At 34.1% G+C, this 144,179-nt stretch overlaps 10 protein-coding genes and 2 pseudogenes across 27 annotated transcripts; 9 read left to right on the top strand and 3 right to left on the bottom strand.

Moving 5' to 3' along the window:
* Positions 1 to 2,166: 2,166 nt before the first annotated feature.
* SAC3C (SAC3/GANP/Nin1/mts3/eIF-3 p25 family) lies at positions 2,167 to 8,606 on the bottom strand. 2 transcript variants are annotated; one of them, XR_016517178.1, is made up of 8 exons: positions 8,307 to 8,606; positions 6,954 to 7,054; positions 5,871 to 6,092; positions 4,430 to 4,670; positions 4,263 to 4,348; positions 3,725 to 3,821; positions 2,931 to 3,023; positions 2,167 to 2,657 (listed from the first exon to the last, which is right to left on the bottom strand). XR_016517178.1 is itself a non-coding variant. In XM_068631457.2 (8 exons), the coding sequence occupies exons 1-8, from the start codon at positions 8,548 to 8,550 to the stop codon at positions 2,493 to 2,495; spliced, it is 1,230 nt and encodes a 409-aa protein (XP_068487558.1). In that variant the 5' UTR covers positions 8,551 to 8,606; the 3' UTR covers positions 2,167 to 2,492. The 2 variants fall into 2 exon arrangements, 1 of the variants encoding a protein (XP_068487558.1); XM_068631457.2 differs by having other exon boundaries at positions 4,449 to 4,670.
* Positions 8,607 to 9,564: 958 nt separating this feature from the next.
* LOC137829405 (putative disease resistance RPP13-like protein 1) lies at positions 9,565 to 13,489 on the top strand. Its single transcript, XM_068636209.2, has one exon. It carries the CDS (start codon positions 9,657 to 9,659, stop codon positions 13,275 to 13,277), a length of 3,621 nt encoding a protein of 1,206 aa, XP_068492310.2. The 5' UTR covers positions 9,565 to 9,656; the 3' UTR covers positions 13,278 to 13,489.
* A 707-nt stretch (positions 13,490 to 14,196) lies between these two features.
* Positions 14,197 to 19,815, top strand: LOC150023362 (putative disease resistance RPP13-like protein 1; annotated as a pseudogene). Its single transcript, XR_016517179.1, has 5 exons — positions 14,197 to 17,918; positions 18,105 to 18,210; positions 18,850 to 18,979; positions 19,064 to 19,154; positions 19,418 to 19,815. The product of XR_016517179.1 is annotated as a putative disease resistance RPP13-like protein 1 (transcript).
* A 1,464-nt stretch (positions 19,816 to 21,279) lies between these two features.
* On the top strand, positions 21,280 to 24,668 carry LOC150023363 (putative disease resistance protein At3g14460). Its single transcript, XM_090297012.1, is given in 3 exon segments — positions 21,280 to 21,501; positions 21,503 to 23,306; positions 23,309 to 24,668. Coding segments are annotated over 3 exon segments (2,925 nt in total). The 5' UTR covers positions 21,280 to 21,294; the 3' UTR covers positions 24,223 to 24,668.
* A 20,941-nt stretch (positions 24,669 to 45,609) lies between these two features.
* LOC137827282 (putative disease resistance RPP13-like protein 1) lies at positions 45,610 to 51,215 on the top strand. 2 transcript variants are annotated; one of them, XM_090297399.1, is made up of 5 exons: positions 45,610 to 49,369; positions 49,556 to 49,661; positions 50,301 to 50,424; positions 50,540 to 50,598; positions 50,887 to 51,215. In XM_090297399.1, the coding sequence occupies exon 1, from the start codon at positions 45,742 to 45,744 to the stop codon at positions 49,333 to 49,335; it is 3,594 nt and encodes a 1,197-aa protein (XP_090153525.1). In that variant the 5' UTR covers positions 45,610 to 45,741; the 3' UTR covers positions 49,336 to 49,369; positions 49,556 to 49,661; positions 50,301 to 50,424; positions 50,540 to 50,598; positions 50,887 to 51,215. The 2 variants fall into 2 exon arrangements, with proteins under 2 accessions (XP_090153525.1, XP_090153524.1); XM_090297398.1 differs by having other exon boundaries at positions 45,628 to 49,369; positions 49,565 to 49,661.
* A 768-nt stretch (positions 51,216 to 51,983) lies between these two features.
* Positions 51,984 to 56,683, top strand: LOC137827290 (putative disease resistance RPP13-like protein 1). Its single transcript, XM_090297400.1, is given in 3 exon segments — positions 51,984 to 52,624; positions 52,627 to 55,781; positions 56,315 to 56,683. Coding segments are annotated over 2 exon segments (3,585 nt in total). The 5' UTR covers positions 51,984 to 52,125; the 3' UTR covers positions 55,713 to 55,781; positions 56,315 to 56,683.
* A 3,559-nt stretch (positions 56,684 to 60,242) lies between these two features.
* LOC137827299 (putative disease resistance RPP13-like protein 1) lies at positions 60,243 to 64,665 on the top strand. Of its 2 annotated transcripts, XM_090297402.1 has the most exons (3): positions 60,243 to 64,007; positions 64,186 to 64,294; positions 64,468 to 64,665. In XM_090297402.1, exon 1 carries the CDS (start codon positions 60,374 to 60,376, stop codon positions 63,944 to 63,946), a length of 3,573 nt encoding a protein of 1,190 aa, XP_090153528.1. In that variant the 5' UTR covers positions 60,243 to 60,373; the 3' UTR covers positions 63,947 to 64,007; positions 64,186 to 64,294; positions 64,468 to 64,665. The 2 variants fall into 2 exon arrangements, with proteins under 2 accessions (XP_090153528.1, XP_090153529.1); XM_090297403.1 differs by lacking the exon at positions 64,468 to 64,665 and having other exon boundaries at positions 64,186 to 64,398.
* Positions 64,666 to 93,942: 29,277 nt separating this feature from the next.
* LOC137810973 (putative transcription factor bHLH086) lies at positions 93,943 to 96,202 on the bottom strand. 6 transcript variants are annotated; one of them, XM_090297409.1, is made up of 6 exons: positions 96,121 to 96,202; positions 95,730 to 95,768; positions 94,849 to 95,198; positions 94,623 to 94,730; positions 94,427 to 94,492; positions 93,943 to 94,120 (listed from the first exon to the last, which is right to left on the bottom strand). In XM_090297409.1, the coding sequence occupies exons 3-6, from the start codon at positions 95,158 to 95,160 to the stop codon at positions 94,070 to 94,072; spliced, it is 537 nt and encodes a 178-aa protein (XP_090153535.1). In that variant the 5' UTR covers positions 95,161 to 95,198; positions 95,730 to 95,768; positions 96,121 to 96,202; the 3' UTR covers positions 93,943 to 94,069. The 6 variants fall into 6 exon arrangements, with proteins under 6 accessions (XP_090153535.1, XP_090153534.1, XP_090153533.1 ...); XM_090297408.1 differs by having other exon boundaries at positions 94,849 to 95,216; XM_090297407.1 differs by having other exon boundaries at positions 94,849 to 95,216; positions 95,693 to 95,768.
* A 4,290-nt stretch (positions 96,203 to 100,492) lies between these two features.
* Positions 100,493 to 104,952, top strand: LOC137810166 (putative disease resistance RPP13-like protein 1). Of its 3 annotated transcripts, none has more exons than XR_016517424.1 (3): positions 100,493 to 104,241; positions 104,431 to 104,553; positions 104,626 to 104,952. XR_016517424.1 is itself a non-coding variant. In XM_090297401.1 (2 exons), the coding sequence occupies exons 1-2, from the start codon at positions 100,638 to 100,640 to the stop codon at positions 104,433 to 104,435; spliced, it is 3,609 nt and encodes a 1,202-aa protein (XP_090153527.1). In that variant the 5' UTR covers positions 100,493 to 100,637; the 3' UTR covers positions 104,436 to 104,952. The 3 variants fall into 3 exon arrangements, 1 of the variants encoding a protein (XP_090153527.1); XR_016517426.1 differs by having other exon boundaries at positions 100,493 to 102,930; XM_090297401.1 differs by having other exon boundaries at positions 104,431 to 104,952.
* Positions 104,953 to 105,990: 1,038 nt separating this feature from the next.
* Positions 105,991 to 110,804, bottom strand: BUG22 (cilia/flagella-associated protein). Of its 3 annotated transcripts, none has more exons than XR_016517428.1 (6): positions 110,674 to 110,787; positions 110,433 to 110,525; positions 110,304 to 110,335; positions 108,670 to 108,915; positions 106,355 to 106,591; positions 105,991 to 106,211 (listed from the first exon to the last, which is right to left on the bottom strand). XR_016517428.1 is itself a non-coding variant. In XM_068636506.2 (6 exons), exons 2-6 carry the CDS (start codon positions 110,483 to 110,485, stop codon positions 106,203 to 106,205), a joined length of 573 nt encoding a protein of 190 aa, XP_068492607.1. In that variant the 5' UTR covers positions 110,486 to 110,525; positions 110,674 to 110,804; the 3' UTR covers positions 105,991 to 106,202. The 3 variants fall into 3 exon arrangements, 2 of the variants coding, with proteins under 2 accessions (XP_068492607.1, XP_068492533.1); XM_068636506.2 differs by having other exon boundaries at positions 108,674 to 108,915; positions 110,674 to 110,804; XM_068636432.2 differs by having other exon boundaries at positions 108,674 to 108,915; positions 110,648 to 110,751.
* Positions 110,805 to 127,866: 17,062 nt separating this feature from the next.
* LOC137828258 (putative disease resistance RPP13-like protein 1) lies at positions 127,867 to 133,304 on the top strand. Of its 5 annotated transcripts, XM_068635020.2 has the most exons (7): positions 127,867 to 131,133; positions 131,232 to 131,533; positions 131,700 to 131,801; positions 132,313 to 132,428; positions 132,545 to 132,647; positions 132,723 to 132,825; positions 132,957 to 133,304. In XM_068635020.2, exons 1-2 carry the CDS (start codon positions 128,031 to 128,033, stop codon positions 131,312 to 131,314), a joined length of 3,186 nt encoding a protein of 1,061 aa, XP_068491121.1. In that variant the 5' UTR covers positions 127,867 to 128,030; the 3' UTR covers positions 131,315 to 131,533; positions 131,700 to 131,801; positions 132,313 to 132,428; positions 132,545 to 132,647; positions 132,723 to 132,825; positions 132,957 to 133,304. The 5 variants fall into 5 exon arrangements, with proteins under 5 accessions (XP_068491121.1, XP_068491041.1, XP_068490883.1 ...); XM_068634940.2 differs by having other exon boundaries at positions 132,308 to 132,428; positions 132,723 to 133,304; XM_068634782.2 differs by having other exon boundaries at positions 132,723 to 133,304.
* Positions 133,305 to 136,100: 2,796 nt separating this feature from the next.
* LOC137828171 (putative disease resistance RPP13-like protein 1) lies at positions 136,101 to 140,200 on the top strand (annotated as a pseudogene).
* Positions 140,201 to 144,179: the final 3,979 nt, after the last annotated feature.

The following is a 144,179-nucleotide window of genomic DNA, read 5'->3' on the forward strand; positions in this document are numbered from 1 at the left end:
TTTTTGTTAAATATTTTCATATATTTGTCCTTTGATGAACTTATTTAGGGAGTTGTGTTGATTTCTACTTTATTTATGAATTTGTGTTTTAGTTAAAACTTTATGTTGAATCTTAGTTGTTCTACCATAATGTTTTGAATTTTTAATCATGATATCTTAAATTTTATTTGGTATTTCATATACTAAAAAAAAGGAAATTGTGTTCACTTCATCAAATTAATCATATATAATATGTTTTTAGTTTTTCTAATGTAAACCGGCTCAATTAATAATCAAACACTCTATCTCAATTCTTCATATTGGTGTTTGCCACACTTTGTTTATTACAAAGTGTAGTTTCTTTTTGTCTTGATTATAGCTTGAGAAGAGTGAAGAAGACCAAATATTTAATAAATCATATTCCATTAATCAGATAAGGGTTGATTTTTGTCGACTATAACGATAAAAATAGGAAAATGAGGACAAGATTAAATGAACAATGCCACATTTTAGATAAAGATTCATTTCGTTCATCACATTGCAAAATGATTAGAATTTCTTCAATGTGTGCATAATAAGGGGGATAAAAACTATAATTTGTGAGAGTCTAGACAAAATTTGTGCATATTGGGTGATCCACCCTTTCCCTCTTGTTACCCTTTTAAACAAAGGATTATTACCAAAAGAAAAATGAAGATATGTGTAGAAAGAACATTCATCAGATTTTAGCAAAAGTGAGAAAAGTGATGAATTTGGTCTCTTTTTTATGGGATGTTCATTTGTATTGAATATGTCAAACACAAAACACAATGTAAATTCTCTTGTCTGTTGAAGAAAACAACACTGGAATAAACTATGAACAAAAAGTGCAATAAAAATTAGTGTGTGTGAACAGAAAGTGAGAGTTTCACGAGAAAGGTGATTGGGAAGTGAATAAGATTAAAGTTTATGGAAATGATGTGATTAAGAAATAGAAAAAGTAAAGGTTTAAGAAATAGGATTTGAAGTAAGTAAGATAAGGTAAGTTTAGTGGTGAAGATAAAATGCGATAAAAATATAATAGGAGAATAACAGAAATTTAATTTTATTCTATAATTTTGTGTACATTAAATAATAAAAATTATAGGTTATAGTAAAAATTATGTTCAAGTAAAAATATGTTTTTGATGAATTATGTATAATTTTTTTTACAAAAAAAGAGAGTTTATTTATGCAGCCCTTTTTCTTGCAATTAAAAATGATATAAGATTTCTGAAGTTATGATTTTTTATTCAAGTATGTTTCTATAAAGAATATATTTACTTAATAATTAATAACAAGATTTAGATTTACGTATCAATTATTATATAAATATGTGATATAATTTGCTGAATAAACAAGATAAGATTTATTATATATATATATATATTATATATATATATATAATATCACTACAACAAAATTATTAAATAAAAATAAATTTTTGAAAAAAAAATAATTAGTTGTTATATTGATTATATATTATTTTAAAAATTAAAAAAATTATTAATATCTAAAATTAATTTATTATTAATAAATAGTTTTTAAATTAAGATCTAATTAACTACCAATAAATATATATATATATATATATTAATATATTAATATATTAATATATTGGTGTGTACTTAAGGAGAATGTCTAATTTTGCCACAAGGCCTTTTTTTTTTATTTTTCATTTCACCAATTTTAAAAACTATCCCTCAATCACTAAAATCATTATAAAAAAAGTTCTTCTGAGTTATTTACAATTAAATTTGTAGTTATTAAAATCTATGTCTCGAAATTATTATTTATGTGAGATAATCTTCTCTACTATTAACAAAAGTTATATCTATTTTTCGTCTAAACAATTGTATTGACTCTTTTTTCCTTTTACTAATTTAAAAAAATATACCACAACATTATACAGTTATTACAAACAAAAAATTCTACTTTCTATGTTGTATTTCACCAGAAATACACGATGAAATCTAATTTCTGCAGTGAAGTTAACTTCTTTTTCTGTTCTTCATTTTTTTTATTAAATAGTTTAATAGCTTTTAATTATCAATAAATTGCATTTAAGAAAAGATTGAATATGCAATGCAGCTACTACTATTCTATCAATGTGTAATTTTTTCTGATATGATTTGTAAGGGAAAAGTAAGTTTTGCTCCCAAAACTTACTCTACGAGATTTGGTTTTATATCATCATCAGTATCAGTAAACTTTACCATAATAATGTTACACTCGTTTACAAATAGCTTAAAGAGTTTTACATTTATCATGTACTATCAATACACACAATACAGGCACAAAGGTGCAAAAACTGTTATGTATAACACAATTTGTCCCATGTTAAGCAGCAGCACAAAGAGACACTTGTGAATGATGACAGTACACACTGCATCACCAAGCAGATCACAATAATACCATGAGAAAGTGATGAAAATGGGTGCGGCCATTCAGGATCATGGTTGTTGCAATCTTCCAACATGTTAAATCAACAAGCTCTAAAACTGATTTTCATATTCTTGCAAGCCCAAGAAACTATAGCTTTGGAACTTCCCTTTGGGTTGACTGAATGTAGTTTGCTTTGTAGGAAGTAACTTATTTCCAGATTCATCTGTACAAATTTCAAGACCACAAGAATGGCAAAAGGATTCTAAATCTGATTCCTGTCAAACAAAGTTCAAATTAAAGTGTAAGCCAAAATGAGTGTACAAATCAACAGACACTGACATAACAAAACTAATGTTACAAACCAAACTACAAAATAGTTCTAAAAAACTGAACTAAACTAGTTAATTTTAGTATTGAACTGACAGGTGCCTTGAGCCAATAATAAAGCTCATCCCATAAGGTTAACCACAAGAAGGGAGACATAGAACCTATATTTGTTTACTTGGTGTGGGACATAACTTTAAATATGATTATTAATTAATTCATACCTTTATCATCAGGTGTTTTGAGAGGTCCAACAGAGGATATGGATGAAGTTTGTAGCCACCAAAATTTATATAAGATAAAGCCAGCGCACGAACCTTTTATCATAAAAACAAGCAAAACATTTATCAATATATGTAGAATCAAGTTACATGAAGGATATAGTAAGTTTTCGTTTCTTATAATGCTCAATGTCATCAATAGATCTATGTAGCCCACAGCCCAGTTCACAGTGTAAGATAAATTATAAATAAAAAATAGAAGTTATAAATTTCTGAGAAAGTGGTGAAAGGTGAAGGTATTTGTTTTCTGAAGCATACTTTCTGTTATCAAGACCCTCAATATGCACAAGAATATTCCTACAGACAATGACTAATAGCTGATGCAATTTTGCATGTGGTTTGGAATTGTTGAGATGCTGAGATTTGTCTAAGATGTTAACTTTGGCAAGAGTTAAGCTGTAGGCATATTTATCCTGCTTATTTGGAATAAGGGATATAAGAAGAACCAGAGGAGTAATTTTTTCGTCAAACAGTGAAAATTGATAATCCCTATATCCATGTCTTTCCCCTGCATTTCACTTATTCTGTAGATCTTTAATAACTTAGTCATAGCCTATTGATGTTATTCTTAAAATTGATTATTACAATAACAAAAGATTATTCGTGCTAAGATACATATGAAGAAAGTAACAAGCACAACAAAAGCAGGCATGCATCAACTTAGACACAAAGGATGTCCAAATAAATAAGTTCTAAAGTGTTACGAGAATAATGAATTCTCTAGTTATAGTAATTACTTCATTGATATAAGGCATCATAATGCAGAACTGCAGATATGATGCTTGAGCTGCTGCTGTACAAAAGAAATCCTTATAATTTCCAAGTTGGGATGATCTGTCATGAGAAAAGATAATATCAATAATTGAGATACATTCAGTTATTATTTAATATGACAATTGACCTAAGAGAAAACCAACAAAAAAACTGTTTAATTATTAAAATAAAGAATGTTAAAAATATTAAGATTGTAATATAGAACCATTCATGTGCTTTTAGTTAAGAGTTTAAGCTTTTGGGCAGCTTGTTCATGATATAGCTTCAGAGCCTCTATGACTACGCAATCAAGAATTGGTCCTTGCTACTTCCATTCTTTCAATAAGTTGAATTTCAGCAAATGCTAGTTGGTCCTGTGCATTGTCTATTTTTTAAGCCGAAAGGGTTGAAGTGTGACGAGGCATGTCAAAAATATAATATAAAATCATTCATCTGTCTTCATCTAACTTAAGCAGCTTTTGGAATGATTGGTTCATTATAAAACACTACAATAAATGTTACCGTAAGATCCTCCGAGCAAAGCACACTTCTTTTGACTTCAATACTGGAGTTGATACACGTCTAAACCACAAAGATAGTGGCTCCCCCTGTGGATTAGAAATAGTTACATTTCGTAAGTTGCAACAATACTAGAATTAACATGAAAGGAGAAACATAATTAATCACACCAATGATGTAAAGATTAACCATCGGTTGGCTGTAAGAACCAAGATGAAGCAGCACATATAATGAATGGTATTCAGCTTCATTTGCATGCACATGATTTGAATTTCGATTTGCTTCATACAGATTGAACAAAGATGTCAATGTCTTTGTGAGCTGTTCCAAGTTGAGATGATGCATTGATGCAGTGTTTGGATCAGACATAGAACGCCACAGATTGTAATGTGATACAACATGGAATTTTACCTGCGTGATTAAATATATTGTTCAGTTCATTATTTCAATTTCATAGCTTGTAAATCCATGATTCAAAAAACATACAATACACTATGATCACATGATCCAGCTTGACTGTGTACAGGAGGAAACAATAGCCTCCAAGAAATGAAATGCAGAACCAAACAGTAGCCCATCTTTATAACAGTCCTAACTTGGATGTTCAAGTCCTTTTTTGTGAGTATCACACCATTATGACTATAACAACTCTAAGGCTTGCTCATGGTCATGCTTTCACCAAGGCATGGTTATCAGAGTTGCATGAATAGAACAATTCAATACAATTCCCTTTGCAACTAATAACAATGGCAAGATCAACGAAATAGAACTTAGAATCAATCCATTTGCGTCTGAATCACAACTCTAAGTGGAATCATGTGCATTGGACATATTCAGGTGTCATACCAAAATCGGTAGGGCTGTGAGTAGCATGATTCTTTTAAAATCACAAGTTTTACAGTGTTTTTTGCAAAAAAAATAAAAGATTGGAAAGAAAAATTGCCTTTCACTTCTATAATTCCACATGCGTTAAAGATTAAACACCAATAGTTTTTTTTTTCAAAGCAAGCCTATTCAATGCACAGTCGGGCACCATATTCCAATCCTTTTTTTAGTTTAAAGGCCTGGAGTTGATCGCTATCCTCTGCCTCTTTATATTTGCACACTCTCCCCCACAGTGATTTTCGGTGCTGTTTCCTTTCACAGTGCTGCACGACTGTCGGTGCCCCCTTGTATCTTTTCGGTGGAGCACTATGGACAAAAGAAAAAATGACATTGACTTAATGTGGAACCATTTTGGAATTCAATGTCTTTTCAAGGTTCAATCACCCTTATTTGTTCAGACTCTTTTTTTGTCAATTTGAATTGATCAACTAACCCAGTCAGGTTCATAAGGAGCAGCAGATGCAACCTGTCGTCAAATTTAGAGTCTAGGACTGATATTTGGGTTTAAGCACATACATAGAAGATCAATTTCTTATAGATAATCATCTAATGTGTCAACAGTAATTTGTGCACATGAAATAAATGGAATTTCAAAGTTTAACTAAATCTGAAGTTGCAAAACAAGTATAAAAAATGCAACTTAAATCATCTCCACCCTGATGCAGTTGAAGGATAATAGAATAAAGTACAAAAATCAAAGAAAAAAATTCAGACAGAAAACTGTACCATTCCCTCATACATGTAAATTGCTTTGTTGTTTACAATATTTTGCATAGTAATATCTTGTCGTATGGACCTTGTCCTATCAAAGACAAAGTCATGAACTTCTTCAAATGAGTGCTCTTTAGATTCCAGCAAACTCAAAAGGTAATTTAAAGTATCTTCCAAAACAGCAATAGGCCGTAAATCTGATGATTGAATATCTTTGCTGGATATAGTTCTGCAAAACTGAAGAAGAAAAAATTCTGAAACCAAAAGTTATTTAACAACAGAGGTGATCCTTTCATAAAAGCCACTTATATGCCATAAAACCATCGATCAATGCTGAATACAGAATATATGATGTTAAAGAAGTAAAGGGACAGCAAATAAATAACATACTATATGAATTTTACATTATAATACAAGAGTCTGTTTGGACAAATTTCTCCATTAGGACTTCTAAGAGAGAAAAATAAGGAGGAATGATATTAGTTTCTCCATAAGCTAAAACTACCTTATGCATAAACTAATTTGTAAAAGCTGTAATATAGCTTCTCTAAATTCTCATTTTTAATTTGTTCAGAAGCTAATTTTAGCTTATAGAGAAGCCAATTTAATTTTTCTTCTTATTTTCCCCTCCTAGAAGTCCTTATGTACAAGTTTCTCCAAACAGGTCCAATATGACAATGCAGCTTGCTAGCATTTATCAGGTGCTAAACTATAAGTTAAAAATAGAGACAAAGAACAGTGAAACACTAGACATAAATTTAGTGCTATATAATAGATTATATAAGTTTATACAACAAATATACTGCAGTTTCAGCATACAACTTGTGAACTTCTTAAAATTATGATAACTGAGTTAAAACTTGACACAATTTCTTATGGGAGGCATCAAATTCAGGTAGAAATGTTAATATTGGTATAATAAATTTATTCACAACATTACCCTTCAATGCACTTCTAATTGTCAAAAGTAGATTAAAAGTAAACTCACCAAGGTGCTTGAGGACACATCCTTCTTAAACTAGACAGAATCTGAGAGTAAAACGCTACTCTAATATCACATTTCATAAGGTAATATATGCTAGAGCCGTTTGGCCATACCTTCTTGACAGCAAGAGCAGGGGATGATTTTCTAGGATTTCCATTTAGCCTCTCAAAACCTGCCAAATCTCGCAGTTTTTCACGCTGGATCCTCTCTCTTTCTGAGGATAAAGTGAAAAATTTTGAACATAGAAGTTTCGGATGCATGTATTATAAATAATGAAATGACAAAAACAGAAGGTGTCTAAATATGTTCTATATATAAAATTTTATGCAACTGTCAATCAACAAAGCTAAAATAGACAACAGAAGTCTTTTCCCATACAAGTGCAGTTAACCACATACATCAACAGAGAAATTGCACCACTCAAAACCCAAGTCATTGGAAAGGCCATTAAAAATTTAATGATTTATCCTACAGTTTTCCTTGGCTTTTCTCTACTTCATAAAATGGGGTTATCCTCCATCTAATTAACTCTTCTTAGCAATGCTTGTAATGATCTTCTTCTCATATCCAAACCATCTAAGCTGCAATTCTGCAATTTTTTCCTCAACAGAGGACTAGATGCTACTCTTACTTTCCCATTAATACATAAATTCTTAATCTCATCTACTCTTGTATGTCTACCTATTCATTGCAGAATTCTCATCTCTGTGATACACAGTTAACAGTCAATATCATAAAGCATTCCTGACCACATGGTTGTGTTCTGACAATTTTCCTTTAACCTTGAGCAGCATCTTTCAATCTCAAGCAGCACCAAAATGATCTTCAATTTTCCCTTCCAAGCCAAGATTAATGAAACATTTCATTCTTATATACATATTATTAGGAACCCAGGGTGAAAATAGAGAAAAGAAGAGAAAAAAAAAGCTTCTTCCCATCTGCACTCGAGAGCGGTTCCTTTGCAATCTGCATCATTTTCTTTCTCTCTGCACCCTTAAACTTCACTAGCTAAAACATTATAACTCCATATGACCTTGTAACCTCAATGTACATCAGAAGGGGTTAAGCCCCCAAAGGAAACCATTTAATGATATTTCCTTCATTGACCATGTAATTCAATTAACGCTAACTGTAAAATAATATTATTACACTAACAACAATTCCACTCATTCACTCTCTTTTTGTTTCCCACATATATTCTTCAACACATACATTCTTATTTGAGACACCATCAGATTTAACATCTCTTTCATCAAGATTGGAACCTCGATTCATCAAATCATGGGTGACTAACCTCTTCTATTAGACTCAATCCCCGTAGGTAACAACCCCACTCTCCCATTCTTCACCAACCCCTCTAAAAGGACACGTCATCATATGAAAAATCAAACATTGCAACTATGCTACCATGAAATTCATTTCACTTTCATACATCAGATACATCATTATAATAATAATATGTTCACCTGGGCACATGTAAGGACATGTTCCAACAATATTGGAAGATGGTTGTGCATCCTCTTCTTGCCTCTTACTGAAAACAGAGCTGGAAGCAGTGCTGCCACTACTGGAAGAAGAAGTGCCCCTTTCGCCAAAGCTTGAAACTTTGGATTGATTTGAAGGAAATCTGTGACCTCGACCACGACCACGACCACGACCACGACGTGAGAGGGAGAAAGAGGAGCTACGGTTTCCGTTCCCACCCTCCATCACTCTTTCTTCACTCTTCACCGCTACACTCTCCTTTTCATTAATTTTACTTTGACTTTTATATTTTTCTGAAAGTGATTTTAATTTTTTTATTATTCTTACCAACCAAGTTTAATGTATATTTTTTTATCTTTCTTTATAAATACTTTCATAAAATAAAAATTTAAGAAAAAGGGAAATTAATTTTTCTATAAACTAAAATATACAGTTAAAAATAAAAAAATATATTGTTGTTTGCAAATTAGCTTATAAAGTTATGAAAAAATTCATTTCTTTTTTCCTCTAAGTTATATAAAAAAGGTTTGTAGAAACATTTCCTTAATAAATTTAGATAATTTCTTGTATTCAATTATGGGAGTTCTTTTTTTAGGAAGTACTTCAAGAATATGTTAAAAATTTGTTATAATTTTCCTTGCACCATAACCCAATGTCTTGTTTTAGTGACATGTGTTGAATATTTAATTATTTTATAATATTTTATTTATTTCTTTTAAATAATATGTTTCATTATTTCATTTAATTTTTTACTAGTTCAAAACTTTAATGATTATAAATTTTAATGTGTGTTGCATTTCTTTAAAAATTTAAATGTATTAAATACATATTTAAATAAATCATATTATTTTTCTTCCTCTAAATTATAAAGTATTTTTTAGATTCTGGTTACCCAGGGTAAAAAAATTAATGTGGTAAACATTTTTACTCATATGAGTTCTACAATTATGAATATTTTGATTAAATGTGTAAGTATTTTTTCATCTACACCCTCCTTTTATTGAAGATTTTTTTCATCATTTCATAAAAATATTTTTGTTATTTTCAATTATAGATTGGGTGGAGGGAGAATTTTTCATTATTGGTATAACAAAAGTCTTGAAGCAGGAAATTTGAGTAGTTATTTTATTTTAAAGTAGGTGAAGAACGACTTTGATGAGGTTAACTTATTACATTGATTTATTGAAATTTGATCTATTCTTACCATTTTAAAATTATCTTTTATTCACTTGAGTATAACAAAAGTACATTTATATATCACAACATGTGGTGAAGATGTCTCTGCTGTACAATCCTTTCTTCTCTTTGATTCGGTCAATTCCTTTCCAACCATGCCAGTGATAGAAACACTTGGTGGTGCTCTTTTTGGTGCTGTTCTTCAGCTGCTGTTTGACAGGCTTGATTCTCGTCAAGTTTTGGACTACTTTCGTGGAAGGAAGCTCAATGAGAAGCTGCTGTACAAGTTGAAGGTGAAGCTGTTGTCCATCAATAATGTGATAGATGATGCAGAACAAAAGCAGTTCATTAATTCATATGTGAAAGCATGGCTTGATGAAGTCAAAGATGCTGTCTTTGATGCAGAGGATCTGCTGGATGAAATAGACTATGAGTTTTACAAACGCAAGTTGAAAGCTGAATCTCACACCAGCAGTAAAAAGGTATGGAATTTCTTCAAGGCTTCTCCCAAAAGTTTCTTTGACAAGAAAATTGAATCAAGGATGGAACAAGTCCTTGAGCAACTAGATTTTCTTTCTAGCCAAAAGGGTGATCTTGGTTTGAAATATGTTAGTTGTGCTGATGTTGGGTCAGAATTAGTTAGTAAAGTAGCACAGAAGCAGCCATCAACATCTTTGGTGGTTGAAAGTGTTATTTATGGCAGAGAGGAGGAAAAGGAAATGATTCTTAATTGGCTGAGTTCTGACACTGACAAACATAACCAGCTAGCAGTGCTTTCTATTGTAGCTATGGGTGGGATGGGTAAGACTACACTTGCCCAACATGTTTATAACAATCCAAGGATTGAGGAGGCTAAATTTGAGCTCAAAGCCTGGGTCTGTGTTTCGGATGAATACAATGCTTTCAAGGTAACCAGAGAAATTCTTGAGGCAATCAATAATTCAAATGATGATAGCAGAAACCTAGAAATGGTTCAGGGAAGATTGAAGGAGAAACTCACAGGAAGGAAGTTTCTCCTAGTTCTGGATGATGTCTGGAATGAAGATCGAGACCAATGGAAATCATTGCAAACTCCTCTTAAATATGGGGCTAAGGGAAGTAAAATTCTTGTGACCACACGCAGTAACAAAGTTGCTACTACTATGCAGTCACATAAAGTACATGAATTAAAGCAGTTGGAAGAAGATCATAGTTGGCAAGTTTTTGCTAAACATGCATTTCAAGATAACAATCATCAATTGAATGCTGAAGTGGAGAAAATTGGTAAGAAGATAGTCGAAAAGTGCAAAGGATTGCCTCTGGCTTTGGAAACAATTGGATGTCTATTACACACAAAGTCATCTGTTTCAGAGTGGCAGAGTGTATTGGTAAGCAAAATATGGGACTTACCCAAAGAAGATAGTAAAATCATCCCTGCTCTGTTGTTGAGCTATTACCATCTTCCTTCGCATCTCAAGAGGTGTTTTGCTTATTGTGCCTTATTCCCCAAAGATCAGGAGTTTGACAAGGAGAGTTTAATTTTGTTATGGATGGCTGAAAATTTTCTGCAATGCTCTCAGCAAAGCAAGAGTCCAGAAGTAGTTGGTGAACTGTATTTTGATGATCTATTCTCTAGGTCTTTCTTTCAAAAATCAATTAAAGACAACAAAACATGTTTTGTCATGCACGACCTTCTCAACGATTTGGCAAAATATATTTGTGGGGACATGTGTTTCAGGCTTGGAGTTGATGAAGAAAAGACAACAGTAAAAATCCGCCACTTAGCATTGGTAACTAATGAAGATCAATATTCAGATGGGTTTAGGAGTTTGTATAATGCTAAAAGGCTACGTACATTTATGCCAACAAGTAGGAGAATGAACATTGATCATTATTGGGATTGCAAGATGCAGATGGATGAATTGCTATCAAAGTTTGAGTTCTTACGCGTCTTATCTTTGTCTTGCTGTCGTGGCCTTAAAGAGGTGCCTGGTTTGGTAGGTGATCTTAAGCATCTCCGTTCGCTTGACCTTTCAAGCACCCTTATAGAAAAACTCCCTGATTCAACATGCTCACTCTATAACTTGCAAATACTGAAGCTGAATTCCTGTTTCAATTTGAAGGAGCTGCCTTCTAATCTGCATAAACTCACCAATTTGCGTCGCCTTGAATTCATGAAAACTACTGTGAGAAAGATGCCACTGCATTTAGGACAGTTGAAGAATCTTCAAGTGTTGATGAGTTTTTTCAGAATTGGTGAAAGTAGTGAGTTCAACATTAAACAGTTAGGAGACCTCAGTCTGCGTGGAGGGCTAACAATTGAGGATCTGCAGAAAATTTTGAATCCCCTGGATGCAGTTGCAGCAGATTTGAAAAGCAAAATAAACCTTGTTGAGCTAACCTTAAAATGGAATCATAGCTGGGACCTTGCCGATGTAATAAAAGAAAGAGAAGTTCTTGAGAATTTGCAACCTTCCAAACATTTGGAGAAATTGTCTATTTGGAACTATGTTGGTAAACAATTTCCAAGTTGGTTAGCCAATACTTCATTGTCCTCTGTAGTGTCCTTAAGCCTAGAAAATTGTAGCTATTGCACATGTTTGCCTTCTCTTGGACTTTTTCCATATCTCAAGGACCTTACTATTAGTGGACTTGGTGAGATTGTGAGCATTAATGCTGATTTTTTTGGGAGTAGATCTTCTTCATTTTCATCCTTGGAAACATTGAAGTTCTCGTTTATGTATAGATGGGAAAACTGGGAATGTCAATCTGTGACAGGTGCTTTTCCACGTCTTCAACATCTTTCCTTAAGACACTGTCCCAAGCTGAAAGGGAACCTACCAAAGAAACTTCTTCATCTGAGGAATCTACTTATACGTGAGTGCAGAGAACTTGTAGATTCTGCTCCTGGGGCCACAGAAATTTGTGAATTAGACCTACAAGACTGTGGAAAGCTGCAGTTTGATTATCATCCATCTGCTTTGAGAAGGCTAGCCATTATTGGAGACAAGACCATGGAATTGTCTCTTGATTTCTTATGCGAATCAAAGACAAATGTTCCTGTCAGCTGTTATGATTTTCTGGAAACATTGGACATCAATGGAGGTTGTGACTCTCTTATCAGCATTTCTCTAGACCTTTTTCCAAAACTCCTTCGGCTTTGCCTCACTTATAGTGATAATTTACAGAGTATTTCACAGGGGCGCACTCATAATCATCTCAAGGATCTGCAAATTATTGGATGCCCTCAGTTCCAATCATTTCCTGGTGAAGGATTATCTGCACCATGGTTAGAGAGCTTTTCTCTTAAAAGATTGTACAAATTGAAATCATTGCCTGGACACATGGATATTCTCCTTCCATCTCTGACTAGTCTGTTGATACATGATTGTCGACAAATGGAGTTTCTCTCTGATGGAGGTTTGCCATCAAATCTGCAGAATATGAATATCTCAAATTGCTCCAGACTTGTTGACTCACTGAAAGGGCCACTGGGAGCAAACACCTCTCTGCAAACCCTGTCTGTTCAAAAAGTGGATGTGCAGTCTTTTCCCAGTGAAGGTTTTTTGCCAACCTCTCTTACTTGTCTAATAATCCGTGATTGCCCATATCTTAGAACACTGGATTACAAGGGTCTCTGCAATCTCACCTCTCTTAAGAAATTAACTCTTTTTGATTGCCCCAACATTCCATGCTTACCTGAAGAGGGTCTTCCCAAATCCATTTCAACTCTCCGGATTTTGGGCAACTGCCAGCTGCTCAAAGAGAGTTTCCAGAAAACACAAGGCCAAGACTGAGGAATGATTTGCTTTTACTTGTGACTGCAACCACTTTCTTTCATAAACTATCAATTTTTCTGTCTTCTCTCTTTGATCATATCACAAATGTTTAATATCATTGTGCTCCACCATGTAGATGAATCTTGTCTAAGTACATTTGATTTAACTTTGCCTTCATGTTTGTTTCAAAGCCATTGAAAGTCCTTGAATGCAAGTGGTTTATGAGATATAGCTAACTACCTTTTAGGCCATGAGATGATTATTCTGCTTGTTTTAGACATTGTGTGTGCAAACACATTTATATCATGCCGGTAATTTGGATTTCTTTGAAAATCAGTAATTGATGATAAAAAAAAGCAATTGTTGTTGTGAGATAAAAATATGAAATCCTCAAGGACCATGTATTTGGATTTGTAGTTATCCCAATTTAATATCAGTTAAAAGCAACAAAAATGAATTGAAATTGAGTATTAATTGTGAAATAAAGAGTTCAAGACGAAAATTAAGAAAGCATATAATGTATATATCATATGAATATAGTTTGAACAGATATTAGTTGGCCATGAAATGTTGAAGTAAAGCAATCTTTAAGAAATCAGTTCTTACCAGATCTTTTGGTTCATCTTTCCTTATCAGCGAAATATACAAGAAATTAAAATAAAGCTCTGGAATTAATGAATTAAGTAAAATTACTGAAAAGATGATCATTAACAATGTAGTTGTTGTTACACTCCAAACCATTCTTACGCTAAAAGAAAAAAGAAAATAGCAAATGGAACGAAATTGCTTGAGTGTCTTTATTCATAAAATAAAGCCACCCAAATAGACTAATTCACTGAAGTTGATAGAAAATATTATAAAACCCACATGGTGCTGTCAGGAATAGTCAACACCTACTTCTTTTCTCCTTTAAACTAATCTCCAGCAAAATACTCACTCCTTCACTCACTTCACTGAAGCTGCACTTCCAGTTTTCACAACCCTTTCTTCTCTTGCATTTGGCCACTTCCTTTCCAACCATGCCAGTCCTTGAAACACTTGGTGGTGCTCTTTTTGGTGCTGTTCTCCAGGTCCTATTTGACAAGCTCCATTCTCATCAAGTTCTCCACCACTTTCGTGTGAGAAAGCTCGATGGGAGGCTGCTGAAAAAGTTGAAGAGGAAGCTGATGGACATCAATGCTGTCATTGATGATGCTGAACAAAAGCAGTTCACTAATTCATTGGTCAAACAATGGCTTGATGAGGTTAGAGATGCCTTGTATGATGCGGAGGATCTGTTGGAGCAAATAGACTATGAATTCTCCAAAAGTGAGCTGAAAGCTGAATTCCAGGGCAGTGCTAGCAAGGTACGCAGTTTTGAATCCGAGATCATAGAAGTCCTAGATGATCTAGAATCTCTCTTAAACCAAAAGCTTGTTCAAGATTTCAAAATTTCTAGTGGTGTTGGATCTGGTTCGGGTAACAAAGTGTCAGATAAAAGAAATGAATCCTCATCGTTGGTGGCTGAAGAGGTTATTTATGGCAGAGATGAGGACAAAGAAATGATCTTTAATTGGCTGAAATCAGACAATAGCAATCATAACCAGCTATCAATACTTTCTATTGTGGGTATGGGTGGGATGGGTAAGACCACACTTGCTCAACATGTATACAACGACCCAATGATAGAGGCTAAATTTGCTATCAAAGCCTGGGTCTGCGTTTCTGATGAATTTGATGTTTTCAAGTTAACTAGAGCAATTCTTGAGGCAATCCATAAGTCAACTGATGATAGCAGAAATCTAGAAATGATTCAGGGACGATTGAAAGAAAAATTGAACGGAATGAAGTTTCTTCTGGTTCTGGATGATGTTTGGAATGAAGATCGAAACCAATGGAAATCATTGCAAACTCCTCTTAAATATGGGGCTAAGGGTAGTAAAATTCTTGTGACAACACGTAGTAACAAAGTTGCTTCTTCCTTGGAGTCAAACAATTTACACGAACTAAAGCAACTACAAGAAGATCACAGCTGGCAAGTTTTTGCTAAACATGCAGTGCAAGATGATAGCTCTAAGTTGAGTTCTGAGTTGAAGGAGATTGGCATTAAGATAGTTGAAAAGTGCAAAGGACTTCCCCTGGCCCTTGAAACAGTAGGAGGTCTTTTACTGTCAAAGTCATCTGTTGCAGAATGGAAAGGTGTTATGAGAAGCAACATATGGGACTTACCAATAGAAAATAGTAAAATCCTCCCTGCTTTGTTGTTGAGCTATTACCATCTTCCTTCCCATCTCAAGAGATGTTTTGCTTATTGTGCGCTATTCCCCAAAGGCCATAAGTTTGAGAAGGAGAGCTTAATTCTCTCATGGATGGCTCAAAATTTCCTACAATATTCTCACCAAAGTGCGTCTTCAAAAGAAATAGGTGAACAGTACTTCAATGACTTAAAATCAAGGTCATTCTTTCAACAGTCAATTAGGTATGAGCAAACATATTTTGTGATGCATGACCTTCTGAATGATTTAGCAAAATATGTTTCTGGTGAAATCTCTTACAGGTTGGGTATTGACAGTCCAAGATGCGTATCAAACATAACTCGTCACTTTTCAACTGTAAAGAATACAATTGAATGTGATGCGTATACGAGTTTATGTGATGCTAAAAGGCTACGAACATTTATAACTTTTGACTATGGGATTGCAACATATAAGGATTGTGAGATGTCAATACAAGACTTGATATCTAACTTTAAGTTCTTACGGGTCCTATCCTTGCATTTGTGTTATAACATAAAAGAGGTGCCTGAGAGTATAGGCAATCTTATACATCTTCGTTCATTAGACCTTTCAAGTACTGGCATAAAGAGACTTCCAGACTCAACCTATTCACTCTATAACTTGCAAGTGTTGAAGTTGAACAAATGTATGTTTTTGAAGGAGCTGCCCTCCGCTTTGCATGAGCTCACCAAGTTGTGTCACCTTGAACTTATGGGAACTACTTTAACAAAGGTTCCAATGCTTTTAGGAAAGTTGAAGAATCTTCAAGTATGGATGGATAGGTTTGAGGTTGGAAAAAGTAGTAGTGAGTTGAGTATTCACCAACTAGGAGAACTTGATGTTCACGGAGGGTTGTCAATTACAAATCTTGAAAATATTGTGAATCTCTATGATGCATTGGCAGCGAATTTGAAGAATAAAACACATCTTCTGAGCTTATATTTAGAATGGGATTTGAAGCGGAACAATGAGGATTCAATAAAAGAAAGAGACGTACTAGAGAATCTGCAACCTTCCAGACATTTGGAGAAGTTGTCAATCACGGGCTATTATGGCACACAATTTCCAGGTTGGTTATCTGATAAATTTATATTGAATGTGGTGTCCTTAAGTTTGTATGATTGTAAATATTGCCAATGGTTGCCTTCCCTTGGACTTTTGACAAATCTGAAGCACTTGACAATGTACGGCCTTGATGAGATAGTGAGGATAGATGCTGATTTTTACGGGAATAGCTCTTCTGCTTTTGCATCTTTGGAAACATTGAAATTTATTAAGATGAAGGAATTGGAAGAATGGCAATGCATGACGGGTGCTTTTCCAAGTCTTCAATGTCTTCAATTGTCGCAATGTCCCAAACTGAAAGGGCACTTGCCAGAGAAACTTGCTCATTTAAAGGATCTAAGTATTTATGACTGCAAAAAACTTGGGGCTTTAACACTCGTGGCTGTAGAAATTGAAGGTGTGAAGATGGAGACATCTTCATTTGATATGATAGGGAACCTCCTATGTCATACCCCTCTTGAATAGTTGAGTATTACGTGTTGTCCGGACATGAATATTCCCATAAACCATTGCTACGATTTCCTTGTAAAATTGTTTATCGATGAATGTTGTGAGTCTCTCACGAACTTCCCTCTAGACTTATTTCCAAAACTTTGCTACCTTTCTTTATACGGATGCCATAACCTAAAGATGATATCACAGGAGCACCCTCATTGTCATTTGAGTAGTCTGCAAATTACAGAATGCTCTGAATTTGAATCATTTCCCAACGAAGGATTATTTGCACCTCAGCTAAAGAGAGTTTCTATTAAAGGAATGGAGAAATTGAAATCAATGCCTAAACGCATGTCTGTCCTCCTTCCATCTCTGAATCGTCTGTATATAAAGGATTGTCCAAGAATGGAGTTGTCTGAGGGATGTTTTCCATCAAATCTAAAAGAAATGTGTCTCTTGAATTGCTCCAAACTTGTTGCCTCACTAAAGGGGGCTTGGGGAAACAACCCTTCCTTAGAATATTTGTTTATTAAAAAAGAGGATGTGGAGTGTTTTCCCGTTGAAGGTTTGCTCCCACCCTCTCTTACTACTCTAAAGGTAAATGATTGTCCAAATCTAAAGAAACTAGACTACAGGGGTCTCTGTCACCTCTCCTCTCTTCAGACAATGATTCTTGATGATTGTCCTGTACTCCAATGCTTGCCAGAGGAGGGTCTACCCGAATCCATTTCAAAACTAGATATTAAAGTCTGTCCATTGCTCAAACAGCGGTGCAAGAAAGGTGGTGAAGACTGGGAAAAGATTGCTCACATTAAAACTATATGGGTTGATTATTTACGATTAAACAAAACACAAATTGAAAATTCCTAAGGGACCAATTCTCACATGCCAACATTTTCATCAGGTTCCAATTCTCCACACTTTCTCTTAAGCATTTCAATACAATCTTATTCAGTGCAAACATTTTAATATGCAGTTGATCATTTTCATAACTCATCAATTAATCGTCTTTTTAATGTTCTGTTTGACGTGCAACAATTTCTATTATCAATATTCACTTTTGAAGTTGAATAACGATGCTTATATTTAGGGAACATAGAAAATGAAGAAGGGAGAAAAGTCTGAAAGTTCTGGCATCAATTCCACGACGGATCTATCTTTCGGAGTGGTCATAGTTTCATTCATTCACTTGTTGGGTAAGCTTGTTCTTATTTCATACTTACATTATGTGATTTTCTTTTCCAATATTATACCTTTCTTCTCCCAAATGAAATATGATTTTTATAGCTTTTCGCCATACGCCCTTATTTTGGAGTCATTTGGATTCAATCTTCTGAATAAGATAATTGTAAGCAATGTGAACTTAGTATTTATCATTTCACATCTTCCTATGTTGTGGGTTGGTTCTCTTCTCAACTATTCATGTTTAGTGTTTTTTTGATAGCATTCCACACATCTGTTTTTCTGTTAATATCACAATGGATAGCTTCTGTTTTGAAATGTTTCTTGAATTCCAAAACACTGTATTGGGACAAAAATTCTGGAAGGGCCCTCTTCAGTTATATGATCCTGAAAATTACTAAGCAATTATCTCCTAAAACCCAAATTTTCTTCATGTTCTCAGACGCCGTTTCATTCACCATCGGAGATTCCTCCACGGTTCTCTCTGTTATATCTTCTCTTTACACCTTGTTATCAATATTTTATTTCTCTAGAACATTCGAGATTCATTACTATTCAGCTTCTTCATCCATTTCTGACAGCCTCGTATATGCTGTGTCCCTCTGTGGGGAGTGTTGTTGCTGATGTAGAACCAATGGATGTTGTCTGTGCAGGTTATTAAGTCTTCGTGAGTTGAGTTGTTTGAAAATGATGAGATTTTGGTAGTGCATTTCCCAGAGAAAATACCCGTGGAAATCGGTTTGAAGGACACTTGAATGATAGAATGAAAGGGTTCTACAGAAGGTAAGTGTTATTTTGGTTGGTTTTGCTTGATATTACCTGAACTCTGGTTGAGGCTGCATTTTGATCATGATTCTCTCTTATTAGCTTTCTTGGCTATCAATTTTGTCGGATTACACAGTTTGAAGCAGCTGATGAGAGGAGGAGCTCTCCTTGTTGGGGTGAACCTGCCTGCAAGGTTTGTTTACCCTTCTCCTTATCTTCCCTTCTGAAGGAAGCTTCTGTTATCACTCACGAGGCTAAAATGTTATTTGTTGCAACGGTGCAAGCTAAATACTTTAAATAATAACATGTTCGTATCAAGAATCACCAATCATGTCTACATATTTGGTTGCTGTTGTCATTGGTTTGGTAAAAACATGTTTGCTCTTTACATTTTAGGTTGTGGTTGTTTATTAGTACTAACCTTTCCGTTCGTAATTGAATTCAACATCTCTACAGGGGTCCAAGTCTGAGTGTACTGTCAAGTTGGTAAGGCAAAGCAGGGGGAATTTGCACTTGATGTGGCTGTGAAAACTTTCTGTTATTGTGCTCCACAATCTAGATGAATCTTGTCTAAGTACATTTGATTTAAGTTTGTCTTCATGTTTGTTGCAATGAAGAGCAGAACCTGGAATCTTATTTAGGGATGATCAACTTCCTACCAAAGCCTTTGAAAGTCCTTGAATGCAACTAGTTTATCAGATGCAGAGATAGCTTACCTTTTAGCCTGAGAGATGATTATTCTGCTTGTTTAGACATTGGTATATGTGTGCAAACACATGAATGAATATGTCATTTTCTTTACTATAAAGAATTTATCACTAAACTTTAACAAGATCATGAACACTGGTCTTATCAGGAATTCAACAAATAGAAAATTATGGAGTTTATATCACGCCTGTAATTTGATTTCTTTCAAAATCAGTAATTGATGATAAAAAACAGCAAGTGCACGATTGTTGTTGTTGTGACACCATGAACAAATCTCGATAATAGACTACATAAGGTTAACCTCCATTATGTACAATAAAGAAAGGAGGAAAGATATTAGTGCTTAAAATTCTATCCTCTTGAAATATTAATCTAAGATGTAATAAGTGGGTTGGGTGTCTTTATTCATAAAGTAAGACACCCAAATAAACTAATTCACTAAATTTAGTGCTGTTGGGAATAATTAACAGCTACTGCTTCCTACCCATCACTCCTTTATTGAAGTAAAGCCCTCTTCAACAAAAGACTCACTAATTCACTTCACTAAGCTGCACTGCCAAATTTTCTCACTCCTTCATTCACTTCACTAAACTGCACTTCCAATTTTCACAACCCTTAACAACCATGCCAGTCCTTGAAACTCTTGGTGGTGCTCTTTTTGGTGCTGTTCTCCAGCTCCTATTTGACAAGCTGGATTCTCATCAAGTTCTGGACTACTTTCGTGGGAGAAATCTGGATGAGAAGCTGCTGAAAAATTTGAGGAGGAAGTTGGTGTCCATCAATGCTGTGGTTGATGATGCAGAACTAAAGCAGTTTAGAGATACATATGTTAAAGCGTGGCTTGATGAGGTTAGAGACGTGTTGCTGGAGCAAACAGGGGGAAGCCAAAGTCCAAAAAGGAGCGAATGGAAGTTGCTGCATTGAAGTGATTAATTCGGTGACAAGTGCTACAATTGTGTCACTGCAAGCTGGGTAGAAGGAATGTCAATGAGGTGGTGGAGATAACCAATATTTTGGTGTATTTTGATGGTTTTGTAGCTGCAGTTTGCAGTGCTTATAACATTCCAATACGAGCACGGTGCTAGCTGGAATAGGATGTCTAGCTTATGCAGCAAACATTATCTATCTATTGCTTCTGGGGTGTTTGTTCATCTCTTTATTCTTGGTGATTCTTAATGTGATTTGGTTTATGTAAAAGGGTTGGGATACCCCTTTTGTATCCCTCTTAATTTAATTTCATTCTTTGCTAATAAAATAAAAAAAGAGACGTGTTGCTGGACACAGAGGATCTGCTGGATGAAATAGACTATGAATTCTCCAAAACTGAGTCACAACTTCAATACCAAAGCAGTTCTAACAAGGTACGCATTCTTGAATCCAAGCTGAAAGAACTCCTAGATGACCTTGAATCTCTTTTAAACCAAAAGGATGATCTAGGTCTGAAAATTGCTGGTGGTGTGGAATCCGAATTTGGTAATAAAGTGTCAGAGAAAATAAATGAATCGTCATCGTTGGTGGCTGAAGAGGTTATTTATGGCAGAGATGAGGACAAAGAAATGATCCTTAATTGGCTTACATCAGAAAATGAAAACTGTAGCCAACTGTCAATACTTGCTATTGTGGGTATGGGTGGAATGGGTAAGACAACACTTTCTCAACATGTATACAACAACCCAATGATAGAGGCTACATTTGCTATCAAAGCCTGGGTCTGCGTTTATGATGAATTCAATGTTTTCAAGATAACTAGAGCAATTCTTGAGTCAATCCATAATTCAACTGATGATAGCAGAAACCTAGAAATGGTTCAGGGACGATTGAAAAAAAAGTTGATATATAGGAAGGAAGTTTCTCCTCGTTCTGGATGATATCTGGAACGAACACCGTGACCATTGGAAATCATTGCAAACTCCTCTTAAATATGGTGCTAAGGGAAGTAAAATTCTTATCACAACACGCATTAACAAAGTTGTTTCTACCATGGGATCAAACAAGATTCACCAACTAAAGCAATTACAAAAAGTTCACAGCTGGCAAGTTTTTGCTAAACATGCTTTTCAAGGTCATAACTCTAAGTCTAATTCTGAGTTGAAGGAGATTGGCATGCAGATAGTTGAAAAGTGCCAAGGACTGCCCTTGGCCCTTGAGACGGTAGGAGGTCTTTTACAGTCAAAGTCGTCTGTTTCAGAGTGGGAAGGTGTACTGAGAAGCAACATATGGGACTTACCAATAGAAGACAGTAAAATCATCCCTGCTTTGTTGCTAAGCTATTACCATATGCCTTCTCATCTCAAGACATGTTTCGCTTATTGTGCGTTATTACCCAAAGACCATATGTTTGACAAGGAGTGCTTGATTCTATCATGGATGGCTGAAAATTTTCTACAATACTCTCAACAGAATAAGTCTCCAGAAGAAGTAGGTGAACAATACTTCAATGATCTATTATCAAGGTCATTCTTTCAACAATCAATCAGGTACAACAAAACATATTTTGTCATGCACGACCTTGTCAATGATTTAGCAAAGTATGTTTCTGGTGAAATGTGTTTCAGGTTGGGAGTTGATAACGCGGAAGGAGAAAGAGTACCAAATACAATCTGTCACTTTTCAACTGTAAAGTCAGTTGAATGTGATGAGTATAGGAGTTTATGTGATGCTAAAATGCTACGAACATTTATAACTTTTTTTGACTCTCACATGTCAATACAAAAGTTGATCTCCAACTTTAAATTCTTACGACTCTTATCTTTGAGTTGTAGAATAATAATAGAGGTGTCAGACACTATAGCCGATCTCATACATCTCCGTTCATTAAAAATTTCAACCACAAACATAGAGAGAATTCCCGACTCAATATGTTCACTCTATAACTTGCAAGTCTTGAAGCTGAACAATTGTTTCAATTTGCGGGAGCTACCATCCCCTTTGCATGAACTCACCAGTTTGTGCCGCCTTGAACTTGATGGAACTCATTTAAGAAAGGTTTCAGTGCTTTTAGGAAAGTTGAGGAATCTTCAGGTATGGATGGGTGGGTTTGAGGTTGGCAAAAGTAGTAGTTTGTTCAGTATTCAACAACTAGGACAACTTGATCTTCACGGAAAGCTATCAATTACAAGTCTTGAAAATATTGTGGATCCCGGTGATGCATTGGCAGCGAATTTGAAGAATAAAACATATCTTGTGGGACTATATTTAAGATGGGATTTTAAGCTGAACAATGAGGATTCAATAAAAGAAAGAGAAGTACTAGAGTATCTGCAACCTTCCATACATTTGGAGCAGTTGTCAATCCTTAACTATTCTGGCACACAATTTCCTTATTGGTTATCTGATAAATTTCTACTGAATATGGTGTCCTTAACCTTGAATAACTGTCAATATTGCCAATGGTTACCTTCCCTTGGACTTTTGGCATTTCTCAAGCAGTTGCAAATTCAAGGCCTTCAAAAGATAGTTAGGATAGATGCTGATTTTTATGGGAATAGCTCTTCTGCATTTGCATCCTTGGAAAAACTAAGGTTTACTGATACAAAGGAATGGGAAGAATGGCAATGCATGACAGGTTCTTTTCCAAGTCTTCAAAGTCTTGTTGTGTCGGGATGTCCCAAACTGAAAGGGCACTTACCAAAGCACCTTCCTCATTAAATAATCTAACTATTTATGACTGCAAACAACTCCGGGCTTGGAATCCCAGGACAGTAGAAATTGAAGGTGTGAAGATGGAGACATCTTCATTTTATCTGATGGGGAACCTCCTATACGACACTCCTCTTAAATACTTGTTTATTGATTCTTGTCCTGACATGAATATTCCCATAAATCATTGCTACCATTTCCTTGTACATTTGGATATCATAAAATGTTGTGAGTCTCTCACGAACTTCCCTCTAGACTTATTTCCAAAACTCTGCCACCTTGGATTAATCGAATGTCGTAACCTAAAGATGATATCACAGGCACAACCTCATGGTGATTTGAAGTTTCTGACAATTAAAAAATGCTATGAATTTGAATCATTTTCCAATGAAGAATTATTGGCACCTCAGCTGGAGAAATTTTGGATTGAGGAATTGAAGAAATTAAAATCAATGCCTAAATTCATGTCTGACCTCCTTCCATCTCTTATTGATTTGTATATAAAGGATTGTCCAGATGTTGAGTTGTGTGACGGATGTTTGCCATCAAATCTAAAAGATATGTGTCTAATCAATTGCTCAAAACTTGTTACCTCACTAAAGAAGGGGGTTTGGGGAACCAACCCTTCCCTAAAATCCTTGTCTATTGAAAAAAAGGATGTAGAGTATTTCCCAGGGGAAGGTTTGCTCCCACTCTCTCTTAATCAGCTAAGCATAAAAGATTGTCCAAATCTTAAGAAACTGGACTACATGAGTCTTTGTCACCTCTCTTCTCTTGAGAGATTGGACATTCATAATTGTCCAATATTCCAATGCTTACCAGGGGAGGGTCTGCCCGACTCCATTTCACATCTTAGGATTAGAGATTGTCCACTGCTCAAACAGCGGTGCAAGAAAGAAGAAGGCGAAGACTAGGAAAAAATTGCTCACATTAAAAGTATATGGGTTGATAGAGAGCAAGTAAACATATAAGACGAAGCACAAATTGAAAATTTCTAACACACCAATTCTCATATGCCTACATCTTCATCAGGTGCCACTTCTCCACATTATCTTTGAATCATTTCTATTACAATCTTATTTATGCAAATATTTTATGTTGATCATTTTCGTCACGCATCAACTAATCTTCTTTTTAATGTTATGTTTTACATGCAACAATTTCTATTATCGATATTAAAGTTGAGTAACCATGTTTATATTTAAGGAACATAGAAAATAGGGAAGTAGAAAATTCTGAAAGTTATGGCATCAATTCCACCACGGGTGTACTCTATTGTTGGGAGTGGTCATGGTTTCATCCATTCACTTGTTGGGTAAACTTGTTTCCTCACCACTCTCTTTCTTCCTTCTTCTTATTTCATACTTACATTATATGATTCTCTCTTTCAATATTATACCTTTCTTTCTTAAAATATGATTTCTATAGCTTTCTTCTCCCATACATACTGAGAATATTTCACTCTTTATGATCAGCAAACATTAGCAGCATGATCAGGAAACAACAAAGATGTTGAGAGTGATGAACCTCAAATATTCTTTCCACAGCCTGAAAATACTTGAAAGTAGGTGTTGTTCTAGCTTCTTTTAGACATTAGTTTGTGTGTAATGTAATATTTTCTGAACAACAAAGATCTTTACACATATGAATGAATATTTTCCATTTAATGTAATGTAATGAATGTACACCTCATTTTCTGTCAAGATTATGGACATAATTTTACATTGAATTTAATAAATTATCAACTACAAAGGTTCCATCATGCAAGTACATTTAAAAAGATTCAACTTTCTTTTCTTCAGAATCATTAATTGTAAACTTCTAAGGGCTCTCTTCAGTTAAATTATCCCTGATAATTACTAAGCAATTATCTCCTAAATCAAAAATTTCTTCATGTTCTGTGTGTCTTCTCCATTAATCTTAAATACATATTATTTTGTGAAAACTGGACTTTTACGTGTTAACAATATGAAGAATTGTCTTCTTAAAACTTGTTCTTTGATTGAAGGATCATTTCTTCCTACACCCATGATTTCAACCTGCAGCCTGATAGGATTGGTGAAATAATCATTTTTTCCTTATTGAAAATACATTTTGAATTGTGTAATCGATAATGTATTTTTAGATGCATAATTCGTGTTGGTGGCTAGAGTCCTTGTAATCATTGATGGTTGTGGATGGCGAGGCCTTCTGAGAATGCATCTTGTTCATGAAGAGCTACCATCGGTGGCCTAGCATGAGCGACAACGACGGAGAACTTCTTGTATAAGGGTTGAGATATCCTTGAAGTGTCCTTTTTAATTCATTTATTTTTTGCTGATAAAGAAAACGACGGAGGACTCAGAATCGATGCACTTGCACTTACACTTTTGTAGCAACGTTGAATTGGTGAGCAATTTTGAGCAATTTGATGGTGCGATCTTTGTTCCCCTACGTGATTGCTTCCTTGGCCTTCCATGACGAAAACAACTATTTAACTAACACAGAATTTGAGTGGAATAGTAGCACATGGTGAATGAAATTGATGATTAGAATAAATTAAGGAAGAGGTGAATTAAACGTTGTTGTGATGTGTGAAATTTTTAGATGGAATGCAAGAGGGAAAAGGTGTTGTGTATTATTCAGATAGTGGAATTTAAGTTTAACTCAATCCTACAAAATTGACTTTTATAGTGAAGATTGTCCTAACTTATATATTGTAAATTAACCTTATTTATAGTCAATATGGAATCTCCAACACATCCTCAACATCAAGATTTGATAAAGAGTGACACGATAGACTCAAATCTAAACTAAGAGATAGATTCTTAATTGTTCTGATGTCACAAGTACTTTCATATGTTTTTTGCACCCAGGTAAGGAGGCACGTCCATAAACAAGATAGAGGGAAGAAAAGCCAGGACATTTTGTTTTCGGAAAACAAGTTTTGTTCACTCTCGGTCTAGGACTTACTATGCCTTGCTCCATGGGTATTTTGATCTAAAAGTTTTACCACAAATTCGAAACTGTGTCTATTGAGTTTTATCTAAGATTTGAGTCCCAGATACGTCCCACAAGATTCGCAATAAATTTTTTATTCATCACTGCTAGGGATGAAATGAAGGTTCGTTTGTGTGTGAAACTGTTTGATTTTTTTCCTAGGTGACTACTCGTCCGTTTGACCTGAAATTTGTCATGTTTTGTCCCAAATTCAGTCGAGATTCTTACTAGGAATTTATGGAAAAAACTATTTCGGGGGAATTTTTCAGAAATTTTGTGCAAACCAAGGCTATCCTCTACCGAAACTTGTGAAATTTCGCCCTACTTTTTTCAAATTTTTTTTCTGGGTTTGTATTGCGCTGAAAAATATTCACACAAGTACTTTCATATGTTGTTTGCACCCAGGTAAGGAGGCACGTCCATAAACAAATCAGAAAAAGAAGATAGGGGGTAGAAAAGCCAAGACGTTTTGTTTTCGAAAAACCGATTTTAATCACTCTCGATCTGGAACTTTCTACGCCTTACTCCTTGGGTATTTTGGTATGAAATTTTTACCAAAAATATGTCACTGTGTCTATTGAGTTTTTGCTAACATTTAAGCCCCAGATTCGTTCCACAAGATTTAAAATAATTTTTTTCTTTATCACTGCCAGGGTGAAAGGAAGGTTCGTTTGTGTGTTAAACTGTTTGATTTTTTACCTAGGTGAATACTCGTCCGTTTGACCTGAAATTTGTCGCATTTTGTCCCAAATTCAGTCAAGATTGTTACGTGGAATTTTAGGGAAAAACTATTTTGGGAGAATTTTTCAGAAATTCTGTGCAAACCAAGGCTATCCACTACCAAAACTTGTGACATTCCGTCATACTTTCTGCAATTTTTTTCTGGGTCCGTATTGTAGTAAAAAAATTCACACAAGTACATTGATATGTTGGTTTCACCTAGGTAAGGAGGCACATCCACAAACAAATCACAAAAAAAAGATAGGGGGTAGAAAAGCAATGACGTTTTCTTTTCGGAAATCTAGTTTTGTTCACTCTTGGTCTAGGACTTACAATGGATTACACCTTGGATATTTTTGTCTGAAATTTGTACCAGACATTCGACACTGTGTCTATTGAGTTTTAGATAAGATTTGACCCCTTGATTTGTCTCACAACATTCGCAATAAATTTTTTATTCCTCACTACCAAAACTGAAAGGAAGGTTCGTTTGTGTGTGAAACTGTTTGATTTTTTTCCTAAGTGAATACTCGTCCGTTTGACCTCAAATTTGTCGCGTTTTGTCCCAAATTCAGGCGAGATTGTTACGTGAAATTTTAGGAAAACACTACTTCGGGAGAATTTTTCAGAAATTTTGTGCAAACCAAGGCTATATCCTCTACCAAAAATTTTCAAAAATTTTGTGGAAACCAAGGATCCGCACTACTTTCTACAATTTTTTTCTGGTTCCGTATTGCACTGAAAAAATTCATACAAGTACTTTCATATATTTTTTGCACCCAAGTAAGGAGACATGTCGATAAACAAATCACAAAAAGAAGATAAGGGTAGAAAAGCCAGGACGTTGTGTTTTTGGAAAACCAGTTTTGTTCACTCTCGGTTTGGAATTTACTATGCTTTTCTCCATGAGTATTTTGGTCTGAAATTTTTACCAGATATTCGTCACTGTGTCTATTGAGTTTGGGCTACGATTTGAGCCCCAGATTTGTCCAACAAGATTCGCAATAAATTTGTTATTCATCGCTGTTAGGGATGAAAGGAGGGTTCGTTTATGTGTGAAACTGTTTGATTTTTCTCGTAGGTGATTGACCTGAAATTTGTCGTGTTTTGTCTCAAATTAAGTTGAGATTCTTAGCAGAAATTTCTGGAAAAAACTTTTTCGGGAGAATTTTTCAGATATTTTTTGTAAACCAGGGCTATCCTCTACCGAAACTAGTGAAATTTCGCCCTACTTTTTGCAATTTTTTTCTGGGTTCGTATTGCGCTAAAAAAATTCACACAAGTACTTTCATATGTTGTTTGCACCCAGGAAAGGAGACACGTCATTAAACATATCACAAAAAGAAGATAGGGGTAGAAAAGCCAGGACGTTGTGGTTTTGGAAAACAAGTTTTGTTCACTCTCAGTTTGGGACTTACTACGCATTGCTCCTTGGTTATTTTGGTATGAAATTTTTACCAGACGTTCGTCACTGTGTCTTTTGAGTTTTGGCTGAGATTTGAGCCCCAGATTTATCCCATAAGATTCGCCATAAACTTTTTATTCATCATTGTCAGGGCTGAAAGGAAGGTTCATTTGTGTGTGAAACTGTTTGATTTTTTTCGTAGGTGAAAACTCGTCCATTTGACTTGAAATTTGTTGTGTTTTGTCCCAAATTCAGTCGAGATTCTTATCAGGAATTTCTAGAAAAAAATATTTCGAGAGAATTTTTCAGAAATTTTGTGCAAACCAAGGTCATCCTTTACTGAAACTTCTAAAATTCCGCCCTACTTTTCGCAATTTTTATCTGGGTCCATATTGCTTCGAAAAAATTCACACAACTACTTTCATATGTTGTTTGCACCCAGGTGAGGTGGCACGTCCATAAAAAAACACAAAAAGAAGATAGGGGGTGGAAAACCCAGGACGTTTTGTTTTTGAAAAACCAGTTTTGTTCACTCTCGGTCTGGGACTTACTATGCCTTCCTCCTTGGGTATTTTGGTGTGAAATTTTTACCAGACATTCGCCACTGTGTCTATTGAGTTTTGGCAAAGATTTGAGCCCCATATTTATTCCACAAGATTCACAATATATTTTTTATTCATCACTGCCAGGGCTGAAAGGTAGGTTCTTTTGTGTGTAAAATTGTATGATTTTTTTCCTAGGTGAGTACTCGTCTGTTTGACCTTAAATTTGTCATGTTCTGTCCCAAATTCAGTCGAGATTCTTACCAAGAATATCAGGAAAAATCTATTTCGAGAGAATTTTTCAAAAATTTTGTGCAAACCAAGGCTATCCTCTACTTTCTACAAATTTTTTCTGGGTTCGTACTCCGCTGAAAAAATTTACACAAGTACTTTCATATGTTGTTTGCACCCAGTTAAGGAGACATGACGATAAACAAATGACAAAAATAAGATAGGGGTCGAAAAGCTCGGACGTTGTGTTTTTGGAAAACCAGTTTTGTTCACTCTTGGTTTGAGACTTACTACGCCTTGCTCCTTGGTCTGAAATTTGTACCACACATTCTTCACTTTCTATTGAGTTTTGGTTGATATTTGACCCTCAGATTCGTCCCACAATATACGCAATTAATTTTTTATTCATTACTAGCAAAGATGAGAGCAAGGTTCGTTTGTGTGTGAAACTGCTTGATTGTTTTCCTAAGTGAATACTCGTCCATTTCACCTGAAATTTGTCGCGTTTTGTCCCAGATTCAGTCGAGATTCTTACCAGGTATTTCTGGAAAAAAAACTATTTCGGGAGAAATTTTCAGATATTTTGTGCAAACCAAGGCTATCCTCTACCGAAACTTATGAAATTTCGCTCTACTTTCTGCAATTTTTTTCTGGGTCCGTATCACACAAGTACTTTCATATATTGTTTGCACCTAGGTAAGGAGACACATTGATTAAAAAAATCACAAAAAGAAGATAGGGGTAGAAAACCCAAGACGTTGTGGTTTTGGAAAATCAGTTTTGTTCACTCTCGGCCTGGGACTTAGTACGCCTTACTCCTTGGGTATTTTGGTCTGAAATTTTTACCACACACTCGTCACTGTGTCTATTGAGTTTTGTCTGAGATTTGAGCCCTAAATTCGTCCCACAAGATTCACAATTAACTTTTTATTCATCACTGCCAGAGCTGAAAGTAAGGTTTGTTTGTGTGTGAAACTGTTTGATTTTTTTCCTAGGTGAGTAGTCGTCCGTTTGACCTGAAACTTGTCCCAAATTCAGTCGAGATTCTTACCACGAATTTCTGGAAAAATTTATTTTGGGAGAGTTTTTCAGAAATTTTGTACGGCCTATCCAGTGAAATTTCGCCCTACTTTCTATATTTTTTTTCTGGGTTCGTATTGCGGTGAAAAAATTCATACAAGTACTTTCATATGTTGTTTGCACCCAGGTAAGGACACACGTCAATAAAAAAATGAAAAGAAGAAGATAGGGGTAGAAAATCCAGGATGTTGTGTTTTTGGAAAACCAGTTTTGTTCACTCTCGGTTTGGGACTTATTAAACCTTGCTCCTTGGGTATTTTGGTATGAAATTTTTACCAGACATTCATCACTATGTCTATTTAGTTTTGTCTGAGATTTGAGCCCCAAATTCGTCCTACAAGATTTGCAATAAATTTTTTATGTCATCAATGCCAGAACTGAAAGGAAGGTTCGTTTGTGTGTGAAACTGTTTGATATTTTTTCTAGGTGAGTACTCATTTGTTTGACCTGAAATTTGTCATGTTTTATCCCAAATTTAGTCGAGATTCTTACCAGGAATTTCAGAAAAAACTATTTCGGGAGAATTTTTCAGAAATTTTGTGCAAACAAAGGTTTACCGAAATTTGTGAAATTTCGCCCTACTTTCTGCAATTTTTTTTCTGGGTTCGTATTGCGCTGAAAAAAATTATCACAAGTACTTTCACATGTTGTTTGCACCCAGGTAAGGAGACACGTCGATTAACATATCACAAAAATAAGATAGGGGTAGAAAAGCAAGGAGGTTGTGTTTTTGGAAAACCAGTTTTGTTCACTCTTGGTTTGGGACTTACTACGCCTCGCTCCTTGGGTATATTGGTTTGAAATATTTACCACACATTCTTCATTTTGTCTATTTTGTTTTGGCTGAGATTTGACCCCCAGATTTATCCCACAAGATTCGCAATAAATTTTTTATTCATCACTATCAGGACTAATACGAAGGTTCGTTTGTGTGTGAAACTGTTTGAATTTTTTCGTAGGTGAATACTCGTCCGTTTGACCTGAAATTTGTCGTATTTTATCCCAAATTCAATTGAGATTTTTACGTGGAATTTCTGGAAAAAACTATTTTGGGAGAATTTTTCAGAAATTTTGTGCAAACCAAGGCTATCCTCTACCAAAACTTGTAAAACTTCACCCTACTTTATGCAATTTTTTTTCTGGGTTCGTATTGCGCTGAAAAAAATCACACAAGTACTTTCATATGTTGTTTGCACCCAGGTAAGGTGGCACGCCCATAAAAAAAATAACAAAAAAAAGATAGGGGGTAGAAAAGCCATGACGTTTTGTTTTCGAAGAACAAGTTTTGTTCACTCTCGGTCTGGGACTTACTATGCCTTGCTCCTTGGGTATTTTTGTCTGAAATTTTTACCAGACATTCGTCGCTGTGTCTATTGAGTTTTGTATGAGATTTGAGCACCAGATTCGTCCCACAAGATTCGCAATAAATTTTTATTCATCACTATGAGGGCTGAAAGGAAGGTTCGTTTGTGTGTGAAACTGTTTGATATTTTTCCTAGGTGAGTTCTCGTCCGTTTTACCTGAAATTTGTCATGTTTTATCCAAAATTTAGTCGAGATTCTTACTAGGAATTTCTGAAAAAAACTATTTTGGGAAATTTTTTCAGATATTTTGTGCAAACCAAGCCTATCCTGTACTAAAACTTGTGAAATTTCGCCATACTTTCTGCAATTTTTTTCTGGGTTCGTATTATGCTGAAAAAATTCACACAAGTACTTTCATATGTTGTTTGCACCTAGGTAAAGAGACACGTCAATAAACAAATCACAAAAAGAAGATTGGGGTAGAAAAGTCAGGACGTTGTGTTTTTGGAAAACTAGTTTTGTTCACTCCAAGTTTGGGACTTACAACGCTTTGCTCCTTGGGTATTTTGCTCGGAAATTTTTACCACACATTCCTCAGTGTGTCTATTGAATTTTTTCTGAGATTTGAGCCCCAGATTCGTCTCACAAGATTCGTAATAAATTTTTTATTCATCACTGCCAGGGCTGAAAGGAAGATTAGTTTGTGTGTGAAACTATTTCATTTTTTTCCTAGGTGAGTACTTGTCTGTTTGACCTGAAATTTTTTCATGTTTTGTCCCAAATTCATTCGAGATTCTTACCAGGAATTTGTGGAAAAAACTATTTCGGAAGAACTTTTCTGAAATTTTGTGCAAACCAAGGCTATCCTCTACCTACTTTCTGCTATTTTTATCTGGGTTCGTATTGCGTTGGAAAAAATCATACAAGTACTTTCATATGTTGTTTGCATCTAGGTAAGGTGGCACGCCCATAAAAAAATCACAAAAAGAAGATAGGGGTTAGAAAAGCCATGACGTTTTGTTTTCGAAAAACAAGTTTTGTTCACTCTCGGTATGGGACTCACTACGCCTTGCTCCTTGGATATTTTGGTCTAAAAGTTTTACCAGAGATTCATCACTGTGTCTATTGAGTTTTGTCTGAGATTTGAGCTCCAGATTCGTCCTACAAGATTCACAATAAATTTTGTATTCAGCACTGCCAGGGCTGAAAGGAAGGTTCGTTTGTGTGTGAAACTGTTTGATTTTTTTCGTAGGTGAATACTCGTCTGTTTGACTTGAAATTTGTCACGTTTTATCCCAAATTCAATTGACATTCTTACGTGGAATTTTGGGAAAAAACTATTTCGGGATAATTTTTCAGAAATTTTGTGCAAACCAATGCTATCTTCTACCAAAACTTATGAAATTTCGCCCTACTTTCTACAATTTTTTTCTGTGTTTGTTTTGTGCTGGAAAAAATTCAGACAAGTACTTTCTTACCTTGGTTGCACCCAGGTAAGGAGACACGTCGAGAAACAAATCACAAAAAGAAGATAGGGGTAGAAAAGCGAGGACGTTGTGTTTTTGGAAAACCAGGTTTGTTCACTCTCAGTTTAGGAGTTACTACGCCTTTCTCCTTTGGTATTTTGGTATAAAATTTTTACCAGACATTCGTCACTGTGGCTATTGAGTATTGGATGAGATTTGAGTCACAGATTTATTCCACAAGATTCGTAATAACATTTTTATTCATCAGTGTCAGAGTTGAAATGAAGGTTTGTTTGTGTGTGAAACGTTTTGATTTTTTTCCTAGGTGAGTACTTGTCTGTTTGACCTGAAATTTGTCAGGTTTTGTCCCAAATTCAGTCGAGATATTTACCAGCAATTTCTGAAAAAAAAAACTATTTTTGGAGAATTTTTCAGAAATTTTGTGCAAACCAAGGCTATCATCTACCGAAACTTGTGAAATTTCGCCCTACTTTCTGCAATTTTTTTCTGGCTTCATATTGCACTGAAAAAATTCACACAAGTACTTTTATATGTTGTTTGAACCTAGGTAAGGAGACACGTCGATAAACATATCACAAAAAGAAGATAGGGGTAGAGAAGCCAGGACGTTGTGTTTTTGGACAACTAGTTTTGTTCACTCTAAGTTTGGGACTTACAACGCTTTGTTCCTTGGGTATTTTGGTCGGAAATTTTTACCACACATTCGTCACTGTGTCTATTGAGTTATGATTGATTTTTGAGCCCCAGATTAATCCCACAAGATTCGCAATAAATTTTTTATTTATCACTGTCATGCTGAAAGGAAGGTTCGTTTGTGAGTGAAACTATTTGATTTTTTTCGTAGGTGAAAACTCGTCTGTTTAACCTGAAAGTTGTAGTGTTTTGTCCCAAATTCAGTGGAGATTCTTACGTGGAATTTCAGGAAAAAAACTATATCGGGAGAATTTTTCAGAAATTTTATGCTAACCAAGGCATGGTTCAAATCTCAGTCAAAATTTAATAGACACAATGACGAATGTGTGGTAAAAATTTCAGACCAAAATACCCAAGGAGTAAGGCGCAATAAGTCCCAGACCGAGAGTGAACAAAACCGGTTTTCCGAAAAAAAAATGTTCTGGCTTTTCTTCCCCGTATCTTCTTTCTGTGATTTGTTTATGGACGTGCCTCCTTACCTGGGTGCAAACAACATACAAAAGTAATTGGGTGAATTTTTTCAGCGCAATACGGACCTAAAATAAAATTGCAGAAAGTAGGGCGAAATTTCACAAGTTTTGCTAGAGGATAGCCTTGGTTTGCACAAAATTTCTGAGAAATTATCCCGAAATGGATTTTTCCTCAAATTCTACGTAAGAATGTTCACTGAATTTGGGACAAAACGCGATATATTTCAGGTCAAACAGATGAGTATTCACCCAGCAAAAAAATCAAACAGTTTCACACACAAATGAACCTTCCTTTCGGCCCGAGCAGTGATGAATAAAAAATTTATTACGAATCTTGTGCGAGGAGTCTGGGGCTCAAATCTTAGCCAAAACATAATAGACACAATGACGAATGTCGGGTAAAAATTTCAGACCAAAATACCCAAGGAGTAAGGCGAGGTAAGTCCCAGACCGAGAGTGAACAAAATTGGTTTTCCGAAAACAAAACGTCCTGGCTTTTCTTCCCCGTATCTTCTTTCTGTTATTTGTTTATGGACGTGCCTCCTTACCTGGGTGCAAACAACATACGAAAATGCTTTTGTGAATTTTTTAAGCTTCACACGGACCCGAAAAAAATTTGCAAAAAGTATGGCGAAATTTCAAAAGTTTTGCTAGAGGATAGCCTTGGCTTGCACAAAATTTCTGAAAAATTCTCCCGAAATGGTTTTTCCTTGAAGTTCCGCGTAAGAATCTCCACTGAATTTGGGACAAAACGCGACAGATTTTAGGTCAAACGGATGAGTATTTGCACAGGAAAAAAATCAAACAGTTTCACACACAAACGAACCTTCCTTTTTGCCCGGGCACTGATGAATAAAAAATTTATTACGAATCTTGTGGGACGAGTCTGGACTCAAATCTCAGCCAGAACTCAATAGACACAATGACGAATGTCGGGTAAAAATTTCAGACCAAAATACCCAAGGAGTAAGACGAGGTATGTCCCAGACCGAGAGTGAACAAAATTGGTTTTCCGAAAACAAAATGTCCTGGCTTTTCTTCCCCGTATCTTCTTTCTGTTATTTGTTTATGGACGTGCCTCCTTACCTGGGTGCAAACAACATACGAAAATGCTTTTGTGAATTTTTTAAGCTTCACACGGACCCGAAAAAAATTTGCAAAAAGTATGGCGAAATTTCAAAAGTTTTGCTAGAGGATAGCCTTGGCTTGCACAAAATTTCTGAAAAATTCTCCCGAAATGGTTTTTCCTTGAAGTTCCGCGTAAGAATCTCCACTGAATTTGGGACAAAACGCGACAGATTTTAGGTCAAACGGATGAGTATTCACACAGGAAAAAAATCAAACAGTTTCACACACAAACGAACCTTCCTTTTTGCCCGGGCACTGATGAATAAAAAATTTATTACGAATCTTGTGGGACGAGTCTGGGGCTCAAATCTCAGCCAGAACTCAATAGACACAATGACGAATGTCTGGTAAAAATTTCAGACCAAAATACCCAAGGAGTAAGACGAGGTATGTCCCAGACCGAGAGTGAACAAAATTGGTTTTCCGAAAACAAAACGTGCTGGCTTTTCTTCCTCGTATCTTCCTTCTGTTATTTGTTTATGGACGTGCCTCCTTACCTGGGTGCAAACAACATACGAAAATGCTTTTGTGAATTTTTTAAGCTTCACACGGACCCGAAAAAAATTTGCAAAAAGTATGGCGAAATTTCAAAAGTTTTGCTAGAGGATAGCCTTGGCTTGCACAAAATTTCTGAAAAATTCTCCCGAAATGGTTTTTCCTTGAAGTTCCGCGTAAGAATCTCCACTGAATTTGGGACAAAACGCGACAGATTTTAGGTCAAACGGATGAGTATTTGCACAGGAAAAAAATCAAACAGTTTCACACACAAACGAACCTTCCTTTTTGCCCGGGCACTGATGAATAAAAAATTTATTACGAATCTTGTGGGACGAGTCTGGACTCAAATCTCAGCCAGAACTCAATAGACACAATGACGAATGTCGGGTAAAAATTTCAGACCAAAATACCCAAGGAGTAAGACGAGGTATGTCCCAGACCGAGAGTGAACAAAATTGGTTTTCCGAAAACAAAATGTCCTGGCTTTTCTTCCCCGTATCTTCTTTCTGTTATTTGTTTATGGACGTGCCTCCTTACCTGGGTGCAAACAACATACGAAAATGCTTTTGTGAATTTTTTAAGCTTCACACGGACCCGAAAAAAATTTGCAAAAAGTATGGCGAAATTTCAAAAGTTTTGCTAGAGGATAGCCTTGGCTTGCACAAAATTTCTGAAAAATTCTCCCGAAATGGTTTTTCCTTGAAGTTCCGCGTAAGAATCTCCACTGAATTTGGGACAAAACGCGACAGATTTTAGGTCAAACGGATGAGTATTCACACAGGAAAAAAATCAAACAGTTTCACACACAAACGAACCTTCCTTTTTGCCCGGGCACTGATGAATAAAAAATTTATTACGAATCTTGTGGGACGAGTCTGGGGCTCAAATCTCAGCCAGAACTCAATAGACACAATGACGAATGTCTGGTAAAAATTTCAGACCAAAATACCCAAGGAGTAAGACGAGGTATGTCCCAGACCGAGAGTGAACAAAATTGGTTTTCCGAAAACAAAACGTGCTGGCTTTTCTTCCTCGTATCTTCCTTCTGTTATTTGTTTATGGACGTGCCTCCTTACCTGAGTGCAAACAACATACGAAAATGTTTGTGTGAATTTTTTTAGCTTCACACGGACTCGGAAAAAAATTGCAAAAAGTATGGCGAAATTTCACTAGTTTTACTACAGGATAACCTTGGTTTGTACAACATTTCTTAAACATTCTCCTGAAATGGCTTTTTCTTGAAGTTCCACGTAAGAATCTTCATTGAATTTGGGACAAAACGCGACAGATTTCAGGTCAAACAGATGAGTATTCACCCAGGAAAAAAATCAAACAGTTTCACTCACAAAAGAACCTTCCTTTCCGCTCGGGCACTGATGAATAAAAAATTTATTACGAATCTTGTGGGACGAGTCTGGGGCTCAAATCTCAGCCAAAACTCAATAAACACAATGACGAATGTCGGGTAAAAATTTCAGACCAAAATACACAAGGAGTAAGGCGAGGTAAGTCCCAGACCGAGAGTGAACAAAACTGGTTTTCCGAAAAAAAAACGTCCTAACTTTTCTTCCCCGTATCTTCTTTCTGTGTTTTGCTTATGGACGTGCGTCCTTACCTGGGTGCAAACAACATACGAAAATACTTTTGTGAATTTTTTCAGTGCAATACGGACCAGGATAAAAAAATCATAAAGTAGGGCGAAATTTCATAAGTATTGCTGGAGGATAGCCTTGATTTGCACAAAATTTCTTAAAAATTCTCCCGAAATAGTTTTTTCCTGAAATTCCGCGTAAAAATCTTCACTGAATTTGGGACAAAACGCGCAAGATTTCAGGTCAAATGGATGAGTATTCACCCAGAAATAAAATCAAACAGTTTCACACACAAACGAACCTTCCTTTCAGCCCGGGCAGTGATGAATAAAAAATTTATTGTGAATCTTGTGGGACGAGTATGGGGTCAAATCTCAGCCAAAACATAATAGACACAATGACGAATGTCTGGTATAAATTTCAGACCAAAATACCCAAGGAGTAAGGCGCAGCACGTCCCAAACCGAGAGTGAACAAAACCGGTTTTCCGAAAACAAAACGTTCTTGCTTTTCTACCACGTATCTTCTTTCAGTGATTTGTTTATGGACGTCCCTCCGTACCTGGGTGCAAACAACATACGAAAGTACTTGTGTGAAAATTTTCGGCCCAAAACGGACCCGAAAATTTTTTTTGGAAAGTAGGGCGAAATTTCACAAGTTTTGCTAGAGGATACCCTTGGTTTGCACAAAATTTCTGAAAAATTCTCCCAAAACAGTTTTTTCCTAAAATTCCGCGTAAGAATCTCCACTAAATTGGGACAAAACGCGAGATATTTCAGGTCAAACGGATGAGTATTCACCCAAGCAAAAAACAAACAGTTTCACACACAAACGAACTTTCCTTTTACCCCGGGCAGTGATGAATAAAATATTTATTGCGAATCTTGTGGGATGACTCAAGGGCACAAATCTAAGCCAAAACTCAATAGACACAATGATGAATGTTTGCTAAATTTTACACCAAAACAACCAAGGAGTCAGGTGCAGTAAGTCCCAGGCCGAGAGTTAACAAAACCGGTTTTTCGAAAACAAAAACGTCCTGACTTTTCTTCCCCGTATCTTCTTTCTGTAATTTGTTTATGGACGTGCGTCCTTACTTGGGTGCAAACAACATACAAGAAGACTTGTGTGAATTTTTTCAATGCAAAACAGACCCGGTAAAAAAATTGCAGAAAGTAGGGCGAAATTTAACAAGTTTTGCTAAAGGATAGCCTTTGATTTGCACAAAATTTCTGAAAAATTCACCCGAAATGGTTTTTTCCTGAAATTCAGCATAAGAATGTCCACTTAATTTGGGACAAAACGCAACAGATTTTAGCTCAAACGGATAAGTGTAAACCAAAGAAAAAAATCAAACAGTTTCACACACAAATGAACCTTCCTTTCAGCCCGGCAGTGATGAATAAAAATTTTATTGGGAATCTTGTGGGATGAGTCTGGGGCTCAAATCTCAGCCAAAACACAATAGACACAATGACGAATGTCTGGTAAAAATTTCAGACCAAAATACCCAAGGAGTAAAGCGCAGTAAGTCCCAAACCGAGAGTGAACAAAATCGGTTTTCCGAAAACAAAACATCCTGCTTTTTCTTCACCGTATCTTCTTTCTGTGATTTGTTTACGGACGTACCTCCTTACCTGGGTGCAAACAACATATGAAAGGCCTTGTGTAAATTTTTTCAGCGCAACACAGACCCGGAAAAAAATTGCAGAAAGTAGGGCGAAATTTCACAAGTTTTGGTAGAGGAGAGCCTTGGTTTGCACAAAATTTCTGAAAAATTTCCCCGAAATGGATTTTTCCTGAAATTCTACGTAAGAATCTCCACTGAATTTGGGACAAAACGCGAGAGATTTCAGGTCAAACGGATGAGTATTCACCCAGGAAAAAAATCAAACAGTTTCACACACAAACGAACATTCCTTTCAGCCTGGGTAGTGATGAATAAAAAATTTATTGAGAATCTTGTGGGATGAGTCTGGGGCTCAAATCTCAGCCAAAAGTCAATAAACACAATAACGAATGTCTGGTAAAAATTTCAGACCAAAATACACAAGGAGTAAGGCGCAGTAAGTCCCAGACCGAGAGTGAACAAAAACTGTTTTTCAAAAACAAAACGTCCTGGCTTTTCTTCCCCGTCTATGATTTGTTTATGGACGTGCCTCTTTACCTGGGTGCAAAAAACATAGGAAAGTACTTGTGTGAATTTTTTCAACGGAATACGGACCTGGAAAAAAATTGAAGAAAGTAGGGCGAAATTTCACAAGTTTTGCTAGAGGATAGCCTTGGTTTGCACAAAATTTATGAAAAATTCTCCCGAAATGGTTTTTTCCTGAAATTCTGCGTAAGAATATCCACTGAATTTGGGACAAAACGCAACAGATTTTAGGACAAACAGATTAGTATTCACTCAGGAAAAAAATCAAACAGTTTTGCACACAAACGAAATTTCCTTTCAGCCCGACAGTATTGAATAAAAAATTTATTGCGAATCTTGTGGACGAGTCTGTGGCTCAATTCTCAGCCAAAACTCAATACACACAATGATGAATGTCTGGTAAAAATTTCAGACCAAAATACCCAAGGAGTAAGGCGCAGTAAGTCCCAGACCGAGAGTGAACAAAATCGGTTTTCCGAAAACAAAACATCCTGGCTTTTCTTCCCCTTATCTTCTTTCTGTGATTTGTTTATAGACGTACCTCCTTACCTGGGTGCAAACAACATACGAGAAGACTTGTGTGAATTTTTTCAGTGCAAAACAGACTCGGAAAAAAATTGCAGAAAGTAGGGCGAAATTTCACAAGTTTTGTTAGAGGATAATCTACGATAACTTGTGAAATTTCGCCCTACTTTCTACAACTTTTTTTGGGTTCGTATTGTGCTAAAAAATTTTACACAAGTACTTTTATATGTTGTTTGCACCAAGGTAAGGAGACACGTCGATAAACAAATCACAAAAAGAAGATAGGGGTAGAAAAGCTAGGACGTTGTGTTTTTGGAAAACCAGGTTTGTTCACTCTCGGTTTGGGATTTATTACGCCTTGCTCCTTCGGTATTATGGTATGAAATTTTTACCAGAGACATTCGTCACTGTGGCTATTGAGTTTTGGCTTAGATTTGAGACCCCGATTTATCCCACAAGATTCGTAATAAATTTTATATTCACCAGTGTCAGGGTTGAAATGAAGGTTTGTTTGTGTGTTAAACTATTTGATTTTTGCCTAAGTGAGTACTCGTCTGTTGGATGTGAGATTTGTCATGTTTTGTCCCAAATTAAGTCAAGATTGTTACCAGGAATTTCTGGAAAAAACTATTTCAGGAGAATTTTTCAGAAATTTTGTGCAAATCAAGGCACCGAAATTTGTGAAATTTTGCCTTACTTTCTACAATTTTTTTCTGGGTTGGTATTGCGCTGAAAAATTTCACACAAGTACTTTCACATGTTGTTTGCACCCAGATAAGGAGACACGTCGATAAACAAATCACAAAAAGAAGATAGGGGTAGAGAAGCCAGGACGTTGTCTTTTTGGAAAACCAGTTTTGTTCACTCTCGGTTTGGGACTAATTATGCCTTGCTCCTTGGGTATTTTGGTATAAAATTTTTACGACACATTCGTCACCGTGTCTATTGAGTTTTGGCTGAGATTTGAGGCCCAGATTAATCCCACAAGATTCGCAATAAATTTTTTATTCATCACTGCTAGGGCAGAAAGGAAGGTTCGTTCGTGTGTGAAACTATTTTATTTTTTTCGTACGTGAAAACTCGTCTATTTGACCTGAAATTTGTCGTGTTTTGTCCAAAATTCAATCAAGATTCTTACCAGGAATTTCTGCAAAAATCTATTTCAGGAGAATTTTTCAGATATTTTGTGCAAACCAAGGCTATCATCCTCAACCAAAACTTGTGAAATTTCGCCCTACTTTCTACAATTTTTTTCTGGGTTCGTATTGCGCTGAAAAAATTCACACAAGTACTTTCATATGTTGTTTGCACCCAGATAAGGAGACACATCCATAAACAAATCACAAAAAGAAGATAGGGGTAGAAAAACTAGGACGTTGTGTTTTTGGAAAACTAGTTTTGTTCACGCTCGGTTTAGGACTTACTACGCCTTGCTCCGTGGGTATTTTGGTCTGAAATTTTTATCAGATATTCGTCACTGTGTCTATTGAGTTTTTTCTGAGATTTCAGTCCCAGATTCGTTCCACAAGATTAACAATAAATTTTTTATTCATCACTGCCAAAGCTGAAATGAAGGTTTGTTTGTGTGTGAAACTGTTTCATTTTTTTCCTAGGTGAGTACTCCTGTGTTTGACCTGATATTTGTCATGTTTTGTCCCAAATTTAGTCAAGATTCTTACCAGGAATTTTTGGAACAAACTATTTCGGGAGAATTTTTCAGAAATTTTGTGCAAACCAAGGCTATCCTCTACCGAAACTTGTGAAATTTTGCCCTTTTTTCTGCAATTTTTTTTTCTGGGTTCTTATTGCGCTGAAAAAATTGACACAAGTACTTTCATATGTTTTTTGCACCCAGGTACGGAGACCCGTCGATAAACATATCACAAAAAGTAGATAGGAGTAGAAAAGCCAGGACGTTGTGTTTTTGGAAAACTAGTTTTGTTCACTCTTGTTTTGGGACTTACTACGCCTTGCTCCTTGAGTATTTTGGTCTGAAATTTTTACCACACATTCGTCACTGTGTCTATTGAGTTTTGGCTGAGATTTGAGTCCCAGATTTATCCCACAAGATTCATAATAAATTTTTTAGTCATCACTCTCTAGGCTGAAAAGAAAATTCGTTTATGTGTGAAACTGTTTGATTTTTTTCTTAGGTGAATACTCGTCTGTTTGACCTGAAATTTGTCATGTTTTATCCCAAATTCTGTCGAGATTCTTACCTAGAATTTGAGGAAAAGCAATTTCGGAGAATTTTTCAGAAATTTTGTGCAAACCAAGGCTATCCTCTACCGAAAATGTGAAATTTCGGCCTACTTTCTGCAATTTTTTTCCGCGTTCGTATTGGGCTGAAAAAATTCACACAAGTACTTTCATATGTTTTTTGCACCCAGGTAAGGTTGCACGCCCATAAAAAAATCACAAAAAGAAGATAGAGGGTAGAAAAGTTAGGACGTTTTGTTTCGAAGAACAAGTTTTGTTCAGTCTCGGTCTGAGACTTACTACGCCTTGCTCCTTGGGTATTTTTGTCTAAAATTTTTACCACACATTCGTCACTGTGTCTATTGAGTTTTGGCTGATATTTGAGCCCCATATTTAGCCCACAAGATTCGCAATAAATTTTTTATTCATCACTGACAGGGTTGAAAGTAAGGTTCGTTTGTGTGTGAAACTGTTTGATTTTTTTCGTAGGTGAATACTTGTCTGTTTGTCTTGAAATTTGGTCGCGTTTTATCCCAAATTCAATTGATATTCTTACGTGGAATTTCAGGAAAAAAATATTTCGTGAGATTCTTTTAGAAATTTTGTGCAAACCAAGGCTATCCTCTACCAAATTTCGCCCTACTTTCTACAAAAAAAATTTAGATCCGTATTGCGTTGAAAAAATTCACACAACTACTTTCGTATGTTGTTTTCACTCAGGAAAGGAGACACGTTGATAAACAAATCACAAAAAGAAGATAGGGGTAGAAAAGCTAGGACGTTGTGTTTTTGGAAAATCAGTTTTGTTCACTCTCGGTTTGGGACTTCTACGCCTTGCTCCTTGGGTATTTTGGTCTGAAATTTTTACCAGACATTCGTCACTGTCTCTATTGAGTTTTGGTAGAGATTTGAGCCTCAGATTTGTCCCACAAGATTCACAATAAATTTTTTATTCATCACTCTCAAGGTTGAAATGAAGGTTTGTTTGTGTGTGAAACTTTTTGATTTTTTTTCGTAGGTGAATACTCGTCCGTTTTACCTGAAATTTGTCGCATTTTATCACAAATTCAATTGAGATTCTTACGTGATATTTCGGGAAAAAAATATTTCGGGAGAATTTTTCAGAAATTTTGTGCAAACCAAGGCTATCCTCTACCGAAACTTGTGAAATTCCGCCTTACTTTCTCCAATTTTTTTCTGGGTCCGTATTACGCTGAAAAAATTCACACAAGTACTTTCATATGTTGTTTGCACCCATGTAAGGTGACACGTCCATAAACAAATCATAAAACGAATATAGGGGGTAGAAAAGCCAGGACGTTTTCATTTCGGAAAACCAGTTTTGTTCACTCAGGGTCTGGGACTTAATACGCCTTACTCCTTAGGTATTTTTGTTTGAAATTTTTACTAGACATTCTTCACTGTGTCTATTTAGTTTTGGCTTATATTTGAGCCTCAGATTCCTCCCATAAAACTTGCAATAAAGTTTTTATTCATCACTGCCAGGGTTGAAGGAAAGGTTTGTGTGTGTGTGAAACTGTTTGATTTTTTTCCAAGGTAAATACTTGTCCGTTTGACCTGAAATTTGTCGCGATTTGTCCCAAATTCAGTCGAGATTCTTACATGAATTGTCAGGAAAAAATTATTTCAGGAAAATTTTTCAAAAATTTTTGGCAAACCATGGCTATCTTCTACCGAAATTTGTGAAATTCTGTCTTACTTTATGCAATTTTTTTCTGGGTCCGTATTGCGCTGAAAAAACTCACACAAGTACTTTCATATGTTATTTGCACCCAGGTAAGGAGACACATCCATAAACAAATCACAAAATAAGATAGGGGATAGAAAAGTCAGGACATTTTGTTTTCGGAAAACTAGTTTTGTTCACTCTTGGTCTGTAACTTACTACCCCTTACTCCTTAGGTATTTTAGTCTAAAAGTTTTACCAGACATTCGTCTAATAAAACTTGGGCTTTACCTCACTTATTGTGATAATTTACAGAGTTTTCACAAGGGCGCACTCATAATCATCTCAAGGATCTGCAAATTCTTGGGTGACCTCAATTCCAATCATTTCCTGGTGAAGGATTATCTGCACCATGGTCAGAGAGCTTTTCCATTAAAAGATTGCACAAATTGAAATCATTGCCTGGACACATGGATATTCTCCTTCCATCTCTGACTAGTCTGTTGATACATGATTGTCCACAAATGGAGTTTCTCTCTGATGGAGGTTTGCCATCAAATCTGCAGAATATGAATATCTCAAATTGCAATCCCCCCCTCTCTTAAGAAATTGACTCTTTTTTATTTCCCCAACATTTGATGCTTACCTGAAGAGGGTCTTCCCAAATCCATTTCAAGTCTCTGGATTTTGGGCAACTGCCAGCTGCTCCAAGAGAGTTCCCAGAAACCACAAGGCCCAGACTGAGGAATGATTTGCTTTTACTTGTGACTGCAACCAATTTCTTTCATAAACTATCACTTTTTCTTTCTTCTCTCTTTCATAAACTACATTGTGCTCCGCCATGTAGATGAATCTTGTCTAAGTACATTTGATTTAACTTTGTCTTCATGTTTGTTGCAATGAAGAGCAGAACCTGGAATCTGATTTAGGGATGGTCAACTTCCTACCAAAGCCTTTGAAAAGTCCTTGAATGCAAGTGGTTTATCAGATCCATATAGCTAGCTACCTTTTAGGCCGAGAGATGATGATTCTGCTTGTTTTAGACATTGTGTGCAAACACATGAATGGATGTGTCATTTTCTTTACTGTAAAGAATCTATCACTATATTTTAACACGATCATGCACTGGAATTCAACAAATAAAAAATTATGGAGTTTATATCATGCCGGTAACTTGATTTCTTTGAAAGTCAGTAATTGATTTCTTTGAAAACAGCAAGTGCGCCATTGTTGTGAGATAAAAAAATGAAATCCTCAAGGACCATGTATTTGGATTTGTAGTTATTCCAATTTAATATCAGTTAAAAGCAAGAAAAATGAATTGAAATTGAAATTGGTTCATATTTCCTTATCAGCGAAATATACAAGAAATTAAAATAAAGCTCTGGAATTAATGAATTAAGTAACATTACTGAAAAGATGATCATTAACAATATAGTTGTTGTTACACTCCAAACCATTCTTACGCTAAAAGAAAAAAGAAAATAGCAAATGGAACGAAATTGCTTGAGTGTCTTTATTCATAAAATAAAGCCACCCAAATAGACTAATTCACTGAAGTTGATAGAAAATATTATAAAACCCACATGGTGCTGTCAGGAATAGTCAACACCTACTTCTTTTCTCCTTTAAACTAATCTCCAGCAAAATACTCACTCCTTCACTCACTTCACTGAAGCTGCACTTCCAGTTTTCACAACCCTTTCTTCTCTTTCATTTCCCCACTTCCTTTCCAACCATGCCAGTCCTTGAAACTCTTGGTGGTGCTCTTTTTGGTGCTGTTCTCCAGGTCCTATTTGACAAGCTCCATTCTCATCAAGTTCTCCACTACTTTCGTGTGAGAAAGCTCGATGGGAGGCTGCTGAAAAAGTTGAAGAGGAAGCTGATGGACATCAATGCTGTGATTGATGATGCAGAACAAAAGCAGTTCACTAATTCATTGGTCAAACAATGGCTTGATGAGGTTAGAGATGCCTTGTATGATGCGGAGGATCTGTTGGAGCAAATAGACTATGAATTCTCCAAAGCTGAATTCCAGGGTAGTGCTAGCAAGGTACGCAGTTTTGAATCCGAGATCATAGAAGTCCTAGATGATCTAGAATCTCTCTTAAACCAAAAGCTTGTTCAAGATTTCAAAATTTGCAGTGGTGTTGGATCTGGTTCGGGTAACAAAGTATCAGATAAAAGAAATGAATCATCATCGTTGGTGGCTGAAGAGGTTATTTATGGAAGAGATGAGGACAAAGAAATTATCTTTAATTGGCTGAAATCAGACAATAGCAATCATAACCAGCTATCAATACTTTCTATTGTGGGTATGGGCGGGATGGGTAAGACCACACTTGCTCAACATGTATACAATGACCCAATGATAGAGGCTAAATTTGCTATCAAAGCCTGGGTCTGCGTTTCTGACGAATTCGATGTTTTCAAGTTAACCAGAGCAATTCTTGAGGCAATCCATAAGTCAACTGATGATAGCAGAAATCTAGAAATGATTCAGGGACGATTGAAAGAAAAATTGAATGGAATGAAGTTTCTTCTTGTTCTTGATGATGTTTGGAACGAAGATCGAAACCAATGGAAATCATTGCAAACTCCTCTTAAATATGGGGCTAAGGGTAGTAAAATTCTTGTGACAACACGTAGTAACAAAGTTGCTTCTTCCTTGGAGTCAAACAATTTACACGAACTAAAACAACTACAAGAAGATCACAGCTGGCAAGTTTTTGCTAAACATGCAGTGCAAGATGATAGCTCTAAGTTGAGTTCTGATTTGAAGGAGATTGGCATTAAGATAGTTGAAAAGTGTAAAGGACTTCCCCTGGCCCTTGAAACTGTAGGAGGTCTTTTACTGTCAAAGTCATCTATTGCAGAATGGAAAGGTGTTCTGAGAAGCAACATATGGGACTTACCAATAGAAAATAGTAAAATCCTCCCTGCTTTGTTGTTGAGCTATTACCATCTTCCTTCCCATCTCAAGAGATGTTTTGCTTATTGTGCGCTATTCCCCAAAGGCCATAGATTTGAGAAGAAGAGCTTAATTCTCTCATGGATGGGTCAAAATTTCCTACAATGTTCTCACCAGAGTGCGTCTTCAGAAGAAATAGGTGAACAGTACTTCAATGACCTAAAATCAAGGTCATTCTTTCAGCAGTCAATTAGGTACGAGCAAACAGATTTTGAGATGCATGACCTTCTGAATGATTTAGCAAAATATGTTTCTGGTGAAATATGTTACAGGTTGGGTATTGACAGACCAGGAAGCGTATCAAACATAACTCGTCACTTTTCAACTGTAAAGAATACAATTGAATGTGATGAGTGTACGAGTTTATGTGATGCTAAAAGGCTACGAACATTTATAACTTTTGACTATGGGATTGCAACATATAAGGATTGTGAGATGTCAATACAAGACTTGATATCTAACTTTAAGTTCTTACGGGTCCTATCCTTGCATTTGTGTTATAACATAGAAGAGGTGCCTGAGAGTATAGGCAATCTTATACATCTTTGTTCATTAGACCTTTCATGTACCGGCACAAAGAGACTTCCCGACTCAACCTATTCACTCTATAACTTGCAAGTGTTGAAGCTGAACAAATGTATGTTTTTGAAGGAGCTGCCCTCCACTTTGCATGAGCTCACCAAGTTGTGTCACCTTGAACTTATGGGAACTACTTTAACAAAGGTTCCAATGCTTTTAGGAAAGTTGAAGAATCTTCAAGTATGGATGGATAGGTTTGAGGTTGGAAAAAGTAGTAGTGAGTTGAGTATTCACCAACTAGGAGAACTTGATGTTCACGGAGGGCTGTCAATTACAAATCTTGAAAATATTGTGAATCTCTATGATGCATTGGCAGCGAATTTGAAGAATAAAACACATCTTGTGAGCTTATATTTAGAATGGGATTCGAAGCGAAACAATGAGGATTCAATAAAACAAAGAGAAGTACTAGAGAATCTGCAACCTTCCAGACATTTGGAGACGTTGTCAATCACGGGTTATTGTGGAACACAATTTCCAGGTTGGTTATCTGATAAATTTATATTGAATGTGGTGTCCTTAAGATTGTACAAATGTAAATATTGCCAATGGTTACCTTCCCTTGGAATTTTGACATTTCTGAAGCACTTGTCAATGCAAGCCCTTGATCAGATAGTGAGGATAGATGCTGATTTTTACGGCAATAGCTCTTCTGCTTTTGCATCCTTGGAAACGTTGAGCTTTGTTGATATGAAGGAATGGGAAGAATGGCAATGCATGACGGGTGCTTTTCCAAGTCTTCAAAGTCTTCAATTGTCGCAATGTCCCAAACTAAAAGGGCAATTGCCAGAGAAGCTTGCTCATTTAAAGGATCTAAGTATTTATGATTGCAACCAACTTGGGGCTTTGACACTCGTGGCTGTAGAAATTGAAGGTGTGAAGATGGAGACATCTTCATTTGATATGATAGGGAACCTCCTATGTCATACCCCTCTTGAATCGTTGAGTATTATGTGTTGTCCGGACATGAATATTCCCATAAACCATTGCTACGATTTCCTTGTAAAATTGTTTATCCATGAATGTTGTGAGTCTCTCACGAACTTCCCTCTAGACTTATTTCCAAAACTTTGCTACCTTTCTTTATACGGATGCCATAACCTACAGATGATATCACAGGAGCACCCTCATTGTCATTTGAGCAGTCTGGAAATTACAAAATGCTCTGAATTTGATACATTTCCTAATGAAGGATTATTTGCACCTCAGCTAAAGAAAGTTAATATTATAGGAATGGAGAAATTGAAATCAATGCCTAAACGCATGTTTGCCCTGCTTCCATCTCTGAATCGTCTGTATATAATGAATTGTCCAAGATTGGAGTTTTCTGAGGGATGTTTGCCATCAAATCTAAAAGAAATGTGTCTCTTGAATTGCTCCAAACTTGTTGCCTCACTAAAGGGGGCTTGGGGAAACAACCCTTCCTTAGAATATTTGTTTATTAAAAAAGAGGATGTGGAGTGTTTTCCCGTTGAAGGTTTGCTCCCACCCTCTCTTGCTACTCTAATAGTAAATGATTGTCCAAATCTAAAGAAACTAGACTACAGGGGTCTCTGTCACCTCTCCTCTCTTCAGACAATGATTCTTCAAAATTGTCCTGTACTCCAATGCTTGCCAGAGGAGGGTCTACCGGAATCCATTTCAAAACTAGATATTAATGTCTGTCCATTGCTCAAACAGCGGTGCAAGAAAGGTGGTGAAGACTGGGAAAAGATTGCTCACATTAAAACTATATCGGTTGATTATTTACGATTAAACAAAGCACAAATTGAAAATTCCTAAGGGACCAATTCTCACATGCCAACATTTTCATCAGGTTCCAATTCTCCACACTTTCTCTTAAGCATTTCAATACAATCTTATTCAGTGCAAACATTTTAATATGCAGTTGATCATTTTCATAACTCATCAATTAATCGTCTTTTTAATGTTCTGTTTGACGTGCAACAATTTCTATTATCAATATTCACTTTTGAAGTTGAATAACGATGCTTATATTTAGGGAACATAGAAAATGAAGAAGGGAGAAAAGTCTGAAAGTTCTGGCATCAATTCCACGACGGATCTATCTTTCGGAGTGGTCATAGTTTCATTCATTCACTTGTTGGGTAAGCTTGTTCTTATTTCATACTTACATTATGTGATTTTCTTTTCCAATATTATACCTTTCTTCTCCCAAATGAAATATGATTTTTATAGCTTTTCGCCATACGCCCTTATTTTGGAGTCATTTGGATTCAATCTTCTGAATAAGATAATTGTAAGCAATGTGAACTTAGTATTTATCATTTCACATCTTCCTATGTTGTGGGTTGGTTCTCTTCTCAACTATTCATGTTTAGTGTTTTTTTGATAGCATTCCACACATCTGTTTTTCTGTTAATATCACAATGGATAGCTTCTGTTTTGAAATGTTTCTTGAATTCCAAAACACTGTATTGGGACAAAAATTCTGGAAGGGCCCTCTTCAGTTATATGATCCTGAAAATTACTAAGCAATTATCTCCTAAAACCCAAATTTTCTTCATGTTCTCAGACGCCGTTTCATTCACCATCGGAGATTCCTCCACGGTTCTCTCTGTTATATCTTCTCTTCACACCTTGTTATCAATATTTTATTTCTCTAGAACATTCGAGATTCATTACTATTCAGCTTCTTCATCCATTTCTGACAGCCTCGTATATGCTGTGTCCCTCTGTGGGGAGTGTTGTTGCTGATGTAGAACCAATGGATGTTGTCTGTGCAGGTTATTAAGTCTTCGTGAGTTGAGTTGTTTGAAAATGATGAGATTTTGGTAGTGCAGTTCCCAATACATGTGGAAATCGGTTTGAAGGACACTTGAATGATAGAATGAAAGGGTTCTACAGAAGGTAAGTGTTATTTTGGTTGGTTTTGCTTAATATTACCTGAACTCTGGTTGAGGCTGCATTTTGATCGTGATTCTCTCTTATTAGTTTTCTGGCTAACAATTTTGTTGGATTGCAGAGTTTGAAGCAGCTGATGACAGGGGGAGCTCTCCTTGTTGGGATGAACCTGCCTGCAAGGTTTGTTTACCAGTCTCCTTATCTCCCCTTCTGATTGAACCTTCTGTCAGCATTCACGAGGCTAAAATATTTTTTGTTGCAACTGTGCAAGCTAAATACTTTAAATAATAACATTTTCGTATCAAGAATCACCAATTTAGTCTACATATTTGGTTGCTGTTGTCATTGGTTTGTTTGATGATGTCGAAGATCATACATCTGATGGTAAAATAAAAAACATGTTTGCTCTTTACATTTTAGGTTCTGCTTGTTTATTAGTACTAATTGAATTCAACATCTCTACTACAGGGGTCCAAGTCCGAGTGTGCTGTCAGGTTGGTAAGGCAAACCAGGGGGAATTTGCACCTGATGTGGCTGTGAAAACTTTCTATTATTATGCTCCACCATGTAGATGAATCTTGTCCAAGTACATTTGATTTAAGTTTGTCTTCATGTTTGCACCTGGAATGTGATTTAGGGATGGTCAACTTCCTACCAAAGCCTTTGAAAGTCCTTGAATGCAAGTGGTTTATCAGATGCATAGCTAGCTACCCTTTAGGCCGGGAGATGATTATTCTGCTTGTTTTAGACATTGTGTGCAAACACATGAATGAATATCTCATTTTCTTTGCTATAAAGAATCTATCAATAAATTTTAACAAGACCATGCACACTGGTTCTATCAGGAATTCAACAAATAGAAAATCATGGAGTTTATATCACGCCAGTAATTTGATTTCTTTGAACACCAGTAATTGATGATCAACAACAGCAAGTGCACGATTGTTATTGTGAGATAAAAAAATATGAAATCCTCAAGGACCATGCATTTGGATTTGTAGTTATTCCAATTTAATATCAATTAAAAGCAAGAAAAATGAACTGAAATTGAGTATTAATTGTGATATAAAGAGTTGAGCATTAATAACTTGATATAAGAAAACTTTTAGGATTAAATTTTGCACAAGGATTGTATTAATTTAATCTCGTATCCTATTATTTTGATTCTCCTTGAAGTAAGGCAATATATGTTCTGAGTAACTAAGAAATCATATAATGAATAGTTCATATTAATATAGTCTGAACAGCTATTAGTTGGCCATCAAATCTTGAAGTAAAGCCATCTTTAAGAAAGCTGTTCTTACCTTATCTTCTGCTTCATCTTACCCTACCTGCGATATAAACAAGAAATTAAATAAAGCTCTGGAATTAATGAATTAAATAAAATTATTGAAAAGATGAACAAATCTCGATAATAGATTAGTGCTTTAAATTCTATCCTCTTGAAATATTAATGTAAGATGAAATAACTGGGTTGGGTGTCTTTATTCATAAAGTAGCCACCGAAATAAACTAATTCACTAAAGTTAGTGCTGTCGGGAATAATCAACAGCTACTGCTTCCTATCATTCCTTTATTGAAGTAAAGCCATCTCCAACAAAATACTCACTCATTCACTGTTGTCACTCTTTCATTCACTTAACTAAGCTGCACTGCCAAATTTCTCAACCCTTTCTTCTCTTTCATTTGGCCACTTCCTTTCCAACCATGCCTGTCCTAGAAACTCTTGGTGGTGCTCTTTTTGGTGCTGTTCTCCAAGTCCTATTTGACAAGCTCGAATCTGATCAAATCCTGGACTACTTTAGTGGAAGAAAGCTCGATGAGAGGCTGCTGAAAAAGTTGAAGATGAAACTGATGGACATCAAAGCTGTGATTGATGATGCAGAACAAAAGCAATTCAGTAATTCATTGGTCAGAGAATGGCTTGATGAGGTCAGAGATGCTTTGTATGATGCGGAGGATCTGTTGGAGCAAATAGACTATGAATTCTCCAAAACTCAGTTGAAACCTGAATTCCAGAGCAGTGCTAGCAAGGTAAGCAGTTTTCAATCCAAGATCATAGAACTCCTAGATGATCTAGAATATCTATTAAATCAAAAGATTGTTCAAGATTTCAAAATTTCTAGTGATGTTAGATCTGGATTGGGTAATAAAGTGTATGAGAAAATAAATGAATCCTCATCTTTGGTGGCTGAAGAGGTTATTTATGCAGAGATGAGGACAAAGAAAACATCCTTAATTGGCTGACATCCGAAGATGAGAACTGTAGTCAACTGTCAATACTTTCTATTGTGGGTATGGGTGGGATGGGTAAGACCACACTTGCTCAACATGTATACAATGATCCAATTATAGATGCTAAATTTGCTATCAAAGCTTGGGTCTGCGTTTCTGATGAATTCAATGTTTTCAAGCTAACCAAAGCAATTCTTGAGGCAATCCATAAGTCAACTGATGATAGCAAAAACTTAGAAATGGTTCAGACACGATTGAAAGAAAAATTGAATGGAATGAAGTTTCTTCTGATTCTGGATGATGTTTGGAACGAAGATCGAAATCAATGGAAATCATTGAAAACTCCTCTTAAGTATGGGGCTAAGGGAAGTAAAATTCTTGTCACAACACGCAGTAACAAAATTGCTTCTACCTCGGAGTCAAACAATATACACCAACTAAAGCAATTACAAGAAGATCACAGCTGGCAAGTTTTTGCTAAACATGCAGTGCAAGATGACAACTCTAACTTGAATTCTGAGTTGAAGGAGATTGGCATGAAGATACTTAAAAAGTGCCAAGGACTGCCTTTGGCCCTTGAAACAATAGGATGTCTTTTACAGTCAAAGTCATCAGTTGCAGAGTGGGAAGGTGTACTGAGAAGCAACATTTGGGACTTATCGATAGAAAATAGTAAAATCCTTCCCGCTTTGTTGTTGAGTTATCACCATCTTCCTTCTCATCTCAAGAGATGTTTCTCTTATTGTGCGTTATTCCCCAAAGGCCATATGTTTGACAAGGAGAGCTTGATTCTCTCATGGATGGCCGAAAACTTTCTACAATGCTCTCAGCAGAATAAGTCTCAAGAAGAAGTAGGTCAACAATACTTCATTGATCTGTTATCCAGGTCATTCTTTCAACAGACAACTGTACAAACCAGGATTAACAACAAAACATGTTTTGTGATGCACGACCTTCTCAATGATTTAGCAAAATATGTTTCTGGTGAAATGTGCTACAGGTTGGGTATTGATAGGCGAGGAAGCGTACCAAAGAGAACCCGTCACTTTTCAACTATAAAGAATCCTATTGAATGTGATGAGTATAGGAGCTTATGTGATGCTAAAAGGCTACGGACATTTATGTCCATATCTATGAATTTTGGGATGTCAATACAAATACAAGAGTTGATCTCCAACTTTAAATTTTTACGGCTCTTATCTTTGTCTAGCTGTCTTAACATAAAAGAGGTGCCTGATACTATAACCGATCTTATACATCTCCGTTCGTTAGACCTTTCATTAACAGGCATAACGAGACTTCCCGACTCAATATGTTCACTCTATAACTTGCTAGTGTTGAAGCTGAACCATTGTCGATATTTAAAGGAGTTGCCCTCGACTTTGCATGAGCTCACCAAGTTGTGCCGCCTTGAACTTATAGGAACTTCTTTAAGAAAGGCCTTAGTGCTTTTAGGAAAATTGAAGAATCTTCAAGTATGGACGGGTGGGTTTGAGGTTGGAAAAAGTAGTAGTGAGTTCAGTATTCAACAACTAGGACAACTTGATCTTCATGGAAGTCTGTCACTTTCAAATCTTGAAAATATTGTGAATTCCTGTGATACGTTGGCAGCGGATTTGAAGAATAAAAAACATCTTGTGGGGCTATGTTTAGAATGGGATTTGAAGCGGAACAATGAGGAATCAATAAAAGAAAGAGAAGTACTAGAAAATCTGCAACCTTCCAGAAATTTGGAGCAATTGTCAATCTTTAACTATTGTGGTACACAATTTCCATGTTGGTTATCTCACAAATTTCTATTGAATATGGTGTCCTTAAACTTGTATAACTGTAAATATTGTCAATGGTTGCCTTCCCTTGGACTTTTGACATTTCTCAAAGAGTTAACAATTTTCGGCCTTCATGGGATAGTTAGAATAGATGCCGATTTTTACGGGAATAGCTATTCTGCATTTACATCCTTGGAAAAGTTAAGCTTTATTGATATGAAGGAATGGGAAGAATGGGAATGCATGATGGGTGCTTTTCCAAATCTGCAACGTCTTAGTGTGTCGGATTGTCCCAAACTGAAACGGCACTTGCCAGAGCACCTTCCTCATTTAAATAATCTACTTATTAAGGGATGCGAACAACTTGTGGTTTCAACTCCCAGGGCAGTCGAAATTGAAGGTGTGAAGATGGAGACACCTTCATTTGACATGACAGGGCACCTCTTCTCTCATACTCCTCTTCATTCCTTGGGTATTTATTCTTGTTTGAGGGTGAATATTCCTATAAACCATTGCTACCATTTCCTTGTAGAATTGAATATAAGTGAATGTTGTGACTCTTTGACAAACTTCCCTCTAGACTTATTCCCAAAACTTTGTAAACTGTGTTTAGACGAATGTCATAACCTACAGATGATATCACAGGAGCACCCTCATCGTCATTTGAAAAGGCTGAGCATTCTAAAGTGTTGTGAATTTGAATCATTTCCCAATGAAAGATTACTTGCACCGCAACTAGAAATCTTTTTTATTGTAGAATTGGAGAAATTGAAATCAATGCCTAAAAGTATGTCTGTCCTCCTTCCATCTCTTAATTCTCTGTATATATTTGATTGTCCGGGACTAGAGTGGTCTGACAGATGTTTGCCATCAAATCTAAAAGAAATGCATCTCTTGAATTGCTCCAAACTTGTTGCCTCACTAAAGAAGGGGATTTGGGGAACGAACCCTTCCATAGAATCCTTGTGTATTGAAAAGGAGGATGTGGAGTGTTTTCCGGGGGAAGGTTTGCTCCCACCCTCTCTAACTAAGCTAAAGATAAATGATTTTCCAAATCTAAAGAAACTGGACTACAGGGGTCTCTGTCACCTCTCCTCTCTTCAGAAAATGACTCTTCGAAATTGTCCTGTACTCCAAAGCTTGCCAGAGGAGGGTCTGCCCGAATCCATTTCAACTCTTCAAATTGAACTGTGCCAATTGCTCGAACAGCGATACAAGAAAAATGGAGGCAAAGACTGGAAAAAGATTGCTCACATTAAAACTATACAGGTTGATGGTGTGTACCAGTAAACATTTAAGACGAAGCACAAATTTGAAATTCTAAAGGCACCAATTCTCATATGCCTACATTTTCATCAGGTGCCAATCCTCCACACTATCTTTTAAGCATTTCAAATACAATCTTATTTAGTGTCAATATTTGAATTTATAGTTGATTAATTTCATCACGCATCGTTTTTCTAATGTTCTATTTTACGTGCAACAATTTCTATTATCGATATTCACTTTTGAATTTGAGCAAAGAGGCTTATACTTAGGGAACATAGAAAATAGGGAAGGGGGAAAAGTATGAAAGTCTGAAAGTATACTTGTTTCCTCACCACTCTCTTTCTTCCTTCTTATTTCATACTTACATCATATGATTTTCTTTTCCAATATTATACCTTTTTTCTCCCATATTTTTTTATAAAATATGATTTCTATAGCTATATAGGATCATGGGGGTGAGGTCATGAACCTGTTAAGGTTGAAGCAGCAAGAAAAGGCAGTGTAGTTATGATTGTCTTACTGTTTTAAGCATAAACTGGTATCTAAGTGCAGTGCAGTGCTGTTTCTATGGTTGTGTGTGTGCCAATCCAGTGATCCCTTTGCCAATGGCTTATGTAGAGCAGAGGAGGTAGCTATGCTGCATTGTAATCTTCCAACCTCAACTGATATGCTGTTGGTGCTGCAATTATACATACGGTGATGCAGTTTTGGAGTTGGAAGGTGGTAGCTGCAGGTGCCTCTTAAGCAGTTCATAAAGTTCTACTATTTGAATCATGGTTTTGGCTTCTTTGTTGAAACAGAGAGTTTATGCAGAAAATCTCTAGGAGTGCCAATCCTGTGATATTCCGTTTTTTGTAGTAGAGGCCAAGTTTAAGCTTTTCTGTGTGATTATGTGAGCTGGTGGCAGGTTGGACTGATATAATGGTCTGTGATGATTTGTTTCTTATTTTGTAAGAATGGAAAGTAAGCCCACATGATTAATATTATCGCAACCCTCGGAGTCACTAGACTATGTTTTTTTGCTGCTTTCAAGGTTAATTTGTTAAGAAAGAAATAAATAGACATGAAATACAATGGATAAAAGTAATAAATATAGCCAATAAAAATGGACCAAAAAAAATCAAGATATTCGATTTAGAAAAAAATACAAGAAAAGGAGAAACAAAAATATAAATATTTTTAATATCAATACCAAAATTTATGTTAATCGATTTAAAGAAAACAACTAATCTATTAGGAAGAATAAATAACCAATTAGTAAAACTGGCATGCTTTATATTTAAAACATTTCTAAGATTCTGTAATGCTGACGCCTGTTGTTTACACTTAACTAAATATGGTCAATATTACCACATACATTGTTAAAATTAACTTCCAGTATTAGAGATAATCATACCAGAACATCCTACAGAAAGTGTCTGGAACAAGCAGTTGCAAAAGTTAATATTGGATATAGCACCACATAGACACAAATTTTAGAATAAAGTTCAATCTTATAGTTATTATATGTAGTATGCATAGAAACAACATCCAACTCTATCCAAGCTCCATTTCATCCCTCAACAACGTACATTCATGATTTCTGCATGGTGAATGAACCGGGTGAGATTCTATCCAAAAAAAGAAAGTAAACAAATTATAAATAAGAGATTCCTAGGATTTGGGTCAGCTAAAATCTAAGTTTAAGTTTCTTAGATTGTCGAGAGGTGTTAGCGGTCGTCTACCAGATTTTAATCACTAACTGGTCTCATATCGTCTAGTGAGTATGACATTTGTCTATGTCGAACCTGAAGACTAAATTTTGGATCGTTTAATCACTTCATGTTTATTGAAACTAAAAACTAAATCACTGTGCACATTATTGGTTCTTACGAGAAACATATTCAGTTGGAAATTGTAAGACAGTTTTTGTTTTGCATATAGGAACCTGAACTTGACGGTTGTTCTTGAGTGTGAGAATTGAAAGTTCACTATGAAACTTGAAAGAAACATAGTGTTGTAATTTTAGATAATATTCATAGCAAAATTTTCTTTAGGGTTTTCAGTCGTGGATGTAGACTGAGTTTTCATTGAATCACGGTAAATTGTTTTGTGTGTGATTTTATTTTTTGGTCGGCAAAGAATAATTAAACTAAAAGGGGACACTTGAGGGTTTTCCAACCCTTTTACAAGAAAAAAAGTATATTTAGACTTCCTGAAAGAATTAAGCATGACAAAACCAATCCTTAAATATAAACTACATTAGCCCTTAGACTTACATAGCACACTTACATAGCATACCCACCAGCTTTCTGAAAACACACCAAAGCCTCCCAAAGCTGAATTTCCCTGCTGCATACTAAGGATGCTGCTGCAGATTTCAGGGTACTGTTGCATTAGCTCTTGCTGCATCATATACAGCACTTTTATGCAGTACGAAAACAGCACCAAAAAAACCAATCAGCACCCCCTTAAGTGCATCATACCGTGCTCGCTACACTCCAAGAAGAATTATGCAGCAAAATTGGACCTCATTGTGCATAAATCCACAATAAAGGTCGATGCAGCTGTACTCAAAATAACAGCTTCTAGGCATGCTTAATGCTTGACGGTGTACAATGGCATCTTTCCAAAGCCCTTAACCGTAACCACGAGGATCAAAACCAGTCTAAGAACATTCCAATGATTGCAGATTTTGGGCAGATTCCGTTCGCATACAAAAGGATTTTCAGATCATAAAGAAAATACCCTGCATTATCTTAAAAACACCTGTAAGAAACAAAGAAAAAAAACTGAGTGCATTGTTGGTAGTGATTCTAGCAACTCAATCTCTCCACAGCTTCCTACTTGCTTCTCCACCACTGCACCCTCTGAAAAGTTTCTCAACTCAATACTTGAATCTGTCCAGCACCTCTACTCACCATAAGCCTTTCCTCTGCAGCCAGTGCGTAGTGGCATCCATGGTCCGTTTTGTGTTTGATTCTTAATACTCTGTCCTACTCCTGTTTTACATTTTTCTTCCTTAAAATTGAGTTTTTCTCCATTTTTGTGTGAAATGATTGGCGAATCATTGAATTGTGTGTTTGTGCTCAACAACACTTAAGAAGTAAACCTAAATATCGTGTTAAGTTTGCTTTGCTTGATATTATACGAGCTAAGGAATTTACCTGAACTCTGGTTGAGGCTGCATTTTGATCGTGATTCTTTATTATTAGTTTTCTTGGCTATCAATTTTGTGTAGATTGCTGCAAAACCCTACAGATGTTTAAAAATGTTAATACTAAATTAGTTTGTCACTAAGATTTTGTCGGAAATAGATGGATGTCTGTATTGGGATTTTGCTGTTAAATTAATTTATATGGATACTTTTATGTGCAGTACCTATGAATATAATGGCGAAAAGAAGACTATGGCAGTTGCACAGTTTTGTTGTAACGGTGCAAGCTAAATACTTTAAATAATAACATTTTGGTATCAAGAATCACCAATCATGTCTACATATTTGGTTGCTGTTGTCATTGGTTTGTTTGATTACTTATGTCGAAGATCATACATCTGATGGTAAAATAAAAACATGTTTGCTCTTTACAATTTTAGGTTCTGCTTGTTCCAAGTCCTGATTGATGTGGCTGTGAAAACTTTGGAACTATCACTTCTTCTGTCTTTTCTCTTTGATCATATCACAAATGTTTAATAACATTGTGCTCTACCATGTAGATGAATCTTGTCTAAGTACATTTGTTTTAACTTTTCCTTCATGTTTGTTGCAATGAAGAGTAGAACCTGGAATCTGATTTAGGGATGGTCAACTTCCTACCAAACCCTTTGAAAGTCTTTGAATGCAAATGGTTTATCAGATGAATAGCTAGCTACCTTTTAGGCCGGCAGATGATTATTCTGCTTATTTTAGACATTGTGTGCAAACACATGAATAAATATATCACTAAATTTTAACAAGATCATGCACACTGGTTTTCTCTGGAATTCAACAAATAAAAAATTATAGTTTATATCATGCCGGTAATTTGATTTCTTTGGGAACAGCAAGTGCGCGATTGTTGCTGTGAGATAAAAGTATGAAATCCTCAAGGACCATGTATTTGGATTTGTTGTTATCCCAATTTAATATCCATTAAAAGCAAGAAAAATGAATTGAAATTGAGTATTAATTGTGAAATAAAGAGTTGAAGAAGAAAATAAGAAAGCAAATTAATAACTTGATATAAGAAAACTTTTAGGATTAAATTTTGCACAAGGATTTTTATTAATTTAATCTCTTATCCTATTATTTTGATTCTCCTTGAAGTAATGCAATATATGTTCTGAGCAACTAAGAAATCATATAATGCATAGTTCATATTAATATAGTCTGAACAGCTATTAGTTGGCCATCAAATCTTGAAGTAAAGCCATCTTTAAGAAAGCTGTTCTTACCTTAACTTCAGGTAAGTCTTACCTTCTCTGCGATATAAACAAGAAATTAAATAAAGCTTTGGAATTAATGAATTAAAAAAATATTATTGAAAGAGACTAATTCACTCAAGTTGGTAGAAAATACAATGAAACCGACAAGGTACCGTCCGGAATAATCAACTATGACTCACTCATTAACTTTTGTAACTCCTTCATTAACTTAACTAAGCTGCCCTTCCAATTTTCACAACCCTTTCTTCTCTTTCATTTCCCCACTTTCCCTTCCAACCATGCCAGTCCTTGAAACACTTGGTGGTGCTCTTTTTGGTGCTGTTCTCCAGCTCCTTTTTCAAAAGCTCGATTCTCATCAAATCCTGGACTACTTTCGTGGGAGAAAGCTGGATGAGAAGTTGCTGAAAAATTTGAGGAGGAAGTTGGTGTCCATCAATGCTGTGGTTGATGATGCCGAACTAAAGCAGTTCACAAATCCATATGTTAAAGCGTGGCTTAATGATGTCAGAGACGTGTTGCTGGACACAGAGGATCTGCTGGATGAAATAGACTATGAATTCTCCAAAACTCAGTCACAACTTCAATACCAAACCAGTTCTAGCCAGGTACGCATTCTTGAATCCAAGCTGAAGGAAGTCCTAGATGACCTTGAATCTCTTTTAAACCAAACGGATGATCTAGGTCTCAAAAATGCTGGTGGTGTCGGATCCGAATTTTGTAATAATAAAGGTTCAGAGAAAAGAAATGAGTCGTCATCATTGGTGGCTGAAGAGGTTATTTATGGCAGAGATGAGGACAAACAAATGATCCTTAATTGGCTGACATCTGATCATGAGAACTGTAGCCAACTGTCAATACTTGCTATTGTGGGTATGGACGGAATGGGTAAGACCACACTTGCTCAACATGTATACAACAACCCAATGATAGAGGATAAATTTGCTATCAAAGCATGGGTCTGCGTTTCTGATGAATTCGATGTTTTCAAGACAACTAGAGCAATTCTTGAGGCAATCCATAAGTCAACTGATGATAGCAGAAACCTAGAAATGGTTCAGGGACTATTGAAAGAAAAGTTGATGGGAAAGAAGTTTCTCCTCGTTCTGGATGATGTATGGAACGAACATCGAGACCAATGGAAATCATTGAAAACTCCTCTTAAATATGGTGCTAAGGGAAGTACAATTCTTATCACAACACGCATTAACAAAGTTGCTTCTACCGTGGGGTCAAACAAGATTCACCAACTAAAGCAATTACAAGAATATCACAGTTGGCAAGTTTTTGCTAAACATGCTTTTCAAGGTGATAACTCTAAGTCTATTTCTGAGTTGAAGGAGACTGGCATGAAGATAGTTGAAAAGTGCCAAGGACTGCCTCTGGCCCTTGAAACGGTAGGAGGTCTTTTACAGTCAAAGTCTTCTGTTTCAGAGTGGGAAGGTGTACTGAGAAGCAACATATGGGACTTACCAATAGAAGATAGTAAAATCATCCCCGCTTTGTTGTTGAGTTATTATCATCTTCCTTCTCATCTCAAGAGATGTTTCGCTTATTGTGCGTTATTCCCCAAAGACCATAGGTTTGACAAGGAGAGCTTAATTCTATCATGGATGGCTGAAAATTATCTACAATGCTCTCAACAAAGTAAGTCTCCAGAAGAAGTAGGTGAACAATACTTCAATGATCTATTATCAAGGTCATTCTTTCAACAGTCAATTACGTACAACAAAACATACTTTGTCATGCACGACCTTGTCAATGATTTAGCAAAGTACGTTTCTGGTGAAATGTGTTTCAGGTTGGGAGTTGATAACGCTGAAGGAGAAAGAGTACCAAAGAGCATTCGTCACTTTTCAACTGTAAAGACGGTTGAATGTGATGTGTATAGGAGTTTATGTGATGCTAAAAGGCTACGAACATTTATAACAGTTGTCTACTATGACATGTCAATGCAAGAGTTGGTCTCCAACTTTAAATTCTTACGGCTCCTATCTTTGACTTACTGTCGTGACATAATAGAGGTACCAGACACTATAGCCGATCTCATACATCTCCGTTCATTAGACCTTTCAGCCACACACATAGCGAGACTTCCTGACTCAATATGTTCACTCTATAACTTGCAAGTGTTGAAGCTGAACCATTGTACCTATTTGAAGGATTTGCCCTCGACTTTGCATGAGCTCACCAAGTTGCGTCGCCTTGAACTTATGGGAACTTATTTAAGAAAGGTTCCTTTGCTTTTAGGAAAGCTGAAGAATCTTCAAGTATGGATGGGTGAGTTTGAGGTTGGCAAAAGTAGTAGTGAATTCAGTATTCAACAACTAGGACAACTTGATCTTCGCAAGAGTTTGGTAATTATAAATCTTGAAAATATTGTGAATCCTTGTGATGTATTAACAGCAGATTTGAAGAATAAACCATATCTTGTGGACTTATATTTAAAATGGAATTTGAAGCGGGACAATGAGGATTCAATAAAAGAAAGAGAAGTACTAGAGTATCTACAACCTTCCAAACATTTGGAGAAGTTGTCAATCACGGGCTATTGTGGCACACAATTTCCAGGTTGGTTATCGAATAAATTTCTATTCAATATTGTGTCGTTAACCTTGAATAACTGTAAATATTGCCATTGGTTGCCTTGCCTTGGGACTTTTGCATTTCTCAAGGACTTGCAAATTCAAGGCCTTCATAAGATAGTGAGGATAGATGCTGATTTTTATGGGAATAGCTCTTCTGCATTTGCATCCTTGGAAAAGCTGAGGTTTACTGATATGAAAGAATGGGAAGAATGGAAATGCATGACGGGTTCTTTTCCACATCTTCAAAGTCTTGTTGTGTCGGAATGTCCCAAACTAGGGCACTTGCCAAAGAACCTTCCTCATTTAAAGAATTTGTCTATTTATGATTGCAAACAACTTGAGGCATGCAATCCCAGGACAGTAGAAATTGAAGGGGTGAAGATGGAGACATCTTCATTTGATATGATGGGGAACCTCCTATGCGATACTCCTCTTGAATACTTGTTTATTAATTCTTGTCCTGGCATGACTATTCCAATAAACCATTGCTACCATTTTCTTGTACATTTGGATATCAGAAAATGTTGTGAGTCTCTCACGAACTTCCCTCTGGACTTATTTCCAAAACTCTACCACCTTGGATTAATCGAGTGTCGTAACCTACAGATGATATCACAAGTGCAACCTCATGGTCATTTGAAGTTTCTGATAATTAAAGAATGTTCTGAATTTGAATCATTTCCCAATGAAGGATTATTGGCACCTCAACTAGAGACATTTTCAATTGAAGAATTGAAGAAATTGAAATCAATGCCTAAATGCATGTTTGCCCTTGCATCTCTTAATGATCTGTATATAAAGGATTGTCCAGGAGTTGAGTTGTCTGACGAATGTTTGCCATCAAATCTAAAATATATACGTTTGTTCAATTGCTCCAAACTTGTTACCTCACTAAAGAAGGGGGTTTGGGGAACCAGCCCTTCCCTAAAATCCTTGTCTATTGAAAAAAAGGATGTAGAGTATTTCCCAGGGGAAGGTTTGCTCCCACTCTCTCTTAATCAGCTAAGCATAAAAGATTGTCCAAATCTTAAGAAACTGGACTACATGAGTCTTTGTCACCTCTCTTCTCTTGAGAGATTGGACATTCATAATTGTCCAATACTCCAATGCTTACCAGGGGAGGGTCTGCCCGACTCCATTTCACATCTTAGCATTAGAGATTGTCCACTGCTCAAACAGCGGTGCAAAAAAGAAGAAGGCGAAGACTGGGAAAAGATTGCTCACATTAAAAGTATATGGGTTGATAGGGAGCAAGTAAACATATAAGACGAAGCACAAATTGAAAATTTCTAACACACCAATTCTCATATGCCTACATCTTCATCAGGTGCCACTTCTCCACATTATCTTTGAATCATTTCTATTACAATCTTATTTATGCAAATATTTTAATATGTTGATCATTTTCGTCACGCATCAGCTAATCTTCTTTTTAATGTTCTGTTTTACATGCAACAATTTCTATTATCGATATTAAAGTTGAGTAAACCATGTTTATATTTAAGGAACATAGAAAAAGGGGAAGGAGAAAATTCTGAAAGTTCTGGCATCAATTCCATCACGGGTGTACTCTATTGTTGGGAGTGGTCTTGGTTTCATCCATTCACTTGTTGGGTAAACTTGTTTCCTCACCACTCTCTTTCTTCCTTCTTCTTATTTCATACTTACATTATATGATTCTCTCTTCCAATATTATACCTTTCTTTCTCCCTTATTTTTTTTAAAATATGATTTCTATAGCTTTCTTCTCCCATACATACTGAGAATATTTCACTCTTTCTGATCAGCAAACATTAGCAGCATGATCAGGAAACAACAAAGATGTTGAGAGTGATGAAGCTCAAATATTCTTTCCACAGCCTGAAAATACTTGAAAGTAGGTGTTTTTCTAGCTTCTTTTCGACATTAGTTTGTGTGTAAACATATGAATGAATATTTTCCATTTAATGTATTGTAATGAATGTACACCTCATTTTCTGTCAACATTATGGACATAATTTTACATTGTATTTAATAAATTATCAATTACAAAGGTTCCATCATGCAAGTACATTTAAAAAGATTCAACTTTCTTTTCTTCAAAATCATTAATTGTAAACTTCTAAGGGCTCTCTTCAGTTATATTATCCCTGATAATTACTAAGCAATTATCACCTAAATCCAAAATTTCTTCATGTTCTGTGTGTCTTCTCCATTAATCTTAACTACATATTATTTTGTGAAAACTGGACTTTTACGTGTTAACAATATGAAGTAAATGTTGGTCTTCATAGAGTAGTAATTCGTCTAGAGTCATGTGTCTTTTCTTAGTTTTCCCTTCCCACCGAGGAATAATGAAGCTTTTACGAGGGGATCTAGTAGATCCCTTAGGATAAATATTCTACATTCTTAGTATGATTGAAGGATAATTTCTTCCTACTACCATGATTTCAACCTGCAACATGATAGGATTGGTGAAATAATCATTTTTTCCTTATTGAAAATACATTTTGAACTGTGTAATCGATAATGTATTTCTAGATGCATAATTCGTGTTGGCGGCTAGAGTCTTTGTAACCATTGATGGTGGTGGATCGAGGCGCTCTGAGAATGCATCTTGTTCATGAAGAGCAACCGTTGGTGGCCTAGCATGAGCGACAACGACGGAAAACTTCTTGTATAAGGGTTGGGATATTCTTGAAGTGTCATTTTTAACTTATTTATTTTTTGCTGATAAAAAAAAAACAACGAAGGACTCAGAACCGATGCACTTGCACTTACACTTTTGTAGCAACGTTGAATTGGTGAGCAATTTTGAGCAATTTGATGGTGCGATCTTTGTTCCCCAACATGATTGCTTCCTCGGCATTCCAAACTCAACATAATGCTTCATCCTTGTTACCTTCCATGACGAAAACAACTATTTCCCTAACTAACACAAAATTTGAGTGGAGTAGTAGCACATGGTGAATGAAATTGATGATTAGAATAAATTACGGAAGAGGTGAATTAAAAGTTGTTGTGATGTGTGAAATTTTTAGATGGAATGGAAGAGGGAAAGGGTGTTGTGTATTATTAAGATAGTAGAATTTAAGTTTAACTCAATCCTACAAAACCAACTTTTAAGGTGAAGATTTTCCTAACTTATATATTGTAAATTAACCTTATTTATAGTCAATATGGAATCTCCAACACATCCTCTCACATCGAGATTTGATAAAGAGTGACACGATAGACTCAAATCTCAACTAAGAGATAGATTCTTAATTGTTCTGATGTCACAAGTACTTTCATATGTTTTTTACACTCAGGTAAGGAGGCACGTCCATAAACAAGATAGAAGGTAGAAAAGCCAAGATGTTTTGTTTTCGGAAAACCAGTTTTGTGCACTCTCGGTTTGAGACTTACTATGCCTTACTCCTTGGGTATATTTATCTAAAAATTTTACCACAAATTCGACACTGTGTCTATTGAGTTGGGGATGAGATTTGAGCCACAAATTCGTCCCACAAGATTCGCAATAAATTTTTTATTCATCACTGCCAGAGCTGAAAGGAAGGTTCGTTTGTGTGTGAAACTGTTTTATATTTTTCCTAGATGAATAATCCTCCATTTGACCTGAAACTTGTCGCGTTTTGTCCCAAATTCAGTCGAGATTCTTATGTGTAATTTTAGGAAAAAACTATTTCGGGAGAATTTTTCAGAAATTCTATGCAAACCAAGACTATCCACTACCGAAACTTGTGAAATTTCGTCGTACTTTCTGCAATTTTTTTCTGGGTCCATATTGCGCTAAAAAAATTCACACAAGTACTTTCATATGTTGTTTGCACATAGGTAAGGAGGCACGACCATAAACAAATCACAAAAAGAAGACAGGGTGTAGAAAATCAAGGACATTTTCTTTTCGAAAATCCAGATTAGTTCACTCTCGGTCTAGCACTTACGATGGATTACTGCTTGGATATTTTTGTCTGAAATTTTACCAAACATTCGACACTGTGTCTATTGAGTTTTGGCTGAGATTTGAGCCCTAGATTCGTCTCACAATATTCGCAATAAACTTTTTATTCATCACTACCAGGGCTGAAATGAAGGTTCGTTTGTTTGTGAAACTGTTTGATATTTTTCGTATGTGACTACTTGTCTGTTTGACTTGAAATTTGTCGCGTTTTGTTCCAAATTCAATCGAGATTCTGACATGGAATTTTGGGAAAAAAATATTTCGGGAGAATTTTTCATAATTTTTTTGCAAACCAAGGCTATCCTCTACAAAAACTTATTGAGTTTTGGCTGAGATTTGAGACCCAAATTTGTCCCACAACATTCTTAATAAATTTTTCTTCATCACTATCGGGGTGAAAGGAAGGTTCGTTGGTGTGTTAAACTTTTTGATTTTTTCCCTCGGTGAATATTTATCCGTTTGACCTGAAACTTGTCTCGTTTTGTCCCAAATTCAGTCGAGATTCTTATGTGGAATTTTACGAAAAAACTATTTCGGGAGAATTTTTCAGAAAATCTATGCAAACCAAGGCTATCCACTACCGAAAATTGTGAAATTTCGTCGTACTTTCTGCAATTTTTTTCTGGGTCCGTATTGTGCTAAAAAAATTCACACAAGTACTTTCATATATTTTTTTTGCACATAGGTAAGGAGGCAGGTCCATAAACAAATCAGAAAAAGAAGATAGGGGTAGAAAAGCCAAAACCTTTTGTTTTCGGAAACCAATTTTAATCACTCTCGGTCTGGGACTTTCTACTTCTTACTCCTTGCGTATTTTGGTATGAAATTTTTACCAGACATTCGTCACTGTGTCTATTGAGTTTTGGCTGAGATTTGAGCCCAAGATTCGTCCCACAACATTCACAATAAATTTTTCTTCATCACTTCTAGGGTAAAAGGAAAGTTCGTTGGTGTGTTAAATTTTTTGATTTTGTCCCTAGGTGAATATTCATCTGTTTGACCTGAAACTTGTCGCGTTTTGTCCCAAATTCAGTCGAGTTTCTTATGTGGAATTTTACGAAAAAACTATTTCGGGATAATTTTTCAGAAAATCTATGCAAACCAAGGCTATCCACTACCGAAACTTGTGAAATTTCATCGTACTTTCTGCAATTTTTTTCTGGGTCCGTATTGCGCTAAAAAAATTCACACAAGTACTTTCATATTTTTTTTTGCACATAGGTAAGGAGGCATGTCCATAAACAAATCAGAAAAAGAAGATAAGGGGTAGAAAAGCCAAAACCATTTGTTTTCGGAAACCAATTTTAATCACTCTCGGTCTGGGACTTTCTACTTCTTACTCCTTGCGTATTTTGGTATGAACTTTTTACCAGACATTCGTCACTGTGTCTATTGAGTTTTGGCTAAGATTTGAGCCCCAGATTCGTCCCACAACATTCACAATAAATTTTTCTTCATCACTTCTAGGGTAAAAGGAAAGTTCGTTGGTGTGTTAAATTGTTTGATTTTGTCCCTAGGTGAATATTCATCTGTTTGACCTGAAACTTGTCGCGTTTTGTCCCAAATTCAGTCGATATTCTTGTGTGGAATTTTAGGAACAAACTATTTCGGGAAAATTTTTCAGAAATTCTATGCAAACCAAGGCTATCCACTACCGAAACTTGTGAAATTTCGTTGTATTTTCTGCAAAAAAATTTCTGGGTTCGTATTGTGCTAAAAAAATTCAAACAAGTACTTTCATATTTTGTTTGCACATAAGTAAGGAGGCACGTCCATAAACAAATCACAAAAAGAAGATAGGGGGTAGAAAAGCAAGGACGTTTTCTTTCGAGAAATCCAGATTTGTTCACTCTCGGTCTAGGACTTACGATATATTACTCCGTGGATATTTTTTATGAAATTTTTACCAGACATTTGAGACTGTGTCTATTGAGTTTTGGCTGATATTTGAGCCCCAGATTCGTCCCACAAAATTCGCAATAAATTTTTTATTCATTACTATCAGGGCAGAACACAAGGTTCATTTGTGTGTGAAAGTTTTTGATTTTTTTTCCTATGTGAAAACTCGTCCGTTTGACCTGAAATTTGTCACGTTTAGTCCCAAATTCAATCGAGATTCTTACGTGAAATTTCAGGAAAAAAACTATTTCGGTAGAATTTTTCAGAAATTTTGTGCAAACCAGGGCTATATCCTCTACCGAAACTTGTGAAATTCCGCCCTACTTTCTACAAATTTTTTCTAGGTCCGTATTGCACTGAAAAAATTCACACAAGTACTTTCATATGTTGTTTGCACCCAGGTAAGGAGACACGTCCATACACAAATCACAAAAAGAAGATAGGTGTAGAAAAGTAGGACGTTGTGTTTTTGGAAACCAATTTTTTTCACTCTCGGTTTGGGACTTACTACGCCTTGCTCCTTGAGTATTTTGGTCTGAAATTTTTACCAGATAATCGTCACTGTGTCTATTGAGTTTTGGCTGTGATTTCAACCCCAGATTAGTCCCACAAGATTCGCAATAAATTATTTATTCATCACTGCCAGAGCTGAAAGGAAGGTTCGTTTGTTTGTGAAACTGTTTGATATTTTTCGTAGGTGAATACTTGTCTGTTTGACCTGAAATTTGTCACGTTTTGTCCTAAATTCAATCGAGATTCTGACATGTAATTTTGAGAATAAATTATTTCAGGAGAATTTTTCAGAATTTTTTTGTAAACCAAGGCTATCCTCTACAAAAACTTATGAAATTACGCCCTACTTTCTGCAATTTTTTTATGGTTCCATATTGCACTGAAAAAAATCACACAAGTACTTTCATATGTTGTTTGCACCCAAGTAAGGAGGCACGTCCATAAACAAATCAGAAAAAGAAGATAGGGGTTAGAAAGGCCAAGATGTTTTGTTTTCGAAAAACCAATTTTAATCACTCTCGGTCTGGACTTTCTACACCTTAGTCCTTGGGTATTTAGTTATGAAATATTTGTCAGACATTCGTCACCGTGTCTATTGAGTTTTAGCTGAAATTTGAGCCCAGATTCGTCCCACAAGATTCACAATAAATTTTTGTTCATCATTGTTGGGGTAAAAGGAAGTTTCGTTTGTGTTAAATTGTTTTGATTATTTCCTTAGGTGAATACTCATCCGTTTGACCTGAAACTTGTCGCATTTTGTCCCAAATCCAGTCGAGATTCTTATATGGAATTTTAGGAAAAATCTATTTCGGGAGAATTTTTCAGAAATTATATGCAAAAGAAGGTTATCCACTACCGAAACTTGTGAAATTTCGTCGTATTTTCTGCAATTTTTTTCTGGGTTCGTATTGCGCTAAAAAATTCACACAAGTAAATATTTTGTTTGCACATAGGTATGGAGGCACGTCCATAAACAAATCACAAAAAGAAGATAGGGGGTAGAAAAGCAAGGACGTTTTCTTTTCGGAAATCCAGATTTGTTCACTCTCGGTCAAGGACTTACGATGGATTACTCCATGGATATTTTTGTCTGAAATTTTTACCAGAAATTTGACACTGTGTATATTAAGTTTTGGCTGAGATTTCATCCACAGATTCGTCCCACAAAATTCGTAATAAATTTTTTATTCATCAATATCAAAGTTGAAAACAAGGTTCATTTGTGTGTGATAGTTTTTGATTTTTTTCCTAGGTGAAAACTTTGATTTTTTTCCTAGAAGAAAACTCGTCCATTTGACCTGAAATTTGTCGCGTTTTGTCCCAAATTCAATCGATATTTTTACATGAAATTTCAGGAAAAAACTATTTCGGTAAAAAATTTCAAAAATTTCGTGCAAACCAGGGCTATCCTCTACCGAAACTTGTGAAATTCCGCCCTACTTTATGCAAAAAATTTATGGGTCCGTATTGCACTAAAAAATTCACACAAGTACTTTCATATGTTGTTTGCTCCCAGGTAAGGAGACACGTCCCTACACAAATCGCAAAAAGAGGATAGGGGTAGAAAAGCCAGGACGTTGTGTTTTTGGAAAACCAGTTTTTTTCGCTCTCGGTTTGGGACTTACTACGCGTTGCTCCTTGAGTATTTTGGTCTGAAATTTTTACCAAATAATCGTCACTGTGTCTATTGAGTGTTGGTTGACATTTGAGCCCCAGATTTGTCCCACAAGATTCGCAATAAATTATTTATTCATCACTGTCAGGGCTGAAAGTAAGGTTCGTTTGTTTGTGAAACTGTTTGTTATTTTTCGTAGGTGAATACTTATCTGTTTGGTTTGAAATTTGTCGCGTTTTGTCCCAAATTCAATCGAGATTCTGACATGGAATTTCGGGAATAAACTATTTAGGTAGAATTTTTCAGAATTTTTTTGCAAACCAAGGCTATCCTCTACAAAAACTTATGAAATTACGCCCTACTTTCTGCAATTTTTTTATGGTTCCATATTGCACTGAAAAAAATCACACAAGTACTTTCATATGTTGTTTGCACCCAAGTAAGGAGGCACGTCCATAAACAAATCAGAAAAAGAAGATAGGGGTTAGAAAGGCCAAGATGTTTTGTTTTCGAAAAACCAATTTTAATCACTCTCGGTCTGGACTTTCTACACCTTAGTCCTTGGGTATTTAGTTATGAAATATTTGTCAGACATTCGTCACCGTGTCTATTGAGTTTTAGCTGAAATTTGAGCCCCAGATTCGTCCCACAAGATTCACAATAAATTTTTGTTCATCATTGTTGGGGTAAAAGGAAGTTTCGTTTGTGTTAAATTGTTTTCATTATTTCCTTAGGTGAATACTCATCCGTTTGACCTGAAACTTGTCGCATTTTGTCCCAAATCCAGTCGAGATTCTTATATGGAATTTTAGGAAAAATCTATTTCGGGAGAATTTTTCAGAAATTATATGCAAAAGAAGGTTATCCACTACCGAAACTTGTGAAATTTCGTCGTATTTTCTGCAATTTTTTTCTGGGTTCGTATTGCGCTAAAAAATTCACACAAGTAAATATTTTGTTTGCACATAGGTATGGAGGCACGTCCATAAACAAATCACAAAAAGAAGATAGGGGGTAGAAAAGCAAGGACGTTTTTTCTTTTCGGAAATCCAGATTTGTTCACTCTCGGTCAAGGACTTACGATGGATTACTCCATGGATATTTTTGTCTGAAATTTTTACCAGAAATTTGACACTGTGTATATTAAGTTTTGGCTGAGATTTCATCCACAGATTCGTCCCACAAAATTCGTAATAAATTTTTTATTCATCAATATCAAAGTTGAAAACAAGGTTCATTTGTGTGTGATAGTTTTTGATTTTTTTCCTAGGTGAAAACTTTGATTTTTTTCCTAGAAGAAAACTCGTCCATTTGACCTGAAATTTGTCGCGTTTTGTCCCAAATTCAATCGATAATTTTACATGAAATTTCAGGAAAAAACTATTTCGGTAAAAAATTTCAAAAATTTCGTGCAAACCAGGGCTATCCTCTACCGAAACTTGTGAAATTCCGCCCTACTTTATGCAAAAAATTTATGGGTCCGTATTGCACTAAAAAATTCACACAAGTACTTTCATATGTTGTTTGCTCCCAGGTAAGGAGACACGTCCCTACACAAATCGCAAAAAGAGGATAGGGGTAGAAAAGCCAGGACGTTGTGTTTTTGGAAAACCAGTTTTTTTCGCTCTCGGTTTGGGACTTACTACGCGTTGCTCCTTGAGTATTTTGGTCTGAAATTTTTACCAAATAATCGTCACTGTGTCTATTGAGTGTTGGTTGACATTTGAGCCCCAGATTTGTCCCACAAGATTCGCAATAAATTATTTATTCATCACTGTCAGGGCTGAAAGTAAGGTTCGTTTGTTTGTGAAACTGTTTGTTATTTTTCGTAGGTGAATACTTATCTGTTTGGTTTGAAATTTGTCGCGTTTTGTCCCAAATTCAATCGAGATTCTGACATGGAATTTCGGGAATAAACTATTTAGGTAGAATTTTTCAGAATTTTTTTGCAAACCAAGGCTATCCTCTACAAAAACTTATGAAATTACGCCCTACTTTCTGCAATTTTTTTATGGTTCCATATTGCACTGAAAAAAATCACACAAGTACTTTCATATGTTGTTTGCACCCAAGTAAGGAGGCACGTCCATAAACAAATCAGAAAAAGAAGATAGGGGTTAGAAAGGCCAAGATGTTTTGTTTTCGAAAAACCAATTTTAATCACTCTCGGTCTGGACTTTCTACACCTTAGTCCTTGGGTATTTAGTTATGAAATATTTGTCAGACATTCGTCACCGTGTCTATTGAGTTTTAGCTGAAATTTGAGCCCCAGATTCGTCCCACAAGATTCACAATAAATTTTTGTTCATCATTGTTGGGGTAAAAGGAAGTTTCGTTTGTGTTAAATTGTTTTCATTATTTCCTTAGGTGAATACTCATCCGTTTGACCTGAAACTTGTCGCATTTTGTCCCAAATCCAGTCGAGATTCTTATATGGAATTTTAGGAAAAATCTATTTCGGGAGAATTTTTCAGAAATTATATGCAAAAGAAGGTTATCCACTACCGAAACTTGTGAAATTTCGTCGTATTTTCTGCAATTTTTTTCTGGGTTCGTATTGCGCTAAAAAATTCACACAAGTAAATATTTTGTTTGCACATAGGTATGGAGGCACGTCCATAAACAAATCACAAAAAGAAGATAGGGGGTAGAAAAGCAAGGACGTTTTTTCTTTTCGGAAATCCAGATTTGTTCACTCTCGGTCAAGGACTTACGATGGATTACTCCATGGATATTTTTGTCTGAAATTTTTACCAGAAATTTGACACTGTGTATATTAAGTTTTGGCTGAGATTTCATCCACAGATTCGTCCCACAAAATTCGTAATAAATTTTTTATTCATCAATATCAAAGTTGAAAACAAGGTTCATTTGTGTGTGATAGTTTTTGATTTTTTTCCTAGGTGAAAACTTTGATTTTTTTCCTAGAAGAAAACTCGTCCATTTGACCTGAAATTTGTCGCGTTTTGTCCCAAATTCAATCGATATTTTTACATGAAATTTCAGGAAAAAACTATTTCGGTAAAAAATTTCAAAAATTTCGTGCAAACCAGGGCTATCCTCTACCGAAACTTGTGAAATTCCGCCCTACTTTATGCAAAAAATTTATGGGTCCGTATTGCACTAAAAAATTCACACAAGTACTTTCATATGTTGTTTGCTCCCAGGTAAGGAGACACGTCCCTACACAAATCGCAAAAAGAGGATAGGGGTAGAAAAGCCAGGACGTTGTGTTTTTGGAAAACCAGTTTTTTTCGCTCTCGGTTTGGGACTTACTACGCGTTGCTCCTTGAGTATTTTGGTCTGAAATTTTTACCAAATAATCGTCACTGTGTCTATTGAGTGTTGGTTGACATTTGAGCCCCAGATTTGTCCCACAAGATTCGCAATAAATTATTTATTCATCACTGTCAGGGCTGAAAGTAAGGTTCGTTTGTTTGTGAAACTGTTTGTTATTTTTCGTAGGTGAATACTTATCTGTTTGGTTTGAAATTTGTCGCGTTTTGTCCCAAATTCAATCGAGATTCTGACATGGAATTTCGGGAATAAACTATTTAGGTAGAATTTTTCAGAATTTTTTTGCAAACCAAGGCTATCCTCTACAAAAACTTATGAAATTACGCCCTACTTTCTGCAATTTTTTTATGGTTCCATATTGCACTGAAAAAAATCACACAAGTACTTTCATATGTTGTTTGCACCCAAGTAAGGAGGCACGTCCATAAACAAATCAGAAAAAGAAGATAGGGGTTAGAAAGGCCAAGATGTTTTGTTTTCGAAAAACCAATTTTAATCACTCTCGGTCTGGACTTTCTACACCTTAGTCCTTGGGTATTTAGTTATGAAATATTTGTCAGACATTCGTCACCGTGTCTATTGAGTTTTAGCTGAAATTTGAGCCCCAGATTCGTCCCACAAGATTCACAATAAATTTTTGTTCATCATTGTTGGGGTAAAAGGAAGTTTCGTTTGTGTTAAATTGTTTTCATTATTTCCTTAGGTGAATACTCATCCGTTTGACCTGAAACTTGTCGCATTTTGTCCCAAATCCAGTCGAGATTCTTATATGGAATTTTAGGAAAAATCTATTTCGGGAGAATTTTTCAGAAATTATATGCAAAAGAAGGTTATCCACTACCGAAACTTGTGAAATTTCGTCGTATTTTCTGCAATTTTTTTCTGGGTTCGTATTGCGCTAAAAAATTCACACAAGTAAATATTTTGTTTGCACATAGGTATGGAGGCACGTCCATAAACAAATCACAAAAAGAAGATAGGGGGTAGAAAAGCAAGGACGTTTTTTCTTTTCGGAAATCCAGATTTGTTCACTCTCGGTCAAGGACTTACGATGGATTACTCCATGGATATTTTTGTCTGAAATTTTTACCAGAAATTTGACACTGTGTATATTAAGTTTTGGCTGAGATTTCATCCACAGATTCGTCCCACAAAATTCGTAATAAATTTTTTATTCATCAATATCAAAGTTGAAAACAAGGTTCATTTGTGTGTGATAGTTTTTGATTTTTTTCCTAGGTGAAAACTTTGATTTTTTTCCTAGAAGAAAACTCGTCCATTTGACCTGAAATTTGTCGCGTTTTGTCCCAAATTCAATCGATATTTTTACATGAAATTTCAGGAAAAAACTATTTCGGTAAAAAATTTCAAAAATTTCGTGCAAACCAGGGCTATCCTCTACCGAAACTTGTGAAATTCCGCCCTACTTTATGCAAAAAATTTATGGGTCCGTATTGCACTAAAAAATTCACACAAGTACTTTCATATGTTGTTTGCTCCCAGGTAAGGAGACACGTCCCTACACAAATCGCAAAAAGAGGATAGGGGTAGAAAAGCCAGGACGTTGTGTTTTTGGAAAACCAGTTTTTTTCGCTCTCGGTTTGGGACTTACTACGCGTTGCTCCTTGAGTATTTTGGTCTGAAATTTTTACCAAATAATCGTCACTGTGTCTATTGAGTGTTGGTTGACATTTGAGCCCCAGATTTGTCCCACAAGATTCGCAATAAATTATTTATTCATCACTGTCAGGGCTGAAAGTAAGGTTCGTTTGTTTGTGAAACTGTTTGTTATTTTTCGTAGGTGAATACTTATCTGTTTGGTTTGAAATTTGTCGCGTTTTGTCCCAAATTCAATCGAGATTCTGACATGGAATTTCGGGAATAAACTATTTAGGTAGAATTTTTCAGAATTTTTTTGCAAACCAAGGCTATCCTCTACAAAAACTTATGAAATTACGCCCTACTTTCTGCAATTTTTTTATGGTTCCATATTGCACTGAAAAAAATCACACAAGTACTTTCATATGTTGTTTGCACCCAAGTAAGGAGGCACGTCCATAAACAAATCAGAAAAAGAAGATAGGGGTTAGAAAGGCCAAGATGTTTTGTTTTCGAAAAACCAATTTTAATCACTCTCGGTCTGGACTTTCTACACCTTAGTCCTTGGGTATTTAGTTATGAAATATTTGTCAGACATTCGTCACCGTGTCTATTGAGTTTTAGCTGAAATTTGAGCCCCAGATTCGTCCCACAAGATTCACAATAAATATTTGTTCATCATTGTTGGGGTAAAAGGAAGTTTCGTTTGTGTTAAATTGTTTTCATTATTTCCTTAGGTGAATACTCATCCGTTTGACCTGAAACTTGTCGCATTTTGTCCCAAATCCAGTCGAGATTCTTATATGGAATTTTAGGAAAAATCTATTTCGGGAGAATTTTTCAGAAATTATATGCAAAAGAAGGTTATCCACTACCGAAACTTGTGAAATTTCGTCGTATTTTCTGCAATTTTTTTCTGGGTTCGTATTGCGCTAAAAAATTCACACAAGTAAATATTTTGTTTGCACATAGGTATGGAGGCACGTCCATAAACAAATCACAAAAAGAAGATAGGGGGTAGAAAAGCAAGGACGTTTTTTCTTTTCGGAAATCCAGATTTGTTCACTCTCGGTCAAGGACTTACGATGGATTACTCCATGGATATTTTTGTCTGAAATTTTTACCAGAAATTTGACACTGTGTATATTAAGTTTTGGCTGAGATTTCATCCACAGATTCGTCCCACAAAATTCGTAATAAATTTTTTATTCATCAATATCAAAGTTGAAAACAAGGTTCATTTGTGTGTGATAGTTTTTGATTTTTTTCCTAGGTGAAAACTTTGATTTTTTTCCTAGAAGAAAACTCGTCCATTTGACCTGAAATTTGTCGCGTTTTGTCCCAAATTCAATCGATATTTTTACATGAAATTTCAGGAAAAAACTATTTCGGTAAAAAATTTCAAAAATTTCGTGCAAACCAGGGCTATCCTCTACCGAAACTTGTGAAATTCCGCCCTACTTTATGCAAAAAATTTATGGGTCCGTATTGCACTAAAAAATTCACACAAGTACTTTCATATGTTGTTTGCTCCCAGGTAAGGAGACACGTCCCTACACAAATCGCAAAAAGAGGATAGGGGTAGAAAAGCCAGGACGTTGTGTTTTTGGAAAACCAGTTTTTTTCGCTCTCGGTTTGGGACTTACTACGCGTTGCTCCTTGAGTATTTTGGTCTGAAATTTTTACCAAATAATCGTCACTGTGTCTATTGAGTGTTGGTTGACATTTGAGCCCCAGATTTGTCCCACAAGATTCGCAATAAATTATTTATTCATCACTGTCAGGGCTGAAAGTAAGGTTCGTTTGTTTGTGAAACTGTTTGTTATTTTTCGTAGGTGAATACTTATCTGTTTGGTTTGAAATTTGTCGCGTTTTGTCCCAAATTCAATCGAGATTCTGACATGGAATTTCGGGAATAAACTATTTAGGTAGAATTTTTCAGAATTTTTTTGCAAACCAAGGCTATCCTCTACAAAAACTTATGAAATTACGCCCTACTTTCTGCAATTTTTTTATGGTTCCATATTGCACTGAAAAAAATCACACAAGTACTTTCATATGTTGTTTGCACCCAAGTAAGGAGGCACGTCCATAAACAAATCAGAAAAAGAAGATAGGGGTTAGAAAGGCCAAGATGTTTTGTTTTCGAAAAACCAATTTTAATCACTCTCGGTCTGGACTTTCTACACCTTAGTCCTTGGGTATTTAGTTATGAAATATTTGTCAGACATTCGTCACCGTGTCTATTGAGTTTTAGCTGAAATTTGAGCCCCAGATTCGTCCCACAAGATTCACAATAAATATTTGTTCATCATTGTTGGGGTAAAAGGAAGTTTCGTTTGTGTTAAATTGTTTTCATTATTTCCTTAGGTGAATACTCATCCGTTTGACCTGAAACTTGTCGCATTTTGTCCCAAATCCAGTCGAGATTCTTATATGGAATTTTAGGAAAAATCTATTTCGGGAGAATTTTTCAGAAATTATATGCAAAAGAAGGTTATCCACTACCGAAACTTGTGAAATTTCGTCGTATTTTCTGCAATTTTTTTCTGGGTTCGTATTGCGCTAAAAAATTCACACAAGTAAATATTTTGTTTGCACATAGGTATGGAGGCACGTCCATAAACAAATCACAAAAAGAAGATAGGGGGTAGAAAAGCAAGGACGTTTTTTCTTTTCGGAAATCCAGATTTGTTCACTCTCGGTCAAGGACTTACGATGGATTACTCCATGGATATTTTTGTCTGAAATTTTTACCAGAAATTTGACACTGTGTATATTAAGTTTTGGCTGAGATTTCATCCACAGATTCGTCCCACAAAATTCGTAATAAATTTTTTATTCATCAATATCAAAGTTGAAAACAAGGTTCATTTGTGTGTGATAGTTTTTGATTTTTTTCCTAGGTGAAAACTTTGATTTTTTTCCTAGAAGAAAACTCGTCCATTTGACCTGAAATTTGTCGCGTTTTGTCCCAAATTCAATCGATATTTTTACATGAAATTTCAGGAAAAAACTATTTCGGTAAAAAATTTCAAAAATTTCGTGCAAACCAGGGCTATCCTCTACCGAAACTTGTGAAATTCCGCCCTACTTTATGCAAAAAATTTATGGGTCCGTATTGCACTAAAAAATTCACACAAGTACTTTCATATGTTGTTTGCTCCCAGGTAAGGAGACACGTCCCTACACAAATCGCAAAAAGAGGATAGGGGTAGAAAAGCCAGGACGTTGTGTTTTTGGAAAACCAGTTTTTTTCGCTCTCGGTTTGGGACTTACTACGCGTTGCTCCTTGAGTATTTTGGTCTGAAATTTTTACCAAATAATCGTCACTGTGTCTATTGAGTGTTGGTTGACATTTGAGCCCCAGATTTGTCCCACAAGATTCGCAATAAATTATTTATTCATCACTGTCAGGGCTGAAAGTAAGGTTCGTTTGTTTGTGAAACTGTTTGTTATTTTTCGTAGGTGAATACTTATCTGTTTGGTTTGAAATTTGTCGCGTTTTGTCCCAAATTCAATCGAGATTCTGACATGGAATTTCGGGAATAAACTATTTAGGTAGAATTTTTCAGAATTTTTTTGCAAACCAAGGCTATCCTCTACAAAAACTTATGAAATTACGCCCTACTTTCTGCAATTTTTTTATGGTTCCATATTGCACTGAAAAAAATCACACAAGTACTTTCATATGTTGTTTGCACCCAAGTAAGGAGGCACGTCCATAAACAAATCAGAAAAAGAAGATAGGGGTTAGAAAGGCCAAGATGTTTTGTTTTCGAAAAACCAATTTTAATCACTCTCGGTCTGGACTTTCTACACCTTAGTCCTTGGGTATTTAGTTATGAAATATTTGTCAGACATTCGTCACCGTGTCTATTGAGTTTTAGCTGAAATTTGAGCCCCAGATTCGTCCCACAAGATTCACAATAAATATTTGTTCATCATTGTTGGGGTAAAAGGAAGTTTCGTTTGTGTTAAATTGTTTTCATTATTTCCTTAGGTGAATACTCATCCGTTTGACCTGAAACTTGTCGCATTTTGTCCCAAATCCAGTCGAGGTTCTTATATGGAATTTTAGGAAAAATCTATTTCGGGAGAATTTTTCAGAAATTATATGCAAAAGAAGGTTATCCACTATCGAAACTTGTGAAATTTCGTCGTATTTTTTGCAATTTTTTTTTGGGTCCGTATTGTGCTAAAAAATTCACACAAGTACTTTCATATTTTATTTGCACAAAGGTAAGGAGGCACGTCCATAAACAAATCACAAAAAGAAGATAGGGGGTAGAAAAGCAAGGACGTCTTCTTTCCGGAAATCCAGATATGTTGACTCTCGGTCTAGGACTTACGATGGATTACTCCATGGATATTTTTGTCTGAAATTTTTACCAGAAATTCGACACTGTGTATATTAAATTTTGGATGAGATTTCATCCACAGATTCGTCCCACAAAATTCGTAATAAATTTTTTATTCATCACTATCAAAGTTGAAAACAAGGTTCATTTGTGTGTGATAGTTTTTGATTTTTTTCCTAGGTGAAAACTCGTCCGTTTGACCTGAAATTTGTCGCGTTTTGTCCCAAATTCAATCGATATTTTTACGTGAAATTTCAGGAAAAAACTATTTCGGTAAAAAATTTCAAAAATTACGTGCAAACCAGGGCTATCCTCTACCGAAACTTGTGAAATTCCGCCCTACTTTCTGCAAAAAATTTCTGGGTCCGTATTGCACTTAAAAATTCACACAAGTACTTTGATATGTTGTTTGCTCCCAGGTAAGGAGACACGTCCAGACACAAATCGCAAAAAGAGGATAGGGGTAGAAAAGCCAGAACGTTCTATTTTTGGAAAACCAGTTTTTTTCACTCTCGGCTTGGGACTTACTACGCGTTGCTCCTTGAGTATTTTGGTCTGAAATTTTTACCAAATAATCGTAGCTGAATACTTATCTGTTTGATATTTTTCGTAGCTGAATACTTATCTGTTTGGCCTGAAATTTGACGTGTTTTGTCCCAAATTCAATCGAGATTTTGACATGGAATTTCGGGAATAAACTATTTAGGGATAATTTTTCAGATTTTTTTTGCAAACCAAGGCTATCCTCTACAAAAACTTATGAAATTTTGCCCGACTTTCTGTAATTTTTTTATGGTTCCATATTGCACTGAAAAAATTCACACAAGTACTTTCATATGTTTTTTGCACCAAAGTAAGGAGGCACGTCCATAAACAAATCAAAAAAAGAAGATAGGGGTTAGAAAAGCCAAGACGTTTTTTTTTTCGAAAAACCAATTTTAATGACTCTCGGTCTGGGACTTTCTACGCCTTACTCCTTGGGTATTTTGGTATGAAATTTTCACCAAACATTTGTCACTGTATCTATTGAATTTTTGATGAAATTTGAACCCCAAATTCGTCCCACAAGACTAACAATAAATTTTCTTCATCATTGTCGGGGTAAAAGGAAGGTTCGTTTGTGTGTTAAACTGTTTGATTTTTTCCATAGGTGAATACTCATCCGTTTGACCTGAAACCTGTCGCATTTTGTCCCAAATTCAGTTGAGATTCATATGTTGAAATTTAGGAAAAAGCTATTTCGGGAGAATTTTTCAGAAATTATATGCAAAACAAGGTACCGAAACTTGTGAAATTTCGTTGTATTTTTTGCAATTTTTTTCTGGGTCCGTAGTGCGCTAAACTTTTGAAACAAAGTACTTTCATATTTTGTTTGCATATAGGTAAGGAGGCACGTCCATAAACAAATCACAAAAAGAAGATAGGGGGTAGAAAAGCAAGGATGTTTTCTTTCTAGAAATCCATATTTGTTCACTCTCGGTCTAGGACCTACGATGGATTACTCCGTGGATATTCTTTTATGAAATTTTTACCAGACATTTGAGACCGTGTCTATTGAGTTTTGGATGATATTGGAGCCCCAAATTCGTCCCACAAAATTCGCAATAAATTTTTTATTCATTATTATCAGGGCTGAAAACAAGGTTCATTTGTGTGTGAAAGATTTTGCTTTTTTTTACTATGTGAAAACTCGTCCGTTTGACCTGAAATTTGTCGCGTTTTGTCCCAAATTCAATCGAGATTATTATGTGAAATTTCAGGAAAAAACTATTTCGGTAGAATTTTTTAGAAATTTTGTGCAAATCAAGGCTATCCTCTTCCGACACTTGTGAAATTTCACCCTACTTTCTGCAAAAAATTTCTAGCTCCGTATTGCACTGAAAAAATTCACAAAAGTACTGTCATATGTTGTTTGCACCCAGGTAAAGAGACACGTCCATACACAAATCACAAAAAGAAGATAGGGGTAGAAAAGCCAGGACGTTGTGTTTTTGGAAAACCAGTTTTGTTCACTCTCGGTTAGGGACTTACTACGCCTTGCTCCTTGAGTAATTTGGTCTAAAAATTTTACCAGATACTCATCATTGTGTCTATTGAGTGTTGGCCGAGATTTGAGCCCCAGAATTTTCCCACAAGATTCGCAATAAATTATTTATTTATCACTACCAGGGCTAAAATGATGGTTCGTTTGTTTGTGAAACTGTTTGATATTTTTCGTAGCTGAATACTTATCTGTTTGGCCTGAAATTTGTCGTGTTTTGTCCCAAATTCAATCGAGATTTTGACATGGAATTTCGGGAATAAACTATTTAGGGATAATTTTTCAGATTTTTTTTGCAAACCAAGGCTATCCTCTACAAAAACTTATGAAATTTTGCCCGACTTTCTGCAATTTTTTTATGGTTTCATATTGCACTGAAAAAATTCACACAAGTACTTTCATATGTTTTTTCCACCCAAGTAAGGAGGCACGTCCATAAAAAAATTAGAAAAAGAAGATAGGAGGTAAAAAAGCCAAGACGTTTTGTTTTCAAAAAACCAATTTTAATCACTCTCGGTCTGCGACTTTCTACGCCTTAATCCTTGGGTATTTTGGTATGAAATTATTACCAGACATTCGCCACTGTGTCTATTGTGTTTTGGCTTAAATTTGAACCCCAGATTCGTCCCACAAGATTCACAATAAAATTTTCTTCATCACTGTCGGGGTAAAAGGAAGTTTCGTTTGTGTGTTAAACTGATTGATTTTTTCCCAGGCTGAATACTCATCCGTTAGACCTGAAACTTGTCGCGTTTTGTTCCAAATTCAGTCGATATTGTTATGTTGAATTTTAAGAAAAAACTATTTCGGGAGAATTTTTCAGAAATTATATGGAAAACAAGGTTATCCACTACTGAAACTTGTGAAATTTCGTTGTATTTTCTGCAATTTTTTTATGAGGTCCGTATTGCGCTAAAGAAATTCACACAAGTACTTTCATATTTTATTTGCACAAAGGTAAGGAGGCACGTCCATAAACAAATCACAAAAAGAAGATAGGGGGTAGAAAAGCAAGGACGTTTTCTTTCCGAAAATCCAGATTTCTTCACTCTCGGTCTAGGACTTACGATGGATTACTCCTTGGATATTTTTGTCTGAAATTTTTACCAGACATTCGACACTGTGTCTATTAAGTTTTGGCTGATATTTGAGTTCCAGATTCGTCCCACAAGATTCACAATAAATTTTTGTTCATCATTGTTGGGGTAAAAGGAAGTTTCGTTTGTGTTAAATTGTTTTGATTATTTCCTTAGGTGAATACTCATCCGTTTGACCTGAAACTTGTCGCATTTTGTCCCAAATCCAGTCGAGATTCTTATATGGAATTTTAGGAAAAATCTATTTCGGGAGAATATTTCAGAAATTATATGCAAAAGAAGGTTATCCACTATAGAAACTTGTGAAATTTCGTCGTATTTTTTCCAATTTTTTTCTGGGTCCGTATTGCGCTAAAAAATTCACACAAGTACTTTCATATTTTATTTGCACAAAGGTAAGGAGGCACGTCCATAAACAAATCACAAAAAGAAGATAGGGGGTAGAAAAGCAAGGACGTCTTCTTTCCGGAAATCCAGATATGTTGACTCTCGGTCTAGGACTTACGATGGATTACTCCATGGATATTTTTGTCTGAAATTTTTACCGGAAATTTGACACTGTGTATATTAAATTTTGGATGAGATTTCATCCACAGATTCGTCCCACAAAATTCGTAATAAATTTTTTATTCATCACTATCAAAGTTGAAAACAAGGTTCATTTGTGTGTGATAGTTTTTGATTTTTTTCCTAGGTGAAAACTCGTCCGTTTGACCTGAAATTTGTCGCGTTTTGTCCCAAATTCAATCGATATTTTTACGTGAAATTTCAGGAAAAAACTATTTCGGTAAAAAATTTCAAAAATTTCGTGCAAACCAGGGCTATCCTCTACCGAAACTTGTGAAATTCCGCCCTACTTTCTGCAAAAAATTTCTGGGTCCGTATTGCACTTAAAAATTCACACAAGTACTTTGATATGTTGTTTGCTCCCAGGTAAGGAGACACGTCCAGACACAAATCGCAAAAAGAGGATAGGGGTAGAAAAGCCAGAACGTTCTATTTTTGGAAAACCAGTTTTTTTCACTCTCGGCTTGGGACTTACTACGCGTTGCTCCTTGAGTATTTTGGTCTGAAATTTTTACCAAATAATCGTCACTGTGTCTATTGAATGCTGGTTGACATTTTAGCCCCAGATTTGTCCCACAAGATTCGCAATAAATTATTTATTCATCACTGCCAGGGCTGAAAGGAAGGTTCGTTTGTTTGTGAAACTGTTTGATATTTTTCGTAGCTGAATACTTATCTGTTTGGCCTGAAATTTGTCGTGTTTTGTCCCAAATTCAATCGAGATTTTGACATGGAATTTCGGGAATAAACTATTTAGGGATAATTTTTCAGAAGTTTTTTGCAAACCAAGGCTATCCTCTACAAAAACTTATGAAATTTTGCCCGACTTTCTGCAAATTTTTTATGGTTCCATATTGCACTGAAAAAATTCACACAAGTACTTTCATATGTTTTTTGCACCAAAGTAAGGAGGCACGTCCATAAACAAATCAAAAAAAGAAGATAGGGGTTAGAAAAGCCAAGACGTTTTTTTTTTCGAAAAACCAATTTTAATGACTCTCGGTCTGGGACTTTCTACGCCTTACTCCTTGGGTATTTTGGTATGAAATTTTCACCAAACATTCGTCACTGTATCTATTGAATTTTCGATGAAATTTGAACCCCAAATTCGTCCCACAAGACTAACAATAAATTTTTCTTCATCACTGTCGGGGTAAAAGGAAGGTTCGTTTGTGTGTTAAACTGTTTGATTTTTTTCATAGGTGAATACTCATCCGTTTGACCTGAAACCTGTCGCATTTTGTCCCAAATTCAGTGGAGATTCATATGTTGAAATTTAGGAAAAAACTATTTCGGGAGAATTTTTCAGAAATTATATGCAAAACAAGGTACCAAAACTTGTGAAATTTCGTTGTATTTTTTGCAATTTTTTTCTGGGTCCGGAGTGCGCTAAACTTTTGAAACAAAGTACTTTCATATTTTGTTTGCATATAGGTAAGGAGGCACGTCCATAAACAAATCACAAAAAGAAGATAGGGGGTAGAAAAGCAAGGACGTTTTCTTTCTAGAAATCCAGATTTCTTCACTCTCGGTCTAGGACCTACGATGGATTACTCCGTGGATATTTTTTTATGAAATTTTTACCAGACATTTGAGACCGTATCTATTGAGTTTTAGATGATATTGGAGCACCAAATTCGTCCCACAAAATTTGCAATAAATTTTTTATTCATTACTATCAGGGCTGAAAACAAGGTTCATTTGTGTGTGAAAGTTTTTGATTTTTTTTACTATGTGAAAACTCGTCCGTTTGACCTGAAATTTTTCGTGTTTTGTCCCAAATTCAATCGAGATTATTATGTGAAATTTCGGGAAAAAACTATTTCGGTAGAATTTTTTAGAAATTTTGTGCAAATCAAGGCTATCCTCTTCCAACACTTGTGAAATTTCACCCTACTTTCTGCAAAAAATTTCTAGCTCCGTATTGCACTGAAAAAATTCACAAAAGTACTGTCATATGTTGTTTGCACCCAGGTAAAGAGACACGTCCATACACAAATCACAAAAAGAAGATAGGGGTAGAAAAGCCAGGACGTTGTGTTTTTGGAAAACCAGTTTTGTTCACTCTCGGTTTGGGACTTACTACGCCTTGCTCCTTGAGTAATTTGGTCTAAAAATTTTACCAGATACTCATCATTGTGTCTATTGAGTGTTGGCCGAGATTTGAGCCCCAGAATTTTCCCACAAGATTCGCACTAAATTATTTATTTATCACTACCAGGGCTAAAATGATGGTTCGTTTGTTTGTGAAACTGTTTGATATTTTTCGTATGTGACTACTTGTCTGTTTGACTTGAAATTTGTCGCCTTTTGTTCCAAATTCAATCGAGATTCTAACATGGAATTTCGGGAATAAACTATTTTGGGAAAATTTTTCAGAATTTTTTTGCAAACAAAGGCTATCCTCTACAAAAACTTATGAAGTTCTGCCCTACTTTCTGCAATTTTTTTATGGTTCCATATTGCACTGAAAAAATTCACACAAGTACTTTCATATGGTTTTTGCACCCAAGTAAGGAGGCTCGTCCATAAAAAAATTAGAAAAAGAAGATAGGAGGTAAAAAAGCCAAGACGTTTTGTTTTCAAAAAACCAATTTTAATCACTCTCGGTCTGCGATTTTCTACGCCTTAATCCTTGGGTATTTTGGTATGAAATTATTACCAGACATTCGTCACTGTGTCTATTGTGTTTTGGCTTAAATTTGAACCCCAGATTCGTCCCACAAGATTCACAATAAATTTTTCTTCATCACTGTCGGGGTAAAAGGAAGGTTTGTTTGTGTGTTAAACTGATTGATTTTTTCCCAGGATGAATACTCATCCGTTAGACCTGAAACTTGTCGCGTTTTGTTCTAAATTCAGTCGAGATTCTTATGTTGAATTTTAAGAAAAAACTATTTCGGGAGAATTTTTCAGAAATTATATGGAAAACAAGGTTATCCACTACTGAAACTTGTGAAATTTCGTTGTATTTTCTGCAATTTTTTTATGAGGTCCGTATTGCGCTAAAGAAATTCACACAAGTACTTTCATATTTTATTTGCACAAAGGTAAGGAGGCACGTCCATAAACAAATCACAAAAAGAAGATAGGGGGTAGAAAAGCAAGGACGTTTTCTTTCCGAAAATCCAGATTTCTTCACTCTCGGTCTAGGACTTACGATGGATTACTCCTTGGATATTTTTGTCTGAAATTTTTACCAGAAATTCCACACTGTGTCTATTAAGTTTTGGCTGATATTTGAGTTCCAGATTCGTCCCACAAAATTCGCAATAAATTTTTTATTCATCATTATCCGGGCTGAAAACAAGGTTCATTTGTGTGTGAAAGTTTTTGATTTTTTATCTTCGGTTAAAACGCGTCCGTTTGACCTGAAATTTGTCGCATTTTGTCCCAAATTCAATCGAGATTCTTACGTGAAATTTCAGGAAAAAACTATTTCGGTAAAATTTTTCAGAAATTTTGTGTAAACCAAGGTTATCCACTATCGAAACTTGTGAAATTTCGTTGTACTTTCTGCAATTTTTTTCTAAGTCCGTATTGCGTTACAAAAATTCACACAAGTACTTTCTTATGTTGTTTGCACATAGGTATGGAGGCACATCAATAAACAAATCACAAAAAAAAGATAGGGGGTAGAAAAGCAAGGACGTTTTCTTTTCGGAAATTCAGATTTGTTCACTCTGGGTCTAACACTTACGATGGATTACTACTTGGATATTTTTGTCTGAAATTTTTACCAGACATTCGAAACTATTTTTATTGAGTTTTGTGTGAGATTTGAACCCTAGATTCGTCCCACAAAATTCGGAATAAGTTTTTTATTCGTCACTACCAAGGCTGGAAGGAAGGTTCATTTGTGTGTGAAACTTTTTTATTTTTTTTCCTTGGTGAAAACTTGTCCGTTTGACCTAAAATTTTTCGCGTTTTGTCCCAAATTCAATCGAGATTCTTACGTGAAATTTTAGGAAAAAACTACTTTAGGAGAATTTTTCAGAAATTTTGTGCAAACCAAGGTTATGTTATACCGAAACTTGTGAAATTCCACCCTACTTTCTGCAAAAATTTTCTGGGTCCATATTGCACTGAAAAAATTCACACAAGTACTTTCATATGTTGTTTTCACCCAGGTAAGGAGGCACTTCCATAAACAGGATAGAGGGTAGACAAGCAACGACATTTTATTTTCGGAAAACCAGTTTTGTTCATTCTCGGTCTGGATCTTACTATGCCTTACTCCTTGGGTATTTGAGTCTGAAATTTTTACCAGACATTCTTCATTGTGTCTATTGAGTATTGGGTGATATTTGAGCCTAAGATTTGTCCCATAAGATTCACAATAATTTTTTTATTCATCACTGTCAGGGTTGAAAGGAAGGTTCGTTTGGGTGTGAAACTGTTTGATTTTTTTCCTAGAGGAGTAATCGTCCGTTTGACCTGAAATTTGTCGTGTTTTGCCCATAATTCAGTCGAGATTCTTACGTGCAATTTCACTATAAAACTATTTCGAGAGAATTTTTCAGAATTTTTGTGCAAACCAAGGCTATCCTCTACCGAAATTAGTGAAATTATGCCCTACATTCTGCAATTTTTCCTGGGTCCGTATTGCGCTAAAAAAAAATCACGAAAACAAGTACTTCCATATGTTGTTTGAACCCAAGTAAGGAGGCACGTCGATAAACTAATCACGAAAATAAGAAAGGGAGTAGAAAATTCAAGACGTTTAGTTTTTAGAAAACCAGTTTTGTTCACTCTCGGTCTAAGACTTACTACACCTTACTCATTGGGTATTTTGGTCTGAACTTTTTACTAGACATTCTTCACTGTGTCTATTGAGTTTTGGTTGAGATTTGAGCCCAAGATTCATCCCACAATATTTACAATAAATTTTTTTATGTGTGAAATTGTGTGAAACTGTTTTATTTTTTTCCTAAATGGATATTTGTCCGTTTGACCTGAAATTTGTCGTGTTATGTCCCAAATACAGTCGAAATTCTTACGTGGAATTTCAGGAAAAAACTATTTATGGAGAGTTTTTCAGAAATTTTGTGTAAACCATAGCTATCATTTACCGAGACTTGTGAAATTCCGCCCTACTTTCTGCATTTTTTTTCGGATCCGTATTGTGTTGAAAAAATTCACACAAGTACTGTCATATGTTTTTTTCACCCAGGTAAGGAGGCACGTCCATAAAAAAATCATAGAAAGAAGATAACATGTAGAAAAGCCAAGACGTTTAGTTTTCGGAAAACCAGTTTTGTTCACTATCGGTCTGGGACGCCAATACTCCTAGGGTATTTTAGTGTGAAATTTTTACCACACATTTGTCATTGTGTCTATTCGGTTTTGGCTAAGATTTGAGCACCAAATTCGTCTTACAAGATTTACAATAAAAGTTTTATTCATTACTTGTCAAGGTTGAAAGGAATGTTCGTTTGTGTGTTAAACTAATTTATTTTTTTCCTAAGTGAATATTCGTCCGTTAGACTTGAAATTTTTCGCGTTTTGTCCCAAATTAAGTCGATATTCATACCTGTAATTTCAGGAAAAAAACTATTTCAGGAGAATTTTTCATAAATTTTGTGCAAACCAAGGCTATCCTCTACCGAAACTAGTGAAATTTTGCCCTACATTCTGCAAAAAATTTCTAAGTCCGTACTACGCTTAAAAATTCACACAAATAATTTCATATGTTGTTTGCACCCAGGTAAGGATGCACGTCCATAAAAAATCACAAAAAGAATATAGGGGGTAGAAAAGCTAGGACGTTTAGAGAGTGAACAAAACCAGTTTTATTCACTCTTGGTCTGGGACTTACTACGCCTTACTCCTTGGGTATTTTGGTCTGAAGCTTTTACTAAACATTCTTCATTGTGTCTATTGAGTTTTGGTTGAGATTTGAGCACCAGATTCGTCCCACAAGATTTGCAATAAATTTTTTATTCATCACTGCCAGAGCTGAAAGGAAGGTTCGTTTGTATGTGAAACTGTTTTATTTTTTTCCTAAATGAATACTCGTCCGTTTGACCTTAAATTTGTCGTTTTATGTCCCAAATATAGTCGAAATTCTTACGTGGAATTTTAGGAAAAAAACTACTTAGGGAGTGTTTTTAACAAATTTTGTGCAAACCACAGCCATCCTCTACCGAAACTTGTGAAATTTCGCCCTACTTTCTTCATTTTTTTTATGATCCGTTTTGTGCTGAAAAAATTAACACAAGTACTTCCATAAGTTGTTTGAACCCAAGTAAGGAGACACGTCCATAAACAAATCACAAAAAGAAGATAGGGGGTAGAAAAGTCAAGACGTTTAGTTTTTAGAAAACCAGTTTTGTTCACTCTCGGTCCGGGACTTACTACGCCTTACTCCTTGTGTATTTTGGTCTGAAATTTTTACCAAACATTCGTCAATGTGTCTATTGAGTTGTGGATGAGATTTGATCCCAAGATCCATCCCACAAGATTTGCAATAAAGTTTTGTACCAAATTCAGTCGGGATTCTTACGTGGAATTTTCGGAAAAAACTATTTCGGGAGAATTTTTCAGAAATTTTGTGCAAACCAACACTATCCTTTTCCGAAACTTGTGAAATTTCGTCCAACTTTCTGTAATTTTTTTTAGGTCCGTATTGCGCTGAAAAAATTGACACAAGTACTTTCATATGTTGTTTGCACCCAAGTAAGGAGACACGTCCATAAACAAATCACAAAAAAAAGATAGGGGATAGAAAAGCTAGAACGTTTAATTTTTAGAAAACCAGTTTTGTTCACTCTTGGTCTGAAACTTACTACGCCTTACTCCTTGGGTATTTTGGTGTTAAATTTTTACCACACATTCGTCGCTGTGTCTATTGAGTTTTGGCTGAGATTTGAGACACTAATTTGTCATAGAAGATTCGCAATAAAAATTTTATTCATCACTGTCAGGGCTGAAAGTAAGGTTTGTTTGTGTGTGAAACTGTTTGATTTTTTTCCTTTGTGAATACTCGTCTGTTTGACCTTAAATTTGTCGTGTTTTGTCCCAAATTCAATCGAGATTCTTAGGTGTAATTTCAGGAAAAAACTATATGGGGAGAATTTTTCTGAATTTTTTTGCAATCCTCTACCGAAACTTTTGAAATTCCGCCCTAATTTCTTCAATTTTTATCTGGGTCCATATTACACTGAAAAAATTCACACAAGTACTTCCATATGTTGTTTACACCCAGGTAAGGAGGGACGTCCATAATCAAATCACAAAAAGAAGATAGGGGTGGAAAATCCAGGACATTTAGTTTTCGGAAAACCAGTTTTGTTCACTCTCGGTCTGGGATTTACTACGCCATACTCCTTGGGTATTATTGTCTGAAATTTTTACCACACATTTTTCATTACGTCTATTGAGTTTTGGCTCAGATTCGAACCCTGGATTTGTCCCACAAGATTCGCAATAAAATTTTTATTCATCACTGCCAGGGCTGAAAGCAAGGTTTGTTTATGTGTGAAACTGTTTGATTTTTTCCAACGTGAATACTCGTCCTTTTGACCTGATATTTGTCGCATTTTGTCCCAAATTCAATCGAGATTCTTACGTGTAGTTTCAGGAAAAAACTATTTTGGGATAATTTTTCTGAATTCTTTTGCAAACCAAGTTTATCCTCTACCGAAACTTTTGAAAACACCCTACTTTCTGCAAATATTATCTGGGTCCATATTGCACTGAAAAAACTCACACAAGTACTTCCATATGTTGTTTTCACCTAGGTAAGGAGGTACGTCCATAAACAAATCACAAGAAGAAGATAGGGGTAGAAAACCCAGGACATTTAGTTTTCGGAAAACCAGTTTTGTTCACTCTCGGTTTGGGATTTCGTACGCCTTACTCCTTTGGTATTATTGTCTGGAATTTTTACCACACATTTTTCATTGTGTCTATTGAGTTTTGGCTGAGATTTGAACCCCAAATTTGTCCCACAAGATTTGCAATTAAAATTTTATTCATCACTGCCAAGGCTGAAAGTAAGGTTTGTTTATCTTGATTTTTTTCAATCGAGATTCTTACGTGTAATTTCAGGAAAAAACTATTTTGGGAGAATTTTTCTGAATTTTTTTGCAAACCAAGTCTATCCTCTACCCGAACTTTTGAAATTTCGCCCTAGTTTTTGCAATTTTTTTCTAGGACCGTATTGCGCTGAAAAAATTCACACAAGTACTTCCATATGTTTTTTCACCCAGGTAAGGAGGCACGTCCCTAAACAAATCACAATAAGAAGAGCGCGGGTAGAAAAGTCAGGACGTTTAGTTTTCAGAAAACCAATTTTGTTCACTCTCGGTCTGGGACCCCAATATTCCTTGGGTATTTTGGTCTAAAATTTTTACCACATATTCGTCACTGTGTCTATTGAGTTTTGGCTGAGATTTGAGTCCCAGATTCGTCTTAAGAGATTCACAATAAAACTTTTATTCATTACGATCAGGGCTGAAAGGAAGGTTCGTTTGTGTTTTAAACTGTTTGATTTTTTTCCTAGGTGAATACTCGTCCGTTTGACCTGAAATTTTTCGCGTTTTGTCCCAAATTCAGTCGAGATTCATACGTGTAATTTCAGGAAAAAACTATTTCAAAAGAATTTTTCAGAAATTTTGTGCAAACCAAGGCGATCCTCTATCAAAACTTTTGAAATTCTTCCCTACTTTATGCAATTTTTTTCTGGATCCGTATTGCGCTAAAACAATTCACACAATTACTTCCATATCTTGTTTGAACCCAGGTAAGGAGGAACGTCCATAAACAAATCACAAAAAGAAGATAGGGGGTAGAAAGGCCAGAACGTTTAATTTTCGGAAAACCAGTTTTGTTCACTCTCGGTCTAGGAATTACTACGCCTTATTTCTTGGGTATTTTGGTCTGAAATTTTTACTACACTTCTGTCACTGCGTCTATTGAGTTTTGGTTGAGATTTACGTCCCAGATTCGTCCCACAAGATTTGCAATAAATTTTTTATTCATCACTGTCAGGGCTGAAAGGAAGGTTCTTTTGTGTGTGAAACTGTTTTATATTTTTTCCTAGGTGAATACTTTTCATTTTGACTTGAAATTTGTCAAGTTTTGTCATAAATTCAGTCAAGATTCTTACGTGTAATTTTAGGAAAAAACTATTTTTGGAGAATTTTTTAGAAATTTTGTGCAATCTAATGCTATCATCTACCGAAACTTGTGAAATTCCGCCCTACTGTCTTTAATTTTTTTCTGGGTCCATGTTGCATTAAAAAAAATCACACAAGTACTTCCATATGTTTTCTTCACCCAGGTAAGGAGGCACGTCCATAAACATATCACAAAAAGAAGATAGGGGGTAGAAAAGCCAGTCCATTTAGTTTTTGGAAAACCACTTTTGTTCACTCTCGATCTAGGACGTACTACGTCATACTCCCTGGGTATTTTGGTCTGAAATTTTTACCACACATTCAGCACTGTGTCTATTGGGTGCCACTACAAAAAAACGTGTATAATGCGGCGGTTATTTTTGTAAAAACTGGCGTTTTTAACCGCCGCATTATACGTCTGTGGCGGTACCGCATACCGCCATAATTCTTGCCGCCACAAAGTTTAATGTGGCGGTCAATTAAGAACCGTTGTAGCAGACGCCATATTATGCATTGTATAAAGTGGCGGTTTTAAGCGTGTAATTGACGTCAATTATAAATGTCGTAATTTTAAAACTGGGTACACCAATTCTAACGTAAATAGTGGCAGTTTTAACCGCCACTTAATACGATATAATATGAATTTAATTTAAATTTTAATATTTATAATAATTAATTTAATTTCGTTTTATAATTTGATTTCATAATATTATTTAATTTTATATTATAATTAAATTTCAGTACGCAATTAAATTTCATAATATAATTAAATTATAAGATAAATTAATTTTATAATAAAATTATACCTCATAATATAATTAAAATTGATAAATATAATAATAAGAAATGATTTTATTCATTCATTAAGATAACAAAGTTTATAATGTCAAACTAATCCAAAAAACAATTAAATTAAATTGTCAAAATGTAAATTTTATTTGAATATATTACAACTAATGTCATAGTCCTAATTCTAATTTGTCTTGTTGCCTCCACTTGATCCAATAATATTCTGGTTCAGTGATGAAGTACGACTTCCATCATCCGGAAGTACGACTTCCATCATCCGGTGCCTGAAATTAATTAAAATATGTTTAGAGTTAATTTTCAAATTTTAAAAAATAAATGAATTATTTTAGAAAAGAGAGAAAGAAAAAATAACATGTGACAAATTAATTATTTAAAATAGGAGGAAAGTGAAGCTTGCAACAAAGAAAGTTGTAGATGGAATAACTACATAGCAAATGAAATCAGTGTTATATATTAATATATCTAATTCAGGTAACAGGTAAGGGTCTAGACATGTATGCATACTCAACCTTTGTCGTTTCAATTTCAAATTAGGTAAGCTCCCATTGTATTCCTCGTTTTCAAAGGCCAGTGGACCTGCAAACTAATTTGTTATAAGGAATAAATTGAAACAAATAAAAAAAAATTTAAAGGATAAATTAGTCACTTTAAAAAATAATCTTTCAAAAATACTTTAAAATATAGCAAAGAATTGGAATTAAAATTAAAAATAAATATTAATTATTGTTAGTATTATAATAGTAATAGAGAAATTTTATGTTCATTAACTGTCATTCATCATAACAATAATAATCCATCAATGGAATTAAATCATAATCCTAGATATTGTTGCAAAGGAAATGCAAAAGAATGTAGCATTTCAAACTAGTTTGAAAAATCTACCTTGGAGCCGTTAGGGACCAGTTCTTGGAGTATCTTAAGCCGCTCACTTATTCTCTCTCTTCTGTTCTGTGATACACTCGTACAAACATTCTATCAGCATTGAGCTTATATTTAAGTTTTCTTAATTTGCAATCAAAACATGGAACATATATGCGACATACATAATTTAACTTAGGTTTGAAGTAATTAAGCAAACCTTGGCAGCAACATTTTGAGGATCCTTGAGTGGGCTTGACTTTGGTTTTGTTGCTTTACTTGTAGTTGTGCATGGCTTCTTGGCATTGGCAGCTTGCATGGTCTCTCCCTATAAACACCAAAATCATTCTTCCATTCTAATTAATTTATTGTACTTCTTATGGACTAATGCTAAATAAATGTATAAAAAGAAGCTAAGATGTGATTAAGAAAGCAATGATTAATACCATAAAAGATCGCTTTCTCAAGACTAAATCTTGTGCTGCTGACTCATTTAGGCTATCACTATGGGCATTTGGCTCTGAGTATAGCAACCCAGAAGATGAACTTTCACCATGTTGTTGCTTCTCTTTTGCACCTTTGAACATGGAGCTATAGCAAGTAGCAATTTCATAGCAACTGAAATTTTGGACCAGGCGCATGTGTGTGGTGCTTTTGGGACTAACATGGTTCCATTGGTCACAACCTTCATGCAAATTACTCTCTTTGGAAAACAACCAACTCTGCTGAAAGCTAAGGAAAGGCTCACTACCTTGCATGAGGTTGCTGAACTCATTGACTTTGAAATTGATCAGACCTTGCCAGAATCAAAATGCTGCACTATAAAATTATAAAATTATAAAATGTTGCATGTAAACACAATTTCACAGTATGAATGCATGAATATGTGTGTTTTCATGGCCAATTCACCATTATAAAGCTCATTAGGATGTTTTCACCTTTTGCATTTTATCAAGTCAGAAGAAAATTACCTCGGAATTTAGGAAAAAATAAATAAAGCTAGTGTGCATATGAGAGCACCCAGTTCTGGAGATAAACAACAGAATTGTTTGACTCTATTTGATGGTAGATTTTAAACCAATTTTAGGACCTTCCTCTGTTGTTTAAGGCTAGAGTATTTTTTAGTGGACTTCATTCACTTAAAAACCTCATGTACCAATTGATATAACAAAATTGAAAAACCATAAATTGGAGAACTTTCTAAAATCTAACATTTCCTTAATTAATCACAGCGACACCAATTTATTACATGCAGTGACAGAAACTGTAATCAACATGTAGCCAAATGACCATTGGTTTTGTCCACAGGCATCAGAAGATGAATTACTTCACTTAAGCATTGCCCACTACTCCATCACCAACATTTCTGCAGCAAAATAAATGCAATTAAGCAACTAATTTGAAGAGGGAAGGATTATAAATAGCATGGCATAATCGCTGCTACAACGAATGGTTGCAATATGCTTCCAAATAGATTCCAGGAGGGAAAAGCTTTTGAAACCAATAACCTAAGATTCCAGTACCAAGCATAGTGGCTAGAAAGATCATTTGATGACCTTTCTACCATATCCACGTGTTCCTAAAATCTAACATTCAAATTCAAAAGCTATAATGTTGTTAAACAACACAACTAACTATATGCAACTCAAACCACTATTCTCAAATCCAGTTTAAATATTATAATAAAATACAAATAGTAAAATAAAACCTACAACAACCCTTAAAATAGTTACGCCCTTTTTCCGATTAGTTGCCTTGACCATGTCAAATTTCTCAATATGGCTTACACCTAGCACCTACATCACAGAAACTAAGATACAATTCAAACAACTTCAAATTTCAAAGTGTGAACTAATTACAGAGTAGATTTTACTCTTTACCTCGTAAGGATTAAAGTCACCATCGGAATTAAAGCTCCCTGTCACAGATGCAGCAGCACAGATAATCTTTCTTTCACTCCATGTTGTTGTCTGGGTAAACCTGAAAATCGACACCGAATTACATTTTATTAACCCTAGAAACGTGTGGTATGCAAAAAACAAATTAATTCGAACAAAAACTAAATTCGTTCTTCGATTCTTGCAAATGGATATATATATATATATATATATATATATATAGAGAGAGAGAGAGAGAGAGAGAGAGAGAGAGAATGGATGACCTAAGAGAGGTTGAAATTTTGGGACGGAGATTGTTATGAGAGAAACTCAATTTGGGACAGTGCAGAATATTGGAGATTCCCAGAGCCATTGGGCGCGCCACTGCAACGATGCAATGTTATCTCTCTCAATTTATGTCTGAAATTTGAGATAACGAAATGGGGCGGTGAGTGAGGGTTTACAAAATACAACTGGGGAACGTTTGTGGTGAGGGTGAGAGGAAGGGTTTACGATTGCAGTGAGGGTGAGAGGAAAGGGTTTACAAAATGGGACTGAGAAGGGAAGGATTACGGTGAAGGTGAAAGGGTTTACGCAATGGGGTTGAGATGGTTAAGAAGAATGTGAAGACTGAAAGAGGATCGGGGCGGGAGTGAAGGTTTTTTAGAGGTTGAGTGAAAGAGGTATATTTTCAAGAATATCGAAGAGGGAAAAATGAAAACTTTGGAAAAGATTAAGGTTATGGAGGGAACGAAAAGCGGAAGAAATTTTATTTTGAAGGTAAATTGTGACAGTTCTAAATGTCACATTTCGAATGAAGATTATGGCGCTTACGAAAATGTCGTATTATACAGTAAATTGTGGCGGTTTTTAATAACTGTCATATTATAACCGCCACTATATACACGTTTTTTTGTAGTGTGCTGGAAGAGATTTGAGCTCCAGATTCGTCCCACAAGATTCGCAATAAAAAATTCATTCATCACTGTTAGAGCTGAAAGGAAGGTTTGTTTGTGTATGAAACTGTTTTATTTTTTTTCCTAGGTGAATTCTCGTCCATTGGATCTAAATTTTGTCATGTTTTTTCCCAAATTCAGTCTAGATTCTTACGTGGAATTTCAGGAAAAAACTATTTTGGGAAAAAATTTCAAAAATTTTGTGCAAACCAAGGCTATCCCTCTACCGAAACTTGTTAAATTTTGCCCTACTTTTTGCAATTTTTTTCTGGGTCCGTATTGCGCTGAAAACATTGACACAAGTACTTACATATGTTGTTTGAACCCAGGTAAGCAGGCACGTCCATAAAAAAATCAAAAAAAGAAGATAGCGGGTAGAAAAGTCATAACGTTTAATTTTCGGAAAACCAATTTTGTTCACTCACGGACTGAGATTTACTACACCTTACTCCTTGGGTATTTTGGTCTGAAATTTTTACCAGACATTCATCACTATGTCTATTGAGTTTTCCCTAAGATTTGAGCCCCAGATTCGTCTTACAAAATTCACAATAAAACTTTTATTCATCATTGCCTGGGATAAAAGGAAGGTTTGTTTGTGTGTGAAACTATTTGATTTTTTTCCTAGGTGAATACTCATCTGTTTGACCTGAAATTTGTTGCGTTTTGTCCCAAATTCAGCTGAGATTCTTACGTGTAATTTCAGGAAAAAACTATTTCGAAAGAATTTTTCAGAAATTTTATACAAACCAAGACTATCCTCTACCGAAACTTGTGAAAATCCGCCCTACTTTTTGCACTTTTTTTTGGGTCCATATTGCACTGAAAAAATTCACACAAGTACTTCCATATGTTGTTTTCAACCAGGTAAGGAGGCACGTCCATTAACAAATCAGAAAAACAAAATAGGGGGAAGAAAAGCCAGGACGTTTAGTTTTCGGAAAACCAGTTTTGTTCACTCTCGGTCTAGGATTTTCTACGCCTTACTCCTTCGGTATTATTGTCTGAAATTTTTACCACACATTCTTCATTGTGTCTATTGAGGTTTGGCTGAGATTTGAACCCCAGATTCGACCCATAAGATTCGCAATAGAAAATTTATTCATCAATGCCAGGGCTGAAAGGACGGTTTGTTTGTGTGTGAAACTGTTTGATTTTTTTCCTAGGTGAATACTCGTCTGTTTGACCTTAAATTTGTCGCGTTTTGTTCCAAATTCAGTCAAGATTCTTATTTGTAATTTCAGGGAAAAAAAACTATTTCAGAAGAATTTTTCAAAAATTTTGTGCAAACCAAGGCTATCCTCTACCGAAACTTGTGAAATTTCGCCCTACTTTCTGCAAAAAAAATTCTGGGTCCGTATTGCACTAAAAAAATTCATACAAGTACTTCTATATATTTTTTGCACCCAGGTAAGGAGGCACGTCCATAAACAAATAACAAAAGGAAGATAGGGGGTAAAAAAGCCAGGACGTTTAGTTTTCGGAAAACTAGTTTTGTTCACTCTCAGTCTGGGACTTACTACGCCTTACTCCTTGGGTATTATTGTCTGAAATTTTTATCATACATTCGTCATTGTGTCTATTGAGTTTTGGCTAAGATTTGAACCCCAGATTCGTCCCACAAGATTCTCAATAAAAAATTTATTCATCACTGCCAAGGCTGAAAGGAAGGTTCGTTTGTGTGTGAAAATGTTTGATTTTTTTCCTAAGTGAATACTCGTCCGTTTGACTTGAAATTTGTTAAGTTTTGTCCCAAATTCAGTCAAGATTGTTACGTGTAATTTCAGGAAAAAACTATTTCGGGAGAATTTTTCCGAAATATTTTGCAAACCAAGGCTATCGTATTAAGAAGTGAGATTAAATCTAACTCATGCTCAAAAAACTAACTCAATAAACCTCTCTAGGTCTGGATAACAAATTAGTCTTATCTCTAGCTAATGTGGGATCTCTAACTTATGTCGAAGGCATTGAGAAAATCGAATGTAGGAATCGAGGGCGATCCAATAGTGTTTGGTACAATAGACTCAATTATCGATTGAGATAGGCTTTGAATGATTCTGATATCATATTAAGATAGTAAAATTTAAGCAAAATTCAACCTAACAAAACTCGTAAGATTTGGATTGACTCTACTTATCTGGTCCAAGACGAACTGTTGTAGAGAATTTATCGAAACCTTTAAATTCAGAATATGATAAAGTAGCTCCGGGGTGGGGAACTACTCCGTTGGTGGGTGTTGCAATGGCTCTATTTGCGATATTTTTATCTATTATTTTGGAGATTTATAATTTGTCAATTTTATTTGACGGAATTTGTATGAATTAGATTCACAAAAATCGAGTCATTAGTTTTTCAATAGAAAGTGAAGCATTTATGTTTCTTATTGTTTGCTAGTCTATTCCATTTTGATTTGGTAGTTCAATAGTAGAATTTCTTTGTTTCTGTATTTCCGGAATATGAGTTTGTTAATTGAGGACAACTTGTTTTAATTGGTCTTATTAAAAGTACATAACATAAGTCTAAGATGGTTATATTCTGTCAGATATTTAATCTAGTATCTGAAGCATGAAATATAGAAAATAGATTCTAAAAATTTGAAACCTGTGATTCATACTAAATATTTAAATCTCGCAACTGTGACTTAAAAAGATTTGGATTGACTCCACTTATGTAGTTAGCAATAATAAACACGGATAAGAAGTGAAAAGAGAAACTATGTTTATATCAAAACTTTCTATTAATTTAATTTCTTACTTTATTATTACTCTTTTGATTCTCTTTGAATTAACATAAGGTAATATGTTGTCTCTCATTGGCAAAGAAGATGAATCTGCAAGCATATATTATATATTTCATCTTCTGGAAAATTAATCTGAACACTATTGGTTGACCATCAAATCTTGAGGTAAAGCCATCATTAAGAAAGCAGTTATTGTCTTATCTTTGGTTCATCTTACCCTATATAAGTATCAACAAAAAATTAAATACTCAATATTACTTTCATCCTTATTTTGCACCCTATACAATGTTTCTGTTTGAAGATATAGTGTATGTATGTGTATATATATATACACACATAAAAGAAGAAGTAATGGGTATGTAAAGAAAAATTGTGATCTGAGTTTGAAATGCTTTATTGAGATTCTAATTTGCTCTGATCATGATCATGAGACATGAAGGTCCCTTGGGTTTCTTTAGTCATATAAAGTTATTAACCAGAAAAGACTTAAAGTCGGTAGAAATTTCATTGAAGTGAAAAAAGCAACTAAAGCGAATTGAAGTGAATGAATTTCCAACAAATCTATCTGCATTCACACTCAGCCATTGATTCACATACTTAAGCTCCACTTCCAGTTTTCACAACCCTTTCTTCTCTTTCATTTGGCCACTTCCTTTCAAACCATGCCAGTCCTAGAAACACTTGGTGGTGCTCTTTTTGGTGCTGTTCTACAGGTGCTATTTGACAAGCTGGATTCTCATCAAGTTCTGGACTACTTTCGAGGGAGAAAGCTAGATGAGAGGCTGCTGAAAAAGTTGAAGAGGAAGCTGATGGACATCAATGCTGTGCTTGATGATGCAGAACAAAAGCAGTTCAGTAACTCATTGGTCAAAGAATGGCTTGATGAGGTTAGAGACGCGTTGTATGATGCAGAGGATCTCTTGGATGAAATAGACTATGAATGCTCCAAAAACCAGTCGGTAGCTGAATTCCAGTGCAGTGCTAGCAAGGTAAGCAGTTTTGAATCCAAGATAATAGAAGTCCTGGATGATCTAGAATCTCTCTCAAACCAAAAGGTTGTTCAAGATTTCAAAATTTCTAGTGGTGTTGGATATGGGTTGGGTAATAAAGTGTCAAAGAAAAAAAATGAATCTTCATCATTGGTGGCTGAAGAGATTATTTATGGCAGAGATGAGGAGAAAGAAATGATCCTTAATTGGCTCACATCTGAGAGTAACAATCATAACCAACTGTCTATACTTTCTATTGTGGGTATGGGCGGGATGGGTAAGACCACACTTGCTCAACATGTATACAATGACCCAAAGATGAAGGAAGCTAAATTTGACCTTAAAGCTTGGGTTTGTGTTTCAGATGAGTTTCATGTTTTGACAGTATCAAAAGCAATTATTGGGGCTTTCACTAAATCAAAAGATGATAGTGAAGACCTAGAAATGGCTCATGGAAAACTGAAAGAAAAATTGACTGGAGTGAAGTTTTTTCTGGTTCTGGATGATGTTTGGAATGAAGATCGAAACCAGTGGAAAACTTTGCGAACTCCTCTTAAATATGGGGCTAAGGGAAGTAAAATTCTTGTCACAACACGGAGTAACAAAGTTGCTTCTACTTTGGAGTCAAACAACATACACCGACTAAAGCAATTACAAGAAGATCACAGTTGGCAAGTTTTTGTAAACCATTCATTGCAAGATGATAACTCTAAGTTGAATTTTGAGTTGAAGGAGATTGGCATGAAGATAGTTGAAAAGTGCCAAGGACTGCCACTCGCCCTTGAAACGGTAGGATCTCTTTTACAGTCAAAGTCATCTGTTTCAGAGTGGGAAGGTGTATTAGAAAGCAACATATGGGACTTACCGATAGAAGATAGTAACATTCTCCCTGCTTTGTTGTTGAGCTATTATCATCTCCCTTCTCATCTCAAGAGATGTTTCGCTTACTGTGCGTTATTCCCCAAAAACCATGAGTTTGACAAAGAGAGCTTAATTCTCTTATGGATGGCTGAAAATTATCTACACTGCTCTCAGTCGAGTAAGTCTCCAGAAGAAGTAGGTGAACAATACTTCAATGATCTATTATCAAGGTCATTCTTTCAGCAGTCAATTAGGTATAACAAAACATACTTTGTCATGCACGACCTTGTAAATGATTTAGCAAAGTATGTTTCTGGTGAAATGTGTTTCAGGTTGGGAGTTGATAAAGCAGAAGGAGAAAGAGTACCAAAAACAACCCGTCACTTTTCAATTGTAAGGAATCTTGCTAAATGTGATGAGTATAGGAGTTTATGTGATGCTAAAGGGCTGCGAACATTTATAAATTTTGTCAACTATGGGATGTCAATATATGAGTTGATCTCCAATTTTAAGTTCTTACGGGTCTTATCATTGCCTTCATGTGATAATGTAGAAGAGTTGCTTGACACTATATGTGATCTTATACATCTCCGTTCATTAGACCTTTCAAGCACAAACATAGAGGGACTTCCCGACTCATTATGTTCACTCTATAACTTACAAGTGTTGAAGCTCAACCATTGTACCTCTTTGAAGGAGTTGCCCTCGACTTTGCATGAGCTCACCAAGTTGCGCCGCCTTGAACTTGGTGGAACTACTTTAACAAAAGTTCCAGTGCTTTTAGGAAAATTGAAGAATCTTCAAGTATGGATGGGTGAGTTTAAGGTTGGAAAAAGTGGTAGTGAGTTCAGTATTCAACAACTAGGACAACTTGATCTTCATGGATATCTGTCACTTTCAAATCTTGAAAATATTGTGAACCCCTGTGATACGTTGGCATCGGATTTGAAGAATAAAACACATCTTGTGGGGCTATGTTTAGAATGGAATTTGAAGCTGAACAATGAGGATTCAGTAAAAGAAAGAGAAGTAATAGAGAATTTGAAACCTTCCAGACATTTGAAGCAGTTGTCAATCCGTTACTTTTGTGGCACGCAATTTCCAGGTTGGTTGTCTGATAAATTTCTATTGAATATGGTGTCCTTAAATTTGTATAACTGTAAACATTGCCAATGGTTGCCTTCCCTTGGACTTTTGACATTTCTCAAGCAGTTGGAAATTGAAGGCCTTGATAAGATAGTGAGGATAGATGCTGATTTTTATGGTAATAGCTCTTCTGCATTTGCATCCTTGGAAATGTTGACCTTTCATGACATGAAAGAATGGGAAGAATGGCAATGCATGAAGGGTGCTTTTCCAAGACTTCAATGTCTTATTGTGTCGAAATGTCCCATACTGAAAGGGCACTTGCCAGAGCACCTTCCTTATTTAAAGAATCTAATTGTTGGGCGGTGCGAACAACTTGGGGCTTCGACTCCCAAGACTATAGATTTTGGGCACCTCCTATCTCATACTCCTCTTGAACACTTGGCTATTTATTGTTGTCCGAGCATGAATATTCCTATAAACCATTGCTACTATTTTCTTGTACAATTGAATATCAATCAATGTTGTGACTCTCTAACGAACTTTCCTCTAGACTTATTCCTAAAACTCCGCGAGCTTGATTTAGGAAATTGTCGTAACTTACAGATAATATCACAAGGGCACCCTCATCATCATTTGAAGAGTCTGGAAATTAAAAAATGCTTTGAATTTGAATCATTTCCCAATGAAGGATTATTGACATCTGAGCTAGAGACATTTCATATTAAAGAACTGGAGAAATTGAAATCAATGCCTAAATGCATGTCTTCCCTACTTCCATCTCTTAGTTATCTGCATATAAAGGATTGTCCAGGAGTGGAGTTGTCTGAGGGGTGTTTGCCATCAAATCTAAAAAAAATGTTTCTCTTCAATTGTTCCAAATTTGTTGCCTCACTAAAGAAGGGGGTTTGGGGAACCAACCCATCTCTAGAATCCTTGTATATTGAAGAAGGGGATGTGGAGTGTTTTCCAAGTAATGGTTTGTTTCCACTTTCTCTTACTGAGCTAAGCATAAAAGATTGTCCAAATCTAAAGAAACTGGACTTCAGGGGTCTCTCTCACCTCTCCTCTCTTAAGAAATTGGTTATTCATAATTGTCCAATTCTCCAATGCTTGTCAGAGGAGAATCTGCCCGAATCCATTTCAGAACTCATAATTAGAGACTGTCCGTTGCTCAAACAGCGATGCAAGAAACAAGAAGGTGAAGATTGGGAAAAGATTGCTTACATTAAAACCGTATGGATTGATGACGAACAAGTAAACATTAAAGACAAAGCCCAAGTTGGAAATTACTATGGCACCAATTCTGACTTGTCTACATTTTCAATAGGTGCTAATTCTCCACACTATCTTTGAAGCATTTCAAATACAATCTTATTTAGTGCAAAATTTTAATCTCTGGTTCACCACTTTATTCACGCATCAACTTCTCATCTTTTTAATGTCTTATTATCGATATTCTGTTTTAAAATTGAAAGAATTGTAAGCATTATTGAAGTGTATGTTTTTGTGGAATTAGATTGAAAGAGGTGTTTTGAGCAAGCATAGTAATATGTTCGGTGAACTATGGAGGGTGAGGGCAATGATATTGAAGCGTTTTGATGCCAAAGGAATGTCAATGAGAAGACGGTGGCTTGGAATGGCAAGTATCACAAACTATTTTAAGTGTTTTGTGATCATGGTGCCTTACATGCTTTGCTTTGCTTCTTTTCAGGCTCTCATGCAGGATGGGTGCAGTTTTTTTGGGAAGAGCTGGTGCTGTTTGCTTATGCTACTTTTCTCAGTTATAGTATGTAAAGATGTAGGTTAAGACTTATGTTTGTTTTTTTTCTAAATCATAAGGGTAAATCATAAGAGTAACCTTTAGTCATCTATATGGGTTAGGATACCACTAAAGTATCCTTGTTAATTTAATGCAAGTTAATTTAATTTATGCATTGCTGATAAAAAAAAAAAACTGAACGAGTTGTTATCGAGGATATGTGGTAATTCAACATTTTTAAAAGTAGTTTGGACTTTGGAGATGATTCAATATCCATCTCTTTGTAGATATATAATTCTGTCCACATCTGCTGCAATAGTTTATAACTCAAACCCTATTCTCAGAAGATTTACAATGAATGCATCCAAATTGATGACGATAATGGCATGAACATCCAATTTTCTAACAACATTATGGACACTTTTTTTACAGTGTTATATTTTAGAGACTTAAATCCAGTACAAATATAATGTTTCATCCATTGAAATTATTCCTACTTTCATTTAATTATTTTCATTCTCAAATACCCTCAGAGTTCTCAACTTTTGTGGCACTAAACCGTGACTTTAAGGGCCTTAAAGGTTAATTTGTTAAGAAATAAACATACACGAAATACAATAGATTAAAAATATAAATTAAAAAAATCAATAAAAATAGATGAAAAATAAAACAAAATAGAACGTATTAAAGACAGAAATAAAAATTGTAAATATTTTTAAAGTCAACATTTAAGTTATAATATCGATTTAAAAAAAACCATTAATCAATTAGGTAGGATAAATTACCAATTATTAATAATTGACCCTAAAAACAATTCTTCAACTTAAATACACCTATTTTAGGTGAAAAAAGACCTAATAACCAATCATTATTTTTTTAATATATTACTACGAAATAAAAATGGAATGAGCTTACACGTACTATTAGTGTTAAATTTGAAAAATAGGTTTCTCTAATTATACAATTCTTTCTTTTTCTTTCGACCCTCTGTTGAATGATTGGGAAAGACAAAGCATTCAGCCAGTATTTGACCCTTTTTTTCAACTTTCTACTCTTGAAACTGGCATGCTTTATATTTAAAACATTTCTAAAAGTGTATAATGCTGACGCCTTTTGCTTACACTTAACTAAATATTGTTAATATTACCACAATTAACTTACTGCTAGGATGGGCTTGCCTGTAATAACAAGAGGCATCCATGAGCAGCAGAAATGATACTGCAGTTTAACCATCCCTACACTCAAATCATGTATTCACATCAATTTAGACTGTTTTGAGTGAACACTGCACATACGTTATTAAAGCAAAGCACAACATTATTAAAATTAACTTCCAATATTAGAGATAAGCATATCAGAATATTCTACAAAGTGTCTGGAACAAGCAGTTGCAAAAGTTATTATTGGATCTAGCACAACATAGATACAAATTTTAGAATAAAGTTCTATCTTATAGTTATTATATGTAGTATGCATAAAAATAACATCGAACTCTATCCAAGCTCCATTCCATCTTCAACAACATATATTCATGATTTCTGCATGATGACATGAACGGGGTGAGATTTTATCAAAAAGAAGGAAAGTAAAAAAATACAAATAGAGAGATTCCTAGTGTACACTTGACAAGAAAAGATAAATATAAAAAAAAAACTAGTTTTACTTATGCAGACTATCTAACCTGCATCGGAAGGTACAATTTGAACTCAGGAGGGAGTTCTTCTTCAGAGTAGAGGCGATCAGAGAAGTATATCCTTCTCAGGCGACAGTTTGCATGGACCTGAACTCGGAGTGTCTCCACATAATTAGTTCCATATGCTCTCTTGGTGAAATCAGCCAGGTTAAACTGTATTTGATTCCACCCCTCATCCATTCTCAGTGGCATAGTGCAAATGTATGGCTTTACTCGAGTGACAGCCTATTATGACATAAAAATAAGAACACATTAAATCATTTCTAAATTGTATCGATTTTATTTCAGGAAAAATATTAAAAGATCATTTTAGCAAAAATGTTACAATATTCCATATAACTTCTTTTTACAAGCACCGTATACCTCATGATGGTTAGAATAGGCTCAGAATAGGTTTTAATAAAAAGTGGTTGTGAATTGTACATATATTTTTTCAGGTTTGGATAAGCTCTCAACCAAAGCCATCAATCAAATGTGTCTTCTTAGGATGTTCTCGCCTCCCAAAAAGGTTATCAATGTTACTCTTTTGAAATTAAGAAGTACTACATGTCTACCTAGTGTCACTTTTTTTCTAACAGACTCTTTTCTTCCCTTTGTCTGTACAGTATGTACATTCAGTCCAACAAGTCCTACCTTTGCCATTAATTAAGTAGTTTGTTCCTCCTACTCTTGACAACCGAAATTCCATCCACAATTCATTTGAAGCATCATCACCACCTCTTATTACCTACAAGGCAGGATCCGAATGACTAGTCCAATACTCCAAGGTGAATCCACTTCACCAGGTACTTCTCAATCATCACTCAATACCACAATTCCTGATAATGACAATTTGAGTTGACCCATTGCTATCCAAAAAGGTACTCATTCTACCTGTAATCCATGTCCTATTTAAAGTAGACAGGTATGATTAACTATAGACCAATACCCATATCAGAAATTAATGGCAAAACAGGGTGAATCTTTCTTTGACCGAGAAAGATATAAAAGACTTGATGGAAAACTTTCTTATCTTACTATTATTAGACTTAATTTGTTTTTTGGAGTTGGTGTTATATGTTAGTTCATCTAGACTCCTTATATTGATTATTGCCCTTCATATTCTAAGGTATCTCAAAAAGGCTCCAAGACAAGGTTTGTTATATGAAGAAAAAGGGAAACCCAAATCTCTGGGTATTGTGATGTTAATTGGTCAGGATCTCTTAAGTACTAACGCTCTACAACAGGATATTGTGTTTTAGTTAGAGGACATATTTCTTGCAAAATCAAGAAACAAAATATAGTCACCCGAACAACTGCTGAAGTTGTGTATAGGGTGATGATGAATTTACAATCAGTATATAGCCATTCATATCCTAGAGGGCCTCAAATTGAACTTATTTGTTCCAAGCTTGGTACATAAAATCAGTATGCCCCAGTTAGAATAGACTTAGAATAGGCTTTATTAAAAAGTTGTTTTGAGTCGTACCTATATCCTAGAGGTGCCTTGTTTTCTACTCTTTTCTGTCTCATTATACATCAAATCACTCTACATATTCTATAAATAAATATTAAAACCCAAGAGAGTCTTGGACAAGTTCTCTAAAATATATTTTCTCTCTTTTTATTTTTCTCAAGTATGACATGCCATGATAATAAGAACTATTTCACCACTAATATACCCGTCCTTTAAACGGCTTACGAATGAAAGATAGTATGACACAATCAACAGAGTTTCAATCACTGAATCACCAAAACCACGTCAGTCCCTAATAAAATCTTTTTTATTTTCCCATGTCCTTCCATTCATAGTGAGCATAGCAAATACGAAAATTCCAATGCCTGCATCAGACAAGAGGGAACATGTTTACGTTCCTCACAAAGTTCTCACGGACAAAGTCTGCTCAGTGGCAGATTAAATAGGTCAAGTTTTGAAAGTAAATAAATATATAAGATCAATAATTTTGTTTATTTCCTGTTACTAGAGCCATATAATCTCCATACTGAATGATCAATCACTAAATATCCCCTAATAGAACTATTAACCAATGTCACTTAATCTCAAAGCAGTTCTGAACATGCAAATTAATTGGATGTAAATGCAGTCTCAAGCTGTGAATTTCATCAGACTTGAGAAACATGACGAGGATTCTTCAGATTTTCCAACTAAAAATACATTGACCCAAAATTGCCACACATTACAATTAAAAGTTCTCTACATTATTTACAAACAAGCAGTCATGCAAAAAATACCATACGGAAGAAATCAAAATCCTGCAAGTTGTGGACAAACCCCTTAGACATACAAATATGGGCAGACTTACACACTTGAAAATTTGAAGCTCGAAATCGTCGTCTCACATTCTTATCATCCAAAACTTGAATCTCAAATGTGAAATACTTCTTTAGATTCTTGACAATCATAACCAAGAATGGTAGTTTTATACCAAGTGTTGCAGCTGGGTCAGCCGGGCAAGTAATGTATGTGGACTGAATATTTGATCCAATTATTTCCAGTACATTGGATTGAATGTCTTCATCCTGAGGTCGTTTAATGTGACCATTCACAACTATAAACAAAGTCCAAAAAAATCAGTGACATTATACTTACCTTGAACAAGAAAACGATTGTTCATATCATCAGACAAACAAAAAATATATTAAGACAAACTGTTAATTCATCAAATGCAAATCATCAGCAAGAAATGGGTAAGTGACCACATTAATCCTTAAATATGTGAGCCATTGTCAATAAAGTCCCTGAAAACACAAAAAGTCGTATTTAGCCCCTGAAAGTGTGTGAAAGAGAATTCCAACAATTACATCCTCGCTCAAGGTTATCAAATTGTAACTCAACCCACTGGTTCCCATGTCAGTACAAGTATTTTTCAGAAGAAATAGTTAAACTAGTCAGATATCACGATCCAATTGCAAAAGGTGTGCAATTTAGGTCTCAGATTGTATGTATGTGATTCTAGTATGGGGTTTCTACTAAGGGAGACAGAGTACAAGACATAAATTGAAAGCAGATACACAGACTGAAGCATGATGTTCAACTATGATACAGAGTAACTTGATAGAGTAGTATTGACGTATAAGAAAAGATTCACTGAAAAAAATTGATCTAAGAATGCATAAATTCCCTATCACAATAGGAATAATGGAAATACCAAGAGTAATATTACACATTAACCTTTCTTGGCATTAATAGGCAAGAAGATCAACGACTAAGGATCCTTGTATCCTACCATGAGAAGTTTGGCGAGGTGTGAGGGTTACATGGGTATTTGAGATAGAGGTAAGGATCTTTTATTGAATGAAGAACAAAATTAGGGATAATTGAATGAAGAAAAAATTTCAGTACTGTAGAACTCTATGTGCAAAATGATAATGATACAAAAAAGTAAATCCCATATAAATTAGAGACTCTGGACTCTCCTAACAGTCATACGATTCTTAGACAGTTAATTCTCCCCGCATCCAACCTGGTGCATATGATAACCCCCTAAATGAACACAACAAACCTCCTAACCTGCCCCCATCTAACTTATTTTAACAATGGGCCCACTCCTTTTCTTCTTGAAATTCACATGTATAACTATAGGTCAGCTATCAGTCAGCTTCACAGTAGAAACCTTACTATTTAACAACATAATAAATCAATTTTGAAAATGAGAATAAAGTTAAATAGTTTCAGATCAAGGCACAGCAGAGTAGTGCAATTAAAACAAGCTCAAATGTTAGATTGAGGTGTGTTTTAAAAGATAAAGTACAATCATTGGCTGCAAAATTAACAAGTAAGGCCTAATATCTTCATAATTAGCTATACTCTGTGCATGTGTATTTTATCAGAATCCCACCGGCAATTCTTCAATCAATGGTCATAATTTTTAATTTTCAAGCACCCAAATCCCAAAATATTACTACTTGATGCTACTGCAAACCCGAAAACACGTACCTTCTTTGTCCCATATCTGCAATGGTTTACTCCTAAATATAAAAAAAAACAACGAAAAATGTCAGTAACATCATCACAGCCAACATACGAAACAGGATTGTGAAATGACGAAGCGAAAACGCAACATACCCAAGGCTGTATAATATGGAAAGAAATCCAGATTGGAACGTGTTCTTGAACATCTTCTACACCGCCAAAAGCCTCAACACAGAAATATCAAACCTAGATGAAAAAAATTGCAAAAACAGAAAACATGACACAAAATTAAAAACACGATTCCACACACAACAATCTAAATGGGAATGCACTCGGATTCAGGAAAGTAAATGAGGTAAAGAAATTACAAGGCGCGTGAGAGAGATGAACGAACCCGAATTATTGATGTGAAACCCTAAACGCGAATTGTTCTGTAGACAACAAATAACGGAAACAAGTTAGAATGGGTAACTTCAAACAACTTGCATATATAAAAGGTTAATTGTGATTTTATTTCTCAAATTTAGGATGAAATTAATTTTGGCTATTAAATTTAAAAGAAAAATTATATTCATTTTATTAAACATTAAATTTGAGAGAATAAATAAAATGTAAATTATTGTTTTTTTTAATTTGAACATAAAAACTAAATTTATTTTAAATCTTAAAATCTTAAATATAATAATAGTTTATATTTTTCTTAATTAATTATATTTAAAAAAGAACTTTCAACTTTTTATGACAACTACTCATTATAATCTTTTTTTATCATAAAAACAAATATTTGATTGATAAAAATAATTATAACAAAGTTAAAAGATATAATAAATTTATGTAAATAAAAATAGTTATAAAAATCAATTTCTATTATTAATTGTTTTGATTAATTGTTATATATTAAAATAATTCAAATTAATATTTTTAAAGATAGAAAAATAAATATAAATATAAAAGTAGCATTTTTAACATGTATAACCATCAAATAATAAAAATCTATAATAATAACTTCTTTAAAAGAACTATTGAAATTTTAAAAAATAGATCATATTAAAAGAAGTTGACAGTCAAATTATTAATATTAGTTATCAATTTTTTAAATGATATTCGATGAATACGAGTGAAATATAAGTTCGTCAGAATAATTCATTAAACATTTTATTTTAAATTGAAATTTTAATTCAACTTGATCTTTTTTATTTCGCAAAATAAAAAAAAAAAATTATTATGATATATATAGTTCATTGTACATAGTCATATAAAGTTAACGTTTTTAGTCATTCTTGTAAATCTCATTTAGTTTCAGCAATTTTATAATATAGACTATTTTTGAAAATGTTTAATTAAGATATTTTTCAAAAAAAATCATATTATATACAAAATTCTTTTACAAATCCTTAAAACTCAGTAAGTTATTTGTATTTATATATATATATATATATTAAAAAATAAAAATCCTTAGTACAGTTTATATATGTTTATTTTTAAAGAACCTAAATTTAGGTAATAGTTAAAATATAAATTAATTTTAAAAAGTTAAAACTATATACACTTAAAATTGTATAATCGTGCTATAAACTTAAAAAGTTCACATGTATAAATAAATACAACTATATAGACGAGTAAAAGTTCACCACTACACACCACTTTATGAGGAGACAAATAAAATATCAATTAAATGATTTTTTTAATGAAAAAGAGGAAAAGTTGTAAAAATATATAAACTTATTAACAACGATTGATTATAATTTAATTTGTGTTGGACTTATATCAATTTGTAGAATTAACTAATAAAATAAAGTATTTAATTTGAAAGAAGATTGTATATTATCACCATTTTAGAATGTTCATATAAAAAATAAATTTTACCATATTCTATAATGAATAATTATTTTAGTGCACATTTCACCATTTCTCAATTATTTGTTTTTCCAAAATGTAATCATAAGTTTGTAATACATGTTGACTAATAATTTTAGAACATTCTTAAGGATTTAAAAATATATTATTCTAATGTAAATGAAAGATGTAAGGAAAATTTGAGTAATTTATTTCATAAGAAAACAAAAATAAAAAAGTTTCGATAAAAGTATATGAAAAGAATAACATACATGTAAACACAAATAAAGAATATTGAAACAAATAGTTTTCCTACTTTAAATAAGGAAAAACATAAAATTTCACAAATATAAAAAAGTTGCATGAAACTTGATAATCATTAGTTGATAGATAGAGATTTTATAAATTTAACAAACTTTTGTTACGACACTCTAAATTACTATAATTTTATATTAAGAAATAAACTTTTAATTTAATTTAATTTTACAAAATCAACTTATAGTTGCGTTTAAATTTAGTTGATATGTAATTTCTATCTAGACTTAAGAATATAATTGAAAATGAAAAAATATATGGATTTAAATGAAAAAATTAAATTTAGAAGAACAAACATTCAAATCCAAATGTAGTTATTATAATGTATCATAATGTTAAACCATATTTGTATAATATATCATAAAAGTTTTGACAAAAAAAAAATTGTCATCAAATATCTAACACAGTCATTATTCAAACATAACACATGATTGAGGTTACATGAATATTACTAAACATGTTTACCCTTGAGTTCATCCCAAACCACTCCATTGTCACTGGTACTTGGGGTGTCTTTTTCTTCTTTTGGCTGAAAGTGTCAAATAAGATGATAATGAAAATTAAAATTTTCAAATAATAATGAAAGAATATAAAAATTGTGAGCACTTTTAACTACAACAAACCATAAAAACCCATAATAGATATATAAGTGCATGAATGAACAATTATCCTTTTCATAGCCTTAATCATGAATGCAATCATTTCATGAAAGAATATTTAATTCATTCAATCATTTCATGAGATCTTTTCTTCAAATATATATAATGATAATCTAAAGTTATGTATTTGTGTATGTTGAAGTATTCAGGGAATTTAAAAAGAAAAAATAAAAAGGAAGTAGTTCAACACATTTAAAATGAAGGTATTCAAGTGTATGAAAGTTAGCTAAACATCTAGCTAAATATAATTACCATGCATAATCAAAATGGCAAATGAATACTATTAAAAAAAATAGAATCATTCACATTTCAAAATAATTAAAATTATACTTTGATCACATGGATATTTATATTAAATATAAGTCTATATTTATTATAATCAACATTACAAAAGAGAAATAGAAATTATATTATTGAGAATTGTGTGCTTAAAATATAATTATACCCTTAGATATTCATGAAAAAATTGTGTTGAAAGAAAATATTTCATTTATTAGTATTTTTCATGTCATGCATAAAAAAAAAGTGAGTTATACCATTAATCAAGTTTAACCCTAATAATGAAAAATTATTTTTTAATAATTAACTAACTGAAATATGGTAGTTTTTCTTTTTTAAGTTGGATTGTGAATGGCACAAAGGTTCAACCTAAACTAAAAAGATGTAGAGTGAATAGGTTTTATCACAAAGGTTCAACCTAAACTAAAAAGATGTAGAGTGAATAGGTTTTGTAAAAGCATAAGCTAGTTAACTTGAAAAATGACATCTAATAAATGAGTAAATTTTTGTTGTAGATTTTCGTAAACAACATAATAATCAATTTCAATATATTCAATCATCTCATGAAAAGAGGAAAAAATGGATTATTAGCAAGATAGATGATTGAATAATTGTCACAACAAGATGTTGATGTTCAATTAAGAAAGTCAATAAATCTTACAACTAAAGTTTGACAAGGTTCAAGACTCATCTTCTAATAAAGAAGAATAAAAGATTCTAATTTGATTCTTATATTATCAAGAGATTAAAGAAAAATCAAGAAGCACATAATATTCAACAATAAATTTTCTTGTGTCCAAACAACAAGTCTAATCAGAATATACAAAGTTTGACAACTTAAGACCAGAAGAAGTTGCAAAGAATAATCATGTACCAAGAGAATATGTTAAGTACCTTAAATTTTTTATAGCAATCTTAAAATAAGTACATAGAGACCTTGAAACAAATTTACTAAGTTATGACTATAAGAAATGCCAAGTAATGTATTTGTCAACATACAATAATCTACTTACTATTCTTTTCTAAGTTTCCTCATTTGGTGAAGGGTGTAAAAGGTGTTGAGTTGGTTTAGCAACCATTAAAACACTATCCTTCAACAATGCCATTATGTATTTCCTTTATTAAGAATTATTTCTACTTTAGATCTAATAAGCTTAACATCAATAAAATACCTTAGAGTACCTAAATCTTTAATTATGATACTACAATTTAGGATTATTTTTTTTAACACTAGTAATTTCTTAATAGCATCTCCTTCCAATACTATGTCATCAACATTAACTACTAATGTTGTAAAAGATTGAAGTAGATTTCACAAATGGTGAATAATCAACATTGGATAACTTACAATTGAAAGACAAAAGAGTACTAGATAATTTGGAATGTCATTGTCTACTAACTTGTTTTAGGCCACAAAGAGACTTTCAGTAAGCTTACAAACCTTGGAAGACCCTTAAACTTTAAGACCAAGTGGAACAACCATGTATACCTCTTCATGTTATTTTCCATCGAGAAAACAGTATTCACATCTAATTATTCTTAAAACCAATTTTTAGTACAACTAAAGCAAGTAAAACTCTCACGGTGGTAAGCTTTGCAACAAGTGAGAAAGTATAAAAACAATTCATTCTTCCATGTGTGTGCAACTTTTGACTATTAATCTAGCTTTGTACCTTTCAATACTGTCATCAAATTTATGCTTAATTTTGTACACCCATTTGTGGCAAATGAGATTTTTTCCTATATAAAGACCAACAATGGTCCATGTTTGATTTTGTTCTAGTCAGATAACTCAATGTTCATAGCCTTCTACCAACAATCCAATTTTAAGGTTGAAGATAAAAAGTTATTATAGACAATTGAACAATTATCATATGTAAGAAAAAAAAAGAGGATGAAAAAGTATGTTTGGGATGAGTTGAAAGCGTTAAATACAGATAAAGAAAAATAATAATTTGATAAATATCTAGGTTGATGACTAACTCTATTTGATCTTCTTAACAATAGTTTTGAAGGTTGCTAAATAGTAAAACTTAAATTGATCGTGTGATGTTATTATTTAATGAAGGTGGGACAAGTTGAATAGATGAATTTGTGTCAAGTTTAATAAGAAGTTAATATTAGGAATTAAAGCATGTGGAGATGTAAGAAAGGATGGTAGCAAAATGGAAAAATAAGGTGGATGTGTGATAGTATGGCCATTTTGCAGGGCACGATTGAAAAGGAAAAACAATTTTATAGAAAATCATGCTTTTAGAAACTCAAAATTGATTAGACACAATGTCGTATAAAATGTATCCTCTAGTACCTATTTTATAGCCTAAAAATATAATGGTTTATTATATAGTAGCTCATAGAAAAACTTGTTTAGCAATAAAGGAGTTAATAAAGAATTATAAATAAATAACATGTTGAATACTAAAATTCCAATTTTTTTTTTATGTAAATGAGCTAAATAAAATAAATCACAAGTAACATTAAGAAATTATTAATGTTTTCTTTTAATTTCCTTTTGTTCAAGAAGTTAGAAAATATTTATGACCGGATAAAAATGGTATAAAATAAGTCAGATATGAGCATGTAAAAAATCAGATATTTTATTTGACTTTATGTCAATGATACAATATGTCACTTCTTTGCCTAGTAATATCACAAACATTACATGGAAAATTATCTTTGTTATAGTAAGGCATAAAAGGAAATTTTGTAGAAATGAGTTTCAATTTGAAATTTGATACATGACTTGATTAAGGTGCTAAAGTGAAAAGTTTCACACTAATTAAAATCAGATAGGAAGAGGTAAAGTTCTAATTTATTGTTGAATTTAGTAGATATAACACAAATAATTCATCTAGCAATTTAGCTAAAACAATCATGTTCTTTTTGATGTTCTATAGAATGACACAAATTGTGTCACAAAAAACCAGACAACCATTAAGATAATGAATCAACCTAGTTACAAAAAATAAGTTTACATAAAAAATTTGGCACATCAAGAATATTATGTAAGGAAAAAGTATGAGATATTCTAGTAGTTCCTAACATAGAGATAGGGACTTAGAAACCATTAGGTAAAGTAACAGGGACAAAGAGATAAACTTGTTATTAGTAAGGTTCTTAAGATTGATGTGGTTAATAAAACATATATCAATAACTCATTGGTAATTGGTTTTACCTTGTCTAGAGGGAAAGCTAATTGTGTTTATACAAGGTATAAGTGACACAAAGTTGGTAACATGATTGATACTTTGTTTGAATTTTTAGAGAAGATCTAAAATTCCTTGAAAATATTTTAAAGGTAAAGTTCATTATTGGCCTTGAAATTTCCTGATGATAAGCTTTTTCATATGCATGTTTGAAGGAAGGACATTGCTACTAGTGACATTTTTTATCTAATAAACTTAGATTAATATCTTAGGTGGAAATTCATGTTTGAGATGACAAGTATTTATGATGTGATTAATTTACCACAATGTGTGCACAACCTGTTTGATGTTGTCCTTTTCCTCCATTATTTATTCCCTTTCCTTTAAGGAAAATTTTGTATCTCTTAAAAGAAGTTTTATTTCCACTATATGACTTATTAGAATAAGCAACAATCATTACTTTGGAGTTAGATATAAAATGAGTCAATATAGGAATGCTAAATTATCTTTCTTGTTGATTAATTAGGAAGGGGATCATTCAACATTATTTGGGATTCTACATGAGAATATTGATCATTCATACCCTTGAGGACATAAGTTACATAATCTTTCTCTATAAAATTTCTCATATATGGTATAACACCACAAGAATGAGCTTTGGAACACTTGCATTAAGGAATAAGTCTTAAATTCTCAAGTTCATCCTAAATTGTCTTCATCTCAGTAAAATATTCAAAAATTATGAGAGATCATTCGTTGGACCAATACAAATATTCTCAAAGTTATGACTTTCTAAGACCTATCTCGAAGATCTTTTCACACATTTGAGGCTCGATCAATCCAATGAATTGATTTCAAAATTTATGTGAATATTGAGTGATGAAACCAAGAAATAACCATATTATTACAATACTCTTATACTCTATGAAGCAAATATGATTTCAATGGTGAATATGATTTTGTTCTTTACTACAACATTTTTGGCTTTAGGCAACACAAAATTTACAACAGGTATAAAATCATGGCCTAAACTGGAAAATACAACGATTTTTTAAATGTTGCTTAGGTTACAAATGTTTTTCCAATCTTATAAAATAAGTGTCATTGTACAAATCCAAGACTAATGTTGCTAATATTTTAAAGAAATATAAAGTATTGGTGTAAAATCAAAGTGGTTGTAGATTTCAAACAATAAGATTTTGATATAGGAAATCAATGCACAAATGATGGTTTAGATAAGTTGTGTGAAGTAGCTAATATTGAGCACTAATTCATTAGACCTTACACCCCTAACAAAGTGGTGTAAGTGAAAGAAAAAATATATAAGTATAATAGAACTGAAAAGATATATGATTCATGAAATGGAGTTACCAAAGAGCTTATGGACAAAGACTATAAATATTATGACAGTATTGTTGAATAGACTACTTACAAGAGTTTTGCATAGAAAAAATCCATTTAAAGTTGGTTTGGTTACTAACTAGATTTACAAAATATAAAATTGTGTTATAACCTAAATAGTTTGAAGAAGTTGAGAATGATGAAAATTTGATAAATGTAATGAAGTAAGAGCTAAAGATAATTAAAAACAATGAGACTTGAGAGATAGTGGACAAGACTCAACACAAGAAATCTATATGAGTCAAATGGTGTATAGAACCAAACTTGATTAAGATGGTTCCATGAATAAATATAAGACCAGGTTGGGGTGAAAGAATGTGTCCTAATGTTTGTAGTGAATTTTCTATAAACATTTAATCTAGTTGCACACCCCAATTAAAATGTCACTTGCCTTGATTGTACATAAATGTTAGAAAAATGATTAGAATTAAAATATATTTTTCTAAATGATTATTTTCAAGAGGAGAGCAAAGTAACTTGAGAAAATTCAGATCAATGGAGAGGAGGCTAAATTTTAGAAGTTGAAAAAAAAAAACTTATATAGTTTTAAGTAAGACCCAGTATATTAAGATAAATAATAATCTTCATAGTCTTGTATTGGTCAAAAAGTTCAAGTGAAACTCATTATATGTGAAGTTGGTAAATACAAATTTAATTATTATTGTTGTCTATATATTATTTACGTGTGACATGAAATGATGATAAACTCACAAAAGAGTTGAAAGTTGAAGTGATCAAAGTATTTGAAATATAAAACTTTGATATAATGAATTTTTTTTCTAAGGTATAAAGATGAAATAAGATCATAATGAAATCTTCATTTAAAAAAAAAATCAAGAAAAATACTAAAAATGTTAATTAGAGAGATCACATATCACTACATCTCCAATAAACAAAGAAGAAATTTAGCAAGAATAATAAAATTGGTCAATTTGATAAAAAAAAACATAACCTCACTTGTGTCATTGTTATGTCAATATAAAAGAAAAATTATATATTAATTCTTACAAACGTCTCACATTCTAAAAAGAGGTGAATATCAATTGTACAAATTCTTTTTTGAAAAATAATCTAAAATTGAGAAAAAATACCTTAATATTTTCATGAATCTTCTTTCTTTGTTTCTTGATCTCTTTTTCTTGTAAATGAACCTTCTCTTCTATCTGTGTGTCTTCTTCACTATCATCATTGATTATTTTAGGCTATTCAAAACAAACAAAAAAATATGGAAAAAAATGATGAATTATTCAAAATAATGATCACTTTCAATCTTCCAACAATAAATATCTAAAATCTTGGTAGCTAGTTACATACTAATTTATAAATTATTTTATAAATTTTATTAATAATAGAAACTCCTTTAGATATCAATAATTTATTTAGTCTCTAAAATATTATATAATGTAGTCAATATAGTGACTAATTGATTTTGTCTCTTAAGTTGATTTTTATTTAATGATTTTCTTATAGTGAAACTTTCATAAAATTCAATATTAATGTTACTAAGAAAAATGTTGGAGTAACTAATTAGTTGAGAAAGAGATACTTATACTATATAATGAATTTATCATGCCATATTGAACATGAAAGTATTAAACTTCAAAATAACACTTAATAGTCTAATTTATCTAGCAAACTTGTCAATAGATTCAAAATAACACTTAATAATCTAGTTTATCTAGCAAGTTAATAGACTCAAAATAGTAGTTATAATAAACTTTAATATAATTTTAATTTTTTATTTAAATATAACTTAATCTTAAAACACCAACCATAGGAAAATAAGAGATGTCCCTACTTATGTTTGTATTGTAGTTTGGTTAGATACTAGGTGATGTGGAAATTTCTACCAACTAAGCCAATTCTTTTTATTGAGGTTGGTTAATGAAACATAAATCATAAACCCATTCTAATACAAAATTCTTATTACAATATCATTAAAAGAGATAAAAAAAAAGAGTTACAAATGTAATTCATAAATGAGATCTCTAAGATAAATTGAATGGTTGAAATTTTCATGGTAACATAACAAGATTATACATTAACACCAAAATTTTATGGATGCAACAATAGGTTGAAAGAAATTAAGTAAATACTAACTCAAATTTGTTATATATATTTTTTTTTTCATTAATATTTCTTTTTGTTTCTCTCTATAGATAAGAGAGATCTTAGAAAAGTGTAGATAAGAGAGATCTTAGAAAAGTGTAGATAAAAGATATCTTAGGGGAGTTTTTGATTAGATTGTCTTATAAAATGATATTGATCATCAACATTTTTACAAATCTACATTTATATTTTATATCGTCGAATCCTAACTCTAATTTTAACATGTTTAGAATAAGTATAGTCTCACATCAGTTAGAACTAACATTCAATTACCTTTTATAAAATCTTACCATTCCTATTTTACAATCGGTTTCCCCCAAATTCGAATAGAAGATATCTTCATTATTTTTAATAATGTTGATCTCACATTCAAATATGCATAAATCCAAGTAAAGATCAAAGCAACATATAAAAAAAAATATATCCATTGGAACTATATAAAAAAAATTATATATTAACACATCGAGATGTATTTCAAAAATTCAAATCTTAAAAATAACCTAATTAAATTTATATAAAATGAAAATTAATTTAAACCAATTTTAGTAAAGAGGAAAGAATTACCTTGTACGAAATGATTTCAGGTGTTTGTGGTGGAGTCAATGGTGGAATTATGATTTGACGATGATGGCGACGACGACGAAAGTACTTTATCCTAAAAAAAATTAAGTTAAATTTAAAGAACAAAGAACAAAGTGACATAAAAGAAAAATAAAGAAAAAAGTGACACTAAAGAAAAATAAAGATGTATATGAGTACCCAAATCTTCTATCATTGCTTGCTTGATGAGCTTCCATTTTTAACCTCAAGAAAGGAGAGAAGAGAAACCTGAGCTTAAAACTTGGGTAAAGAAGAAAAAGACTTTTAGTTTTTAATATAGCAAAAATATTTAATACAACATTAATTGAAGAGAGAAAAATAATAAATATATCTTTTTAATTCAGGTAAGTTTAATTTGATCTTTTTAATGTTCTAATTAACTAATTCTTTGATTAAAATTATTCTAAAATTAAATGATTTTTCAAAGCTATCTCTAGTATTAATAAATATTTTTCTTGGTTTTTTTATTTTTTTACTCTCTTATAATTAATATATTAGTATAAATTGTTTATCAATTAGGAATTTGAATAGTCAAAGTAAGTTTCCAAAGTGTTGTTTAATTAAGATAAATTTAACCTCTTAAGGAGCCTAAGACAATAATGAATTTTACTATTTCTTTTTAAATTTAGAAAATAATACATTAGGGGAAAATATGTGAAATTTTTTATTGGAGAAGATATTCTATATTATCTTTCATAAAACGGTTCAAGAAAAAAATGTATTATTTCTGTAACCATTCAAATGATATATTTTTAAATAATTTTATTATTACTAGCAGAACACATGTGTTATTATACATATGTATTCACATTTTTTATTTTTATTTTATTATACATATGTATTCGCATTTTTTATTTTTATTATTATAGGTATATTAGTATATATGTATTTCATATTCTTTAAATATTAAATATCACTAAGAAAAAATAAGATAGACACATTTTCTCTCATCAGCTATGAATTTCAACAAACAATTTTAATAATTAAGTTACAATGAAAAATATATTAAATAAATTCAAATTTATAACACAATGAACATAATTTTGATTTGTTACTAATATAAAACTAAAAAAGAAGAATATAATAATGAAAAGAGAAGAAGACTTATATTGATTAATCAGAACAAAATAAATGAGAATGACATTGGTTCAATACATGCTACCTACTACCTGTTACATGTTACTTATTACCTGCTACCTGTTATCTGCTACTTATTATATGCTACCTATTATTTGTAACCTGTTATATTTGTTACCTATTACCTACTACATGTTACTTGTTACCTGCTACCGAATACATGTTACTTGTTACCTGTTACTTGCTACATGCTACCTTCTACTTGTTACATGTTACCTGCTATCTGTTACTTCTTACCTATTATCTGTTACCTGTTATTTGTTACCTACTACCTACTACGTACTACCTGCTATCTATTACCTACTACCTGCTATCTATTACCTACTACCTGCTATCTATTACCTGCTACATGTTACCTGTTACCTGTTACATGTTACTTGCTACGTGTTACATGTTACCTACTACCTGTTACATGTTACATGTTACTGTTACCTGGTACTTGTTACCTGCAACCTGGTATTTTCTACCTGTTACCTACTACGTGTTACCTGCTACCTATTACCTTCTACTTGCTACCTGCTACCTATTACTTGTTACTTGCTACCTACTACTTGTTACCTGTTACTTGTTATCTATTACCTGCTACCTCTTTACCTACTACCTACTACATGTTACCTCCTACCTACTACATGCCACTTGTTACCTGCTACTTGCAACCTATTACTTGTTACCTATTACTTGCTACCTATTACTTGCTACCTGGTACCTGTTACCTGGTACTTGTTACCTGGTACTTGTTACCTGGTACCTGTTACCTGATACATATTACCTGTGCCCTGTTACCTGCTACCTGTTACCTGTGTACCCACTACCTGTTACCTGCTACATGCGACATGCTACTTGTTACCTATTACCTGTTACTTGTTACCTATTATTTGTTACCTGTTACCCGCTAACTGTTGTTTGTTGTTTGTTATTTGTTACCTGCTACCTACTACCTGCCACCTGTTACATGTTACCCAGTACTTGATACCTACTACCTATTACCTATTACCTGTTACCTGTTACCTGTTACCTGTTACCTGTTACCTGTTACCTGTTACCTGTTACCTGTTACCTGTTACCTGTTACCTGTTACCTGTTACCTGTTACCTGTTACCTGTTACCTGTTACCTGTTACCTGTTACCTGTTACCTGTTACCTGTTACCTGTTACCTGTTACCTGTTACCTGTTACCTGTTACCTGTTACCAGTTACCTGTTACCTGTTACCTGCTACCTGTTACATGTTATCTGCTACGTGTTACATTTTACCTGCTACATGTTACACGTCACTGTTACCTGGTACTTGTTACCTGCAACTTGGTATTTGCTACCTGTTACCTACTACGTGTTACCTGCTACCTGCTACCTATTACTTCTTACTTGTTACCTACTACCTGTTACCTGTTACTTGTTACCTATTACCTGCTACCTGTTACCTACTACCTGTTACCTCCTACCTACTACATGTCACCTGTTACCCGCTACCTGCTACCTATTACTTGCAACCTGTTACCTGCTATCTGTTACCTACTACCTGCTACCTGTTACCTCCTACCTACTACATGTCATATGTTACCCGCTACTTGCTACATGTTACCTGCAACTTGTTACCTGCTACCTATTACTTGTTACCTGGTACCTGTTACCTGTTACCTGATACATATTACCTATGACCTGTTTCCTGCTACCTGCTACCTGCTACTTGTTACCTGTGTACCCACTACCTGTTACATGTTACTTGCTACATGTTACATGCTACATGTTACTTGTTACCTATTACCTGTTACATGTTACTTGTTACCTATTATTTGTTACCCGTTACCCTCTAACTGTTGTTTGTTATTTGTTACCTACTACCTACTACTTGTTACCTGTTACATGTTACCTAGTACTTGATACCTACTACCTATTACCTATTACCTATTACCTATTACCTATTACCTATTACCTACTACCTACTACTTGTTACCTGTTACATGTTACATGTTACCTAGTACTTGATACCTACTACCTATTACCTATTACCTATTACCTATTACCTATTACCTACTACCTACTACCTACTACTTGTTACCTGTTACATGTTACCTAGTACTTGATACCTATTACCTATTACCTATTACCTATTACCTATTACCTATTACCTATTACCTATTACCTATTACCTATTACCTATTACCTATTACCTATTACCTATTACCTATTACCTATTACCTATTACCTATTACCTATTACCTATTACCTATTACCTATTACCTATTACCTATTACCTATTACCTATTACCTATTACCTATTACCTATTACCTATTACCTATTACCTATTACCTATTACCTATTACCTATTACCTATTACCTATTACCTATTACCTATTACCTATTACCTATTACCTATTACCTATTACCTATTACCTATTACCTATTACCTATTACCTATTACCTATTACCTATTACCTATTACCTATTACCTATTACCTATTACCTATTACCTATTACCTATTACCTATTACCTATTACCTATTACCTATTACCTATTACCTATTACCTATTACCTATTACCTATTACCTATTACCTATTACCTATTACCTATTACCTATTACCTATTACCTATTACCTATTACCTATTACCTATTACCTATTACCTATTACCTATTACCTATTACCTATTACCTATTACCTATTACCTATTACCTATTACCTATTACCTATTACCTATTACCTATTACCTATTACCTATTACCTATTACCTATTACCTATTACCTATTACCTATTACCTATTACCTATTACCTATTACCTATTACCTATTACCTATTACCTATTACCTATTACCTATTACCTATTACCTATTACCTATTACCTATTACCTATTACCTATTACCTATTACCTATTACCTATTACCTATTACCTATTACCTATTACCTATTACCTATTACCTATTACCTATTACCTATTACCTATTACCTATTACCTATTACCTATTACCTATTACCTATTACCTATTACCTATTACCTATTACCTATTACCTATTACCTATTACCTATTACCTATTACCTATTACCTATTACCTATTACCTATTACCTATTACCTATTACCTATTACCTATTACCTATTACCTATTACCTATTACCTATTACCTATTACCTATTACCTATTACCTATTACCTATTACCTATTACCTATTACCTATTACCTATTACCTATTACCTATTACCTATTACCTATTACCTATTACCTATTACCTATTACCTATTACCTATTACCTATTACCTATTACCTATTACCTATTACCTATTACCTATTACCTATTACCTATTACCTATTACCTATTACCTATTACCTATTACCTATTACCTATTACCTATTACCTATTACCTATTACCTATTACCTATTACCTATTACCTATTACCTATTACCTATTACCTATTACCTATTACCTATTACCTATTACCTATTACCTATTACCTATTACCTATTACCTATTACCTATTACCTATTACCTATTACCTATTACCTATTACCTATTACCTATTACCTATTACCTATTACCTATTACCTATTACCTATTACCTATTACCTATTACCTATTACCTATTACCTATTACCTATTACCTATTACCTATTACCTATTACCTATTACCTATTACCTATTACCTATTACCTATTACCTATTACCTATTACCTATTACCTATTACCTATTACCTATTACCTATTACCTATTACCTATTACCTATTACCTATTACCTATTACCTATTACCTATTACCTATTACCTATTACCTATTACCTATTACCTATTACCTATTACCTATTACCTATTACCTATTACCTATTACCTATTACCTATTACCTATTACCTATTACCTATTACCTATTACCTATTACCTATTACCTATTACCTATTACCTATTACCTATTACCTATTACCTATTACCTATTACCTATTACCTATTACCTATTACCTATTACCTATTACCTATTACCTATTACCTATTACCTATTACCTATTACCTATTACCTATTACCTATTACCTGCTACGTGTTACTTGGTACCTGCTACCTGTGACTTGGTACCTGTTACATGCTACATGTTACCTACTACTTCCTACCTTTTACATAGTACCTAATACCTACTACTTGCTATCTGTTACCTGTTGCCTGTTGTCTGGTACCTGTTATTTGTTACCTGCTACTTTCTATCTGTTACATGTTTTTACTACCTGCTACGTGTTACATGTTACATGTTCCCTACTACTTGTTACCTGCTCCCTACTACGTGTTACCTGTTACCTACTACCTGTAATGCATGTCTCTCAAATAGTTTTTTTTTCAAATTTAATATTAACTTCTTTTTTTGTTTTAAATTTAAATAATTATAAAATGAAAAAATAACCAAAATAAAATAATAAAATGAAATATTAATATAAGGATAAAATAGAAACAAACTTGTGGACAACAAAAAAAATAGTTATAATGGGGAATCCCTTTTATATATAAGTATATATTTATTTATTTTTTAAAGTTCAATATAATATTAATCTCTCTTAGTATACTTAAAAGAAAGGAATTTAGCTATCTAAAATAAATATGTTGTAATTAATTAGTGGATATTATTTTAGTTTCACTTATCTTTTATGATTTGTTTTGATTGAGAGATGAATTTGAAGGAGAGGAAAATGATGGATTTGAGGGTAAAGAGGATGAAAAGATGAAGTTGTTTGAATTAAGGAGAGAATACCGTAAATAATAGAAAGTTTATAAAGGTTTGTAAGTGATTTTATGAGTGTAATTGATAAAAAAATTTAATGAAATTGTAAAACTATAATTTTACCTTTATGATTAGAATTAATTTTAAAATAAAACATGATTACTTATGTACACATAGAACTATGTGATGAAAACATTATTCTCATTGATACATGTTTAAAATATATATGAATTATCTTACATTGTAGATACATACAAAATTGTTGTAAATAAATTTTGATAAAACTAAACAAAATTGAATTAGAAATAATTGTAAGAGAAACTCACACGACTCGTGAACTCGACTGAAAAAAAAATTACAAATTATATAACAGTATTAATACATCTAAAATTTATAAAAAAAAATTCATAAAATCAAAATAAATAAAATTAATTTATTAATGTTAATAATAATATTATTACTTAATAAATGCTGTTTTGATTTTTTATTAAGTAAGATAAAATGTAATTATAATATGTGATGCCTATTTGTAATTAATATTATCATTTTATATAATTTTTTTTGTTTTCTTTTATGTTTAATATTTATATTTACTATATATATATAACTAAGTTAATTGTTCAATTTGTTTATTGTATAATAATATTTTATTTTTTTATTTATCATTTGTGAAATACTTAATCATTAATATCAAATTGAAATTGATATGTTTGTTTCATTAAATTAGAAAATTCATTTACAAACTCAAATCATCGATGTAAAAACGTACAAAAAAATTAATGTGCTCACACTTTACTGATTAAAAAAGATAATATACTCTTTGAAATGTGTTAACGAGGACATTGTAGAATGTGTTAGTTTCAACAAGTATGTATCAAATAATAAATTTGTAGTCTCTTTTCATGGTTGTCAAAGTAGGGGGGAGATTTACATATCCTTTAGCAGGAACCATTTATTCCTAAAATATGAGTAAAATTTATCAATTTTCATGAAGCTGCTCAAATTCATTTCCTTAAAATACTCGTTTAGATTCTTGACAATCATAACCAAGAATTGAAGTTTTATATCAGTATTATTAATTCCAGTACATTGGATTGGATGTTTTCATCTTGAGGTCGTTTAATATGACCATTTACAACTATAATCAAAGTCCAAAAAACCAGTACCAGTAATACTTACCCTCAACAAGAAAAAAATTGTTCATATGATCACACAAACGACAAATATATTAAGACAAACAATGAACTACTTGAGACCATTTAATTCATCAAATATATTTGTTGTTACACTCCAAACCATTCTGAATAAGGAACCACTTCTGCTAAAAGATTAAAGAAAATGGGAAATGGACCCATTTAATAGCCATGTAAGATGTAATAAGTGGGTTGGTTGTCTTTATTCATAAAGTAAGCCACCAAAATAGACTAATTGACTAAAGTTGGTGGAAAAGACTGTGAAAGCCATATGACATGGTGCTGTGGACAACAATCCTCACTCCTTCATTCACGTCACTGAGCTTCACTTCCAATTTTCAGAACCCTTTCTTCTCTTTCATTTCCCCACTTCCTTCCAACCATGCCAGACCTTGAAACTCTTGGTGGTGCTCTTTTTGGTGCTCTTCTCCAGCTCCTAGTTGACAAGCTCGATTCTCCTCCACTTCTCCACTACTTTCGTGGGAGAAAGCTCGATGAGCTGCTGAAAAATTTGAGGAGCAAGTTGGTGTCCATCAATACCGTGATTGATGATGCAGAACAAAACCAGTTCAGAAGTCCATATGTTAAAGCGTGGCATGATGAGGTCAGAGACGTCTTGCTGGACACAGAGGATCTCCTGGATGAAATAGACTATGAATTCTCCAAAACTGAGTTGAAAGCTGAATATCAGAGCAGTGCTAGCAAGGTAAGCAGTTTTGAATCCAAGATGAAAGAACTCCTAGATCTACTAGAATCTCTCTTAAACCAAAAGATTGTTCAAGATTTCAAAATTTCTAGTGGTGTTGGATCTGGGTTGGCTAATAACGTGTTATGGAAAACAAATGAATCCTCATCGTTGGTGGCTCAAGAGATTATTTATGGCAGAGATGAGGACAAACAAATTATCCTTAAGTGGCTTACTTTTGAGAAAAACAATCTGTCAATACTTTCTATTGTGGGTATGGGCGGTATAGGTAAGACCGCACTTGCTCAACATGTATATAACGACCCAATGATAAACGCTATATTTTCTATCAAAGTCTTGGTTTGTGTATCTGGTGAATTCGATGTTTTTTTGTTAACCCAAAGAATTCTTGAGTCAATCTGTATGGAAACGGATAATAGTAGAAACCTAGAAATGGTTCAGGGAAAATTGAAAGAAAAATTGAAAGGAAAGAAGTTTCTTTTGGTTTTGGATGATGTTTGGAATGAATACCGAGAACATTGGAAAGCTTTGCAAACTCCTCTCAAATGTGGGGCTAGGGGAAGTAAAATTCTTATCACAACACGCAGTCACAGAGTTGCTTCTATCATGGAGTCAAACAATATTTACAAACTAGAGCAATTACAAGAAGATCATAGCTGGCAAGTTTTTGCTAGACATGCATTCGAAGATGCTAACTCTAAGTCAAATTCTGTGTTGGAGGAGATTGGCAAGAAGATAGTTGAAAAGTGCCAAGGACTGCCTTTGGCTATTGAAACGGTAGGACGTCTTTTACGGTCAAAGTCATCTGTTTCAGAGTGGGAAGATGTACTGAGTAGCAACATATGGGACTTACCAATAAACGATAGTAATGTCATCCCCGCTTTGTTATTGAGCTATTACCATCTTCCTTCTCATCTCAAGAGATGTTTTGCTTATTGTGCGTTATTCCCCAAAGGCCACATATTTGACAAGGAGTACTTAATTTTCTTATGGATGTCTGAAAATTTTCTACAATGCTCTCAGCAGAGTAAGTCTCCAGAAGAAGTAGGTGAACAATACTTCAATGATCTATTATCAAGGTCATTCTTTCAGCAGTCAATTGGGTTATTCCAAAATTGTTTTGTAATGCACAACCTTCTGATTGATTTAGCAAAATATGTTTCTGGTGAAATCTGTTACAGGTTAGGTGTTGATAGAGCAAAAAGAGTACCAAACACCACCCGTCACTTTTCAATTGTAAATCATTCTTTTCAATGTGATGAGTATAGGAGTTTATTAGAAGTTAAAAGGTTGCGGACATTTTTGTCCAGATTTGGGAATTATGGGATGTCAATACAAGAGTTGATCACCAACTTTAAGTTCTTACGGGTCTTGTCTTTGTCTTGCTGTTTTAACGTAAAAGAGGTGCCTGATAATATAGCCGATCTTATACATCTCCGTTCATTAGACCTTTCAAGCACACTCATAAAGAGACTTCCTGACTCAATATGTTCACTCTATAACTTGCAAGTGTTGAAGCTTAACAACTGTAGGGCTTTGAAGGAGCTGCCCTCAACTTTGCATGAGCTCACTAAGTTGCGTCACCTTGAACTTAAGGGAACTACTTTAAGAAAGGCTCCAATTCTCTTAGGAAAGTTGAAGAATCTTCAAGTATGGATGGGTGGGTTTGAGGTTGGCAAAAGTAGTAGTGAGTTCAATATTCAACAACTAGGAGAACTTGATCTGCAACCAAGACATTTGGAGCAATTGTCAATCCTTAACTATTGTGGCACACAATTTCCAGGTTGGTTATCTGATAAGTTTCTATTGAATATGTTGTCCTTAACCTTGAAAGACTGCAAATATTGTCAACGATTGCCTTCTTCCCTTGGACTTTTGACATTTCTCAAGAAATTGGAAATTGGCGGACTTGATTACATTGTGAGTATAGATGCTGATTTTTACGGGAATAACTCTTCTACATTTGCATCCTTGGAAACGTTGTGGTTTACTAATATGAAGGAATGGAAAGAATGGCAATGCATGACAGGTGCTTTTCCAAGACTTCAAAGTCTTTTTCTAATTAATTGTCCCAAACTGAAAGGACACTTGCCAGAGCACCTTCCTCATTTAAAAGAACTAACTATTGTTGAATGCGAACAACTTGTGGCTTCGACTCCCAGGACAGTAGAAATTGAAGGAGTGAATATGAAGACATCTTCATTTGATACGCTCCTATCTCATACTCCTCTAGAATACTTGGGTATTCGCCGTTGTCCGGGCATGAATATTCCCAGAAACCATTGCTACCATTTCCTCGTAGAGTTGATTATCAATGAATGTTGTTGTTACTCCCTCACAAACTTCTATTTAGACTTATTCCCAAAACTCCGCAACCTTATTTTATACGGATGTCATAACCTACAGATGATATCACAAGGGCACTCTCAATGTCATTTGAAGTCTCTAACAATTGAAAAATGCTCTGAGTTTGAATCATTTCCCAATAGAGGATTAGTTGCACCGGAGCTAGAGACATTTTACATTAGAGGATTGGAGAAATTGAAATCAATGCCTAAACGCATGTCTACCCTCCTTCCATCTCTTAATAATCTAGATATATGTAATTGTCCAAGACTGGAGTTGTCTGAGGGATGTTTGCCATCAAATCTAAAAGAAATGCGTCTTTTGAATTGCTCCAAACTTGTTGCCTCACTAAAGAAGGGGGTTTACGAAACTAACCCTTCCCTAAAATTCTTGTCTATTCAAAAGGACTATGTAGAGTGTTTTCCGGATGAAGGTTTGCTCCCACTCTCTCTTACTGAGCTAAATATAAAAGATTGTCGAAATCTTAAGAAACTAGAGTACAGGGGTCTCTGACACCTCTCCTTTCTTCAGACAATGACTCTTCAAAATTGTCCAATACTTCAATGCTTGCCAGAGGAGGGTCTACCAAAATCCATTTCACAACTCAGAATTGAAGATTGTCCTTTGCTCAAAGAACGATGCAAGAAACAAGGAGGTGAAGACTGGGAAAAGATTGCTCACATTAAAACTATATGGTTTGATAGGGAAAGACTGAGAAAAGATTGCTCACATTAAAACTATGTGGCTTGAGAGGGAAGTAGTGAACATATAAGACGAAGCACAAATTGGAAATTCCTAAGGCACCAATTCTCATATGCCTACATTTTCATCAGGTGCCAATTCTTCACATTATCTTTTAAGCATTTCAGATACAATGTTATTTAGTGCAAATACTTTAATCTCTAGTTCACCATTTTCTTCACGCATCAACTTCTCCTCTTTTTTATGTCTTATTATCAATATTCTGTTTTGAAGTTGAATCACAATGGTTATATTTAGGGAACATGGAAAATGGTGAAGGGGCGACGTGTGAAAGTTGTGGCGCCAATTTTGCACTTTGTAGTTGGGAGTAGTCTCGGTTTCATTCAGTTGTTGGATAAAGTTGTTTTCTTACCCACTCTGTTTTCTCCTTTGTTCATACTTATATGATTCTTTTCAAATAATTTATTTTGAAAGCCAATTGGATTCAATCTTCTCCATAAAGAATAGAAACTATTATTGAAGTGTATGTTTTTCTGAGACTAGTAGTTTCATTCTCAAATACCCATATCATTAACAATATCACCAACCTCAGAGTTCTCAACTTTTGTGACACTAAACCATGCTTTTTAGGGCGTCAAAGGTTAATTTGTCACTAAAAGAAATATTTTAATAGTAACTAATTTATATATATAAAAAAAGTTTTTATATAGTACTAATTTAAATACTATTTTATAAACTAAAAACACTATTGGTTACTAAATCTTAATTTAAATACTATTTTATAAACTAAAAACACTATTGGTTACTAAATCTCATTCTCTCGTTATTCTTTATCACTCTTGTTTTGATTCTCACTCTCAATCTCATTCAATTGGTTCATCTCACTGTCTTTTTCCTTGTTCAAGTTCAGGTAAGTCATTCTCAATCTCTATATCTCGTGCTTACGACTCACAATATTATCGATGACGGTGCTCAAACGCAATATGATCTTCAGTGTCTTAGGCTTCAAGTTGTTCGCACAATTAGGTAGGGTTTTTTATTTTGATTTTATTTTTAGCATGTTTAATGATTCTTATACTAGAGTTTTGATGGGGGAAATATTTTCCCGTATACCTAATCACATATTGATAAAAATGTGGTAGGTCCTGTATTCATGCTTGGCAGATTTTTGACATCTTTGTTGTGGGGAGCTATAGCTGATCGCATTGATCGAAAACCTGTTATACTTGCAGGGACCATTTCAGTGTAAGTATACATGTCAATGAACTGCATGCTTAGCTTTGAAGATTCCCATAATTATCAATGCTTACTTCATTTCAGTGTCATTTTCAACACACTATTTGGCCTTAGCAAAAGTTTTTGGACGGCTATTCTTACGAGATTTCTTCTGGGAAGTTTCAATGGTTTTTTAGGACCAGTGAGGGTATCATATCTTTAACTCCTACTATTTCACACTTTCTTGTTTTTTCCACCAGTACTTGGAAGGTATTATGTATTTTAAAGTATTTTGAAGGTATTATGTATTAATATAGGTTTTATCTATTGATATATCAGGGGTAGGAGATTTGGAATCCTTAAAGTTCTATGCTGACTTGTGTACATATCTCATCTTACAAGAAAACAAGTAATTAGCTTCCAAATTTTTGCGTGGGTCATTTACGGATGCTACTATTATCGATCAAAATGGCGAAAAATCCATGCAACAATGACATTCGACGCAAAACAGACGTACTTATGGATTTATTTTTTTTAAAGAAAAGTCCAGTCTGCGTCGGCCACGCATACGCGTCCGCCACAGATCACGCATGTTTATATTTTAGAATTTTAAAATTATTTATCTAAATTTATTTAATGTATAACAAATATTTTAATATTTAATTCTTTATTGTATTTATTTTAAAATTATTTCTTTAATATTATAATAAATTATTTAATTTATCAATTTTTAATATAAATTAGTTAAATTAAATTTATTAAATTAATTAAGTGTTTGATTTAAAATTAATTGAGTAAAAGAAAAGATGTATTTAAATTATTTAAATGTTATATAAAATATTTTATTATTTTAAAGATTATTTATTTTATTTATATATTGTCATATATAAATTAAACAATATAGATTATTATTTGTTATATATTTTAAAATAACTTTTTGTTGTAGAAATGAAATGAATTATTTTTTTTTGTATAAATTGAATTTAATTGTTTTGTATAAATTAAAGATTTTTTTTTTATAAATTATATATTATTTTTTATACATTAAATTTATTTATTTATTGTATAAATTTAAAATAAAATGAATTGAATTTTTGAAAGTTTTAATATAATTTTTATTAAATTATATTTAAGCTACATATTTAAGAAAATTTTTACGTGCCCTACATTAATAATATGTATAATAAAAATCATAATATAACAAAAGAACTTGGCTGCTGTAGTGGTTAATAATGTGTAGATAATAATAAGAAATAGATAAAAAAAGATGAAATAATAATTAATAAATTAAAAATAAAATATGTTGCATTATATATGAAAATTTATTTTTTTATCCCTTTATGCATCGTCCATTTGCGTGGGTTTGACCCACGCAACCTGCGTCCAACTCACTAGCCCACGCTATAGCTTTCAAGGTTTTTTCGTCCAACTGTAACCAACGCAAATCCGACGCATAAGCGTCCGTTTTTGGCCCACGTTATATCCTTGTTTTCTTGTAGAATTGATTACTTAGACTTTCAGAAAATTGAATAGCAGTTGGTATAAGTTTAATTTCCTGCATCTTAAAGGAGGGAGGAGATTTACATATCTTTTAGCATCAACCATTTATTCCTAAAATATGAGTAGTGGCAATATGATTTAATGAATCGTGGTGAATGCCAAAGTTTTAAAATGTTTGACAAAAGAATATCAAATAAGTTTTTAACAATGAACGAGTTGGTAGTCTCGGCGTGAGGGGTGTGTTGGAAATCCCATATCGACTAGAGATTAGAGCCTTTCATAGTATATAAGTGGGTGCAAACCTCACCTCATTGAGCTGATTTTATGAGATTGAGTTAGGCTTAAAGCCCACTTCTTAACATGGTATCAGATCCATTTCGAGCCTATCTTAGCGAGGGGGTGTGTTGAAAATCCCACATCGACTAGAGATTAAAGTATAACAAAAGTATTTTGATCACCCCATTTGATAATGTAGACCATAACTATCATTTAGTTATTTTCTAAGGATTTATTATAACGTCTAACACCTTATTATTAGATGTTTAGACTGGTCTAATACATCCTATATATAACTGTATAGATTACTGTTAAACTGAATAAATATTTTTATTTGGTTTTGTTGTTTTCAAAACATAAACTCATAATTTTTATATCTAATGATTACGAGACCGTATAATAAGATCACCTACTGATAAAAGTTATGACTCAATTTTATAAGATTTTTCTTTTTATTTGTTTAAACTCGTCTAACTTCTAATTGATTACTTTTAATCAAAATCAAAGGTTGAACAAGGATTTCTATGTATTAAATCTAAACGCATAAGAAGAGTCTTTTCCAAAACGAGATTGAATTTTGAAGTAATGATTATGAATACAATCAAAGTAATTGCGTGTTATTGAAGATTTATTTACTATAATAACTGATTTGAATATAAATTAATTTTTGAAATTATTTACAAATTAAGGTTTTTAAAAAAATCGAATTGAGTACATCTAGTAAATCTAAAATCCTGCCTTGGAATTTATTTAAAACCATTTTGGAATATATGATTTTCTACATTTGTTGTAATGTAACTAACATAGAATGTAGCTTTCAACATTGGTTTAATAGATGGCCTTTACATTGAATATGGAATATTATTGTACTTTACATTTTTTTATAATCAACTACTCATATTTTTTTATATATATAAATGATTCTAAGACTTATCTATCATGTTTTTAACATCTGTGAATGATTATTTCCACCGTGGAGCTTATAAATAGAAGAGAACTGTTTGAACAAATATTATTCCAACAAATTATCCTCTTTAAAATATTTATTCAATTTTCATGAAGTTGCTCAAATTCATTTATTTTTCATCACGTTCAATAAACTTTCCATTTGTTTTGTAAATAAAATAAAATCATATAATATGTTTCAAATTCTTAATATATGACCAACTTGGAATATTAAATGATTTTGTCATTAAATCTTATACTTAATAAGTTAAAGTTTTTAGTTTTCTATTATCTTTTGTTAATTTATTGTTCACTTCTTTGTTAAGTTATTATATTGTCACATAATTTAAACTATTAAATAATCATCTACATTCAAGTTTTTTTATACTAATATTGATATTTATTGTTCACTTCTTTGTTAAGTTATTATATTGTCACATAATTTAAACTATTAAATAATCATCTACATTCAAGTTTTTTTATACTAATATTGATATGACATGTGACCATATATTATAAAAAATATATATTATTATGATAACAAATATTAAAGAATAAAAAAACTTGAAAGAAATAAAGTATACATTAGTATTTATTTAAGGACGCAAACAAAAGAAATTTAACTTATTAGACACTCAATTTGAAAAAGAAAACACTGTTGAACACTAATAATATTTCCTCTGTTCGATTCACACTCTATTACGAGATATTGTGTTGAAAGTAATAAGTGGGTTGTGTCTTTATTCACAAAGTAAGACACCAAATAGTGTGAACCACATGGTGCTGTCGGCAATAATCTTCAACCGCTACTACTTCCAGCCCATCACTCCTTTATTGAACAAAATCCTCAGTCCTTCATTCACGTCACTCAGCTTCACTTCCAATTTTCAGAACCCTTTCTTCTCTTTCATTTCCCCACTTCCTTTCTAACCATGCCACTCCTTCAAACTCTTGGAGGTGCTCTTTTTGGAGCTGTTCTCCAGGTCCTATTTCACAAGCTCGATTCTAATCAAGTTCTGGACTACTTTCGTGGGAGAAAGCTGGATGAGAAGCTGCTCAAAAATATGAGGAGGAAGTTGGTGTCCATCAATGCTGTGGTTGATGATGCAGAACTAAAGAAGTTCAGAAATCCATATGTTAAAGCATGGCTTGATGATGTCAGAGACGTGTTGCTGGACACAGAGGATCTGCTGGATGAAATAGACTATGAATTCTCCAAAACTCAGTCACAACTTCAATACCAAACCAGTTCTAACAAGGTACGCACTCTTGAATCCAAGTTGAAAGAACTCCTAGATGACCTTGAATCTCTGTTAAACCAAAAGGATGATCTAGGTCTGAAAAATGTTGGTGGTGTGGGATCGGAATTGGGTAATAAAGTGTTAGAGAAAAGAAATGAATCTTCATCGTTGGTGGCTGAAGAGGTTATTTATGGCAGAGATGAGGATAAAGAAATCATCCTTGATTGGTTGACATCTGAGAGTAATAATCATAATCAACTCTCAATACTTTCTATTGTGGGCATGGCGGGATGGGTAAGACCACACTTGCTCAGCATGTGTACAATGATCCAATCATACAGGCTAAATTTCCTATCAAAGTCTGGGCTTGTGTCTCTGATGAATTCGATGTTTTTAAGTTAACCAGAACAATTCTTGAGGCAATTCATAAGTCAACTGATGATAGCAGAAACCTAGAAATGGTTCAGGGACGATTGAAAGAATCATTGACAGGAAGGAATTTTCTTCTAGTTCTTGATGATGTTTGGAACGATCACCGAGACCAATGGAAATCATTGCAAACTCCTCTTAAATATGGTGCTAAGGGAAGTAAAGTTCTTGTCACAACACGCATTAACAAAGTTGCTTCTACCATGGAGTCAAACAAGATTCACCAACTAAAGCAATTACGAAAAGATCATAGTTGGCAAGTTTTTGCTGCACATGCATTTCAATATGATAACTCTAAGTCGAATTCTGTGTTGGAGGACATTGGCATGAAGATAGTTGAAAAGTGTCAAGGACTACCTCTGGCCCTTGAAACGATAGGATGTCTTTTACGGTCAAAGTCATCAGTTTCAGAGTGGGAAGGCTTACTGAGAAGCAACACATGGGACTTACCAATAGAAGATAGTAAAATCATCCCCGCTTTGTTATTGAGTTATTACCATCTTCCTTCTCATCTCAAGAGATGTTTCGCTTATTGTGCGTTATTCCCCAAAGGACATATGTTTGACAAGGAGAGCTTAATTTTCTCATGGATGGCTGAAAATTTTCTACAATGCTCTCGACAGAGTAAGTCTCTAGAAGAAGTAGGTGAACAATATTTTAATGATATGTTATCAAGGTCATTCTTTCAAAAGTCAATTATACAAGATATAATGTACAACAAAACACGTTTTGTGATGCATGACCTTCTAAATGATTTAGCAAAATATGTTTCTGGTGAAATGTGCTACAGGTTGGGTGTTGATAGACCAGGAAGCGTACCAAAGACTACCCGTCACTTTTCAACGATAAAGAATCCTGTAGAATGTGATGAGTATAGGAGTTTATGTGATTCTAAAAAGCTACGAACATTTATGTCCATATCCAGGAATTGTGGGATGTCAATACAAGAGTTGGTCTCCAACTTTAAGTGCTTACGACTCTTATCTTTGTTTGATTGTCATAACATAAAAGAGGTGCCTGACACTATAGCCGATCTTATACATCTCTGTTCATTAGACCTTTCAAGCACATGCATAAAAACACTTCCCAACTCAATATGTTCACTCTATAACTTGCAAGTGTTGAAGCTAAACTATTGTTCCCATTTGAAGGAGCTACCCTCGAATTTGCATGAGCTCACTAAGTTGCGTCTCCTTGAACTTATTGGAACTTCATTAAGAAAGGCTCCAGTTATTTTAGGAAAGTTGAAATACCTTCAAGTATGGATGGGTGGGTTTGAGGTTGGCAAAAGCGATGAGTCCAATATTGAACAACTAGGAGAACTTGATGTTCACGGAGAGCTGTCAATTAAAAATATTGAAAATATGGTGAATCCCTATGATGCATTGGAAGTGGATTTGAAGACTAAAAAAAATCTTGTGGGGTTACATTTAAAATGGAGTTTGGAGTGCAACAATGACGAATCAATAAAGGAAAGAGAAATACTAGAGAATCTGCAACCATGCAGACATTTGGAGAAGTTGTCAATTGATGGCTATGGTGGAACACAATTTCCCCATTGGTTATCTGACAATTCTCTATTGAATGTGGTTTCCTTAACTTTAATGAACTGTAAACATTGCTTGCAGTTGCCTTCCCTTGGAATTTTAACATTTCTCAAGTACTTGAAAATTTACGGCCTTCATCAGATAGTGCAGATAGATGCTAACTTTTACGGGAATAGCTCATATGCATTTGCATCCTTGGAAACGTTGATCTTTGATGATATGAAGGAATGGGAAGAATGGGAATGCAACACAAGTGCTTTTCCAAGTCTTCAACATCTTTCTATGTGGAATTGTCCGAAATTTAAAGGGCACTTGTTAGAACACCTTTCTCATTTAAAGTATCAAACTATTGATGTTTGCAAACAACTTGAGACTTCGAATATAGAAATTGAAGGTGTGAAGATGGAGACATTTTCATTTGATATGCTCTTATCTCATACTCCTCTTCAATCCTTAAATATTTTTTGTTGTCCAAGCATGAACATTCCCATAAATCATTCCTACCATTTTCTTGTAGAATTGCGTATCATTCAATGTTGTGACTCTCTCACTAACTTCCCTCTAGACTTGTTTCCAAAACTTTCTTACCTTCGTTTAAACGAATGTCATAACCTGCAGATGATATCTCAAGGGCACCCTCACGGTCATTTGAAGAGTCTGACAATTAGAAAATGCTCTAAATTTGAATCATTTCCCAATGAAGGATTATTTGCACCTCAGCTAGAGAGTTTTTGGATTGAAGGATTGGAGAAATTGAAATCAATGCCTAAACGTATGCCTGCCCTCCTTCCATCTCTTAATAATCTGTATATAAATAATTGTCCAGAAGTGGAGTCGTCTGACGGATGTCTGCCATCAAATCTAAAACACATTTCTCTCTTGAATTGCTCCAAAGTTGTTGCCTCACTAAAGAAGGGGGTTTGGGAAACCAACCCTTCCATAAAATCCTTGTTTATTCAAAAAGAGGATGCAAAATGTTTCCCAGGTGAAGGTTTGCTCCCAGTCTTCCTTACTACACAAAAAAGATTGTCCAAATCTTAAGAAACTGGACTAAAGGGGTCTCTATCACCTCTCCTCTCTTCAAGAGTTGCTGCTCAGTAATTGTCCAATACTCCAATGTTTGCTAGAGGAGGGTCTGCCAGAATCCCTTTCACAACTCAGAATTACACACTGTTCGTTGCTCAAAAAACACTACAAGAAAGAAGAAGTCGTAGACTGGAAAAAGATTGTTCTCATTTAAACTATATGGCTTGGTAGGAAAGCAATAAACATGTAAGACGAAGCATAAATTGGAAATTCCTAAGGCACCAAATCTCATATGCCTACATTTATCAGGTGCTAATTTTCCACACTATTTTTTAAACATTTCAGATACAATCTTCTTTAGTGCAAATACTTTAATATCTAATTCACCACTTTCTTCACTCATGAACTTCTCGTCTTTTTAATGTCATTATCAATATTCTGTTTTGAATGTTTTGAAGTTGAATAACAACGGTTATATTTAGGGAACATGGAAAATGGTGAAAGGGCGAAGTGTAAAAGTTGTGGCGCCAAATTTTGATTCACTTACTCTGTTTCCTTGATCACACTTATATGATTTTTTTCCAATAATTTATTTTGAAAGCCAATTGGATTCAAATAATTCTTTTGTGGGATTAGATTGAAAGAGGTGTGAAGGAAGAAGTGATTTTGACGGTAAATATAATGTTATTTTCATTCTCAAATACCCATATCATGCTTTTTAGGACCTTCAAAGATTAATTTATTAAGAAATAAACTTAAACATGACATGAAATACAATAGATTAAAAATATAAATAAAACGAATTAATAGAAAAACAAAAAAATATATAAGAGATATTTTATTTACAAATAAAGAAAACATAGAAAAATAAAAAATAAAAATATTTTTAAAATCATTTTTTAAGTTGAACAATTGATTTTAAATAAAAAACTATTAATCCTTAATAATTGACTTTAGAAACAATTCTTAAACTTAAGTTACACCTATTTTACGTGTAAAAAAACCTCATAACCAACACTTCTCATTAAGTCGATGGTTGTATTTTTTTAGTATATTATCAATAAATAAAATGGAATGAGCTTTCACGAACTATTAGTGTTCAAATTTAAAAAATAGGTTTCTCTAATCATAAAATTCTTTTTCTTTCGAAACTCTATTGAATGATTAGGAAAGTGAAAGCATTCACCCCTTTTTTTCAACTTTCTATTCTTAAAACTGACATATTGATTACCAAATGATGTCTTCTCATCAATTTAGACCCAACTTCTTGTAAGTAATAATAGGATAAAATTGGGAAAATTTAACTTTTAATTTTTTTCATAAATATAGAAAATTTATTCTTTGGAAAAATTTATTTTACTGAATTAACAAATTAAAAGCTTTATGAATAATATTTTAACATATTGATTTACTAAAATTATTAGAAGCAACAAATTAATGCAAACATTAAAAGATCAAGCAGATAAAGAAATAAAAAAATTATATTGGTTCACTCATTTACAATAATTACATAGTTACATGAGTTACATCCAATCACTTAACTACACTAAATAAACTCACATTAACAACAACGGATTAAAATTATAAGATATCACGAACCACTTTGGTTAACAAATATGTAAAACCTTATTACAAAACATAAACTAAACACCCTATTCACCAGGAACACCTGCAATCTACATAAAAACCAAAATACAGGGAGAATATCACCTAAATGATTACACTTAAACTGAAACCAAATTAGATGAGCACTTCTTGATTAACTTAAAATGATCTCCAAAATTACTAAAGAAAGATCCAAGAACTAAGAATTATAACTCTCTTAAAACCGTTTTTTCTCTATTTTTTCTTAAAATTTCATTCGACTTCAAAATATTTTCAAAGAGAGTTATACCAGGTTTAACAGATTAAAACTTCGAAATAATCTCTTGATTTCACTTATTAATTAAATACACAAATTTCACTTATTAATAATTTTTATGTTGTTAATAATATTTATATTTATTGATATTATTATTATAAATATTATTAATATTATAAATATTAACATTACTAATATTAGCGAGTATTTGTTGGGTTTATCATACCACCAACCATAATATGTGAGAGGGGTGTGATGGAGATCTCACATCGACTAGAGATGAGGATCTTTCATTGTATATAAGTGGGTGTGATGTAACCATTTTTTTTTAATTTACATTACATATAAATATAATCCGTATGTAACACTTTTTGTTATTTTTTTAATTAAATTTGAAATAAGTTTACATACAGATTAAATTCGTATGTAACAATTTTTTATTATTTTTTTAATTAAATTTCAAATAAATTACATATGTATTATATCTGTATGTAACAATTTTTTTTAATTAAATTTTTAAATACCTTACATGTTTTTTGAATTAATTTTTAAGTATCTTACATACGGATGAAAATCCGTATACAAATATTCGTATGTAAAATTCACTTTACATATGGATTTTCATCCGTATGTAATAATCGGTATGTATTTCAATATTTTCTTGTAGTGCGTTAAGACATTGGAGTTCCTTGAGGTTACTCGAACTCCTCATACATAACATGACCTCACACTTTTTGGATTGACCTCAATACCTCTTTGTGTTATCATCAAACCTAAGAACTTTACGCCACCAATCTTTAAGAAGCATTTTTAGGGTTGAGACACATATTGTGTGCTCAAACTTGGTTAGACACTTTCTCTAAGTGAAACAGATGGTCTTTGACTGTGACATATTTAATTACCATGTCAGCAACGTAAACCTCCACGGTATTACTGACGAGGTCTTTTAACACTTTATGCATTAGCCACTAGTAGGTGGCACAAGCATTTTTATGGCCGACACATGACCTTGTAACAAAAGTTGGACCCTTTTGTCATGAATGCAGTCTTTTCTGTAAGAAATTATGTGAGAAATATATATATGATGATATACCTAATGAAAACCTACATCTGATGGAGATTGGGTACTAAAGCTATAAGGTTCTGTCTCTGCAAATAATAATTGTCTCACTGTTAACCATCACGAAAGTGTGAGACAAGAACGGAATTGCAAGAGATAGATTGAGATAAAGGAGATAAAGTAACTGCTCAATTAGGATCACTCATGGATCAAGGTAAGTGCATATTCCTTCTTGATTATATGATTGTGTGAGAATCATGATATGATAAGATCTATTTTGTGAACATAAATTGTATGTGTTCAATTTACGTTTATTCATGTTTTGACTTACATGTGGTATCATTCATGTTTTGACTTACATGTGGTATCAGAGCCTTGTTGCTCATTTTTTGTGATTCTCCATTAATGTTTTTCCAAAATTTGAAGAACCCTAATTTTATAGATATTCCCAAATTTTTTAAGAATCCTAATTTATAAATTAAGGTTTTCATTCCTCTATAATAATTCCCTAATTGTCCTAAGCCATCAATATTAGAGAACCCTAATTTTAATTAATCCCAATTGAAGAACCCTAATTTTAAAATTAGGGTTTATGCATCAATGTCATTAATATGAACCTATAAGTGGGACTGCAAGCCTTCGCCGCTGTCATCCTGCGTTTTTACGTCACCACCCATAACTGCAGCGGTGCTAGTGGCACACGCGGTGCGGTGGCGGCATGGTGGCACACGCGGTGCCGTTGCGCTTGCGGCGTATCTTCGTTTTCTGACCTCCGCGCCCAGCGATGGTTCACGCGGTGGGGCGCGGCGACGTGTTGCGCAGCGCGAGCGGTGGTCGCTGGACCTTGTTCGCGCGCAGTGGCATCGGGGTTGGAGAGAAAGAGCGACTGCGTTGCGTGGTGGTTCGGAGCGAGCGTTCGCATAAAGGTCGGTAACGCGCGGTGGTCCTTGGCTGGTAGTTGCCGCATGATGCGTGGTGACTGTGATTGGTTTTTAGGATTTCATGATAAAGTGAAAGGTGGTGGCTGTGATTGAGTTTTAGGGTTTCATGAAAGGGAATTGTATTATAATATAAAATAATGATAATTATATTATAATATAAAATAATGAAACAATATATAAATAAATAAAAATGGTGGACCGTGTACGAGTAAGTCTATGCACCTAACATCATGTTTCTTTATTTTTATTTTTATTTATTTCATTTTGATTAATGTTTAATTAAAGTTTTTAATTCAAATTTACATTATGTTATAATGTAATGCAATTTACATTTAAATTAAAGTTTAATTAATTAATTAAAAGTGAGTAGCGAAAAATTAATTTTTCTGTTTATGTATTATTTATTATTATTATTATTATTTTTTTAGTGTAATTTAATTTGCATTAAATTAAAGTTTTAATGATTATGTTCATTAAATTAAAGTTTAATTAAAGTTTTTATGAAATTTTATAAAGTTTTAATGTAATTTTATTTGCATTAAATTAAAGTTTAATTAAAGTTTTAATGAAATTTTATTATGTCATAATGTAATTTAATTTGCATTTAAATTAAAGTTTAATTGATTGAAAGTGAGGAATGGAAAATTATATTTCCGCTTTATGTATTTAATTTTAAATTGAAATTTTGGAATTATTTGTATGATGGATTTGTAATCACCAAAGTGATCAAATCTTT

This window comes from Phaseolus vulgaris, chromosome 11, assembly GCF_051622355.1.
Source record: "Phaseolus vulgaris cultivar YP4 chromosome 11, ASM5162235v1, whole genome shotgun sequence".
In the NCBI taxonomy this organism is placed as follows: Eukaryota; Viridiplantae; Streptophyta; class Magnoliopsida; order Fabales; family Fabaceae; genus Phaseolus; species Phaseolus vulgaris.

What these genes read in the sequence shown, in the direction of transcription:
- SAC3C (XM_068631457.2), bottom strand. Translation starts at nt 8,550, where the DNA reads ATGGAGGGTGGGAACGGAAACCGTAGCTCCTCTTTCTCCCTCTCACGT. An exon ending in TTTACATGTATGAGGGAATG is followed by an intron (nt 4,671 to 5,870) that starts GTACAGTTTTCT and finishes TTAATCACGCAG; the next exon opens with GTAAAATTCCATGTTGTATC. An exon ending in CAAAACACCTGATGATAAAG is followed by an intron (nt 2,658 to 2,930) that starts GTATGAATTAAT and finishes TTTGTTTGACAG; the next exon opens with GAATCAGATTTAGAATCCTT.
- LOC137829405 (XM_068636209.2), top strand. Translation starts at nt 9,657, where the DNA reads ATGCCAGTGATAGAAACACTTGGTGGTGCTCTTTTTGGTGCTGTTCTT.
- LOC137827282 (XM_090297399.1), top strand. Translation starts at nt 45,742, where the DNA reads ATGCCAGTCCTTGAAACTCTTGGTGGTGCTCTTTTTGGTGCTGTTCTC.
- LOC137827299 (XM_090297402.1), top strand. Translation starts at nt 60,374, where the DNA reads ATGCCAGTCCTTGAAACACTTGGTGGTGCTCTTTTTGGTGCTGTTCTC.
- LOC137810973 (XM_090297409.1), bottom strand. Translation starts at nt 95,160, where the DNA reads ATGCAAGGTAGTGAGCCTTTCCTTAGCTTTCAGCAGAGTTGGTTGTTT. An exon ending in TGAGAAAGCGATCTTTTATG is followed by an intron (nt 94,731 to 94,848) that starts GTATTAATCATT and finishes TGGTGTTTATAG; the next exon opens with GGAGAGACCATGCAAGCTGC. An exon ending in TGGTCCCTAACGGCTCCAAG is followed by an intron (nt 94,121 to 94,426) that starts GTAGATTTTTCA and finishes ATTAGTTTGCAG; the next exon opens with GTCCACTGGCCTTTGAAAAC.
- LOC137810166 (XM_090297401.1), top strand. Translation starts at nt 100,638, where the DNA reads ATGCCAGTCCTAGAAACACTTGGTGGTGCTCTTTTTGGTGCTGTTCTA.
- BUG22 (XM_068636506.2), bottom strand. Translation starts at nt 110,485, where the DNA reads ATGTTCAAGAACACGTTCCAATCTGGATTTCTTTCCATATTATACAGC. An exon ending in GCAGATATGGGACAAAGAAG is followed by an intron (nt 108,916 to 110,303) that starts GTACGTGTTTTC and finishes CTTTGTTTATAG; the next exon opens with TTGTGAATGGTCACATTAAA. An exon ending in TTCGAGCTTCAAATTTTCAA is followed by an intron (nt 106,592 to 108,673) that starts GTGTGTAAGTCT and finishes ATGTCATAATAG; the next exon opens with GCTGTCACTCGAGTAAAGCC.
- LOC137828258 (XM_068634940.2), top strand. Translation starts at nt 128,031, where the DNA reads ATGCCAGACCTTGAAACTCTTGGTGGTGCTCTTTTTGGTGCTCTTCTC. An exon ending in AGAGTGTTTTCCGGATGAAG is followed by an intron (nt 131,134 to 131,231) that starts GTTTGCTCCCAC and finishes TCCTTTCTTCAG; the next exon opens with ACAATGACTCTTCAAAATTG.